The 142,658-nt window shown below is 39.4% G+C and overlaps 2 protein-coding genes across 6 annotated transcripts; both read left to right on the top strand.

Moving 5' to 3' along the window:
- Positions 1-32,387: 32,387 nt before the first annotated feature.
- LOC114456635 (uncharacterized) lies at positions 32,388-38,740 on the top strand. 4 transcript variants are annotated; one of them, XR_003672860.1, is made up of 3 exons: positions 32,388-33,443; positions 33,486-34,409; positions 37,945-38,740. XR_003672860.1 is itself a non-coding variant. In XM_028438532.1 (3 exons), exons 2-3 carry the CDS (start codon positions 38,009-38,011, stop codon positions 38,593-38,595), a joined length of 492 nt encoding a protein of 163 aa, XP_028294333.1. In that variant the 5' UTR covers positions 37,601-37,817; positions 37,945-38,008; the 3' UTR covers positions 38,596-38,740. The 4 variants fall into 4 exon arrangements, 1 of the variants encoding a protein (XP_028294333.1); XR_003672859.1 differs by having other exon boundaries at positions 32,388-34,409; positions 37,945-38,017; positions 38,113-38,740; XM_028438532.1 differs by lacking the exons at positions 32,388-33,443; positions 33,486-34,409 and adding an exon at positions 37,601-37,817 and having other exon boundaries at positions 37,945-38,017; positions 38,113-38,740.
- A 29,982-nt stretch (positions 38,741-68,722) lies between these two features.
- LOC114456103 (protein jagged-2-like) lies at positions 68,723-134,638 on the top strand. Of its 2 annotated transcripts, XM_028437641.1 has the most exons (26): positions 68,723-68,896; positions 69,602-69,925; positions 85,756-85,813; positions 98,956-99,210; positions 99,922-99,982; positions 108,897-109,027; positions 109,129-109,248; positions 109,327-109,440; positions 110,043-110,156; positions 112,080-112,193; positions 112,838-112,884; positions 114,637-114,810; positions 114,912-115,062; positions 116,604-116,768; positions 117,569-117,682; positions 117,869-117,982; positions 118,962-119,075; positions 119,186-119,302; positions 119,385-119,412; positions 120,384-120,469; positions 120,565-120,678; positions 121,056-121,171; positions 123,365-123,625; positions 126,343-126,474; positions 130,454-130,613; positions 131,073-134,638. In XM_028437641.1, the coding sequence occupies exons 1-26, from the start codon at positions 68,840-68,842 to the stop codon at positions 131,582-131,584; spliced, it is 3,753 nt and encodes a 1,250-aa protein (XP_028293442.1). In that variant the 5' UTR covers positions 68,723-68,839; the 3' UTR covers positions 131,585-134,638. The 2 variants fall into 2 exon arrangements, with proteins under 2 accessions (XP_028293442.1, XP_028293443.1); XM_028437642.1 differs by lacking the exon at positions 112,080-112,193.
- The last annotated feature ends 8,020 nt before the right edge of the window (positions 134,639-142,658 follow it).

Below are 142,658 nucleotides of genomic sequence, written 5' to 3'. Positions count from 1 at the left end.
ACCAATGAGTGCAAACCCTTTTAGAAACTGGGAACAGTGCAGAGGTGACATTCAGGACAATCCACCAGCAAACACTCACACACTAGTGAGGGAAGGCAATCAGGGAGATGGGCTTCACCTGTGAGAGAACATAAGAGAATGACATGCACTATACTGACACACAGACAGGACAGGTGGTGCAATACACAACAATAGACTATCACTGAAAAACAGACAAGGAGAAAAATCAACAAAAACAATTAAAATGAAACATGATGAGATACATTTGATGTCTACTAATGTTTTTTAACTCATGAGGCATTCTCACTTTGTCATAGAAACATTTGATAACAATGTAGAGTAATAAGTATTGATCCAGGACAAAATAAACACTCAGATGTGTAAGTTATAATGGTGTAATGAGGACCACCTTTAGTTAAAATACTGATATTTGCATTTATGCTGCTATCTTGACTCGTCTTTTTAAATCTCTTATCTGTTTTTTGTGCATTTTATTGTTTTGCTGTGCATTTTTTATTTCATTTTAGTCACTTTGTGAGAGGGAGAAACGTACTCTTGATTTAAAAACCTGGAATCCCTTTAAGTATCATAAATGCTTAAAGCGATACCAACTCATGAAAGCACCTTAGATGATCAGTCTAAAGCTGAATTATAAAACTTATAAAACTAGAAATGTCTTTGGAGTCATTTATATCAACTTTTAGCCTCAAACACACAAAGTATCCCTATGTGTGTATATGATTACAGCCCATTAGCATTCACATATCATGTTCTTGTCATGTAAGCTAACTCTTCGTGTTTCCGCTCCCTTAGAAAGTCTATACGTTTTAGCTAAGGTTACACGTCATCCAGTTCCATGGACGCCATAACATGAGACCAGGAACATTACGGTGGACAGATTTTAAGGGTGCACTTACAGGGAAAGGTGGGTGCATTTGGATGTGACTATCAGCCATCTTACTACAGAGCCATATGTGCCTTCAGCTGATTAAGAAAACCACCTTAAATCAGGTAACTCTGCGCTAACTCTACGGAACTATTGGATAACTTTAGCCTCATCAAACTAATGAGAGTTACATGAATGTCTCACATGCTTGAGTTATCACTACGTCACAGTTTGTTAAACATGTCGACCTCCGCATGTGTTCACAGTGCTTTTTAATGCATATGACGCTTTTAAATGACCTCCCATTCCTTCTAGTAATTGTTACATATAACGTTATTCAGTTGAACTCTCATTGTCATTTGGGTTGAGATGCATTTTTAAACACCAACGTTAAATTGTGTTCACCTGGTGTGTCCTTTTTTTGCGATCAACAAACCGCACACACAGAAATAGCTCAACGGAGACGACCTCCTCCTCCTCCTCCTCCTCCTGCTGCTGTGTGAGGCTCACTGTCAGCCTGGTGCTTCAGCACAGACCATGTTACATCTCCTCTCCTCCTTTGCCTCAGGTGTCTGTTACGGCTGGCTGCTTTATTTGCATCACATCCTTCAGATTTAGAGCCGGCTCTCTGCTGCTCATTAGCACTTAGCTCCAAGTGACACTCGGTGTTGGTCGGACTGAGGGCACTGCTAGTGTGTGTGTGTGTGTGAAATACACACACACACACGCAATCTGTGTTTCCATTACCCCTGGAAATGCGCCAAATCTAAATTGCGCATTAAAAACATGGTCATGGAAACACCTGAATTTTGAAAAAACACACAAATGTTGCAAGAAAGTTTTTTTCACAGGAGGAATTTCAGATGTTTTGATATTGAAATGTCGCAAAAGCGCTACGGAAACACTTTTTCCACAAATACACGTCACAGAAAATTATTAGTGCCACAACAACAAAGAAATGTGGAGAGTTATAAGGAGGTTTTGAGCGTCTTTCTTTCTGCAGTGAACGAGATTTCACTGTAGTTACGAGGCTCCTGCCCAACACAACCTTCAAACAATTACACTTTGTTGAAATATCGCTTTTATTTTGCGAACATCTGTAATAGAAACCCAACTACACACACACACGCACAAACACATACTCACACTCAGAGGAAGGAAACCTTATCCTTAAAGGTCCCATATCAGGTTATTTTTCACCCATCTTCATTTGTTCTAAGAACCCCAAAAACATAGTATTTGAGGTTTATTTTCCCAAACTCGCCTTTTTTCCAGAGTTTTAGCCTCTGAAAAGTCACTTTCTGAGCAACTCTACACAAACAGGCTGATTTGCGGCCTTCTTATGCATATTCATGAGTGGGCGTGTCTATAGATGGGACACTGACTTCCCTGCATGTCTCACTCTGCTACGAGGGGGATCAGTAATCACCAAAACAAATTTATTTTTGCTCTCCACACACAGTTGTGATTGTTTTCTGCCAAAAATCTGCACATTACAGTAAAACACGTGACTATTTGAGCTGCTATTGAGTGTGAGTCCGTCTCCCCTTCCCCGCACGGTGACGTAGGGCCAGAGGACGGCCCGTCCTTCTCCCACCCAGTTGACATGATAGCGACAACAAATATCAACAGCGGCAGCAGCAGAAACAACAACTTTGATGTGCAGCGGTGATACACTGTGGAAGCACTGCACAAAGGACGCAGAAATGCTCACCTTTGTGGGCGTGTCTGTTTACCTGTCAATCACGGCAGAGGCGCGGCTTCTCCAGCTCAGTGCCGCGTCAAATTTGTCATTAAAGTGGCAACGCGTTATCAAATTGGAGCGAGGTGTTTGGGCTCACCCTGTAGTAAGAAAGGAGCAAATCACCCTCTAACTAACGACTGAGGGAATCAATGAAAAAAACACTTTGGGTGTATGAAGACCAAATAGCACTTTGTGATGTTTAAAGCACAAAAAAGTTGATTTAGCTTAACATGGGCCCTTTAATTTATACCAAATTCAGACTTGCAAATACAGTTTGTAGCTAAAATCTATAGCTATCGCAATACAAAAGTGAAATTTAATGAATAAATGTACAAACATGAATGATATTCATGAAGACACACACACACACACACCCGTATTTTGTATTTACAGTCAGTCATTACACCGACCAGCCATCACATTATGACCACCTCCATGACAGTGTGCAGTCACCATAGGTGGTACAGTAGTCCACACACACTAGCCTTCAGTAAAAGTCTAGTGCTAAAATGTTCTCAGGTAGAGGTGTAGGTACTGTCTCGTGTTCATGTTTAACATGTAATGAAGGAAATATAGCCTATGGTAATAAAGCTATCAAAACAAAGCATTTATTTAGCAATTCAAACACAAATCTCTTTGTCTGTTTCGTGCTCATTCACTTCCTCCACGTACAGACGTGTCAGTGGTCAAACACAAAGCTGAATGCTCTGCGTTGCCAGATATAGCCGGTAAGCCTCTAAAAGGGTCAGAAATCCATCAAAACCTTCTTTGGAAAGAATCGATCCCACTTTTTAGGCCCCCCAGAGTACCTGTCAGTCATTCCTATAATACCTATGGGCTCATGTCACATACACCATGCATCTGCAATCTGTGGTCCAACAATTTTGACTCAATTATGCCTCTAAAACACGAGTCACAGTTTATGATAGTGGTTTATTTTTGTTCTTATGTCCTACATTTGTTTTGAAGCATATCACGGATAAAGATGTAAAGTTTTCTCCTAAAATAAAGGAGTTGAATCAGCTTTGGGGCACCCTAGTGGTTAGTGGGGGCCTATGCAATGGCATAGTTCGCCTATAGCCAGAAACGCCCATGCAATATACCATGGGTCACCAACATGGCACCAGGTTGGGGGGAGTGTTGGCCTAGTGGTAAAGGAAGTGGGCTTTTAATCAAAGGGTCACCGGTTTAAATCTCAACCGGGCCATCACTGTGGGGTGTTGAGCAATTTTTGGTTAATAAATACAACATTTTGTCAAATGTGTTCAGCGATTGCAGATAGGATTTTAAAAATGCTTCAGATTTGGTGTTTGGATTGTGATCGAATACGTTGGTTTGAAAAAATAAAATAAAATCAATAATTGCAAAGTTGATTTTTGTTGAAAATTAAAGAAAATTGTTGATTTGGTCAAACATGTCACATGTTTTACGATTAGTTAAAAGTTGTTAGTCGCTAGTAAAATAGGAACATGATCATTTTCTATTAAATGCAATGAAAATGAAACAATTGGATAAATTAGGAGAAATAAAGTGTTCAATATTGATACTTAAATATTTCCTACCATTTTAAGTTACTGCTTGTTTTCCTTTGTCATCTTAGCCTTTAAATAAAACTTAGTTTTTAAAAAGTGCTTTTCGAACCGGGAGCCCTTCAGGAATATTCAGTACCAATGAAATAGCTCACAGTTTCACAAAGGTTGGTGACCCCTGTGATATACACTGACTTTGTTCACAGCATGTCCAATATTGGCAGAAAACCCAATATTAAGTAGTAAAGCTATTGCCTTATTATCCTAATACTGGGCTGATAATATTGGACATCCCTATCAATAACATCACAATTTAATAATTTGTAATGCAGGATTTTTATGATAAAATGGTGCCGGTTTTGAATATGAATCATGTAAAGATTTGTTATGTTTTTGTGGCGTTATTAATGTGGCATTACTACATAATGGGGTGTTATGAAGCTGGTTATTGAGCGGTGACAGTAGTGCACTAAAGTGATCACGGCTCATTTCTTGCTCTCCCTTCCTCTGCTCTGCGTCTCCCCCTCTGAACGATGAGTGTTGACTGTGCTATCGTTTGACCTGCGTTAGAGCTCATAACCCCTGATGTGTGCATGTGCGTGAGATCAGAGTTTAACCCTCTTGTCCGGCGGCCGTTGGGTCCTCTGCTTCTGTGGATGCACTGGGGTCCCGTGCGGTCAGAGCGAGGGTGGCTGAGGAGACGTTCCCTCTCTCTGTGAAGTTTTTAAAGTGCAGGCTCTGTCTCAGGTCATTTGTGATCTGTTCTCCACAGTTCGGAATGTATTTGCACATAGATGTGTATCATCTATCTATAACTATCTATCTAAAATGAAGTTTGTGCAGCCACTGTTTCATATTGCTTCATTCATTCTTTACGAGTGTTTTACGATCAAAACAGGGAGAGAAAGACACAGGAGGTCATTGGAGTGGTGCGTCCAGAGTGACATCCATAGATCTCCACGCACAGCGACCCTCTGCACCGCAGCCACACCAGACGCACACATGCCGCCTCGGGTTTCCAGCTTTTTCTCTCCCTCACTCACTCTTGGTTTTACTCTTCATTTTCTTATTCAGTGGCTGTTAATATTGACAATTGTTTTATTAAAATTATTGTCTTATACTAGAAGGTTCTCTGGAATCTTTTTTTCCATCTCCGCTGTGTTTTGTGTCAACATTTACTGCAGCTGATCTCTGCGTGTGTGTTTGCACCTGCTTGTCAGTCGTACTATTTTCTGGTGCTGAAATTATCACCGCAAACAGTCTATTTTACATATTCATCACAGGGAAATGTGCAAAATGGATTGTGACGCGCAGAAGATGTACAGTCCGGATTCCCTGGGGTTTGTACCCTTTATTAGCATGTGGAGTGAGGTTTGCTCACGTTTTAATACCCCTAAACCCCCTATGTGTCGTTTGCTAAATCATGACATTTTCAGGGTTAAGGTTAGGGTAGCGAACGACACATTTTTTTTTTTGTCTGCACATGCTGTCGGAAGTCAACACTACAAGAAGTGTCGTCTTTTTAAGACAGCAATGCATGCTTTGTTATTGCAATTAAATAAATTAATTTCTATTATTGCATAATTGTGACCAGCCCTCCCTAAGGAAGGGTAAGAAACACTATTAAAGGATGTAAAAAGAGAGGGCAGTGTTACACCGAGGTAAGGGGGAAGGTAACAGGGAAGAGGAAGTCAGTGTAGGAAATGGAAGGGGTGGTGAAGAGTTGACTGTTTTAAAGTGAGAATGAGATGTGATGTTATTGTTGTGCAAGACCCACTTCTGCGAACCCAGGTGCAGCCCGGGCCCGAAGGTGCAGCCGCGCCGGCAGCAACAACAGGAGCCAAGGAGCCCCTGGCCCAGAGAGCCCCCCGTCTGAGATCCCAGCGGAGGAGCAGAGGCCCACGCCCAGATGACGGCCAGAACCAGAAGGAACCGGAACAGAAGCAGCCCTGGCAGCAGCCCGCCCAAGGACAACGGCCGCATCCCCGGCCGCCCTGGATACCAAGGGGACGCTGCAAGTCGCAAGTAACGAACGACACTTAATGACAGCCTTCATGACACCTTATTCATGCTAATAACAGGTGTCATAATATTGACAGCGTAATGTCAGCCTTATATACAGTATATCAATTCAAGTAAAGTGTTAACAAAATAGGTATTACCTAACATATAATAGAAAGGGAAATTATTGCACAAATCAGTTTATACTTTATCTTTGAGTGTCTGGTTAAAAAATGTTTCATCCTGTACATTTTTACATATGTATAATGAATGGATCCGTTCTTGTCAAAATGACTCAAAAACAACAAAAAATGTCACATTTCAGACTTTATTTATTTATTTTGAACTTTTTAATTGATGGCTAATGTGCTTTTTTGACAGTCTGTGCACCGGTATTTAATATTCATTGTCAAACATAGACTCAAAGCAACATCTTCCCCCAGACTCATAAACTTTATTAGTCTCACGTGCGCTTTTATTTGTAATCTCACAGAATCAGACACTTTGTTGTGTAGTCTGAGTGTAGATCTAAGACAGGAAGGAAGGATGTTTCTCTCCCATCGGCGTGTCCCTAAATAAATCCCTCTGGTTTGGGTCATTGAGGCAAAGCTTCCCGGGGTGTGTGTTACGTAAGTGCTTGGCGTGCTGCTGTGATGTGTGCGAAAGTGTTTCACACACACACACACACACACACACACACACACACACACACACACACACAGGCTGGCATCTCACCACCAGCTTAATTTCTTATCTAAGCTTGAACATTTGAGCAGCAGCAGCAGCACTGACTGCAGCAGACGGACTCCCACATGTTTAATTATCATCCATTTTTCATCAGCAGTGTCTCCGTGCAGCTCAGTCTCTGCAGTAAAGCTTCCATTTTTCACACACCAGCACATTCAAAACTGGCTTTAACCCTCTGACACTGAGTGACTCATTTTTTTTAAGCACACATTTCTAAAATCTGCTAAAAAGAATTACGCAAGCCAAAGGATATTCATATCCCGCAAATAAGTTCATTCAAAAGCACAACAATTTACTGCTCAGAAAGCAAATGTCAACCTCACAATGGTGCATTGTTTTCTTTCAACAATAAAATGAGAGGTAAAATTACCCTTTGACCCTGCTCTTTCAGCGCTACTACGTGCTAAGCTAACCTGAACATGTGGGACTGGTCCCTGTAATCTCAGAAGAAAACTGCACATTTTTATACAATACATGAAATGCAAAAATTCAACTTTAAGTGTTTGTAACCCTCACCTGGATAGATACACAACATGATTGAAAGGAATATGAAACAGTCGCTGCACAGACTCTCAGAGAAAAAACCCTGAAAACTTAAATGGATGATTTGGTTCTAGTTTGTACGTTTAATAAAGGCGCAACGATTCATCCAGTAGATCGATCAATTGATTTATATTCGTACGATCCAACTACTTCGAACTGTGCTCGGCAAGTTGGACTTCCGGATGACACATATTGATCTAAAATTGTTTTAAAAGGTCATTATTACAAGTATCAATACAAGGAAATAAAGCATTTGATTTAAGCATGGCAAACTTTAAAGTGATGTGTTTTAAAAGCACTTATAATAATAAAGACAACACTAGCTGTGTTTCCATTATCTTTGGAAATGTGCAAAATCTAAATGGAATTTTGGAAAAGCACTCAAATATCGCAAAAAGGCTTTTACGCTTTTCGATGCGTTTTGTTATTGAAATGTATCGCAAAAGCGCTATGGAAACACCTTTTCCTCAAATACACATCAGAACGTGATGTCCCTGGTGACATGACATGACGTAGCTGGTCACATGACCACTTATGTCCGAGAAAACATGGAGCGGTACCTGTAGACAGAAGAGACCAAAACATTTCTTTAATTATTACTGCCACATTAGACGTGAAACTACAAAGGATTACGGCGCGTTATTAGGAGGTTTGGAGTCTTGCGAGATGAGATTTCACAGGATTTACGAGGCTCCTCCCCAAAACAACCTTCAATGGAAACACGTTCAAAGCGTAAGTATACTTTGTCGACATTTCGAGCTTCTGCTGGGCTGTCTGTGACGTCACGCGGTGGCTCAAGCAAACAACAAACAAAACGGAGAAGCCGACGACCGAGAAATGGATGGAACCACCTTTGTGGTCCAGTGTGTGGAAAGACTTTGACAGACACAGACAGAGATATTCTAAAGGAGTCGCTCCCTGTGTACAGGCCCTTATGACAGCGTTCACTGCAGCATTAGCTCATTAGCATTAGCTCTGTAGAAAGCCTCATGATAACCATCAAGTTAAAAGGAAAAGTATCAGGTTTAACCATTGCTCATTTACCATGAACAGGTCTTGGTTGCTGTTTTTTTTATATTATTAGTGTATTATTTTTATGTCGAAAAAACCAGCAGCAGAGACTGATAACCCTAATATGTATTTTAATTGAAAATGAGAGCAGAAAGGTTAACATCCTGTTAATTTAAACTGAAGTGTTGGTTGGATTTTCTGCAAATAAAATGTGAATACATTTGCCATTAAAGCAGAACTAAGTAACTTGCTCGTAGCGCTCCCCCTAAAGGTCCCTTTTGGTTATGTCAATGTCGTAAACACTCAGCACGCCCCGCCGCCTGCCCCACCCTACAGCTACATGCGCACCTTTGCTCTCCCAAGACGGTTGGAACTGATCACTGAAAAATCCTAATACTACAGTGATGCTAAGGGTGTTTTCACACATATAGTCCCATGTGAACATTATGAGGAAGAAAGACGAGTAAAATAAATGAATGATGTGGGAGTAATACGAAAGGGAGTGTGGAAATGTGTGTGATGTGTGTGTTTGTGTGCTGACAAAGCGGCTCTAAAAATGGATCGATAGATGGATGGATATTTGTGTGTGTGCTGCCTGACGGAGCGCTGGGTTGCGAGTGTGTGCGCGTTCTCGTTGCCACGGCGACAGTGTGTTTGTATTGGGCTGCCGTAAAGCAGTACGCCTTGCCACCGGGTCGGAGGCAGGCAAAGTTGCAAGTGCGGCTTTCTGGCCAGAGACAGCAGGGGGTGACGAAAGACCCCCCAATCAACCATAAACACTTGTATTACCCTCACAGGGACTACAAGAATGATTTATTAAGGTGAAAAAGTTACTTAGTTCTGCTTTAAATGTTGTTAATTTGTTTTTGTCCATAATAAATTATAAATAATTCTCTTACAAGAAAAAACAGGAATCTAGGAAAGCTTACCTTCACTGTAAAATTATTATTTTGGCTTAAAAGTTACTGAATTATTTCGGATTGATTCGTTCTAAATGAACCAATATTGTCCTTGAATTGAATCGGCCACAACAAATCGTTACACACACATTTAGTCATTTCACTTTGACAGGAACAGATCTATTTTTTATACTTGTGTGTGTGTGTGTGTGTGTGTGTGTGTGTTTGTGCGTGAACAATGGAAACCATGATTGAGGCTGTATGGCGACCACACGGCCTGGGACTGGCTCTAACAGGCCCATTAGTCACAGACTGCTGGTGATTATGAGCAATCAGGCTGCACAGAGCAGCAGCGCTAAGTGAAGAAAGGCCACGGGGCGAGAGCAGGAGGTATTAATGCTAGGAGAATGATAGAAAGGGAGGAGAGAGGCGGATGATTACCTCTCAGTACAAAAAGGTTAATGAAGTCATTCATAGCAGGAGAAACAAAGCCTCCACTGAGCTGTTCTGTCCCACTAATCACATTAAACCGTCCGGACACTCGTCTGTCACAGAGATGCTCGTCTGTCATCTTCAACATGGCCGCTGACCTCATCACCGCCTGTGATCGCTATGGTTACAGATAAGGCAGTTCTTTAATGAGGATTTGTTGTCATTAGGCAGATAATGATCACTTATGCAGGGAATATTTTCCTCCTAGATAAAAACTAATAAATGAGGGAGTTACGGGACGTCGCCATGGATGAAGCAAAGTCTGGCCTGGTCACTGGTGGTAACTGACAGGGTTGGGGTCAATTACATGAGTGGAGTTTGAAATTCTTGCCGGATGGGCAGCAAAAAATGAATAAAAGAAATAAATATATACAACGTAGCAGTAGTTCAGTCCATAGGGACATAGATTGGGAACTGGAGGATTGCCGGTTCAAGTCTCGATTTGGACCAAAAATACGGAAGTTGTTCTGGTATAGCTGGAAAGGTGCCAGAGCATTTCTCGAGCACTGCCGAAAGTGCCCTTGAGCAAGGCACTGAATCCCAACACTGCTCTGGTGCACTCCCTTCATTGTAAAAGCAGCCCCACTCTGACATCTCTCCATTAATGCATGGCCACAGGTCTTGTTTGTGCATGTATGTGATTCAGGCTTATGTGTGTGAGAAGCATGTCTGTAAAATAACAGTGTAAAAACCTGAATATCCCCCTGGAAACTATTGACCCCAACCCTGGTCACTGATGACATGGAGTAAACACTATTTCTATCTGCATGTACGTCGTCACATGTCCATTAGTTCGCATCGAGTTGTTAAAACACTGAGAGTCAAGCAAATTAACGTTAACTTCACATTTCAGGAAGATCAAAGACTCTCACCGTGAGTCGCCCTTTGATGATGTTTGATGATCTTTGCATACTTGCACTATTTATTTTGACGAGTCTTGGATCTTATTCCATGTTAATATAAAGGGCAAACGCAGCGCTTCAGGAGGGAAAAGTAAACTTTACAGTCGATGCAGTGAGTTTGTTCAGCTTGACCTGAAAAAGTGCTGTGCTTTTATAAAGTATTTATTCACTATGATTCAATATTAAGTGTTTATTTACCACCACAGTGGAGTTCATTTTGTTCTCTTGGTACTTTTCAGCTTATTAGCCATTTATTTCAGTGGCATGTTGGTCGGTTGATGTGTATATGAACACAACAGTGGTGCTTATTTATCATTGGATTTTAAAAACAGAAACAAAAAATATTTCCATGGTCTTACTTTTACTTTCAAATTCAAGTTCATGTGCAGATCCTGGACAAAAATTTCCTTTACGACACAAATAGTATCAGTAAAGTGTTACCAAGAATATGTTACAATAATGTTCACTAGAAAAACGTTGTTTAGCAAAAAAAGAAAAGTCTATTCTTTCCAAAATAAGCAATTACAGTAAAAGGAAAAAAAAGAAAGAAAAAAAAAGTCAGGTATAGTAAAAAAAAACCTCACATATCACAAAAAATGTCTGTTACAATTAAAAGAAAAATGTCTGTTATGACAAAAATGTCAGTTACAAGCAAAAAATTTTTAAATTAAAAGTCCATTAAAACAAAAAATGTCAGTGTATAATTAAAAAAATATTATGGCTTTAGGACAAAAACATCTGTTGCATATAAGTTCCTTCATAACAAAAATGTTCAATTGGATGCAAAAGTCTATTATAATAATAATTTAAAAAAAAAAAAATCCTTCACATTATGAACATCCATTTTAACAAAAATGTCTGTTAGGACAAAAACGTCCCCTACGACCCAGAGGTCTGTTACCAAAAAGGAAAATGCCATTTGTTAATAATGAAAAATAAATAATTACGAGAAAAGATGTTATGCCAAAAATGTTTGCAATCAAAGAAGCTGTTAAAAAAAAACAGTCTCTGCATTAGAATGTATTATCATTTTATTGTGTGGGTTTCTCCCTTGATCTGAGGTCTGCGACTGATTCCCTGTTTGAATTCATATCCTTCATCCATCCTGCATCACGGTAAGTAAGCGGTAAACCGTCACTGTAAACACCATCACAATAGTCTTAGAAGTATTTGCCTCCTTTAAAGCTTCTGTCTGTCTTCAAATCCTTCCTCACAGAATTCATTTCTGTCTGATGATCCATTTAATCTCCTTGTTCTTCGTCTCTTTTCTCCCGTAATTTTTCTCTTTCTGATCCTCCTGATCAAGAACTCCCTTGGTGCTCTGGGCTTGTCTGTGAAAGCCAGCCTCGGAAACCTTGGGGTTGTGTTTGATCACACTTTTTATCACCAGAGAAATATCTTTAAAGTGAGGAATTTGTTGTCCAAGTTGGTTCTCGAAATGATCATCCACTCGTTCATCTCGTCTCGCATTGATTATTGTAGTTCTGTTTTCACTTGTTTCAACAAGTCCACTTTAAACAGACTTCAGATTGTACAAATTGATTATAAGCATATGCGTATATATGCGATCTCAGTACGAGGTAGACTCAGACTGTGACACCGGGATGCATGTTTATTTACTTTTGGCGAAGAATGGGGGCTGCATTGGAGTATTTCTAAAACCTTTTGGGTCCCGGGCCAGCAAAACCTTATCGGCCCATAATGTACGGCAACAAAAAGAGAAGGCTGAAGAGAAGGAGCGATATCAGAAGCAAATTGTGCATCACGTTATGCTTTGCACTGTGCAAAGCACTGTGAATTTTTTTATTTATTTTTTTCTGTTTGTAGCCTTCTATTTAATGCATCTGACTACGCTACCAGTTACACAGCACCGAGCTGTGATCAAAAGCCTGCAAAGTTGTTTTAACATCAACTCACACACACTGTTTCACATTTTCAGATCTTTGTAAATTTCAGCAAGATCTCAGGCTTCGGTTATCCCGTGTGAATGCGTCACATAAAAAGTAGATGTTGGGGGATCATGTATTTATTACATGTGGTCCCGAGGTAAAACTAACGCCATGCGAATAGAGCTTAAGTTCAATTACAAGTAATCACAATTACTAGGGCTGTAACTTTAACGTGTTAATTGCGATAAATTTTTTACAGGAAAAATTGACGCGCTAAAAAAAAACAGCGCTGTTTTTTAGCACTCCAAACAGCGCGACCCATACCCATTATACTGATGCACAGACTACAATACAAGACGGGAGACTGCTGAGCTGCTCAGCTTTGTTTGCGTTCATTTTGGTTTATAAAAACATCAAATGGAAAACTAAAGCCTAGTTGTGTGCAAATTGTGCAAGAAAGAGTTTGCCTTATCACTGGCCGCTTTGTAGCCTCCACACACCTCAATGCTAAACATGTAGCAGCTAGCACGGACAGCTAGCGCCGTCACTCGGACAGTTCTAACTGCTACATGCTGCAAGCACGCCGTGACTGATAAATGAATAAAATAACTGGATGAATGTTATCTGAAGGAGAAAGAAAGCAACAGAAAAGCATTCTTACTGTTTATGATGCGCTAACTTATATGCACTACATATGACATTTTATTTCACTTGTGTTTTCTATTATTTGGAGATTGACAAAAGTACACATCGATTTGACACGTAGCCCTTTGGACTAGTCCCAAACACAGCGGAATGTAAATGGCTACGCCTACATCTCTTCAAGTCTGTTAAAAACAAAAAATGAAAGACTTTATTAAGCCACTTTATTATCATTATACATCAATGTTTTGATCTGCCACAATAATGTAATTTAAATGAAAATACCTCAAGTTGAAGGGGTTATTCAGCATTTTTTAGGTGCGATTAAAAAAGAGATGAATGAGATTAATTAATTACAGAGCATGATTAATTAATCGCACAATTTTTTTAACCTCTCGACAGCACTAACAATTACTAAGCTTTTTATGAATATCTTCATAAATCATAACCTTCCTCTTGTGTTAGCTTTCTGTTAGCATCTCTTGATAATGGGTCAGCTGTAAAATACACAAAAAAATATTATCTATCATCGAATTAGTTTTTCATTTCTTGGTGACTGTGTTAGGCTTCCTTATCCATGAAAATATTGGTATTCATATTTTTGGTGGGGGTTTCTCAGCATTTTTTCTGTTTGTATACCCTTCGATTTAAATTCAAAAAAAATTGTAGCGGGTAAACTTGATATGAATCATAATTTTAGAATTATTAACTAATTATTATTGAGCCATAGAACTGTAACATGATTCTGCAGTTTTTTGCTGAATTGAATTGTAATTGACAGTTTTTAATTTCCGAATGTCCATGCCGATTACAATTACAAAGTTAAGTTAAAAACAGTTTAACTATGATTAAAACAGCAAAAGTTTTTTCAGTCACAATTCCATCATAATTATAATGAATTACCAATTACAGTTATAACTGACCCCATCTAGCTGAGGTCGTCCATCTTGTTAGGACATCTCTGATGGCTCTGAATGACTGAAAAGCCCTCAGTGATGTGTAATCATCACTTTTCATCACACAGACAGGAAAAAGCCTGATATTCAGGTCAATCAATACCTGTTGGATGGATCCATGGCCCAGTTTTCACAGCTTTCTCTGCATTCTGTTCCATTTCAGAGGCCATCGTGCTAAGCCAAGGTTCTAACGCAGAGAGGGCGAGCCGGGTTAACGGCGGTGCTGCGTGTCGTCAGAGACGTTACAGATGGACGCCAACCGGCACATCTAAAGACACCATGCTCTGCTGAGGAAGCGTCAAATTGAATTTCTTAGAGGAAAGCAGGTGTGGCGAGTTAGGTGCTGTCATTTTTAATGTATCTTCAGTGCACGCCCTAAATCTGTAACATCCGCCTGGTCACTCCAAAGGAAGCAATTACAGACGCTCAAATGGCAAACTCACAGTTTGTTATCCAGTGCTTCCAGTTAACACCTGAGCCATTTATTTACACACAAAATAACAAGAACACAGGTCAGGATCACTGATGAATAACACAAAGACACATGGCTGCCTCTTAGTGGGTCTTTCCATTCATTTATTGGATCCGGGTCAGTCTGAATCATTAAATTGAGTCATTTGAGTTGGTGGGACCTCAGACATTGAAAGTAATGAATGAAAACCTGTACAGTAGGTAGTGATATGCACATATTCAAGTTAGTTTCAACATGCCAATAAGCAAGCAAGAAAGAAGAAAGGAGTAATTTGAGTCATTCCAACAGGGAACACAGGTTTAAAGACTCGGGGTCATAGACTCCCCCTAAACAGTCAGGACTCAAATGATCCTCCCATAGAACCTATTTCTTCATTGTCTTTGGGTTCCTAAACATATGAGAGCCTGATTCTTCAATGTGACATGTTTACTAGTGAAATGAATGGATCGTGTGTTTGGGAGTTGGTTCTGTTGGCCTTGAATTTGACACTGTGGAACATGAAGAAGGTGATTCTTGCTCTTCGTCCTCATATGTTTGAGTCTCAGCAGGATGAGCTCGTGGTGCATGTTTTCAGTGACGGAACGGGTGCACCCTCAGACACATTTCCATGTGTGACGTAACGAGCCTGCATCTACGGCGTTGTGTGTGTGAGTGTGTGTGTGAGTATGTGACAATGATGTTTCCTGACAGCATGCAGAGAGTTGGCACACGGCTGTCGGACCTGTTAAATGTTTCCCTCACCATCCAGACTGACACACACTCACGGGAAATGGTCCAATACAGTGTTTGATGAGTCTGAAACAAGGTTGCCAAATACAGCAAATGATTTCCTGCACAAAATGTTTCAAATCTGTGATGAGGCGTGTTTTTTGGAGTCATTTTGCTGGTGTGTTGTATTAGTGCGTGTGTCTTTGTATAGTCATTTCATGTACTTTGGTTGTTGTTTAGTCTGTGCAGTGACCATTACATTCCTTCCAAACATGTTGTCTCTTTCCAGGTGAGGGATATGCAAACTTAAAGAATATTTTTTGCATTCCACGCATTGTAGATGCTAAATGTGTTGTCTTCCTCTGAGACTGGAAAGGAACTCCTTACCAGTGACCCGTCCTACATGTTTGAGTTAGCTTAGCATGTAGCAGTGCTGGTTGAGCCGTTTTGAGGGGAACGTTTTTCATGAAATAGGCTGAAATGGATGATGATATGCAGTCTTTGTGTTCCCTTGTGTCACGCCTTTTCAGTGTATGGATAAGAATAGAATTGAATATAGTATACTGTGTTGTCATATATGTACAGCTCCATACACAAAATGTGTTCTCTGCATTTAACCCATCCCTGAGGAGCCGTGGGCAGCCACAGTATAGCGTCCGGGGAGACTGTTAGGTCTAGTAATGAGTCAGCGATATAGTTAGGGAGTTTTTGTGCATGCAGCTCTCTTTTTATTGATCAAAGCTGTCCTGCTGTGGGTCAAAACCAATAACGATGGAGGAAGACCAAATAGACCAAAGAGGTCCCATCCTCTCTTTTATCCTCCCTCAAACTTCCTCCGTTCATACTTTGTGTAACATCAGCGGATGGTGATCATCACTCTGACAGATAAAAAGCTCCTCCATCTCCAACGCCCACTCCAATCAACAGCTCTAATACCATTGGAGACATGACGCCTGAATAAAACATTTTGTTTCACAAACGCCAGATCCCGTTTATTCCAGCACAAAGTCAAAGCTTAGCACTCAGTATGAATAAGTCCTTCGATGGGAAGTCAGACGTGCTGTTTTCAGAGGAACCGTGAGAATGCTGAGACAGCATTTTGTTTAGTACATTAAACTTTATTTCATTTATATATCAAATTATTTGGTGGTTTTTTTTACCCTTTATGTTGTATGTTTTTGCACTTGCATGTGTGTTCCATGGTCATTTTGTGTGTTTTGTTTTGTTTTGTTGACTCCAGCATCCATCCATCCATCTATCTATCTATCTATCTATCTATCTATCTATCTATCTATCTATCTATCTATCTATCTATCTATCTATCTATCTATCTATCTATCTATCTATCTATCTATCTATCTATATCTATCTATCTATCTATCTATCTATCTATCTATCTATCTATCTATCTATCTATCTATCTATCTACCTACCTACCTACCTACCTACCCCATTTTGTTCTTTTTTGTTTTTGTATGTGTTGTTGAAGTTATTTTCTTTATTTCTTTTCAAAGTTGGTGTTCTATTTGCTATTCTTTATTGTTCGATGGCCATTTCATATCCCTTGTTAATGCCCTCATGTTGTGTGTCATGTTGTGTATCATTCTAGGTGAGGGATAAGGAAAGTTAAGGCTGTATCTTGGTGTTCCATATATTGCAGATGCTAAATGTGCCATTTTCCTCGGAGACTGTGAAGGAATTTAATTCCAGCGTGTCGACCAATCTCACCTGTCTGAGTTAGCTTAGCATGTAGCTAGGCTATCTAAACAGGGTGAAGCAGGCCTAGGGACAGAGCTAAGTTATCAGGTGGACTTATCAGTTTATATTGTCTTATCGGAACACTGGTGTCTGGTATAATTCATCAGACTTGAGACTTGAGCGTGTGCACTTCTTTGGGTTAAAATGGAATTGATTGTACACTGGTGTAAAGTTGTCCTATCTGTTACAGCAACACAGTCTGATCCAACCTTCAGTGTGGCAGTGGTGCTGTAGTGGGTATTTTTACCCTCGTTTCAATTTTTTTTTACTCTCAGTCATTTTCTTGGCAACAATTTGTCAGGAACTAGCAGGGAAAGGGGATTTAGTGTTTAAAAAAAAAAAAGGAGATGAAATGCTCGAAGTGGAACGTTCAAAGATCCCACCAGCACCTTCTGATCTGAGATCTGAATATTTTGACAAGCTGCCTGGAAACATCCGCAGAGGTAAAATCAGTTATTTCTGACTGCACATGCAGGGTTAGTGCGATGTTGCCTCCTTTTCCTGCCGTGGGGCTGCTGATGAGCTCTGTGGAGATTTCTGCTCGCTGGGCCTCTGACAGTGAGTAATCCCACAGATGAAAAACAATCAGTCACTGGATAAAAACCAGCAGAGGGATGTTCTCTGATTGGCTTCCCAGAGACCTTTACCTCCACTCAACCTCATAGTTTACACAGGAGTCAGACCTGCACCAAGCCATGACGGGTTGATCCATGCATCCACTTAAATACAACCCTTTCTGAAGTATTCTGTCAGTCTTTAAGCAAATTATTAATTAGCTGTCTGATATGTTGATACTTGCTGAACTTCTTATTGTGAAATTCATTTCCTCACATCATTTCTAGCTGGGGCTGCATGTGGCCCGTGAGTCGCCATTTGACCACGTCATTCAGATAAGTGTTATTTTCAGTTTAGGGAAAAAAACTGAGATAAATACACTTTGTAAATGAAATGTTAGTTCATGAAAATGAAATATTACATTTTCTTTACATCCCGTAAACCAGTGGTGCTCAAACATTTTTGTCTCAAGTACCCTCATTCTCTTATTTCTGATTCCAAGTACCTCCTTTGTGTCTTTTTTCTCAGAATACTCTTTAAAAAAAAACACAACTATAGAGTGTAATAATGGAATAGACAAGGGTTAACACACATTTTAAAGAATCAAACTTTGTAAATAAGTGAAAAGAAACAGTATTTTTTTTTATCATTTTCTCCTCATCTCCCACCAACACTGACCTTAGTATTTTCAGTTTATGTTCTAATCAAGATCATTTTCATCATCATCGTTATGATTATCATTTTTAACCAAAAATAAACATAATAAAACCCCATATTTGTAATGCTTGTCTTTGTTAAATTTTGACTCTCAAGTACCCCCTGTAGTGCCATTGCGTAAGATAAGATATCCTTTATTAATCTCACAATGGAGAAATTCACTTGTTACATTTGGCAAGATCACTCTGGGTGTACAGAATAGACCAGAAAAGTGCAGACAGTTAAATAGTAAAAAGAGGCATCTTATGTACCCCATGGGTACCCACATTTGAGAAACACTGCCATATATAAGTGTTATATACTGTATGTATACATTTTTAAATTTAATTTGTTCAAACAACAATCAACATCATGAGATTTGTTTAATCAAACACAAGAAATATGGCTGGAAACAGAAGTCACTGAAGTCACTGAAGCCAAAAGTACTGCTGATTCAATTCACTTCATAGATCTGGATTATTCTAAATCACTCATTGAGTTGATCTGGTTTATTTAAGTCATGCGAGTCATGCGAAATCCTCACTATTTTGACGGAATCTGTGGCCCTGGTATTATTACCGGATCCTTTGAGCCCTCGCTGTTCCCTTAGAGTCTTTGACCCAAGTCCTTAACCCGGATTGATTTGAGTCCTGAGTGATATCGGTGAGTCTGTGACTATAACTGGGCCGTTTTGAGTCCCGAGTGTTTCCAGTGTTCCAGTCCAATGGTGTTTCTGGCATTCTGTCAGTGATTCTCTAGTCCTTTAAATTTCTGTGAGTCCTGATTCCGTAAGAAAATTCATCTCTTTAACGCAGATCATTTCCTCAAACTCTGAATGTTTTCCCAACATGTGCTGACACTAATGCTGGCCTTTAGGGTGTGTGATCTCTTCCCCTCCAACAGGGTCACATGGCAGCAATTTAACCTTTCACCTTGTGTTGGCCACCCAACTATTGCTGCAAATGAAGACGCAGTAAAACCAAAGACCATGTGACCACCTCCATTAATCCAACTGAGGGAAACTCCCTTTAATAAGATGAAAAGGGCCGATCCTTCCCACAGTGTGGGAAATACCCGTCCTCGTGTCTCCATGGCTCTTTGAGTCTGTGGTTTGATAAGATCACACAAGCTCTGTGTGCAGGAAATACTCCCTCCATCAAAGGAGGATCACGGTCGGTTGTACCAGAGATTTGTGCCTGAAAAAAGAAAAGTACAGGGATAACAAAGACCAAGATACATATAGAATGTAAGAAAATGCTGCAATGCACCAGACAGAGCCTGTTGAAGGTATTAGTGTCAGATTTAAAAAGGTCAGGGATAGATTTGAATGAGTTTAAGGGTGTTTTAGAACCCTTGGACTTTGGCCAGTTTTTTTTAATTTTCATAAAGAGTCAACATGACAGATGAAAAGGGTTTTTCTTCATCAGAGAGGACCAAAATGTGTTTTTTTCAATTTATTTATGTTAATAATAAATAAGTTTATCAAAGCAAACCATCAGCTGGTGCTGCCAGGAAGGTTAGGAGCAGTCAGTTGTAAGCTGCTATGAAGAATGAGAAGGTCCAGCCCAGGCCACTTCAATTCCTCCTAAAGGCACAGGCCCTCACACCACCGTCCTTCTTACTGTTATGAAGAGGTTACACGTTGGTCTTGTTTTGGTAATGTCTTGTTTTTTTTTTCTTTTCTGGTTCTTTACTTGTTTGGGTCCTATTTTATCTTGTCCGTACCTTGTCTCATCTTTTCTGAATTTTGTCTTGTTTGGGTCTTGTATTGACCTATCTTGTCTAGATTTTAAATTGACGTTTTTGGGTCCTTTTTTGTCTTTTCTTGCCTTATTGTTTGTTCTTTTCTGGGTTTTGTCTTATTTAGGTTGTGTTCTGTCTGGTCTTTTATTCTCTTCTCTTGGTTTTGTCTTGTCTCACTTGATACTTAACTTGTTTGGGTCCCATTTCATCTTATCTTGATCTTGGTGTGGTTTGGTCTTGTCTGGATCTGGTCTCGGTCTTTTCTGGGTCTTATCCTGTCTTTTGCTTGTCTTGGTATGGTTTTGTGTGAATATTGTCTTGTCTTTTCTAGGTCTAGTCTTGTTTTGGTGCTGTTGAGTTGTGTTTACACTAGATCTTGCCATGATTGGGTCTTGTCCTCATTTTGGTCTTTGACTGTATTTATTATTTGATCTTACCTTACTTTCTTTAGGAAAATATAATCATAATCATCCTGAATCGTGATGTCATGGCTTAGGCTCTGAAATATAGAGCCAAATGAGAGCAGGCATTTAGTTTTTTTGTATTTGATTCTGGTCTTCTACAAGCATTCTAACTGAATTTGAGTAAATTTAGAGGATTGCTTTGTTTTTTAGTCATTCAGTATATCAGATTACTGCTATAGTGGTGCAGGGTCACATGTTTTTGGTGTGATAAAATAATCTGCAAAACCAAGACTTTTCCTTTGAATGTCTGCGTATGCATCAAGTATGGGAAGAATAAAACTGGGTCATGGATCAAGTTTGATTAAAAGTGTCAGAGCAGGGGTGGAAAAACTCCTATTTGTGTTGATTTCTGATGGGTTTTATGTCTCAACGTGAGACAGAGAGAGAAAAAAAGAGTTAGTCATTGCACATGTTTCAGTCAGGCACTACATTATCGGTCAGTGTATGTTTTGGTCATTGAATTTTCCGTTAAGAAAAGGATATCCAAAAACAAAAAATGATTGGTTATTAGATTTTCGTTTTCAGATTGAAAAACTAAAGTTGAAATTCAAGGCATATTACCTTATCAGGGTCAAGAAGGGATAAACAAACATTAAAAATCGGTTGATTCTCAGTGTTTGTTTCTAAAACCAAAAAACAGAGGACAAAAACAAAAAAAAAACACCCGTTTTTCATAATGGTGAGACCAGAAGTTAAAATAAGAGCACATATGAGGTTTGTCTGGCCCCTTTTCAAAACGTTTTGACACTTTTATATATTTTTTCTTTCCTATTTTTTGTCCATTTTTGAAAGTTCTTTTTGACACTTTTAGCCAATTTTTGTCCTTTCTTAAATTTGTTTCACCATTTTTATCCAAATAAGTTAAGTTTTGCCCAATAAATAGCACTTCTTTCCTTTTTTTCCTGAATTTGGTTCTTTTTGTTCCACATTTTTGCTCTTTTTCACTATTTTTTGCCACATTTTGCCCATTTAAGCCTCCTTTGTCCATTACATACGACCTGGTTCATCTTTATTTGTCCATTTTTTGGCCACTCTTGACTGCTTTTGGCTTATTTTATTCACTTTACACTCTTTTCTTGCCACGTTTTTGTCACTTTTGGCCACCTGTTACCATGTTTGCCTCCACTAGCTTGTCAAAAAGCCCCAAAAAACATAGCCGACCGGACCGGCCCACGTCGGGTCGGGACGATGCCCGGTATGCCAGATGGCCAGTCCACCCCTGCATATGGATATGGATAGAAATATAGATGAAACTCAATATCTATCATATTCCTCTATTACTTTATCTCTACATCTGTAAATCACACACACACCTTTTAGCATATGCAAAACTACAAACCCATCATGGGTCAATTGTCTATATTAAATCTTTGTGGACATGTTTCCTCTGGGACTGTTGCAGCAGCTGCTTTCCGATAGGCTCTGTAAATCCACGCCTACACATGAAGTGTGTTTATCAATGGCGGGGTCAAAGGTCGATCGGCCGCTGTGACTTGTTCCGCCTCCTTTTGTCTCCTCCAAGGCTGTTAAAGGCTCACATCTGCCGGCTGGGATTCCTCTGCATCACAGCAGAAGGAGGAAGAAAAGGAGCTCGTGCCTTCACGTCACACTGCTCACACACACTCCATCTGCCCCGTGCCAGCACGAATGCTCCTTACACACACACACACACACACACACACAAGCTAATCACTTACTCATTGGAAATGGTAAAAATAAATAAATAAATAAAAAATTACAGCTTTTCAGGCGACGGATGAAGAAAGCTCCCCTCCACATCGTTTAGGTCTTTCTCTGACAGTCTGTGATGCAGCTGTTTCATATTTCTTCCAAAAACATGATCACAACTGAAACTGTAACACAAACTGGTACATGGTTCTTCTTCTGGAAATGTTTGCCACACATTGCAGACAGAAAATGTTATTTATTGTGTTGTTTTCTGTATTTCTGTGTTTCTTTTTTGTATTTTTTGTTACTTTGTGATATCTGCAGTCATTTTTTTTTCTTTTCGTCTTGCTGCATTGTAGCCTCATGCAGCACTTTGAGCTGGTCTCACTTACATGGAAACCATCAGGTTGTCAGATGGGATGATGAGGGGAGACTGGGACCAGGGCCGACGTGCTGGTGCGGCTCGGAGGCTGCAGTGTTTTGACAGATGTAGCCGGTGCTGACGTCCTTAAAATGACAGCGTTCAATGGCACACTGATGCCGCTATTCAGAGGACGTTCATGTCAGAGTGAAGATAAAGATGTCCGTTTGTCTCATATCTCCCATAACAGGAGTTAAAGTGATAGTTCAATGCTTTGCTGCAGCTGCTAATGGGACTCTGTAATGGTGACACGCTTTGTCATAGAACTGAACCATCAGGGCATAAATGTCTCATAAATGTCCAACTCTGGACCCTTGGGCCACATCCAGCTGCAGTACTATCATATCCATATCACATTTGACTTCTGTCAGAATTGGCCTGCAGGTACTTTGGGTGTAGGCTATGGAAAATACAAATCCCAGGCTACATTGCAACAGCTGATCTCATCTGGTCATTTTTATTGTCGTAGTGTGATTTCAGTCATTTTTGTGTGTTTTTTAAGTTATTCTGTGTTGTGGTTTTGTCTGTTTTATAGTAAGTTATTATTATATATAAGTTATGGTCACATTTTACTAGAAGTTTCAGACATAGGGCTGACATTACGCTGTCATCGGCATTAATAAGGTGTCACAAAGGCTGTCATTAAGTGTTGTTTGCTAAATTATGACACCTTACGCTCTGTTGACATTTTTTGGGTTGGGTGGAAGAATCTAGCGGGGTTAGGGTTGGGTAAGGTTAGGGGTTAGGGTAATGAAGGGTTAGGGTTCGGGTAGGTTAATGACAGCCTTCATTGACACCTTATTCATGCTAATGACAGGTGTCATGTCATAATAATGACAGCGTAATGTCAGCCTTATGTATAAAACTTTAAGTAAAGTGTTATTTTGTGCTTTTGGAAATGGAAACTATTTGTATTACACACTGGTAAACTGTACAAGTTGGCCGGTGTGGTGGCACCAACCTTCGATCGGTGTCAAAGGACGTGAAAAGTCGGCGCGTGTGGAAAACATTTTCTTTTAAAAAAAGGTCGACAACGCTTTAAGAATAAACCCAAACAGCTGAGGTCGGAGGTCATAGACGCCTGTTGAACCCACACACACACACACACACAAATGCCAGCACAGGATGGAGAGACTTGACAGCTGCCACGATGGGAGGATTTCTACATTCAGCCTCCTCAGCTGCCTCATCTGCATACTGTGGAACTTGTTGCCTCTGATTGAGCCTCTTTCCTCTTTGAAGGCAGATGTGTGTAAACAATGTCTCCTTTCATCTGCTGGGTAGTTAGAGGCTCGGCTTCTGGGTCAGCAAACCCCAGAGGACTGAGGGCGAACAAAGGCAGACCTGATGGGGTCTCCAACATAATCATTAACAGCAGCCTGAGCTGGTTGTGCGACCTGTAGTCATACCAAACTAATAAACATAGACAGTGTGATATTATTATGAATAATAATAAAGATCAATATAAAATAAATCATTTACAAGGGATTAAAAATAAATAAATACATAAATGAATAAAGAAGTTGCTGCTCAAATGTCATACTTGTGCAATGACAATAATGTTATTCTGTTTCTATTTCTGCATGGATGAGAGCAGAGTTTCTCAACAGTGGGTTTCAAACATACTCTTGTCCTTAGGATTATGTTTAGAAGCTGAAACTCAGTTTTTGATTGACATTCTCGTTGTAGCGTTGTGTATTTTTGTTATCGTCTTATGTGTTTTGGGCGTCAATTTCTATATTTTTGTTGTCTACTTGTGTGTTTGGAGCCACTTTGTTGGAGCCATTCTGTACATTTTTAGTCGTTTTGTGTGTTATTTTGTTCCTAAGATGTCTTAATTGTGTTTGAATCAACGCGAACCACTTTGTTTCATTCTAATTTCAGTATAAACTTCTGTTTTATTTCAGCGTCCACAGCTTGTCCTTCTCATTGTCACAGCTTGCTAAAAAAGGTGATTTGTTTTTAAAAATTGTGAGGTTGTTCTCGTTGAGGACCACTGACTGAGAGGGAATTTGTGGATTAAGGTATTCTAAAAATGAGTTTCACATACAGCAACAGAAAAATTCTCTTAATGAGATCTAACTATGATCAAGCAACCAGCTGCGGATGGATGGATGGATGGATGGATGGATGGATGGATGTATTGTTGCCTTTGCAAGCTAAACTAATCACCCTGAATAGGATTTTTCATAACAAAAGTGTCGCCACAAGCTGGAACGGAGCAGCAGGCCTTCTTTTGTGTTAGTGGTGGTTAAGGGAGGTGAAAGTGTGACACATTCCCTGATGTGTCCATCTGCAGCCTGGGAGCACACATGTGAACATGTTGTAATACTCATAAAGGCTTTTATAAGTGCATGGATCTTGCTGATGGCACACGTCGGGAGAGAAAACTGCTTTTTCCCGTAGCTTTTAGGTGCACTACATGTCCTGATCAGTGGGCATGCACTGTAGCTGTTCCCTCTCAGCCAAAATACAGCGCTTAGGGGCGCTTTCATTTTTCAGATTTGACGTAATTTAGAGCCAGAATCTACACAGTAGGGTCCGGCAGGAGGAGCCCTGGTAACATGCCCCGCCCATTTAGCGTACTGCCCTGAATGATGAGTCACGCAGCCCAGCTACGCCAAGAACATAAGTTCAGATCATAGAGGTTAGTACAAAACCACAATATATTTCAACTCAAATGTCTAGTTAAATGGCGTCTCATGACATAACTGCTATTCACAAAGAGAGCTACGCAAGATCCACGGCTGTCCCGTTTTTCAACCTCAAATAACTTGTTTAAAACAAACTTCACAGAAAAATGAGCACTTGAACACAATGTAGGGTGACAATAACTAATGACCACAGCAGAGTTTAGGTTAGTTTTTACAGTCTTGACTCTATGGTCCTGATAGGACAGATTCAGGCTCAAAGGTGAAGACTTCAACCTGTAGGCCGGTTTTAATTGTTGTTATTGGGTCATGTAGGCCAGTGGTTCTCAAACTTGTTTCTGCTCAAGCACCCCCTTTCTCTTATTTCTGAATCCAAGTACCCCGTTGTCCGTCAACAACATTTTTGTTCAGAATTTTTAGTTTTTTTACCTACAAAGCGAAACGATGGAATGAACAAGTGATATCACACATTTTATAGAATCGCATTTTGTAAACAAGCAGAAAGAAACCGTATTTAGTGCAGTGGTTCAAACCTTGTTTGGATCTTGACCTCATTTTGACATCAAGAATTTCTGGTGATCCCAAAATCTAGAATTACTTACCACTGTAATAAATATGTAACGGCTCTTGCTGTAGTCATGCATATTTGCATTTGCATGTTTAATAATGTGCATTGTCCCGATGATAGAAAAATACCTTTAAATACAATTAAACCCTTTAAAAACTCAGAAGACTGTGCAGACTTGTGCACAGTTAACAAAGACTTATTTTGGTTTCTCTAGACTAGAGTCTCCAAGCTGAGCCTGTTCATAGAAACAGAATATTTTGTGTACTTCCAATGTACTCCAATAAAGAAGTGCCTTCCTGAGTCCGCCTCCTGCATTATTTACAGCTGCACTTTGGTAAAAGCACCGCATGAACAAACGGTGGATGTGAGAACTGGGTCGGAACGACTCCGCACAACTTGACTCAGCGTTATTATTGCTCTTATCTCCATTTCCATTCCTGCTCCGCTTTGGCTAATCTGCCACTAGCACACAAACACTCAAGACTTCCAAACGCCTGTTATCTCATCCAGATTCTGCAAGTCAGACTTACACTAACCACTGTGCTTTTTATACCAAATCTCACACTTTTCTCCTTTTGCACAGAGGAAAATGATATTCCTACTTGCTCACCTACTTTAGGTGTGTAACACCTCGACTCCTGTTAGGCCTGAAGTGACGTAGAGTTTTTGATTCTGGGCAGTGTTTACATTAGATTAATCTTTGTTCTTTGATGTTCCTCTATTTGTTGTTGTCAACATCCTTTTTATTTATTGCTACGGACAACATGAGGATGTGCGTTGGCGCTACTTTGGTCCCTGTTATAGAAACTTCTGATGCACACAGAGCACCGCAGTCAGCGAGTTATTTAGACACGGGCAGAGGTCAACCTGGACAAAAATTCAGCTTTGGCTTTTTGTGTCCAGACCAGCCCACTACATTATCAGTGACACCACGTAGAAGCTGTTATTAAGTCAGTGATGCTCAACATGAGGCTCTTTGTGTCTTAAATTTAATTATTATTCCCCCAGAAAACCTTAAAATTGGGAAACTTTTAACCTATTTTTACCTACCGTATTTCTTTTGGCCATTTTGCAGCTTCCTTTGTCCCAGTTTAGCCCCTTTTCAAAAAGCTCTGACACTTTTTTCAGACTTTAGCTATCGTTTTCCAATACAGTAAATATGCCTTTTTTCCCATTTTTTTGTCCACATTTGCAAGTTCTTTTTGACACTTTTATCAATTGTTTGTCTTTTCTTTAATTTTTTTTGGCCACTTTTCATCCAAATTTAATCCAAATTTTTGCCCAATAAATATGACTCGTTTCCATTTCCCTCTACATTTTGCCTGTTTTTGTTCCAAATTTTTGCCCCTTTTCACTATTGTTTGCCACATTTTGGCCATTTAAACTACCCTTTGCTATTACATACCACTTGGTTCCTCTTCATTTGCCCATTTTTTTGGCCACTCTAGATGACTTTTTGCCCCTTTTAGTAACTTTTCTTGTCACATTTCTTGACGCTTTTGCACCATTTTTGTCCACCTGTTACCATGTCTGCCTCCACTCGCTCATCAAAAAAACACCCCAAAAAAATGTAGCGAACCGGAACGGGCCCACTTTGGGTCGATAGCCCACCGGGACGATGCCTGGCATGCCAGATGGTCAGTCCACCCTTGGACACAGGATGGCTGCAGATTGCTCTGTGTTACACCACGGTACACAAGTGACTTTAAAATCCAGATGTTTGTGTATATGGATGTATGTATATGTACTCGTATATACATACATACAGTGTGTGTGTGTATTTTCTAACTTGATGTGGTGTGTTCTGGAAGTTGGTGCATTGGATCTTCTCCCTTTATCTGCTGCTGCTGCTGCAGCGTTGTCTGACAGGCTGAATACCATTTGCATCCCATCTGATGATCTATCAGTGAGGGCCTTGTTTGGATTCAGCTGCTGCTGTGGGAGCGTGTGCACGTGCAGGCCCTTCTGTGCAGCAATGTGCAGGAAAAGTGTGCAGACACAAAACCCTGAGCTTTCCTCCTCCGCTGCCTTTCTCTTTATTTTCTGAGGGGCCGTGACTTTGAGTGGCGACCTTTTGTTGGTTTCTAATAAAAAATGCAATCTGGGGGAGGAAAGGCAGAGGAGGCGACACGGCGAGCAGGAGGAGGAGGAGGAAGCTGCCTGTGAATCGCTTTAATTGCTTTTCTTGGCAGAGCGGGATGAACTGATTGACTTGTGAGGTATGGAAGGAACAGACCTGCTGATAGAGGAGAGTGTGTCTGTGTGTGAGCAAGGGGGACATACATCATTTAGGTTCTTCCAAAAAAAACTATATGAACCGCCAGATATCAGAGCACTGCCACTTTACCCTTTGACCCTGCTCAGCCAGCGCCGCTACGTGCTAAGCTAACCCAAACATCTGAGACTGCTTAGAGGAGGAAGCAGGTTTACCATCTGACACACACGGAACGCAAAGATTCAAGTTCAAGATTGCTCATCTGGAACGATACACAACATGGCACACACACAGAACACATGACACACACTAACGATACATGCAACACAATACACAACAGGACACAAACACACAACATGACACATGGAACAATACATGACGCACACCACACAAACACAACATGACTCCAAAAACACCAAAAATACTCATCAAAAATTAAAGCAAAACGCCTCAAAACAGTATCAACATGACATTGTTTGAAGGGAATATGAAACAGCTGCGGCACAGACTGTCAGAAGACAAAAAAAAGAAAGATGTGGAGGAAATTGTTTTCATCTTTCCAGTTGCACAGCTGCATGGCAAATGTGTTTTTATGGATGATTTGGTTTGTGTTTCTAGATTTAGCCATTTGTTGAAAAGACGCATCGGGAAGAAGAGAACCACATGAAATTCACTTCTCTTTTGGTTGATGAAATGTTTCACTTGTAGCGATGCACAGGATTCAGAAGAAACAGAGAACGAATCAGTTTTAGTCGACCCACCGTGTGTGTGTGTGTGTGTGTGTGTGTGTGTCTGTGTCTGTGTGTGACTCACAGGGAGCAGCATCTGCATAATGATACGAGTGCAATCCCTAACATTCATTGTGTTTATTGATCAGACAGCAGGAAGTGCCCATCAAGGCCTATTTTCTACAAAGAGTATGTAGACTGGCACGGAAGGAGAATCCAGCCCATCAAGGTACCTGCATGACGATGGTGAAAAGGAGTAATGATGGATGTGGACAGTGGTGGACTGGCCATCTGGCATACTGAGCATCGTTCCGGTGGGCCATGGACCCGAATTTCACCGGTCCGCAATGAGTGCGTGGAGGTAGACATGGTAACAGATGGCCAAATATGGTCCAAAAGTGGCAAAAATGTGGCAAGAAAACAGTGTAAAGTGACTAAAATGGGCCAAAAGCAGTCAAGAGTGGCCAAAAAATGATCAAATAAAGATGAACCGGGTGGCGAAGAGTGGCTTTAATAAGTAAAATGTGGCAATCAATAGTGAAAAAGGGCCCAAATGTGGAAAAATGTAGGAAAAAAAAAAACAAGTGGTATTTATTTGACAAAAGTTAACTTATTTGGATGAAAAAAAAATTCGATAAAAGTGTCAAAAGTGCTCGGAAAAAGGGACAAAAAATAAGAAAAAAGGTATATTTATTGTGAAAAAAAAGCTGAAGTCTGAAAAAAGTCTCTGGCGAAAAAAGGCGACAAAAGAAGTTGCAAAATGGACAGAGGAAATAGGTAAAAAGGCGTTACATTTTTTTTTTCCCCTTTTAAGGTTTTCTGGGGGAATAATAATTCAAATTAAAACAAAGAGCCACACGTTGAGCATCACTGACTTAATAACTGCTTCTTCTTGGTGTCCAATGATAATGTAGTGCGCTGGTTTTGACTGAAAATGCCAGGGTTGAATTTTTGTCCCTGTCCACTCCTGGATGTGGATTGAAAGTGTCTCGAAATGAATAAAATCAGACATTCAGAGCCTAAAGTTATTATGCTTTAAACATTTTAAAGAGAACTTTGACTACTTTGCATCCTCACCTTCACAGTTCTCCTCACGTCTCACATCAATATTTCATTCCTCATCTGCCAATCTCTCTCCTCTCCCTCTCAGTGTGTGCTGTCCCTCTGTTGGAAGTATCAAACCATGACACTCAATCTAGTGATTGGAAAATATTATTATTGTTGTGAGAACATTTTAGTAAGTGTTGCACTTATTGTTTACATTTGATTTTCACCTGCAGGTCACATTAGTGCTCTGTGGTTGGGAAACAAGTGCTCTGTGCCTCTGTTTATACCTTTCCCATCACCTATAATTGTTACTATTTCAACGTCCCCTGTGGCATAACCAGCCCCCGCAATCTGAGGGCCCATTGCCCTTTGTTTGACAATTTCAGCATACAGCATTCCCACTTGTATTTTTGCTGTAAAAACAGTTTGTCTAGTTATTTTAATTTTTTTTTTATACATATAACCCTTGCACTGGTGGCTCGCAATAGAATTAACAATAGGATTAACAATAGGATTATACCTTTAAACAAACACAAGTAGAAACAATGTTGTTTTTTCAAATGTTATTGACAAATTGCAAGTTTACAAATAAAGTAAAACAACATAACGGGAACAAAGAACAATGTCATCATTAGTAAGAATGAAACAAATCACAGTACTGTATGTCACTTACAGAAAACAATTCTTTATACAGTTGTTTCTCCTTTTTTGTGTTTCAAAAGCTTTAAAGTATTCATATAATAACTAAACTCAATTAAGAAAAGCTGAAAATTTGGAAGGGATTTTGAGAATTTTGAATTATGAATATGGAATAGTGTCGTTAATGAGACCAATGATGAAAGTTATTGATTTTTTTGTTTTTGTTTTCAAAGATAAAAACAGGAAATACAAATTCACATTGGGTGAAATATTGTTTAAAGAACAGAATTATTTCTTTGATTTAAAGTAACAATCTTGAATGGTACTTGATTCCAAAACCTCCAAAAATAAAACAAAATAACCAACATTGGAATTTACCTTTTAAAATACAACACATTAGGTGCAAATATTATTTACTTAATAAAAAATGATTATGCAGCACATATATTCAGTAACCAAACATGGCAGGAGAAAGAACAGCTCTGGAGCTTCTTTATTTTTTCTTTCCTTGGATATTTTAAAAAGAGTGACCTAGTGCCTTTGAGCTCTGACGTTAAAGTCACATCACCTTGTGTTTGTGCCTCAACATGAGTTTATGGTTGTCAGTGGGCGCCACCTAGTGGTGAGTAGGAACACTCTTCAACTCTCACGCAACATAAATCAGCTCAAACTTTGTTCTAAACTTGTAAAGATGAGTCCAATAATGTTAGAATTTATAATAATATTTTTTTTATGTACGAGATGTGTACGAGTATCTAAGGGTTTTAATAGCAGAGGAAATATAATTATCATAGTCAAATTTATTCAAAGATTTGATGAACTGATGCTTTACTGCATCAAACGCCTCATTAATATAGGAAAGGATTAAAGCCACATTTTAGATTAATGCAGCATTTCCCTAATTCCACAAAACATGTTCTTTGTAATGTGTCATTTAGACATAAACCCTGACTGTGTCTCTTCAATAACTGAGTTCAATACTGTGTTCAAGCACAAATTGGGGCTAAAATGTTCTAATCATTATTAAGTAAATTGGTATTGGTATGTCATTACAAAGGTAAATATTTTTGACATATGAATTGTATTTTTTAAACTTTTTTTTTTTAATATGTACTGAAATGTAAATTTTACTTTGTATGGACCCCAGGAAGACTAGCAACCACCTCGTGGAAGGTAATGGGGATCCAAATAAATAATATTGAATAAATATATTGGATGCCATTTATCAATCAGAGAAGTGTCCTTATTGGATTCGGGAATTAATAATGATAAACCGGTTCATGGTTATAGGAAGTTGTGCTTCATCAATAGAAAGTGACAAAAAAAACAAAAAAAAACGTGTTCAAATGCAATTATTTGGGTCTCATATATATATATATATATATATTGCATTTCAACACTTTTTTTTTCTTTGATTGAAAATATTTACTTTTGATTGAAGTAAAGTTTTTTTTTTTTTTTTTGATTGAAAGTGTTTTCTTGTTGAATTTTTTTTATTATTATTATTATTGAAATAAAGACACAAATCTACCTCCGTAATAAACAATCACTAATTTACAAATTATATGTGAGTGACTTATTTATTTATTTTTTTTATTTGAGCGTATCTTCTGTTCGGATTTTTCTTTCCTTTAATTTTTTTTTTTTTTTTTTTTTTTTTTTTTTTTGGAAAAGTGTGAAATTAGAGAGAGACAAGTCAACGTTTGGTTCAGCGTGAGTCACGTGACTTCCGCAGAAACCGTAGGTGACGTCACCGTTCCACACGTCGTCAGGGGCAGATCAAAAATCACGACCTTTTGAGAAAACGAACGCGTTCAACAGGAGCTTCAAACCAGACACAGCAGAGACTCGACTTCAGCTGAACAGATTAACTTCAAACACCAAACATTCACCTGCAAAACCATCAATTCCTAAAGAAATGGATGAGTTTAGACGGTTTACGGACACCGACAGTCTGTTGCATGAAAACAGACGACTGAAAAATCTTTTGACAAAAGTTTGGACAGAAAATGTGACCAAAAAGAGAGAACTGGCACAAGCACAGAGCGAGTGTAATAAACAGAAGGAAATCATTGCAGATCTTGAAAAGAAGGTGAAGGAAGCAAACTGTGCCATGAACATTGAAGAGAAAACAGAGCACCAGCCCCAAAGCAATATGTCTGTGAGTTCTGCACAGGCAGTACCACGGACTGCTAAAAGGGGGCGCAGGGAAACAAGTGTTGGGTTTCTGAGCAAGATAGATGAAATAAATGAATTATTTCAAATGTCTTGCGCGGAGGAGACAACGATACAGGAGCGGACAGAAAGGGATATATATGCTCCAAAAGAGATCCTGGAGTCAACAAACTGCAGAAAAAGAAAGGGGAAAGTCAATTCTGAATATTGCGACGAAAGGATTTGTGACCTACAAAATGAGAAAGAAGGCCTGCACCAGCAAATGAGGGAGGAACTGGAGGAGAGAGATGCCTATATTAAAAAGATGATGATTAGCTACCAGGTGAACATCAATGAGCTGACTGATGAGCGAAACCGCTACATAACGATAGCTCACAAGGGCGCTGCTGAGCTGGAACAGCTACGTGCACAGATAAATGCAGCGGACCTTGATCACGAACAGAAACCTTCTGATGCAGTGACCGACTCCCAACAGCCTGCCAAGAAATGTGACTGTCACGCAACGAAACAACCACACGAAACAAATGTAGAACTCGATGACAACGTGCTGTTCTGTGAACTCAAGAAGGTCACAGAAGAGAACAACGCGCTGACGTCAGAACGAGACACCTATATCAACCACTTGAAGGTCCTCTTTGACGACTACAATGCATTGAGGACCCTAGTCCTCACACTGTCTTCAGAACTGAATCAGATTAAGGACCAGAACAACACACTGTCTTCAGAACTGAATCAGATGAAGGACCAGAACAACACACTGACTTTAGAACTGAATCAGATTAAGAGAACAACACGATGACTTCACAACGGAACGCCTGTTACGATTACTTGAATTGCCTCTGTGCAGAATAATAATAATAATAAATTTATTCTAAAAGTGCTATTTCAGACACTCAAAGACACTTTACAGCTTAACAACAACAAATACAATGATTAAAGAAAAAAAGAATAAAAAAAAGACATGAGAGAGTGGGTGGTTAAACGTTAAAAGCTGAGTGAAGGACGTTTCTTTCTGCTGACGTGACATGGCAAATTCCACCTTTAAAAATACATATACGCAAAAAAGAAACATTGTAGGGTAGTTCCTGGGAGAGGTTTTTTCTTTTCTTTTTCATTTTAACATATTTAACACAGCAAATTACACTTAAAAAATCAGGACATCTGGTTAACCTACTTAAATCTACCCTATGAGTCCAACACCTCCACTGTGAGCAGCCACGAGCTTCAGACAGCATTAGAAGTCCAGAGACTGAAGCTCCTCACTGCTCCTGAAGGAGGAGGAGCCAAAAGTGCAGGAGGAGGGGCCTCATTGGCAGCCCACAGACTCCAGCCTCTTGATTAGCTGATTGCACACAGGTGTAGTGGGAGACCTTCAAGCCACTTCACAGATAGTCAAGTGTTGTTTTCACAGCAGGCAGTTTGTATGTCCTAAAGTAGAGCTGAAACATTGATGATCACCTGAAGGGCTTTGGGTATAACAGACACCGTTGGCAGCATGATGATAAGATTGAGACTGAAGACACTTGACAGTGACGGGATGATCTGACCACGTTTTAAACTTGCTTCAGTGTCCTCTGTAAGACATTTGCCCACATGAACCAGTGCCCTGTAAGGTCAGGATTACGACCAAAAGAATCCCATCCCTTCTTCAAGCATGGAGGTAGGTTGTTGTCCGATATGTTTTTATGAAGCAAACACATAGATAAATAAGTAAATAAAGGAAAATAAAATAAGTTAAACAAAAAAAAATAAAAAATTAACCATGAATTCTGCACTGACAAAAGACAAGATGGTGATCATAAGAAAGGATGTGTCCAGCACCAGGCACCCTCTCTGAGGTATTGCGTTCAAATTATCAATACATAAGTGTATGTGTTAAAATTAGTCTTCGCTCCAGTAGTGGTGATGAAAGTCCACCAGAGGGCGGTGTTGTCAATGATAAAGCAGTTACACACACACAGACACACACTTGAGCAGAGGTCCCCGACCCCCGGGCCACACACCAGTCCGTGGGTCAATTGGTACAGGGTCACACAGAAAGAATACATAATTTACATTATTTTCATTGTATTTATTACCTATGTTTTATTTAGGAAAATAACGGGATTCTCTCTGCTACATCTGTCTATCCCTCACTCTTGACGCATGTCAAGGTGCCTGCCTTAATGCCTTGTTCAAAGCAAGGCAGCAATACTTTTCTGAAATTATTGCCAAAAATGTCAACAACTCTCGCACGTTGTTTTCTGTAATTGAAAAGCTCACAACCCCCCCAGATCAGATAGCCCCTGAATTACTGTCAGCTGGAAAATGCAATGAATTTGCTGTATATTTCAATGAAAAAATACAATCAATAAGGTCAAACATCAGAACAAACCAGCAAAATCACAAAAAGCTTGAACAGCTTCAACCACTGAGGGATGAGTCAATTACAATGTTAGAGTTTATTACAGTGAACCCAAAAACAATAGAGGAGTCTGTTCAGCAGCTGAATCCATCAACGTGTTGCCTTGACACAATACCCTCAAACTTCTTTAAAACTGTTGTAAAGTCAATTGTCACTGATTTGTGTCAGATAATTAACTGCTCATTCCAATCAGGCACCGTACCAAAATCCCTGAAAGTAGCTGCTGTGAAACCGCTGTTAAAAAAGAGAACACTGGATGCCTCTATACTGGCTAACTATAGACCAATCAGCAACCTTCCATTCATGGCCAAGATCATTGAGAAGGTGGTCTTCAACCAACTGAGTCAATTCTTAACATTCAACAAAATATTTGATAAATTTCAGTCAGGTTTTCGTTCTCATCACAGCACTGAAACTGCTCTTATCAAAGTGATCAATGACATAAGGTTGAACACTGATTCAGGAAAAGTATCTGTTCTCATTCTGTTGGATCTAAGTGCTGCATTTGACACTGTAGATCATACAATTTTGTTGCACAGATTGCAAACATGGGTTGGACTAAATGGAAAAGTAATGCAATGGTTTAAGTCATACTTGGAGGAGCGAAGCTATTTTGTAAGCATTGGAAACTTTGAATCTGACAGATTACCAATGTCCTGTGGGGTTCCTCAGGGATCTGTTCTTGGACCTCTTCTGTTTAACCTTTACATGCTTCCTTTAGGACAAATTTTACAGAACTGTAAGGTTGATTATCAGAGCTATGCAGATGACACACAACTATATCTATCACTGAACCCAGATGACCATGGTCCCATTGAGGTGTTGTGTGACTGTTTAGAAAAAGTAAACTGCTGGATGAGTGAAAACTTCCTTCAACTAAACCATGACAAGACGGAGGTGATTGTCTTTGGTAACAAGGAAAAGAGGACTGCTGTCAGCAATTATCTTGAGTCTCGATCTTTAAAAGCTAAAGACCAAGTCAAAAACCTTGGTGTTCTGATTGACTCAGATCTTACATTCAGCAGTCAGATCAAATCTATCACAAAAACAGCCTTCTACCACCTAAAGAACATCTCCAGAGTGAAAGGTTTAATGGCTCAGAAAGATCAGGAGAAACTGGTCCATGCGTTTATCTCCAGCAGACTGGACTATTGTAATGGTCTTCTGACAGGAATCCCCCAAAAGAGCATCAAACAGCTACAGCTGGTTCAGAACGCTGCAGCTCGGGTCTTAACCAGAACAAAGAGGTCAGAGCACATTACTCCAGTTTTAAAGTCTTTACACTGGCTCCCAGTCAGCCTCAGAATAGACTTTAAAGTTTTGCTGCTGGTGTATAAATCTGTGAATGGGTTTGGTCCAGAATACATCAGTGACATGTTAGTCAGGTATGAACCCAGCAGGTCTCTCAGATCTATGGACACAGATCAGATAGTGGAGCCCAGAGTTCACAGTAAACATGGTGATGCTGCTTTTAGTTGTTATGCTGCAAAGAAGTGGAACAAACTGCCAGCGGAGCTGAAGTCAGCATCCAATGTGAACATTTTTAAATCAAAGTTAAAGGCACTTTTTTTCTCTACTGCATATGATTGAGAGAGAGATTTTTTGTCATGTTGTTGATGTAATGATGATTTTACTGATGATTTTAATTGATTTTACTGATGATTTTAATTGATTTTACTGATGATTTTAATTGTTCTTATTGATTTAAATGTTCTTATTGATTTTAAACAATTGAATGTTTTATCATGTAAAGCACATTGAGTTGCCTTGAGTATGAAATGCGCTATATAAATAAATTTGCCTTGCCTTGCCTTGCCTTAATGCTGCATCCCCGCAGTGGAAGCCCCTGACATGACACAAGCCTCTGGCTGGACGGAAGAGCCCCTGATGTGACAGCAGAAGCTATTTTTCAATGCGACAAACCTCAAATTTATCCAGGAAGTTGCAGCAGTAGTGGTTGGGGTTAGTAAAAAAGAAAGGTAAGTATAGCAAAGTTTCAAATTTGTCAGAACAGTGGACAGGGTTACTGGTTTTTTTTTATGTCACTTCCGTTCAGCCAGATACGTGTCACGTCAGGGGCTTCCGCTCTGGGGTTGCTGCTGGATACTACTCGCCTGCCTCGGTTACCGGCTGGTGACTTTGGCCAGTAAATTACCGCTAAATTAAAACCTCCACAATACCAAAATTAACAAAAACAAGTGTCTTTGCGCATGGTAAAAGACAGAAGAAGAGCCTACGACTTCAAAGAAAAAGAAAGCTGCATTTAACAATACAAGGAACCCTAATTGAAATATGGATTTATTGCCTATTGCATACCTTGCCTTTGGAGTGTTTTGAACAAAAAAAAAGTGTGATCAAGACGGACAGCAATGGGTTGTATTTTTCAAGCACTTTATATTTGTTTTTGTGGCATACGGTATCTTATGTTGAAAGCATGTTTAACCTTTACGCTGCTAATAAAGTTGTATACACAGTGGATTCACATTTATTATATTTAGAAAATGAGTTTTTTTTTTTTTTTTTCGGCCACATCTTAAAGGCCGGTCCGAGAAAATATTGTCCGTCATTAAACCGGTCCGTGGGGCAAAAAAGGTTGGGGACCACTGCACTAGAGGGTGTGTCGACACTTGAGAAGCTGAGAAACCACGAAACAAGACAGCCATGGTTCTTTCTCCACAGTCCATGATCACTCATCTATTGTTTATACAATGCCTACATCAATATGTGTGTAATTACTGTGTAATGAAAAGGTTTGGTAAAGCTTACAAAATGTCCATCTGTCTACATTTAGGAGGTCTTTGTCTGAAAAATAGTAAAGCAGGAGCTCTTGATTAATTCAGACATCATTCGTCGTCATGGTGGAAGTAAGTACTGGATAATTAAAGTAGTGTATTTCACATTTCAATTAAGGGTTTTTTATTTTATTTTTTTTACTTCCGATACAATACTAATATTGTAGGCATGCGACCGACCAACGGCCGCCACCCTGAGAGGGAGACACACCAACTGCACACACTTGTGTGGTATAGCAGCCTCCAGCCAAGTGCGCCCGGGCCCACCCATCGGCCCGCAGATAGTACGACAGACCCACCAGGCGATCGACAGCACCCCCAACCACCGGAACAGCGAGCGCCACACCCCAGCAAACAACATCATTCCGAAGGGCCACGCAATCCCGCCCCAACCCCGGCACAAATGCTACCACCTCCCCAGCGCGCCCACCCCTTATACTAGCGTGGTAGGCCGCACCGCGCTTACACACCTCGGGGACCCCCCCAGAACCACCAGAAGACGAGGCCAACACCAAGCCACACCGGAAGGGGAGAGGCACCCCGCAAGGTGGACATTGGCCGGAAAGACTCCGCAAAGAGAGTACCCAGCAACACCCCCCCAGAGGCCCACCGCACCACCCTTATGTATTTGTGTAGGCCTAAATGTGTGAACCTACCCACCACCCTGTTATGGTACTTCTCCATTCCCCAACAGATTTGATTTTCTCCACCTGCCTTCAGCTTTTCCGCACTTTTGTTTCTCAGCTTTTACCGGTGGGGCATTTGTCCATGGAAGTTTCTTCTTCTCCACAACAACCACCTTTAATCTGGTGGGGGCAATGACATCCATAATATTTGCAATTTTATCATTAAAGTTATCTACAAGCTCATTGGCTGAGAGCCAAGGGAGAGGGGTTGTAAGAGAGTATGCCTGAGTAAATATTTTACTGGTGTTTTCGCTGATGTAATTTTTCTTGATAACCTGTGTTTGCACTTGTTTGTGAACAATGAGAGCACTCTCAAAGTCGTTAAAATAGTTTTAAATGGTAATCAATCAATTGTATCGATAGAGGGAGTAGCGCATTGGATTTAAACATGGCAAACTTTATATGGATGTGTCTTAAAAGCTGTTTTAATGATAAAGACGTTATTGTCGACTCAGTCTGCCTGTCTGAGACATCAGACACCACGTGCCAGCAGAGCACAAAACCTAGCATGGCGGAGAAGTCGGCAAACGAGAAATTATAAATTGAAAATGAGAGCAGAGGACTTCAATTAAAATGTGAATAAATAAGCCATTAAATCTTGTTTATTTGTTTATGTTCATAATAAAGGTATAAATAATTCTCTTACAAGAAAAAACAGGAATCTAGCTCACCTGCACTGTAGACTATTCACGGATTTATTTCACAGTGACACTAGTTTAATTATTATTTTTGGCTAGAAAGTTGCCCAATCATTTTCAAGTCAGTGAATCGTTTCGGATCGAATCGTTTTAACTTTTCGACATCATCCATGAATCCAATTGGCAACAACGAATCGTTACACCTCTAGTCGATTTGCAGATGTCAGTGTATTTTTCTCTACTCGAAGAAAGTTGCTTAAAGTGTATGGATTCCAGTAATTCCAGATTAAGGTTCTGTACGTGTTTCTGGCCTCTAGTCGTCAGTAATCAGTATAACAGCTGTGAACCAGTGATTCATGGACGGCAACTAGGGAGAGAAGTCTACAGGTAACCAGATGTATCACCACACGTTCTCTAAGGGAGGCACCGAGGCCTCCTCACGTCGGCGGACAGACTGAATGGAAGCTCAGCTGTGGTCATGTGACCTCCTGTCCGGGGTGTGGGGTAGAGTTTCAGGGCAGCTGAAGCACTTGTCTATTATTCATCCACTCATGTCAGATATGACAGGGACGGCGTTTGTGCTTGCAGATGGGGGTGGAGGGGTGCATCCAAGAAAATAGTTCAACCTCAAATCTAGTTCATGAAAATATGGCCAACTTTGAGCAAAGCTTTTTTTCTAAAATAAAATATCCAACTTCATGCTTTAAAATTAATTCAGTTCTGTATTTCCAATATAGTCGCCACGTTTTCTTTTTAAATTAAGTTAGTGATTTATAGAACGGCGCACGGTGGCTTAGTGGTTAGCGCGTCCGCCCCACAGCAAGAAGGTCCTGGGTTCAAGCCCTGGGGTGGACTTGGGTCCTTTCTGTGTGGAGTTTGCATGTTCTCCCCGTGCTGCGTGGGTTTCCTCCGGGTACTCCGGCTTCCTCCCACAATCCAAAAACATGACTGTAAGGTTGATTGGAGTCTCTAAATTGCCCATAGGAGTGAATGAGAGAGTGAATGGTTGTCTGTGTCTGTGTTGCCCTGGACTGGCGCCCTGTCCAGGGTGTACCCCCGCCCAGCGCCCTATGAGAGCCGGAGATTGGCACCGGCAGACCCCCGCGACCCTGTTAAACGGGAATAAGCGGGTATGAAAATGGATGGATGGATGGATGGATTTATAGACTGGAGCCACATATCTATGTATTTTTAAGCCTGCAGCACCAACTAGTGAGTGAAAATGTGCAATAGAGCAGTGGTTCTCTGATTCATGTACCCCTTTCTCTTATTTATGAATAAAAGTACCCCCTTTGTCCAACTATAACATTTTTCTCAGATTACCATGAAAAAAATACTATAGAGCATAAGGATGGAATCAGTGATAACACACATTTTAAAATGAATCTCACTTTGTAAATAAGTGGAACAAAACAGTATTTAGTGCCTCCTGAAAAGAGTTTTTTTCATAGTTTTTATATATTTATTATCGTTATTTTGATTATCATTTTTAACTAAAAATAAAAAAAAAAACACACATTTTTAATGCTTTCATTTGTTAATTTTCTACTCTCTCTCTCTGACGTACCCCCAGTTGTGCCATCGTGTACCCTTGGGGATACACCTACCCCCATTTGAGAAAAACTGCACTATAGTATGGACACCCTACCCGAGCCAGATACAGCCTTTTTTTTGACACCTTCACAGTTCACACTCGAAAGTGGAGAGAAAAAAAAACAGTGTGGCCACCGTAAATCAGTAGGATGACCTAAATTCTGCAAAGTGTGGAGACGAGTCATCAGCCAACTTCATCACCTAAAAAGATTGTTGGATACTAAATGTACACAGAAGCAAAGAGAAGAAACGTGTTAAGGTGGGGTCTACTTTAGATCAAACGGAGATTCTGAAGGTGTATAAAATGTGATGTTTTCTTTAATTATGGCCTTTTTATCGGGGGTTGATGGTGAGTCTGCCACGGTGCATCTGGTGTCCTTTTGTCGGTGTTTGGATATGTCAGATGACAGAGTATGATTGCCTCTTAGACCTGGAATTAGAAAAGCCCTCATTGGCCACTGTGAGCCATTACAATCTACGCACACCATGTGGAGGAGGAGAAGGCGGGGGAGGCAGTTCAAACCTGCCCCTGTCTCGGCATACAAAGCCCAGGGGTATGTGAAGGGTAAGGGAGCAATAATAGCCCTGTCTAAAAATAAAGGAGGCCAAATGACAGTGGAGGATACCATTACAAAGAGCTCCACTGGACAAATAGAAGGGCCAGCGCTTTGAAGAACATCTCACAAAGGGCTGAACACACACACACACACCCTCCGCTCTGTCGCTCACTCTGCGATCAGGTTCCCATTAGTGAAGAGGGCAGGAGGGTCCGAGGCGGCTGTCGGGGACCACTCAGCTGTGTCTGGCCTCTGCGGATCATTGGAGAACCGAGCGAGGAACTCACACTCCACTTCTCTCAGACTTTAAGGTCGTTGCGCTCTGCTTTCACACCAGGATAGTCCTGACTCTGCTTCATTGGGCAGAAAGATAATTTAACACCTTCATATGGCTCGCACAAGATCCAAACTACCAGAAAAACCTCTTAACTTACCAAAATTGCTCCTTTGGGGTGCTGTTACTCATATGAAGCACTTGCCAGGAAGGAAAAATGCAAAAAGATAAGGAAATCAAGGCTAATTTATGCTATGTGCTAAGCTAACTGATAAAACCAAAAAATCTAATAAAAAAAAAAAAGAGTTAAATTGTGGCTAAATCAGCTAAATGAATTTGCATAAATAAAATCTATTAAGTGGACCTGATCATGTAGTCCCGTCCTTTTACTTTCTGTCGCTGCTCAGCTAGTGCTGATTTATGCTAAGCTAACCCAAACATGTGGGACTGAGGGCTGTAATGGACTTACGCAGTTCTTTAACAGTAGTAGTTACTGCATTTACTATGTCGTCTTATCCCTCAACAGGAAAATACACACAATGTTTGGAAGAAATATGAAATGGCCGCTACACAGATTGTCAGAAAAACTTTTACAGTTCAATCAGAATGCTTTTAGCATCTACTTGCATTGTAACTCTTATTCATAAACCATGGAGTAGTATCGAAAACAAGCTACAATGACAATAAAGGCTATTTGATTTTACTGTGACGTGTCACCAGTTCTAACAGTCACCAGCACACCAGTGCTTTTCCCCTCTCCAACAACTCCTCCTCCTCAGTCCAGTGGTGTATTGGTTAGCACTTCTGCCTCAAAGAAAGAACCTGGATTGGGTTTTTTTTCTGCGTTTCCACGTTTGCATGTTCTCCCTGTGCAGCGCAATAAGACGTGGGTATAGAAAACAGATGGAGGAATGTTGTTTTCCTCCATCAGATGAAACTCTGTCTCTGATGTTATCAAAGTTCAGATAGTTTCAACTGATCTAAGATGTTCTCACCTCAACAAACGTTCTTGTTTTGTTCTGGTATGATATGTAGCGAGGTTTAGAACTGCTGCTGAGCCCAGAGCAGGACTACAGGTATCAAATGGGTGGGAGTGTTCCGTCAAACAATATTTTCCTGTGATTGAACACTTGACAGCTCATTGTGTTCTCTACCGCAGTCAAACACACCCACGGGGCAATTACAAACCTCCAACCTGAGCAGAGAGTGTTGTTTTAATACCCGCTGAATGTTTAAGACTAAGGAAAGGGATACAGCGCATGTGTGCTGGTATAGCTCATGTCCAGACATGTCCATGTGTCCCAGCGCTGGTCTCTGTAATCATGATCTCAGATGGTGATGATCCGTGAGCACCAATAGTCAAACCTCCCACCAACACCCTGACATGAGGAGGATTAAGTTTCCCCTCAGAGAAAGACATCAGTAAGGAGAACTCAATAGATTACTTGAACTTTCCTGTGGCTGAAGTTCACATTTCTTTTATTGGTGCTAATCGCGATCTTAGAAATTGTTAAATTGTGAACGAGGAGCACATTACCGAAGCCTCTCCAGGATTTATGAAGATGTTGATTAGAGATGAATGACAATTTTTCATCCAATAACCTATTGAACAACTGTTGCAAAATGTTTGATAGACCTGGTAAGAGAGTTAATTCTAAAATCATTTAATTATTTGCTTATAATTTGGTATAAATATGACGGCGTTTGAAAGAAATATGAAACGGCTGCTACATCGACTGTCAAAAAAGATCAATAAAACATTAAAAATCAGCAGTAGAAACATTAAATCAGCAATAATATAATTAAAAATCTCCTTCTCAGTCATATGCAGTAGAGAAAAAGAGAACCTTCACATTGTATAGCGTCGCCATGTTTGCTGTGAAATCTGGGCTCTACTATCTGACCTGTGTCCATTGATCTAAGAGATCTGCTGAGTCATACCTCACTAACATCTCACTGATGTATTCTGGATGAAACCCATTCACAGATTTAGTAACATTTATAGGATTTGCTATAAGTTAAAATATGTGGGAAAATATATTTTTTGTCGGTTTTTGGTCAAATAAGGTCAAAATGATGATTATCTAAAATCCAACCCTTTTTTGGATACATTTTTTCAACTTTATTATTAAAAGTAGTATTCCTTTCTTTAATTACACTAAAGGGTTGTTGTTATTCCTTTGCATTCCTTCAATTTCTTAGTCTTTAAGCAGCTTTATTAGGCCTTAGGATGGCTCATTAACAAATTTTTTTGGCTAGAAATTGATGAACCATTCCTTATACGCCCTGCAATGTGCTCAGGCAGCCTTAGTTGGGAATCACTGTCTTAGATGACAACGATTTCTCGATTGTTACAAAAGGTTCCCACGATCCTCAGGTGAATCCCGCCCACAATCACACTTTAAGCAACCCGCTTCTCCATTCTAAACAAATCCATCGTGGCTCGGTTGCATCCCTGGTGGATTCGGCTTTCGGTGACTTCATGCAGGGGCAATTATCAGTGTGTTGATCAGGGATCCATGACAAAATCCCAACAGTCACACTCCCAGTGGACAGAATCTAAAATCTTTACTGAATCCCACTTTTCATTGTTTTCAATTGATTGTATGCCAACGCCTGAAAACTGTTTCAACACTTTATTGATATGAATTAAATACACCAGTATAGTGATCAGATAGTCATAATTCTAAAAGGGGTTGGGATTCTGTCTGTTGGGATGTTATCCTATCCCCATTGATCACCAGCACCTGATCCGTTATACAGGTGCTGGTTATATAATTAGAATATCATGAAAAAGTTGATTTATTTCAGTTATTCCATTCAAAAAGTGAAACTTGTATATTACAGTCATTCATTACACACAGATGGATATATTTCAAATGTTTATTTCTTTTAATTTTGATGATTATAATTGACAATTAATGAAAATCCCAAATTCAGTATCTCAGAAAACTAGAACATTACATAAGACTGATAGGAAAAAAAAAAGATTTCTAGAAATGTTGGTCAACTGAGCATGTACAGCACTCAATACTTATTTGGGGCTCCTTTTGCCTGAATTACTGCAGCAATGCGGCGTGGCATGGAGTGGATCAGTCTGTGGCACTGCTCAGGTGTTATGAGAACCCAGGTTGCTCTGACAGTGGCCTTCAGCTCTTCTGCATTGTTGGGTCTGGCGTCTCACATCTTCCTCTTCACAATACCACAAATTTTCTATGGGGTTGAGGCCAGGCAAGTTTTCTGGCCAATCAAGAACAGGGATACCATGGCCCTAAAACCTGGTACTGGTAGCTTTGGCAATGTGCGCAGGTGCCAAGTCTTGTTGGAAAACGAAACCTGTATCTCCATAAAGTTGTTCAGCAGCAGGAAGCATGACGTGCTCTAAAACTTCCTGGTAGACGGCTGCGTTGACCTTAGACCTAAAGAAACACAGTGGAAACTTTACACTTGAGCTCAAGCAACATGGATTCTGTGCCTCTCCTCTCTTCCTCCAGACTCTGGGATCTTGATTTCCAAAGGACATGCAAAATATACTTTAATCAGAGAACATAACTTTGGACCACTCAGCAGCAGTCCAGTCCTTTTTGTCTTTAGCCCAGGCGAGACGCTTCTGACGCTGTCTCTTGTTCAAGAGTGGCTTGACACAAGGAATGTGACAGCTGAAACCCATGTCTTGCATACGTCTTTGCATGGTGGTTCTTGAAGCACTGACTCCAGCTGCAGTCCACTCTTTGTGAATCTCCCCCACATATTTGAATGGGTTTTGTTTCACAATCCTCTCCAGGGTGCGGTTATTCCTATTGCTTGTACAAATTATTCTACCACATCTTTTCTTTCTCTTCACCTCTCTATTAATGTGCTTGTACTGTGAACAGTCAGCCTCTTTAGCGATGACCTCTTGTGTGTTGCCCTCCTTGTGCAAGGTGTCAATGGTTGTCTTTTGGACATCTGTTAGGTCAGCAGTCTTCTCCATGATTGTGTAGCCTACAGAACTAGACTGGGAGACCATTTAAAGGCCTTTGCAGGTGTTTTGAGTTAATAAGCTGATTAGAGTAGGGCACCAGGTGTCTTCAATATTGAACCTCTCCACAATATTCAAATTTTTTGAGATACTCAATTTGGGATTTTCATTAGTTGTCAGATACGATCATCAACAGAAATAAACACTTGAAATATGTCAGTCTGTGTGAAATGAATGTGTACATTATACAAGTTTCACTTTTTGAATGGAATTACTGAAATAAATCAAATTTCTCATGATATTCTAATTATATGACCAGCACCTGTAACATCAACACTCTTTCATCCTATAGCAGGTGCTTATCAGGCCTTCCAGCTGGACCTGCTCTCAACTCAGAACGGTTCCGGATAGTGCGTCCCACTCCCATTTTCATCACTCCACTGTTGTGACTGGCAGCGGCGCTTGGGCAGATTGAGATCTCGTAGCAGAAAGTGCTGTTTTCCTCGGCCCCGTCACTCAGTGCACAACAAAACCTCGGCGTGTTAACAATGCTGCTTCTCCCTGAGGAGATCCCAGCCGGTGATAAACCCAAGGGCACACACCCATGAGCACATATATGCACACAACGTTTGGTTTCTTCACTCTTGGCTAGTAATGCAAACATTTGTCCTTTCTTCCCTCAGTAGGCTTCCTGTTGGAGTGAAAGTAACTTTGGAAATTACAATGGAGTGAAAGGAAACTGGATATTTTATGATTCCGGCCTACAAGAATGTGGTAGAGAAAGGACTGGACATAGTAAATGAATGCTGTAATACAAATGCTACAGTGTAATTCCACCCACACACTTACATTATTCCACTTTAAACCTTTGATGTCTACAACAGAATGTGTACAAGTAGTGGTTTTTCTGTATGTCTGTAATACAGCATGATCTATTCTCCAAAGAAATCTCAAACTACTCGGCAGGAAACTTGACAACCTAAAATCTTGGTAATCCAAGAATTGAGAAAGTTGAAGTGTTACGACATTACACCTGTATTTATTCTGCCTTGAGCTGCAGTAGTACCTGGATTACTCCCCTAGGGATCAATAAAGCTAATCTAATCTTATCCTCATGTCTGTGTGAGTTATAAAAGACACACCACGGTGGGATGGATGTTAGGTCTCACGCATCTGGTTGGTGAACAATCCGGGTTAAAAGTTAAATCTTTGCACTAAATCTGGACTCACAGAACCCTTGTCTTTAATAACCTGAATCCTTTGAGTCCTTGGGGAGACCGCGTTGCTAAGAACAAAAAGAATTACCAAAAACCATCGGAATTCAAATGATCCATGTTAAGAACCTGAATCACAAACATACTAGGAACCAAGATCTCAATGAAAATCTTTCTTCTTTACATAGTCAAACGTGTTGAGAAAAAAATAAGTTGAGAATGATCAAAGCAAATCAAAACAGAGTGGAAGAATCAGATCACAGGCTGATCCAACTTCTGTGGAAAGTCCTCAAGACGAATCCAAGTTAGGATCAGTGGAGTGTGTGGCATCCACGTGTCTATATGCAGTCTCTACAACACCTGGGTATGCTCCTGATGAGACGAATGGTGTTCTCCTCAAGGACCTCCTCCCAGACCGGGATCAAATCAACAGTCATCTGCTGGACAGTCTGTGGTGCGACGTGACATCTGATGCTCCAGATGCGCTCCATACAATCCAGGTTAAGAACCGGGTGGTGGACCTACTGCAAAAAGTCAGAGCTCAAATAATTAAAGTTAAAGACTTCAAACTACCCTGGTTAAGGACCTGGTTCATTCACTTGGAGGGACTAAGGTGTAAAGAACTCAACTTCATGGTGACACATCATACATCATGATTCATGTTTTCGTTTTAATTCTTACTTTGGACAAAATTCTTCCCATGGTCGACCGAGAGGCTCTGATGGGTTAAATTTGGGTCACTGGAATTCTGCTTTGGCCTGTGTTTAGACTCAGTAAATAAAGCCATTCTGTTAACTCTCCTCTTCCTCTCTCAGAGGTGGAGATAACCTGTTGTGTGTCCACGCTTGCTCGGCAGTTATAAAAGTCTTATCATTAAGGAGAAACACCTGCTCTCTGAAACGACTGAATCAAGTAGAACTAATGCAGGCTGCAGTTTATGACATGTAGCTCTTCACTAATGGTTACCTAGTTAAATCAGAAGCAGACCCTGAACTTTGACAACAGGTTTGTCTTTGGAAACTTTCTGTCATTCTTTAAAAACCAAGTGGGACCCAAATCAAGGAAATGTTTTCCAAATCAGGTGAAAAAATTATCTTTTTGGTGTTTTTTGTGTAATTTTGGTTGGTTTGTAATTGATTTGTTGTTTTGAATATTTTGATTATGGATTTTGTTTATTTTCATTCTTATTTTACTTCCTTCCAAAGTCATTTGTGTATTATTATATTGTTGTGATGTGGGGTATTTCATCAAAGTGCGCTTAAAAGAACCAGTCTTACACTTACTTGTGTTTTTGGGAGTTGTGTTTTTTTGTTTGAGTTGTGTCCAAGTGTTTTTTGTGTAATTTTCATGTTTTCTGTGTTTCTGTAGTCATTTTTTGGTGTTACTTTGTGTGCTCTGGTTTTGAGTGGGGTCAAAAGGCAAATGGGTGAGTTACATTATCAGCTGGATTTATTGGTTGGAATTGTCTTATTCGTTAATTAATGATTCCTACCTTTTGTTAAAAGTTTTATTGGTTGACACGTACCTTTGCTTGAGCATGTAAATGCCTGTAAACATGGAGTACAGTGACCTTGGCCTTCCCTCCTCACCTCCACTGGGATACTTTCCCAGGAGGCGGGCACCTGCCTCAGCTTCCTCACTGATTGTTTCCATCGCCGGGGCCTCGTCGGGCCTCACACTCTGCACTGAGGTAACGTTTCCTTGCATTATGGCCACAGAATAGCTGCACTCTTCTATTGTGCTGCCCATTAAGAAGCCTTTTGGATTAGTGAGGGAAGAGGGGGTATCCCGGGGAATTCCAGCAGCATTCTTGTCAGATTGCCTTCCTCGCTGTTTTCCTTTATTCCTTAGACATAATTAGAGCTGACTTATGTGTTTACAGCACCTGTACTGTAGTTTAGTTCAGGGAAGATTTTAAGCAGCATTTATTACAAACGTGATTGTATCTGATCTGAGTGCCAAATTACAAACATTCAAGCCAGCATTTAGAATAATGACCAATGTGAACATTAATACAGAAAATAACAACAAATAAATAATGTGTATTATTCCATTGTTTTGTATAATTTTATATCAGCACTAGCAGTGGCCAGGCCCCAGGCCAAAAAGTGCCAGACGCACCTTCACAAGAATGACTCGACAAAGAGATTTGATAAGAGTGATTTTTGTCCCTGTAATTGGCTCTGAGGCGGGTCGTAATTATGAAACCTGTTCAATATTTACGACTAACCCCCAATTTTCACCGGATCCGTAACTGCTCCGTATCTGCTGCGGAACTCCAATTGAGCTGATTGGTTTTCCTTAAACCGGAGCCAGCAGATACACAGCTCTTCTATTTTTGCCGAACGCAAGAGCTGTACTGCATAAATTCAACAAAGATAAACTTGTGTAAAGGACAGGAAGCAGTGCACAGACACAGAATAAAAATATAAAATATATTTCAAAATAAAATACACCGTGTTCAAGGCGTATGATATTTCCACCCATTTTCCGACCCACTTGCTCCTTTTCAGAGTCGAAGGGAGTCAGCTGGTGCCTATCCAGTTTTTTCAGGCGCTAGGCGAGGATACACCCTGGACAGGGCGGCAGTGGATCATATTTTTATCCATGGTTCAATTGCAATAGTCTTCACAAAAGCAGAAGGTCTACAGGGCAGGGCCGAGTCGATTTCCTTCTGCTCCTCTTTGATGTTCTCTTTGCATTGAGTACAACTCGCTATGTTGCGCAATTACGTGTGAATTAGCGAGATCTTCTGAGTCCTTGCTGCAACGGATACGCATCACAGACGCAGGCAATGGGGATTGCCGGACTGCAGATTGCGCTGCAGTTACGCAGCGGAGCAGTTACGGAGCAGATACGCATCCAGTGGAAATCCAGTGTAACTCCTCATGTGTGGGGAAAGCCGGCGACTCCCGAGTCATGACCTCATGATTTGTGACTTGTAGTGACTTCAGGTGGTGTTGTGTTCAAAGCATTTTTTTCCAAGGTCCGAGAATCCTGCAGAGTTGCTTGAAATGCATTAGATCATGCTGTTAGATCTCATTTGATCACGCAAGACCCTGATGCGTGTACCCCGCTTAACAGTGTGTGTTTGTCTGTTGTTCCACTTGGTCACATTTTCCCACTGCTGCTTGGAGCCGTCATTCTGCTGTGGCCGCCCTGCTGCCTCATTCCTCAATGTATTTGTGTCCTTCCTGCGTTGGATTGTGGATTGTTCAGGGAAACAATGGCGTGCTTCGCCTTGAAAAGACACCTCGATCATTTAACACCGCGCTGTAGGCGCACACATACATGTGCTGTCACTTGAATGCAGGCCGAGGTGGTGGTTTATCTAATGAATCAAATGTTGGATATGAAAACAGCTCCCAGCTCAGCCTATAACGACAACAGTGAAAGAAAGAGATGTCTCCCTGATAACACAGCTGATTGTGTGTATCCCAGTGAAAAGCATGCACTTATGTTTTCTCCGGCTGCTGCAAAAGGGGTTTTCTAAGAGGGGCCCGTTTCTTTTCTTCCGGTTGAGTCGTCTGCAGCTCATGAGGTGTATCACCTCCTTCACTCGCGTGAGCCGAGGCAAAAGTGCCCACCTCCACAAATATGCAGTCAAGCACACACATGTTGATGGCGATGCTGGTGAGAGTGAAGACTCTCCTGCATCCGGGCTCACCTCCCACCGAGGATGTTGTGCAAAGTGAATTCAAACAAAACGAAGGTTAGGAAAGTAGACGTTTCAGGAAGTTGGTCCTCATTAGGCTTCAGCATGTGGGTGTCGTTACAGCAGAGTTCACCTGCTGGACAGCAAATACAGCTCCAGTTTTTACCACTTATAACAAGGCTTCCCCAAAATTCATATTTCTCATATTTCTATAATTTATTTGCACACAAACCTGATTTAAAGATAATTATTTTCATTTTAAATAATTATGGAATATATACTTACTGAAAAAAGTTTGTTCAAAAATGTACAACAAAAGTGTTTTGGAAGTTCAATGAAGTCCAATATATTAAAGGTGGCACATTTTAATAAGGTTGTTCAAATATATCCTGAGTCTTGTTCATGAGTGAGGTTAGGATGTTGGCCATAGGTCTATACTGGCTGTTCAGAGAGATGCAGACACTTAACCAGTCAGTTGTTGTAAAAAGCTAAGAAGAAGCTCTGTGTTTAATGGTCGATCTGTGTTCCAGTATTCACCTGCATGATTGCTGGTACAGGCGGCTGAAATGAGTTTTCTATGCAAGGCTGAGGCTGAGGAGCCTAGAGTAGAGCCACTACTCCTCCATGTGAAAAAGAGCCAGTTAAGTTGATTCATCTTATAAGGATGCCACGTCCTGGGGTTGACCTAGGACACGCTAGAGAGACTATACCTCTGTGCTGGCCTGAGAACGCCTTGGGATCCTCTACTAGAGTAACTTCTGAAAGTAGCTTGGTAAGGACTATCTGGGCTTCTCTGCTGAGGATGTTGCCCTTGCAACCCAGATGGAACGTAACAGTTTAGTTTCTATAGAGTCAGAGCAGCTGTATTTACATCAAAAGTTGTATCAGTTGATAGAAAAGTGGAATGGGGTAGTTCTTACATTTAGGTAAAATGTGGAAAAAAGCTAAAAGGCCAGTCAGTTGTATTCATTTTGTTGTATTTGGTTATGTTGGTAATTTGTTTTTGTTTGCTGATTGAAGTTGCTGATTCAGCCAAAGAAGTAAGTACCTACAGTATGTGAATAATGGCTGGGTAGACCTGACTTAAGTCAAATGTGAGGAACCAGCAGACTCCCACGACCCTGAGAGCAGGAAGAAGAGAATAAAGAAGATGGAAATTTGTTTAGGTGCTCCATCGACTTATATTATTTAGCTGGTGTTTGTATATGTGACCTTATTTAAAGAGATAATATCTAATAGGCCTGCATTTCCCACCACTTTACACTAATTTACTCCTACATCACAAATGGCCAAGAGCCCCTCTCTGTTTGGTCCCCCCTCTTTAAATTTTTACAAACATGAAATAACACCCCTGTAGTTTCTTGAGAACCATTTCCCTTATCCCTGACTCATCCAAACCAGAAACCGATTTACATAATACATTAACTCAATTATTATTTTTTTGTCTATTTATTTTTCATCTCCATGGCTGCCATCATTTTTTACTGTACTGTCTTTATTATATATGATGTATATTCATTCTACCATTGTCCTGTCTTATATATATATATATATATATATATATATATATATATATATATATATACAGCTGTCAGACCATTTTTCAGTGTGTATATAAAACTCATCTTTGTATCATTATGTCAGCTATTATTATATGTATTTTGTTATTGTATCGTGGATATTATATACATATCTATTATATATTGGATTATGTAAATTGTATTTATTTATTTTTTCCCCCCTTTTTTCTTACTTTATATTTATTTTTATAAATGTGTATATATATTTATCTAATGTTTATTATTATTACTCCCAATATTATTTTTACATATTTTCACACACACACACACCTATACTGCAAGAAATTGTAAATGCTCTTCCCTGGATCTATGCTCTTGGGTTGTTTGTTCCTGTGTATTGTCTTGTATGTTGCAAAGCAAAATAAAAAAAAAAAAAAACAAATGGCCAAGGATTGAACAAAACTAGTTATTTGGTTTCTTTAAGAACATTTTTGTCCAATTTTTTATGAAAACGTGTGACATGTAATTCTGGTTTACAGTCTTTAGTTTTAGTCGTGTTTTAGTCAGGTGGAGGAGATGATTAGCAGATGAAATGAAAACTAAACTACTTACTTTACATTCCGGTATCTCCAACACGTGATGTTGTGACTCATTCAGTCTTATTTTAGTATCCCTAACACAGCCGTGTGGTGTCTTCATCTCCTCGTCAAAGAATGTTGGTTTGACGCTCTGATAATGGCTGGAGAAAGTGTTTGTTATCGGCCGCTAGAGCAGAGCGACACAAAGGCTGAGAGGAGATAACAATGGTGCTCAGATATGAAGCAGATGTAGAGCGATATCGCTCACTGGGAGCCACCAGAGGAGATGGAGGAAGAAAGTGAAAGTCCTCACACAGACGAGACAGAATAAATGTGGGTTAAACAACTGCTTTTAATTTGGAAATAGGGATAGTTTGTTGTTGCTGAATCGCAAAAGTCCAAGGAAACAAATTGACACCACAGGCCAATATAAACCCTACTTCAGTACAGATAATTATTAAGTATTCAGTAGATCTTGCTATATGGACATATATGCCATACTCGACAGCTCCCCATCATTTCACTCCCACATCAATAATATAACCTGGTCTGCATACTTCCATCTACTTAACATCAACTGTCTCCGCCCCTCTCTCACTCCTGGTTCACAGCCTCATCACAAACTCTGGAGCTCCCTCCCACCCAACATCAGAAATATCAACACCTTACCAGGAATGTCCTGATACAACTTTTTCATTTCTGATATAATACCGATATTGCAGCCTTGTGTATCGGCCGATACCGATACTGATTTGATATCAGAATGAATCATACATACTTTATTTCTTTTTTTCCCTCTTCTTTAATAATGACTTATTTTGTGTGGAATGTTAGAAGAGGCTTGATGTAACTGATGTTACTCAAACAGAGAACAATAGTCAGCAACAGTAGGTATGAGAAAAACTGACCCATTTAATATTAACCAATTGATTACATACATTTTAACCTTCAACATAATATCTACAGTATTATACAAGTGAATAAACTAAATAAAAAATGAATTGGGAAAAAAAAATTATAATAATCGGAAAATCTGGAATTTTGAATCTGATATTCGTTTTCAGGCTAATATCGGACCGATATCCGATATCAGATCGGGACACCTCTACACCTTACCCCTTTTCAAATCAAAACTCTAAACCCATCTCTACCAATCTGCATATTTTCCATAATTCTCATTCCATAATTTCTCCTACATTATTATAATTTTTTTTGTATTATTCTGTTTCATAATGTATCGCACTGTTTTTATTATTCTGGTTTTATTGAAAATTGTTCTTCGGTGGTCTGTAAGGTGCTTTTAAATTAAAAACAAAAAATGTATTCATAGAAAGCCCCTTGAGATGCAACATCTCGTTTAAATAAGATGAATTATTATTATTATTATTATTATAAGTCTGTAGGTGTTCTCACAAGTGTGTACCTCAGCAGTATGATTTGTTCATTCAATTAGTGTAGCAAACATTATTATTATTAATTATAATAATAATAATAATAATAATAATAATAATGAATAAATAATAATATTGGTCACATGTGGGTGTGACTCCTCAGGTGTGCAGAGTTCAGGAGGTCGGCCATGTTATTCCTGCTTTAAAGAGCTGTTCTCAGAGACACCCCCCCCCTCACAGCCCCCACCACCACATGCTCTGCACAGCTATCAATCAGTGGTGATTACCTGCAGCCTGGATCCTCACACAGGGGCCTAATTGTCACTGTCTGGTCCACGCTGTTGTTTTGTTCCTTCCATCCCTTTATGTCTGCACCCCCTCCCCCGTCCTATAGATCCTAATGAGATGTTTACATGCAGGAAGCTGTGGGAACCCATGCACAGAGATGACAGGGACCTGCTTCATGGTTTTACTGATGAAGCCTCAGGCCTCCAAGCAGAGATGAGCAGATCATGGTGAGGTGTGTGAAGGTCGTGGCTCCCCTCACAATAAACCGGTGTTATATTTACGTGTAATCAGTTACGGATTACATAGCCAAAAATGTCATTTGTAACGCATTTCCTTGCATCATTCAATTCAAGTAACGTAATCCGAGTACATGAATTACTTCAGCATTGAATTGTATTTTATAAATGTCGGAATGCAACTATCAATTGGAAGAATGAAGAGGATTATTGTAAATACAACTTCCTCTGTGCTGATGGTGACATTACATTTCAAAGTAATTACGCATATTCATAATAATTATCTGTTTTAAATGGAATGTATTATGGAAATATATTCTGCACAAGCCAAGACACGGACACAGAAGTACAGAATTTGTGGCACAAATATAACGCCATAGCTTCAGCCTGTCAGTGAGATGTCAGGGGATAAAACCTTTATGAAGGGGCTACTGTCCTTTAACTCTCATCTTCAGGGTGGATGTGGATGTTTTGACCTTTTCTTTCTTCTTATCCTCATTTTTTTTATTTAATTTTTTTGATTTTGGTGTACGGTATTAACACAATTCACAAACCCTAAATCGTGGAGGAAAATTGAACCTTGTTTTTTTTTTTTTTTTATGATTAAAGTCAAATTTCCTATTACAATAATAATTAAAAATTAAAAATTCATTTTACATATAGTCCTTTGCACAATGTTTTTGTAGTAAAATGGACATTAATGGTTATATTTTTAAAAACAAATACGTGACATTATTCACCATAACTGGTTACCACCATATAAGGACTGGTATACTGTACAGTTTGAGTTTCGTAGTTTTAACCTAAGTTGATACAGAGACTCTGTGTGTCTCGTCTTGGTGCTACTTCATCGTGTAGTAGTGATGATTTAGCGGCTGATGAAGATAACATCTGCAGGTCATGATTACATGTAAACCTCTGTAGATGATCTCACCCCTGGTTAAATCCCCAACCTTCTTCACTATGTTATCCTTGGCATGTGATCAAACTGCTTCCTATGAGTCACTGTAATTGGATGATTATGTGCTGATGTGAATCTTAAGCGATTCCATGGAAGGGTGGGTGCAGGTTGATGGATTTCTGTCACATAAATCCTCCGCTGGCTTCACTTATGAACACTCTGATGGCTAACCTGTTGAGATATTTCTGCCCTGGAGTGGTTTCAAGCGTTTGGATGCCATTTGATTGACACTTTGTGTTTATCTTGGTGAAGTAAATCACACTGATGGGCTCCTGTATCCTCCTGTTGGTGGGTGCATCAGGCAGCAGGTGATCAAAGATGATGAAGCGGGAAAAATTGGCAAGTTTAGGAAAATCTGAATAATGATTTGGGGATGTAGTAATAATTACGTTCACTAAAAGATTTTATAGATTACTTAATTATCTATCGAAGTAAAAACTCAAAATTTGGGTTAAATCTACCTTTTTGACTCAATTACTTTCAGTGAACGTCCTGAGCATGACTTTCCCAGCATGCTTTGTGGTTTTAAATGGCATATCAACAAAAATGAAGGATTATTGCTTTTAGATTGTCATTCATTACATAACACTTGTTAAAGAAAATAAATAAATAAAAATCGACCTGTATAATCTACTCCAGTAATTAACAACTTGCCCTCAAACTGTTAAAGTAGATTTTATCCAAGTTTTAGTTAACCAGGATGTGACTTCTAGTGTTACAATAGCTACTCATGGGGACACATAATAGATGGTAGTATTACATCTAAATAGAAGGGTGATTTAACCAAATCTTGAAGCATGAATCTATTTTTAACACGGCAAAGCATGCTGGGAAAGCTACTCTGGTGGTTGTGATAAAATACTTAAACTTGTTTTTTTCCCCCCTGTTATTTTACTAGGTAGAATGAACTACATTTAGTCGTTTTACTTGCTAACTGTAATATTGAGTAAACCATCATGTAACCAGAGTATTAATTACCACACCCGGCTGGGCTTTGTGTTATGTTCCTGCATGAAAAGAGCTTGGGAATAAAAAGACGTTGACACCGTGCAGAAAATGTCAAACAATATTTTCATAAGAATTTAGAAAATTTTGCAAAATACGCTCACAATAAACCCCGAAAAGGTGCAAATATGAATTATATTTATGAAATAAAAACCATGCACTTAACCTTTTAGTCACCAGAGATGCAGAAATCGGTACAAGAGTTTAAAGCAGTAATAATCAGTGTGGGGCGGTATCGCGTTACTTGTAACGCGTTACTGCCCCAACATCACTTTTGACAGTAACTAGTACTGAAACGCAATATTTTTCTAAAAAATAATGCCGTTACCGTTACAATATGGTGCGTTTGTCCGTTACTTTGCTAGCAGCAGTGTACTTCCTGTGTGGCGCTACATATTTTTGCGGGATGCTGTGCCAAACACGGTAAAACAGAAGAAGCATTGTCAGCGTGTTTCTGTTTACATCACGTGCGCCAATCATGGCGAGTCAATGCGAGAGCAGGACGAGCTTCTCAGACTGGAAATACGCGCATTATCTTTGTCTCCAAAAGATGCATCAGTGAAGCTAAGCTAACGCTGCGGCTGGATTTTAACGAATTGTGACTGTTATCCAGGGACAGATCAGCCAAACTATTGCACGGTATGTTGTTGTAAATAAGCATGCTGTATGCTGTTTTAATTTTGGAGCAGCTGTTTTGTGCTTTATATGCACATCATTTATGATTGTTTTATAGCAGTTGATCAACAGTGGATTATTATATTATTACAGCACTAATATGAAGCTGTATGGACACAAATGACCAAAAATAAATAATACATTCTTAAATTCTAAGTAACTCAAAAGTTACTTTTTCCAGTAACGTATTAGTTTTTGGTGTAAGTAATCAAAATAGTAACTGAGTTACTTTGTGAATGACGTAACTAGTAATGGTGACTAGTTACTTTTTTTCAGTAACTAGCACAACACTGGTAATAATGTTATGAGGGCCAGAACTTCTCCAGAAGTGCTTGTTTGCTGGTCTACAGTGGCCAGTGTCCATTCAAAAATTAGGTATTTGTATAATAATGTATTTGATCTGAGCTTGAAATCTGAAAACGAAGAAGAAAAACGAATTAAAGGGTGTGTTGATATGCTGACGATGTCGGACAATTTTTCTCAAAAGTGCCCCGAAATGTTTGCAAGATAAACTCGAGGTGAAGCAAAAAAAGATTGTCATCCGGGTAAAACAATATGACTACCATGGTTGAACAATTACAGTGATGGTCTTTGAGCTATGCAGACGATATCAACATTTCCATACAGCTGCCGCTAAGTCTTTATGACTCTGTGTTTTCCAACGAGCTTTTTGCTGTCGCTCTCAGTGATAACCGTATTTGCTCTGCTGCAGCTGCGGAAACACGACGGGTCAAATAAAAGTGTTTCACTGCACCTGCTGCAGGTCACCGAGGAATCCCCCTCACAGGTTATCAAAGCACTGTAATAAAGACTGGAAAGACTAAGGAATGCTCCCATCATTTGGGGGCTTTGGATCACATTTGAAATTACTTTATCCTACTGTCAACTATTTCTTTCTCACCTGACTGAAACTAAACTAAGACTATATGGGAACATAGGCAGAATGTCTAAAACTAAGACTATCATGCATGGTCAAACATGCAGTGACAAATTAGCTAATTGAAATGCAACTGTAAATTTCCAACTAGTTTTTTTTCCTTTTACTTATTCCTTTATTATTATTATTATTATTATTATTATTATTATTATTATTATTATTATTATTATTATTATGTTCTCTTTTTCTCGATTTGAAATGTATTTTATTTTATGGATTTTTCCCCTTTACCAATTATAGCAAACTATTATATTTGTATTTCTCCATCCACTCCTTAAATCCAAGCTGAGACAGTGGACTCACTGTGAGTCTTCTCTGTGTAATTAAAAGGGAAAGGCAGATATTCTGTAATGTTTACCTAAAAAACTTATGGAAAATAGAGGAATTAGAGGACAGAGGAATGGTCTGCCTGCAGTCCTTCACTGTTGTTCATCTGACCCGAGTACACCCGACATGTAAGCAGCACCTTCTCACAGCTTCCTAACCCTGGGAAGAGTAACTGGAATCATTACAGCTTCTGGGACCATCGACAGAGACCAGTCTGGGAATCTGTGGTGGAATCAGTGGTTTCACTCCAGCCTCTGATGTATAGTTGTTAGGTTTTTAGAGTGTGAGAGAACCACTGCAGTGTGGATGAAAGAGAACACAGGCAAGCCGCGACAGGACAGCCTAAAGTTTACTCTTTAGTCAGATAAGAGCCATGCTGCGTCGTGTTTGCATTCTTCAGGACAGGACTTGTAAACGTCTCTATGGCAGCTCTCACTCCCCCGCCTGTTTGTGTAGCTGCTGGGCTCTGCATTGTGTATCCAAAGCAGAGAGTCGTGCTGTCGGTGGATTCTGGCCTTCCTGGAAATGTGTTAGAATCAGTGCATGGCCACAATGAAGGAGGTCAATAAAGAGATGTTATATAATTAAAAACTTGAAGGAGAACATTGACCAAGCAGAACTTTTTATATTATCATGTAGGCGGCTTATCTCCAACCATTGAAGTCCCAATCCATTAGATCATGATGGACTTCTCTAGTCCTAAAATAGATGTTCCTTCCCCTTGTTACAGATATATGAAGAATAAATCTGTTCCTGTCAAAGAAAAATGACTAAGAAGCTAATCATCCATGAAGCCACATTAACATGCAGCTGTTCAAAGAGTAACTAAACTCAAAGGTTTTGGCTGATGTGCCTTTGGAAATTAAAAAAAATTGCCACAGGTGCTGGTTTTGTAAAAGGGGCGGAACTAATAGTGGTGGTTTGTGATGTAAAAAGCCACCAAAATAAAACAAACCTCCATTCTCAGCCAATAGCAAACTGTGATTGTAATAGCCAGGTTTGAACCCATAGAGGGCAGTCATGCTTACATTTTTACAATGAAATACGACAAATTGAAATACTTAGACTAAAACATCAAGTTGGACAAAATCAATGAATTAAATTCAATTAAATTCAACTTTTTTTGTGTAGCGTAAATTACAACAGTCATCTCAATGTGCTTATCAAAATATAAAATTCATAATAAGAAAGAAAAAACCCAACAAGATCCACATGAACAAGCATATAGCGACAGTGGGAAGAAACAACTCCCTTTTAACAGGAAGAAATCTTCAGCAGAACCAGGTTCAGAGGTGGCAGCCATCTGCGTCGACTGGTTGGGGTTAGTGGACAGAAGGACTAACAGAACAGGATAGAGAGATAGAACATCAGAGTGTCCCAGACTAGTTGAGCCGTGAACCACAAATCAGGAACATCAGCTTCACGACACCTGAAACAGAGCAGAGAGAGAAGGGCGAGGAGAAGGCACTGACTGCAGAAAAACACGATACAGTATTTATCAAGTCAGCCTGCCTTGGCCTTGGGCCTCACTCACAGTTGCCTAGTCGACACTTATTATAAAGATGTCCCGCGTGACGTCACTCCAACTGGAGCAGCCATTTTGATGGTCAAGAAAATCCTAAACTGCCTGTGATACTACAGCTCATTTCAAAATATTCCTATCATGCCAGTCCTCCAGGAACAGGTGCGGTGGCTTGGCCTCGCTAAACTTTCAGACGGGGAAGGAAGCGACATCCTGGACATGCCCATAGTCCCGGAGGGGATCTTTGGCTCGCGCTGGCCTCCGAGCAGCAATGATGTGATGACGGAGCCCTCCGCCTCTGTCTTACTTGGGAATCTCCAGCCCAATCTCCACCCATGCAATGGAAGGTATTCTCGCAAACTGCTCCTCAGGACCCGCAGACCAGAACGCCGAGACCGTCTGCTCCTCGGCCTGCCCTGGGCCTCAACACGGTTTTTCTGGCTGTTCTGGAAAGCCTTTGACTTCAGCTGCAGCTGCGCCGAGCCGGCACAGCCGATCAGCGCACACAGGCTGGAAGAAGAGGAGGAAAGCCTGATCGCTGTCCTCTCCTCCGATGAAGCAGATGGATGTTCCCGTCCCTCAGCTACACCTGTTCTGCTATCATACTTGCACTCGGGAGCCCTCCATGCCCCAGTCTCCCTGCTAGCTGGGAGAGATGGACATGTTCTACGGGAAGATTGGCTGTTGCCCCCGTCCCTTCATGTCCACAACGTTCCAATAAAAGTGATGTGTGCCCCGCTGACACACCCAGGCTGAGGGCGCAACAGATGAAAGCAAAATCTGCCACAATAAGCAGCGCGGTGATGGCACCTGACTGTCGCTGACCGACAAAATGGCTGACACCTGGCTAGGGGTCACGTAACTGGGAGATCCCTATAAAGGTGACAAATCTCTTCCCTTTTATTGGTAAACTAACAGCGACACCAAGGTCTGTGAATGAGACCATTTATAGACGAGCCCATGTCCGCTCTAGTGGCTAGGTTATGTTATGATTCAGTCCTGTTTATGCGGACTGTAAATCATAACCAGCTACATCAGAATTTGAATATCTTCCTGTTTATTGAACCAGTAAATGCGACCATTGACAGACTAGCCATGTCCGCTCCAGCGGTTAGGTTATGTTATGATTTACTTTATACCCAAATATATTTGTTTTTGGGTTTAGTTATTCTTCAACTGGAGTGATGAAAAATGTCTTGTCCACATCTTTCATGGCCTATAATATGTTACAATCTGTGCAGTGCCCATTTCAGATTCCCTTTGAAATGCAGTCATTTTGTTCTATTGTGCATTTTTTTTGCTCCTTTTGTGTAATGTGGTGTCATGTTGTGTATTATGTCATGTTGCATTCTGTTTTGTGTCGAGAGTCGTGTTGTGTCATGTGTCATGTTGTGTATAGTGTTGTGCTGTGTGTTGTTGTGTGTTATGTTGTGTATTTTTTCAGGAAACTTGAATATGAGGCTTCACGTTCCACGTATTGCAGACAGTGAATGTGCTTTCTTCCTTCGCGATTGTGAAGGAACTCCATACAAGTCACCAGTCCCACATGGTTGGGTTAGCTTAGCATGTACCAGTGCTGGTTTAGCAGGGTCAATGGGTAAAGAGGCTACGGTATCCGGTGCTCTCATTGAGATGATAAAAAGCTTGATTATGATGTCAGCCTCTGAAGCTTTGAAAGTGAAATTGTTAAGGACATGCATGCAGCCAAATGCTGTGCTGACTCAGCATTTAGGGATAACAATGTCTCACATGGTTTCCAATGGATGCAGACCGGAACAGTGTGTATCAGAGACACGTCTGAACTGGGAACCAGTCATAGTGAACTATTGAGTTTATGAGAATTGGTCTTTAATGGAGTGCCCCACTGAGAGAGCTTCATATCTGTATGAATAATCGTGTGTGTGTGTGTGTCACAGCTTGTTTAGTTTTGTTATGCATTAGAGGGCCCAGCATTGTGAGCTTTATCTCCTGCACAGTTTCTCCATCCTTCAAACTTTCGTCTCTCAAATATGAAAACAGTGCTGTTGTTTTTTCAGTTTAAGACTCAAAACCAGGACTCAGCATCCAAAATGTGTCTGCCAGGGGTGCGGTCAATTATAATCGTATTCGCGAAATTGATAATTAATTACAATTGCGATGTAATTGTAATTGAAAAAAAATTGATGCAGTTGTAATTGTTATTGAATTGTAATTGAGTTTAGATAATTGTAAATGACATTGAAATTCCTTAAAAAACTGATTGTTAACATTTTTAAATGTAATTAAACCCAAACCTGTGGAACCATGTTACAATTCTATGGCTTACTCATACTAGTTAAGAATTAATAAAGCGTTTCTGAGAAACGTCTTTTTATTTTATTTATTCAGTTCATTTCCGACATGGTTGCATTCACAGAAATTCATTTGACATTCAGAGCAAAATCACATCATTGTTTTTTTTTTTTTTTTTTTTGTCCTTTTTTTTTTGTCCTTTTTCATGCCGGAAAGGGCGACGGAAAAAAGCATTATGCTTATCCAGATCCGTCCCCTAATTTGAACACAGATAATTTTACATCCAACCTCGTTTCTTCCCTTTTTTTTTTTTTGTCCTTTTTTTTTTGTGATGTGTTCTCGTCTGCAGTCATTGTTCCTGTTGTTACTCCTCTTCACAGTCTTTTTCCTCCGTATTTCCACGAGCTTTCTTTTCCAGTCGTTGTTTACGTTCCTCCAACTCTCCAAACGTGAAGTTCTTCTTCTTTCGGAGAACCTTCATATCCTCTGAAAGTCGCCTCAGCTTTCGATCGATCCGGAAGGCACATGCACATACACATACCCCCATCATTAGCAGGCCAAAGATCATGACTCCTAGCAGATAGATGTCCTCCGCATCTTCTACTGTCTTGATGTCCCGTCCTAAACAGCCTCACTTCCTCCCACTACGTCTCCCAATCTACCAGAAGCCACGCCTCTACTTTTCTGCACGCGCATCGCGGAACATAACGAGGTCGCATCGGGTCACATTGATATAGGTCTATGGGTCAGGTAAGAGCCAAAATCCTATTTACCTGTTTGCTGTTGTGACACGCGGCCTTGTTTCCGTGCACAGTTCAGCGTTCACTTTGATTGACAGTCTCAAAAACAGGAAGTCGAAGCCTATTGGCTGGGCGCACTCGGCGATCGTTTCCATTTGTATAGAGTTCTATAGGATGAAGGAGGGACTTATATACATTAATGTATATGAATGACCACCAGCAGTAGACCATAGTAAAAGACTAGTTAGGTATTTTTTCACATTTCAAAAGAATGATACATAAATATAGATTTCTCAGAAACTCCAGATATCAGTTTCAAAATATGTTTCATTTCATCTTTTCCCACTGCCTATCAGTTCTCTTCAAAATCATTTTACTATATTTTATAGAAATATAACTCTAGGGGTATACTGACAGAAAAAAGGCTCAGACACCCACACCAAAAATATGAATACCAATATTTCTGAATAAGGATGCCTAACAAGGTAACAAAGAGATGAAAAACAAATTATATGATAGACAATGTTTTTTAGTGTTGAGAACGTAATTGTAATTGATTTTCAGGGGAAACATTTATATAACTGTAATTTTAATTTAATCATGGTAATCATAATTAAGTTGTAATTGAACATTGAGATTTTAAGATGTAATGGTAAATGACCCCAACAACCCTGGTGCCTGCACATAAATCATGATTCTTTTCTATATTCCACATAAGCACCAAATCCCAAAGCAGCTTATGGTCAACATTGTTTAACGTGAAACCAAACCAGGAGAACATAATAAATAACAATCTTTTATTTTGGTTCAGATGATAAGATGATGCAAGAGCTGAATATTCTTTGCTAGTGATATTTTCATAGGACATAAAGCCATGAACACTGGACGTGTGTGTGTGTGTGTGTGTGTGTGTGTGTGTGTGTGTGTGTGTGTGTGTGTGTGTGTGTGTGTGTGTGTGTGTGTGTGTGTGTGTGTGTGTGTGTGTGTGTGTGTGTGTGTGTGTGTGTGTGTGTGTGTGTGTGTTTGCACCTGCCTCCTTATGAGGAAACATCTGCTGCAGGATTTCAGAGGCCACCTGTCGAGCTCCATCCTGATGGTCTGTAAAGCTGAGAGGATTCATGAGGATTCCCTCGTTTAACCAGCAACTCAAATAAAACCTTATAAATACAACTGACAAGAAGTCAGGAAAATTAATCAAATTAATTAGAGACTTTGCTATTATTTAATCTCGATGAATCTAAATGAATCGCATAACAATATTTGAAGCGAGAAGCAATGTTTTTCAATTGAAGTGGATTTTGATATATGACAATGAATTAACTTAAACAACAAAATTGTGTTTATTATTTTCATAACTGAGTTCTAACATAATAAGCAATTTTGTTGGTAAACTTTCTAAAACAAATGTGTTTTTGTGTATTAAAAAAAAACAAAAAAAAACTACTTAGTACAGTACATTCCAGAGAGGTGGAAACAGTCATGAAATAAACAGACCAACCAGCAGTTCATAAGTTGAGAACTTATGAACAGCCCCACATCCTCTACCACCGAGAGTATTAGACTGTCCATTATACAGTGAGTTTGTTAATTTAATTTAAAACTAAAATAAATTAAGATAAATAAAAAGTGCAAATATGGCCAAGGGGTCAAACCAGGAAACTCAGAAGCTTTAGTGATTGACAAGCCTACAACATGAAAAATGTGAAAGCTATTAGGTATTTCATAATAGATATTCCATTTTAGTCAGTGTACTGTATTTCAGTCGATATTTGTTTCGACCAGCAGGGGGCGCTGGTTAGCCAGTGGTCGGTTGGCATGCAGCTTTTCTAGCAGTGGAGAAGAGATGCTATGCGCTAGCAGACAGAGCTAATAGAAAAACGTGACTTTTACAGATAATCACGTAATATTACAGATATTCTTTCGGTGCTGAATAGGTAAGGAATCATTTATGAACATGTTTAAGAGTAGTAGGCGATTCCAGTTTTGATGTGTGCAATGCACAGCGGTATCAGTAACAAGTAAGTGGGGTTGCCAGATTGGGGCCCTCTAGTGGCCAGGGGGCCCTAAGCAGCCTGTGTATATGCTGGGCAGGCCATGTTTGGGCGTACAGTAAACCTGCTCAAGTTTGCAGTTTAGCTTTCATGCACTCACGTTATTGCACATTGTACTGTTGTAGTGCAGTAACTACAATATATGCGTTTAAGCCGTGATACCTAACTCGGAAAGCAAAAATTAGCTGATTATTAATCTCATGAGGCATGCTGTATATTTAAGAGGTGCCAATCAGAAGGCTTAACCAATCAAATGATTGGCTTGTAGCTGATGTAGCACAGTAGAGTACATTAGAATGGGTTTAAAGTGTGTTTTAATTGGATTAAATAGGGTTCAAGTGTGTAGGAGGGTTTGTAAAAGTTCTTCCCTGGTGTCAGCCTGTGGACCTCAGAGGCAGAACTTCACAGCTGTGCATTTATTCCTTTATTTATTTACTCCTATACAGTAAAGTAACTCTTTAAAAGCCTCACCAATCATCATCGACAGTCTCTCTCTATATCCAGTTGAACGCACACACCCTCATTTTAAAAGGACCACAGGCCTTATGACACTTAGTAAAGGGTCTGTTTCTTTGATCCGCTCCAGACTTTAGTTGCGTGTTCACACAGTCCCAAATGAAGCAGAAAATCCTAGAATCCTAGAACAACAGGTAACACTTTACTTGAAGTTCTATTCATTAAGGCTGACATTACACTGTCATTATTATGACATGACACCTGTCATTTGCATAAATAAGGTGTCGTACCCCTAACCCTAACCATACTTAACCCCACTAGATCCTCCACCTAACCCAAAAAATGCCATCATTGCTCCAAAGGTGTCACAGTTTAGAGAACAACACTTAATGACAGCCTTCATGACACCTTATAAATGCGAATGACAGATAATGAGCGTCATGTCAGCCTTATGTGTAAAACTTCAGCTAAAGTGTTGCCGAACAATCAAACCGCGCCAGGATTCACTGGTGTGAACACACTCTAAGTGGATCCTTTGTTTAGTTTAAGTAAATATGTTTGTGTGCAATAATTGCTAACTAGTAATTACTACTAAACTTTTGTTCTAAATGCTTTTCCTTATTTTGATGATGGTGTTTATTTTTCGAAGGGCTTTTTGTTTCAAGTAAGCTTGGTTTTCTGTCGTTACGATAAGTTGTATTTATCTTTGGACAGAAAATCTTGTCCCGTTACTAAACGAAATTAAATGTAACGGATAACTTCACTGAAAGTCACCGTTTTCAGTTATTACTGCATTGATCATTTTATTTTTTATTTCTTAAAAAGCCTTCCCACAGACGTTACCAGTGATATAAAAATGAACTCAGACTCTTCCACACTCCGCGTTTGATGGATACCTTCAATTTGTTGGCGTAGTACCATTTCATTGGTCAGTGGAGGGCGCTAACACTTCAAATGAGTGTTAGTAAAAAGTTAAATCTCCTAGAGTTGTGGGTAATCAAAACTCTAAAATAGTGACACAATGATGTTAGATGCTTTGATTAAATACCATGTGACCTTGCAGTGAATTATTGTGATTAAATTCATTAAGATAAAAGATGACACCAGATTGTAGCTTAAGTGTCATTTCCATCTGCAGACCATGCACATTAAAGATGGAAAGAAGCAGATTCACTTTAAATCTTACATAAGAACCATAAGAGCAGATATAAAATAACAGCAATCAACCAAACTGCACAGGCAGGTGATTGTTCGCTTTATTCATGATTCAAAAGGCAGGATTCCTATCAATCGTTGTTTGAAATTCCTGTTTATATTCCACTAAAAACAGAGCATCAAATATCAACAGTTAGACATAATGCTGGTTTACATTAAAACCAATGGTTTCCTGATATTTGTAATCTGTAATGCTAAATCAACCCACAGGCCTTGATTTTAACACATTTGCACAAGATTGAAAGTTTTCAACTGATGAGTCGGGACCCAGAAATGAATAAGTGAGTTGTTTCATTTGAATAAGCAGTGGATTCATTGTTTTTATTGGATGAAAAGAATTTTTTTTTTTCTTCACAAAAACCTACAGTAACATGAATATGACACATGCATTACTTGTGTAAGTCCATATGTTGGCCAAAGTATACATTATTAAACAATTAGGTATTTTCCTGCATATAAATATTTGCTAAAGTCTGTTGATGCAGTACACGTGCATATCTGTCATGCTCTGGGATCCATTGAACCCCACGTACAGCAGAATTATTAATGAGAATTCAACGATTCTTGGTCGACTGTTTTTCTGTTATTTTTAATGTTTAGTGATATAGGTTAGTGGTCTGTGTTGGAGTTTTCCTTGTCTGCTGGTTTAAAGCCACTCCCTGTCTTGTCAGTGTCTATGTTTGAGAAATATATTAGATTAAACTCTTGTCTCCACACAGGTGCAACTCATCACCCTATTATACTTCTCAACTCTTTAAAAACAGTTTGTTCAATCAGACGCTGCTCTTTGGTTTCTATTGTGCATTCATTATTTTGGACTTTGCTGGTTATTGCCTCCTTATCAGTCTTTGTGTTATTTTGGATTTCTTTGTTAAAAAAAAAAAAAAAAAAAAAAAAAAGTGGGTCAAATAGTGGATAGATGGATGGATTTCTTTGTTTCATTGTTCTGAGTTTGCAGCATTTCCGCTGTAGTTTATTCCGTTTAATCTGTGTTTCTCAAATGGGGGTATGTAGGGGTACACAATGGCAGTGCTTAGAGAGAGAGGACATTTTACAAATGAAAGCATTAAATATATGGGTTTTTCTAATGTTTATTTTTAGTTAAAAATGATTATCATACTAAATATTACCAGCAACCTACAAAACGACAACAAAAACAGACAAAATAAGAGAAGAAATAGACTGAATAATAAAAAGAACAAACAACAAAATACACAAAATGACACCAAAAACACACACACACACTGAGATAGAATAATTGGAGTACAACAACACAAAATAAGACAAAAATATACTGAATAATATAAACAACAAACAACAACAGAATACACAAAATGACACCAAAAACACACAAAATGACCAAAAAATAAATAAAAATAAAAAAACCCCACACAAAATGATGGATTTTTTCCCCCCATTAGAACATGAACTTAAAATACCGGGGTCAGTCTTGGTCCCACACCAGGAGGGAGATGACCGTAAATGATGAAAACTAAAGAAATAAATCTATTCAAGAAGCACTAAATACTGTTTCATTCTACTTATTTACAAAATGAATTTTTTTTCGTGTGTGTGATTCAATCATTATGCTCTCAAGTGGTTTTTTCAATTCTGAGCAAAATGCAGTAGTCGGACATAAGGGGGGTACTTTCAAAAGGTATAGAGAAAGGGGGTACTGAAGCATAAGGTTTGAGACCCACTGCTCTAAATCAATGAGGTTGGAAAAAAGACAATAAATGCACAAGTACATAAAAGTACACATCGATGTATCAAAATGCAAAGGGTTTCAAATTTAATGGGGTCGTTTAAAAAGTTTTACTGAGAGAATAAATACAGGTTTGATTTATGGGGCGCGCACAACAAATCCGCTCCCGTGCATCTAGCTCCGCCTCTCTTTCTGATTTGTTCTCCGGTGGGGATAACTGAGGCATCCCAGTTCTGATTGGCTAGCTGAGCTGTCCGTCACAGGTCGCACGGCCGCTCCTCTGCTGAGCTGTTTAGTGCGTCGAGCGGCGGAGCGGAGCGCAGTGTGCGCGTCGCTGCTGAAGCGGGACGGGAGGATTGACTGAGACCGAGCAGCGGCGGCTTGATTTGTTTTCTTCTTTTCCCTGATGAGAACCAAAACCGAGCGGACACCGGAGACATGGGAACCGTGCACCGCTTCTCCTTAGTGTGTCTTCTACTGGCGCTTTGGGCTGAGGTGAGAACTTTGGAGTGATGGTGCAGCACAACGCAGAGCCTTTAGTCCATCCTTAATCTAATGATCTGCGTCTCATGTGATGTGGAAAGTGTCTGCTTCCTTTTGGAGATCAACCAGGCTTCCTGCTCAGAGACTAGTGCACAAACTTCTTCCTGCACTAAACTAATCCTGGTCCGTTTTAAAGCTTAAGTCTGTGGCTGTATCCAGGTTTTCATCCGTGCGTAAAAGCGTCACCAAAGCCGCTCCTGGCCCTCTCTACACATTATTTCTGATACTTTTTCTCCTTGTTAGACCTTAAACTTTACCAACAGATGACACACATGCAAAGTCCAAGCAGTTTCCCTCAGAGGGAACCTGAGCCTAGTAGAGCTGTCCATAGCCAAGCCAAAAGTGTCCCGTTAGGTTGTGGAGATGTTGCAGCTCGTTCATGTTTTGTCGTTTTTACACACAAAAAAACCCCCCTACAATATATATATATATATATATATATATATATATATTTATTTATTATTATTATTTATTTTACATATTTACAGTTATCGCCAATATAATCACTTATAATGTCCCGATAACCACAGAAATAACTAAATAAAGTCCCAAAAGTGACTTTAAATGTCAGGAAAAATGTATTGCTTCTAATGTACAGTTATGTTGCTCTGTACGCGCTGTTCTCAGCCCTCCTCACACTCATGTGTCTCCCCCCAGGTGTGCCAGAGCACGGGTTACTTCGAGCTGCAGCTGATTTCTATGGAAAACCGCAAAGGGCAGCTTCTGAACGGGGACTGCTGTGACGTGGACCGCAGCGCTGCGGAGGGCGACTGTGGTTCGGACGAGTGCGACACCTACTTCAGGGTGTGCTTAAAGGAATACCAAACGGAGGTCTCGACTAGTGGAGCGTGCACGTACGGCTCGGAAACTACCAAGGTTATCGGTGGGAATACTTTTCAGTTCAAGGGCAGCCAGAAAGGCAGCCAGAACCGGAACAATGACGCCGGAAAGATCGTGATTCCGTTCCAGTTTGCATGGCTGGTAAGTGGCATCGGTTTAACGTGAAGAAAACGTATTTGTACGTATTTGGATATCAGAAAGAATTCCGCGTAAAGTCCTACTTGGAAGCACCTTCAGATGTTATAGGGCCGCTTACGACAAATGTGTGAACAGATGTGTTTAGACGCGCGCGTTTCTGCTGTGCGTGGGTCCAGTCTGTCCTGTGATGGTCAACACATCTCCTCCTCCTCCTCCTCCTCCTCCTCTGTGGGAACTCTTGTCTGCGCCTCACAGCCCGAGGCCCAGTTGTGCATTACGCACGGCTTTTACGCGCGACAGCTGCGCGCTTATGTTGTTTGGTTTCGACAGGTTACCATGAGGCTGTTTGTGTGCGTGCGTGCGTGTTTGTGTGCGTTGGGGTATAAAGGCTGATGGGGATGTTTGGAGCTGACAGCAGGTAGTAACTCATTCTCCAATCTGCACAGAGCAGCGCGCCAACCAAAACCGCGTCTCTGCGTGAGAATCAGCGCGGCCTAAAAAGGGCAGTCACACCCACAGATAATGTCAGCGTGACTGTGCAGGGGAAAACGTCACGGGTTTGATTCCCACCACAGCTGACTGGGCTGGCAGCGTGTCCTCTGTAGATCAGAAGCTTCTATGACATGAATTTTTGGTATTTCAAAGTATCTGAAATTTGATGTAAAAACACACAACATACCTCAGTTGAGATGTATGGAAGCCGTTATTCTCCATGATGATCCACAAGTGGACAACACATATGTATATCCTCCTATTTTAGAGTTTTATGGATTATTTATTAACTTCAAATCTTTTTCTCACTTTGATTTAAAAAAAAGTGTTTTTGGAGTGGAAAGTCCTTCACTCACAAACCTGAGCGTACATCATTCAACCAGGGGTCGTGTGGCTTGCTCTAAACTTTATTTAAAAATCCTAAATCTTCCAATTACTTTTTTCATATAAGTGGAACTTCAATTTACAGTGTTTTAAATGCTGATTACTGTTTTCTTTACTGTGTACTCTGCAAAATAATTCTGAGGGCCAAAAAGGATGCTCCAATGGGCCGTATTTGGTCCATGAGCCTTGAGTTGGGCACTTGTTCTGAATCCGAGATTCTCAGCTTGTGGGTTTGGACCTAAAATTGGGTCACAGCACACACAATAAACTTTTTAGGTGAACTGTATCTTCACGCTTTTGACAGCACAGTTTCAACTTTGACTTTTTCAATCCCACTTTTTATATTATCTTATATGTTTTTACAGAATAAGTAAAAATGCAGGGTTTTTTTTTTAGTTTATAGATGGAATGAGTGTTGACTGTTATACTAGAGTGATAGTTCATTGTATTCTGTTGCCCTGATATAAATTGATCCAAGTTTTCTTTTATTAGTATTAAACTTGAGGCTTTTTCTTCCAATTTGGGTCGTGCCTTGGGATGTTCGGTCCTGAAACCCTGAGAATTCCAGCTCTAAATCCGACTGTGAACCATTGTCATTTATAATTAACTGTAAAATACTGTCAGTAAAGTAAGCAGTGTGTTTTTTTTTGGTGTTGTGTTATGCTGTGGTTTATGGAAGCACTTACAGGTCAAAGGAATGTGGAACCTCACACACTCTTTTTGTGAGGTCACTCAAGGCGATCATTTCTCAACTATCCTTGTGTTACACATGGTCCTCATGAGTCATATAAACCAGAAAAAGTCCTCACAAGTGATGTTTTAAACAGGTTTGAGCAAAATGTCGCTTTATCTGAAAATCTGTGTGTAAGTGTGTGTCAGGACTTTTATCTCTTTTATTTGAGGACCTTTTTTTTTTAAGATAACACACCAACAAAATGAGGACATTTCTGTTGTCCTCGTCTTAAAATCGTTCTCCACCTACTAATGACGCTCCCACACAAAATGTTTCCATTGTTTCAACCATTTTGTGCATATTTGATTTTGGCCCCTCGTGCCAGAATGTGAACCCCCACACACTTATAACACACATTCTGTAAAGTTACTCCATTTACTCATTTATCATACATTGTGTGTACTCAAAATACATTGGCCTTACTTATCACTTAAACCTGAAAGTGTTCAGTGTTACACATTACACTCATATAGACATATCACCCTGAAAATATCCTCACAACTGGCATTAGAATCAGTCTTGACCAAAACATGGCTTTAGCCAAAATCTGTGTGTGTGTGTGTGTGTGCAAGGGTGTGTGTGTGTGTGTGTGTGTGTGTGTGTTCCCGCTGACCTCCTCATTCATCAGTTGCCGTGGTCAGCTGTCAGCAGAGGGAGATGGAAGTAGTAAGTCAGGGCCCTGCAGGAAGATTGTGTTACCAGTGAGTCGTGTGTGTGTGTGTGCGTGTGTGTGTGTGTGTGTGTCACTCACAGTGGGTGATATCAGTGTCACCGACTGCTCAAACAAATGAAGGTCTGCGTTCGATCTGCGTTGGGGATGCCTTTACCACCGCCTCTCAGGTTCACGCTCCCCTCGTTACTGGGTTATTGTCTCACTTTGCGCGTGTGGGGCCAGTATTTTCCACTTTGTGTGTGTGTGTGTGTGTGTGTGTGTGTGTGTGTGTGTGTGTGTGTGTGTGTGTGTGTGACACAGAGAGGAGTCAATAATAAAGAAGGGTAGTGGAATTCTGTGGAGCCTCACATTGTCAAAATTCTCTTTTACAACAAAAATGACCATTAGGTAAAAAAAAAAAAATAGTTCAGTTAAAAAGACAGAAATGTGTCAAAACAAAAATATGCCGTACAGCAACATTGTCAGTCTTTTATGATAAAAAATGTGCTTTATAATAAAAAAACAAAAAAAAAAAACATGACTGTTACGAAAATAACAGTTCATGCAAAAATAACAGTTAACACAAAAATAACTTCATGCAAAAATGTCCGTTATGTTTAAAGTGTATGACAGAATTTGACCCGACAAAATGACTGGTGTGCTGTTATCATAATATTGTAAAATTGGTACATCAGTAGCGGCACCAGGATTTTGATTGTGGCTGGGCCCCCAGAGAACCTGCATGGGCCTGTTAAAATAAACCAAAAAAAAACACGCACAAAAATAAACTGTTCCCTGTCATCTACGTTTTAACGCTTTTCTGCGACTCTGACGCTGCGTTCAAGGCAACTCTGAACTTTGCCTTTCTCATTTGAAAAATCTGAGAAATTACAATAAAATCAATAATGTTTGTGTGATTAAAGATATCATTATTCTGAATAGCATTTTTATATTGGCCCAACAAGGCAAGGCAACATTGTGTGGCATATTTCAGCAAAAAGCAAAAAAACTGGGCTCAAGTAAAAAAAAAATAATTTTGTATTTTTTTTTTAAAGCATTTTAAAACAGCAACATAAATAAAGCCTGCATTACTGTGTTCCACAACAGCGGTCAGTCATTTGTGAACATAGTAAATATTAAAATGCGTTTATTTGCTGTTTTACCACCAACATGTAGTTGGGTGCCATCATTGTTATGACATTTTTCATTTTTTAGAGGAGGTTCAGCTTTATCATGTACCATCGACTCCAGTTGGCGACTCCTGGTCAATAAACCCAGAGTTCTGAGTTGCATTGAACGCATCATGAGGACAGCAACTTCCTGGTGACGAGGCAGCTTGTGGGCTGGCCACATGTGGGGTGCAAACCGCTGATTGGCTGAAAACCTTTCAGTCAAAGCTTTCCTTGGACTTGTTATTGGATGAACATCACGTGGTTGGGCCTTGATTAAAATGGGCCCACCTGTGGCGTCGCAGGTTGCATTTATATCAGGTTTTCTACCAATAATGAAAAAGGGATAAAACAACGTCTTTACTAGAAATCCATGATGTAACAATTAGTTTGAGGGGAAATGAAATGGTTGAATTTGAAACATATTGAATTTATAAAGAAATGAATATCTGACATCACTCTAATTTGTTGTTTTCTTTTTTATTTTTTGAAATTTTTTTTCCAAAGAAAAGAACCGTTAGAATCCAGCATGAATCGCTGTTGTTCTGGAACGTAATTAAAGACGTTGTCCTGTAGTTGGCGCTCTGACACGCCTTGTGTTTGACAGTTGTTTGTTGTGTCCTGTAGCCCCTGGTGTTGCTATACTGGACTGCTGAGGTCGCCCAGTATCTGGGCCAATGGTCCTGACATGAATTAGAGACAGAAAAGCACATTGTTCCAATCCTCTGCATCATGTTCGGCCTCGGGCTGTTTGGGTCTTTAGTGGCATGGTTTTCCACAAAAGAAGAGTGTGTGTGTGTGTGTGTGTGTGTGTGTGCGTGTGTGTGTGTGTGTGTGTGTGTGTGTGTGTGTGTGTGTGTGTGTGTGTGTGTCTTGCCAATGCTATAATTAAAAACTTGATTTTGACGATGGGGCAAGTTGATCTGTGTCCATATAAGCCTTTTACCAATTATTTATTCATTTTATTTTCAGCCCAAAAAGACAATATGGACCATTATGTTGACCCAATAACATAGCCTCACCCCTTTATCCTTTGACCCTGCTTAGCCAGCGTTGCTACGTGCTAAGCTAACCCAAACATATAGGACTGGCTGCTGGTATGGAGTTCCTCACAGTGTCAGAAGAAAAAGCACATGTAATGTTTGCAATAGTTAGTTATCGGACTGGTTAGTTATTGGACTGGTTGGTTGGTTATCAGACTGGTTGGTTAGTTATCGGACTGGTTGGTTGGTTAGTTATCGGACTGGTTGATTGGTTATCGGACTGGTTAGTTATCGGACTGGTTGGTTGGTTATCGGACTGGTTGGTTGGTTATCGGACTGGTTGGTTGGTTAGTTATCGGACTGGTTGATTGGTTATCGGACTGGTTGGTTGGTTATCGGACTGGTTGGTTAGTTATCGGACTGGTTGGTTGGTTATCGGACTGGTTGGTTGGTTATCGGACTGGTTGGTTAGTTATCGGACTGGTTGGTTGGTTATCGGACTGGTTGGTTGGTTATCGGACTGGTTGGTTGGTTATCGGACTGGTTGATTGGTTATCGGACTGGTTGGTTGGTTATCGGACTGGTTGGTTAGTTATCGGACTGGTTGGTTAGTTATCGGACTGGTTGGTTAGTTATCGGACTGGTTGGTTGGTTATCGGACTGGTTTTGAAAGATGTGTCTGGTTTCTGGTGGGAATTTGTGTAATTTTGGACCTCACACACTTACGGCTGAAACAGGCCCCGCCCTCTCCCCCACGCCTTACAGCGTATATATTTAGAGCTGCTGTCCTGCCGTCACCTCTCACAAAGTAAATCGAGGACCTTCATCAGTTTTGGTTTGAGCAGGAACAGGTTCTGATGACACCCAGCATTCACCCAGTGCACCGCCAGCGTCCCCACTCTGTCCATTTGTCCCAGTGCATCCATGATGAAGATGCTGCTGCTCATCAATCCGGTTCACTCTCTTAAAGGGCACCTGTCCTATGTTATTTTAATTTGAGCTCTATCAAAAGATCATCTAATACCAGAGATTTAGTGGAGTTATGTTCTTGTAGTGCAGCCAGGAGGAGGAAAACTGGCTCATCTGTCAGAGACAGTGGGTCCCATCATGCTCAAATCATAGACAGGTGTTGTGACAAAATCTGTGACCTGAAAAATATGATGACTCAAACGGCTCAGGCTCCAGGGGCTGAAGTCTGCCTTTACCTCTAAGGGGTCTTTAATCCCCCTTAAACAGAGGACGGCTGACCCTCCTGTGGCTGAAGTTCACTAACGGCATCTGAGGGTCAATTATCATTATCATTGCATAATTGATAATTCATTACAATTATGGTGTAATTATAATTGTAATTGTAATTTAAAAACATTTTTGCCGTCGTTATCGTAATTAAATTGTAATTGAGTTTAGATAATTGCCTTTGTAATTGTATTTGCCATGACATTTTTTTAAAAATTGTCAATTATAATTTAATGCAAAACTGGAACCCGAGAGTTCTATGTACAGTTCTACAAATATGTCTATCTAAGAATATGTTTCACATCACGCCTTCCCACATTTTAACATTAAAAAAATTGAAATCGAGGGGTTTACTGACACAAAAAATGCTCAGACATCCACACCAAAAATATCAAAACCTATATTTTCATTGATTAGGAAGTCTAACAAGGTAACCAATAGATAGGAAAGATATTAGATGATAGATATTTGTTCTTAATGTATTTTAGAGCTGATTTAGGACCCGTTACTATGAGAGATGCTAACAGACAGCTAACACAAGAGGCTCAGTAATTGTGATTGATTGTAATTGAGAACATAATTGCAATTTACTTTCTAAGGATGAAAATAATTGTAATTGTAAAAAATGCTGGGCTAATCATAATTGGACTGTAATTGAAAATGGATAATTGAAAATGATGTAAGGTGAGCAAAATGATGGCCATCGTGTCTCCATGACGACCAGGATTTTTCTACCCCTGGCTGCTGTACAAGGCCATTACCCAACTACACCTCTAATATTATAAATGATCTCTTTATGGAGTTTGGAATTGGAAATGTTCCCTTTAAAGATGTTTACATCTTTGGTTAATGGGTAACGCATTAAACATGTATACTGGGAACACTGGGCAGACTAACACTAATGCAGATTTCGTCAGAAGACTAAAACCGTGACTGAATTGAAATGTACTGTAAAAGTCAGCTCGACTCAGACTGTGGCAGCTCAGCGTTCCCACGCTGCCTCTGAGTCACATGACTGATGTCTGACTGTGTCCGTGTGAATGTGGGATCTACTGTCTGTGTCTGTCTGTGTGTGTGTGTGTGTGTGTGTAGGTGTGTGTGCGTGTGTTCATTTCCAGCATATTATTGTTATGAATGTTGACAAATAGATAATACATGTAATATGGATAATATGAGAAAATGTATGTAATATACTTTATATGAACACATTTATAATGTAATTACTGGATAATAAATCATATGTATTGTATTGTATACATCAGGGGTTCTTAACTGGTCTCACCCCATGGTCATTAAATCGCGACCCACTTTTTTTTAAGAGTTCAACCAACCAAATTTAGTTTTTCAAAAATAGCTGTTGAAAACACACATATACAGTATAATCTTTTTAAAAACATGAATCTATATATTTTCCTGTGTAACATTTATTTCACAGTGTGCCTGCCATGAGAAAAGTTTCTTTCAAAATAAAAGACAAGTCAAACATGTATTTATTTATTTTTGACCAGCTGACCGCGACCAACCCAGTACATGTCCGCGTCCCACTTTTGGGTCCCGTACCACCAGTTGAGAATCGCCAGAATACATTATGAATCACTAACTGAAGCATTTGATCCCACAGTTACTTCAGACTTTGATTACATCATGATATTAAATGGTTACGTCATGTTTTTTGTGCTTAGATTGTGTTGCTTTGTTTTGGGATTTGTTGAACTTGTTTGTTTTTTGTTTTTTTAATTGCTAAGTTTGTATGTAACGTCTTTATCAATTGAAGGTGACGTGCTAAGACTTGGTAAGAATAAAAAGAAATGAATAAATAGAGCAAACACGACTGCATTAAAGTGTAATTTGGTTTTCTGTGTAAGTGTAAAAATGTGGCGTTAAAACTATCTAAGGTTGAGGTTTCAAACTCTGGTGTTATTTTAAGTAATCTGTTTGGTATATGTCTATGTGGCTCAGAGTTTCCTTATGTGGCTTGACACTCCCACTTTAGTCAGTGTGTGTGTGTGTGTGTGTGTGTTTCCTTGTTTAAGCCCAGCTTTATACAGTTGTCTTCCTTACACTATTGGTCATTATTCATGTTTTTTGAGACTCATAACATTTACACAAAATGATGCAAGATGCATATTAATAGTCTTGTGGTGCACATTTGTTGAATGTGGGATACATTCTGTGTGAATAAATGACATTAACAGATCTGTGTCGGTCACACTCTGGGATCTTTCACGATAGAAAGTCCAGATGTTGGTTTCAGACCTCGTTGTGGTTCTTTTACAGCCCAGTGTTTATTTGCTTCTGTCGTGTCATGTTTTAGATATTGTTTAGTTGGTAAGGTGTTTTGTTAGTTCTTAGCTCTTAGTTTTGCCTGTTGTTCTCAAGCCCTGTGTGTTTACATCCACCTCTGTCTTCTAAGTGTCTGTTTTCCCCTTGTCTCCTCTCAGGTGTTCCTAATTCCCTGATTTCTTCCTCTCGGTCTTTCTGTCTCATTTCATGTTCCCCTGGATTCTGCTTGGTTTGGTTTCTAGCTTTCACATTTTTGTTTTGAACTTGTAGATTTTTGATTTGTATCCTCATTGCATTAAATATGGATTTTGAAACGCTACATGAGGCTGCTGCCGCCCTCCCTTTGATTGTTTTTCTTTTACCTCGCCACCAAAGATTACGTATGTATGCAGTTTCACAGAAAGAGGATTCTGGGTCACAAACAGGCACTTTTATTTCCGGCAGCTGCACAATATTAACATGTGACCCACTTTATTCTGTGTCTCTCTAAGGCAGTGGTTCTCAACCTTTTCAGCCCGCGACCCCCAAAATAAAAGTGCCACCATGGCCCCCCACTGTATCTGAAGGTGGTTGAACCACATGTATTTATTGATCTGAATATTGATCTGTTCTCGAGGGAGTTTATTATTATTTGCTCTTTATTTTTATATATATAGTCATCTTAACCCTCGGGGCACCTTCGAGTACCAAATGTGTACTTTCTGCATATTCAGCGTTTTAAACTCTCAATATCTCTTTCAGTTTAAAGCCTAATTGTATGAACTTTGGACAGGAGTTTTTGTTGTGGTATCTATGAAGGATGTCCCGATTCGATCACGTGATCAGAAATCAGGCCCGATCACGTTGTTTCAGACTCGATCGGAATCGGACGTTATCTCCCGATGAAGACTTGGATATATATGTATATTTATTATCATTATAGTGGTGGGCAGTATACCCAAATACCAGTATATATTTTCGTGATGATATAAATATATAATATGCGTACCGGCATATTGATTACGCAGCGTTCGGAACGCTACGCTGTGCCACGTCAGACTGGAGCCTTTTCGATGCTGCACTGTGAAGGTAAACAGTAGCGCTCTGGTTACGGTGTAAAAGGATAAGAAAGCTCTGAAGCTGCAGAACTAGTAGAACATGATGACACAGAAGAACTTGTGTCAATAAGAGGAGCCCTGTCTGTTGTTTGGTCGGCAGAGCAAGTTGGATGCAGAGTGTATGTTTGTGTGTGAGAATAGACCATCCTGAGTCATTCCACTGCAGTATTTCCTATATCAAGCGCCTACAGCAGGACGTGCAGGTGTGTTCTAAATCAACCTCTATCTGCAAACCTCACGCTTTATTTAGTAAGCAACTAATACTTTACGTTCTCTGCACCTGCACTGCCAACAAAATGAAGTTGTCATACTTTTCATCAAGAAAAACATACATTTCAATCTGTGAAACTAAATGAGAGTAAACATTAAAAGTTCAGTTCCTAAAAGCATTACTGGCCTTACTTTACAGCACTGTGGCACTTTTATTTTCTTGTTTGTTAACATGCCTGTAGGCCATTATTCATTTTTATATTAGACATTTTTATTTAATAGTATTTAATCTTGCACTAAAGTCTAACGTGATTTTTTTTTTTAATTTATTGCTTGATTAATGAAGCTAGGTCACAGAAGTGCTCTGTTTAGGGTTGAATGATAAAATAAGGTGAATAAAATAGATAAGTGACAACCTGGATCTTTTTAATGTATTATAGAAGTATCGGATCGAGACTCGGTATCGGCCAATTCTCAAAATCAAAGGACTCGGACTCGGGGGCAAAAAAACCTGATCGGTACATCCCTAGTATCTATGGTCAAAGAGTGTATTTTTTTTTCTTCAAAATTAATATCTCAAATCTGTAAAAACTTCATACCAAATGTTTCATTTTGCTCCCAATTTTTGAAAACAAAAAAATGCACATTTTGTGTTTTTTGTCATTGTCAAAAATTGCGTTTTTATGACAGAAAGGACATGAAAACATAAAAAATAAAGAAATATAATGAAAGCTTTAGACAATGACTTCCACTGTAGCACATAAACACACAATATGACAACAAACTCCTTAACTCCAAACATACACCAAACAAATACAAAATTCAACAAGTTCAACAAAGACAAAACTACTTAAAATTATGAAAAAAAAAACCTTCAGATGGAAAAACATACAGTTCTGTGTTACAGGATTTGAGTGGAAATGAGATTTTTTTAACATCTGAATAACAGCCACTTAAATCATGATAATTGTGTGGTAAATGAAAAGATCAGTGGACATTTTTTTTATTTCTATACTGAGAGGCGAGGCTCACCCTCACTCATGCAGGATGTCTGTGGTTGCTCAGATTTTGTCACACTTGCACAACTGTTAAACGTGGAATTAGTTCCTCTGCTCCTCTTTAAAGACCAAGTCTGTCTGGTGAATCTAAGGCGGCATTTTCTCCTGCACGCCATCAAGTTACAGGAAATGTCTGTTCCCAGAGTTTCTCTCTGTCACTGGGACGCAGGAGCGCCTGAAATAGTTGAGGTGTGGGGAACCCAGTGAAGCTGTGCTGGAGGCTGCAGTGATGCTCTGAGAGGAGCTGCATGTTTTATTCAGGTGTTGGTGCTGTCACAGCTCCTCCTGCTGCACAGGCGTTAATTAAACCCCAGGAACGTTAGAGTCATTAACGGCTGCTGCAGCCTGAATTCAAGGGAAATACCTCTGACTCAGTGGCAAACTTCTGCAGGATTTAAAGTCTGCGTCTGAGGCATTGAAATGGACTTCAAACTATGAAGGACTGCAGTGGAAACATTCAAATAGGGCTGGACGGTATACCCGGTTCATACCGAACACCGGTGTAGTGAAAAATAATCCTACGCGTGAAAGCCTCCTACAGGCGCATGCGCACTAATAGCGTAGTCATTATTTACACATATATACGTACAATATTTTGCTACTTAAAATGTTCCTACTATGATAAACCCTAATTCTAACCCTAACCCTAAAAATTGAAGGAAAGATTCTTACTTTTTGCAGTTCGCCAGGTGTGCATGCCCATTGTCTACCTTTCACGGTAGGTTGATTCTACACTACACCGTTATATATTTTCATTATAGTATGATTTTTTTAATATACCGCCGGTGTATTTGGTTACGCAATTTTTGTAACGCTACGGCGCGTTTTAGACCGGACCCTTTTCAACGTTGCACTTCTACATAGGAAGGTAAACAGTAGCGCTCTGGCGTTAGCTACGGTGTTAGTCATACATTTAAATGGTTAAGAAAGACACAATTGAAAGCTCTGAAGCTGTATGTGAGCATGTGCCTGCGTGCGCATGCCTCTGCTACAGGAGAACAACACTCACGGACACAGAGGCACGGTTAGCTTAGCATGTTGGCAGTTCAGCTGTAATACACAAAATAAGAGAGCAAAAGATCGCATTTTGTAATTCCTGTAGCACAAAAATAAGTCGCGGTGGAGCTGTAAACAAAACGCTACCTTATTCACCATAAGAAGCCACCACACCACTGAGTATGCAGCATTTCAAGCTAGAAATCAAGCTAATGCTAAAGCTAGGCTAGTACAGCAAAGAGCCATTAAGGCTGCTGTTGCAAACTTGTATTACTACTAGTGTGGAATTATTCTACAATATAATAAGTGATATTCTAAGTGAATATACTGCAGTAATTCCTCTCTCTTATCTTCATCTTTATTTTTCTTTATCCTCTATCCTTTATTTATCACTATTATTATTATTATTATTGCTGCTTGTGTTTTTGTGTTTTTGTGTTTCTGCACCAACTACCAAGTCAAATTGTGCTGTTTTTTTTTAGAAAAAACTGTACTCGGCAAAATAAACCTTTCTGATTCTGATTCTGATTCTGATTCTGATTCTGATTCTGATTCTGATTCTGATTCTGATTCTGATTCTTAACCAGTAGAAAATGCTGTTAGCACCTGATTATGCATGAAAAAAAATGCAGTCATATACCGTGAAACCGTTAGAATTCAGAAAAAACCGTGATCTACATTTTTCGGTCATACCGCCCAGCCGTACGTTCAAATAAGAGCGATTGTTAACTTCAGGGAGGAGTTTTCCCACCTAACGTTTTCATTACACGCTTCAAATCTGACCTGTAGCAGAATTTCCTACTGACATCTTAGCATCTCATACTTTGAAGAGAAACTTTTTAGGACTCTCGGAGAACTCTGATAGATTTTTGGTGAGGCGAATATCTAAGGTTTCATGTTTCTCTGTAAAAGCGTTGTGTTTTTTAGGGTTAAATAAAGCCACAAACCTGTATTAGAATGTGATGTATCTATGGACTTATCAACACCTAATCAATTCATTCTTTATTACACAGACGTCGCACATTTATGTAAATACATTTTTTCGCCCTTTGTATCTTCATTTCTTTATATTTATACTTTTTATCTTCTTAAGTTCTTATGGCATTTAATGTGGACAGCAAAATAAGTTTTTCATATTACAGGGAAAGATGTTTCCATTCTTAAAGTCCTTCATTCGAGCAAAAACGTTAACGGTAAAGTCCACATTATGAGTTAAGGTAAACATTACCATTACATTTTAATGTTATATATTTTAAGTGATGACACAGTAGTGAGTTTGTGGGAGCAGGAAAACATCTAAACCCAGCAAAATCTTAATTTAGAGCGATGTGCTGTCAAACATTGACCACAGGAAACTAGGGATGTCCCGATACAACCTTTTCATTTCCGATATAATACCGATATTGCAGCCTTGCGTATTGGCCGATACCGATATTGATCAGATATCAGCATGAATCATGTCTACTTTTTTTTTTCTCTCTCTCCTTTCTTTAATAAAAAATATAATAATTACTTATTTTGTCATGTGGAATGTTAGAAAAGTCTTGATCAAGTGCTGTCACTCAAACAGAGAACAATAGTCAACAACAGTAGGTATGAGAAAAATTTATTATTAACCAGTTGGTTACATCCATTTTAAAATTCAACATAATATCTACAGTATTCTACAATTGAATAAAATCAATAAAAATTGAATTAAAAAGAAAAAAAAAAGAAAAAAATTGGAAAATCAGGCATTTGAATCCGATATTTGTTTTCTGGCTAATATTGGACGGATTTCTGATATCGATATCGGATGGGGATACCCCTACAGGAGACACTCAGTCCTATAATGATCCAGTTTAAGGACTCAGAGAGAAGAGTCTTTGGAAACACACATGACTTAAAAGTTGTGGTTTATGACTTAGCATGAATTCAAATGACTCCCATCCTTTTAGTGAGTCTCTCAGATTAATGAAATGAACCAAATATCACAGGATTGATACTTATAGGTGGGAGATAATTTGTTTAAAATTGAAGCATTCATTCCCAAACTTCTGAAACTCAGTAACTTTTAATCTCACCAGGGGCCGCATCAGGTGCTATGATGGGCCACATTAGGCCCCCGGGCCTGGAGCTTACCACCAGAGTACGATGACTCATTAGGTGAATGGTTTGGACGTGCAGACGACAGAGACTGTACTGTGAGATCACCTTTAAAGCATCATCAAAGCTCCTTGTCTCATGTCGGCCTCTGTAATCTCCTCCTGGTCTGTAATCTGCCCCACAGCCGTCCCAGTCACGCTCGGGTCATGGGAACCGGCAGACGCTCGGCGAGCGGCGGCCGCGTTTATTTTCCGATGCACGTCTCAGAGAAAACAAAAGCTGCACCTGAAACAATCCACGGCTGGTTCTTGGGGTGGGAACGTACGCACAACAACACACATCTGAGCTCTGCAGAGGCTGAAATACAGCCTGAAGTCTATCAGCTCTTAACTTTCTCAGCGTTGAACAGAAAGCAGAGGTTGGTCTGTGTCTGTTGGACAGAATCAACACTTTGTCTCCAGCTGGGTTTCCAGTACAGATTTTCGCTAAATAAAAGCAATATTTATAAATGTTGACAAAGTATAATTGTGCTTTGAATGTGTTTCCATTGAAGTTTATTTTGGGGAGGAGCCTCATATTTCATCCCGCTCAAATACTCCTTATAAAACTCTGCATGCCTTTGGTGTTTCACGTCTAATGTGATACTAATCATTTTGAAGTCTTATACTAAGAAAGGTGTCCTCTTCTGTTTACATGTACCGGGCCATGTTTTCTCAGAGAGAAGTGGTCATGTGACCAGGCACATCACGTCATGTGATGTGACCATGCACATCACATTCAGTCACGTGTATTCGCAGAAAAAGTCTTTCCATAGCGTTTTTGCGACACATTTCAATATCGAAGCGTCTGAAACTCCTTCTCGCGATATTTGCGATATTTGAGTGTTTTTTTTTTTTTATTCAGGTGTTTCCATTACCAGTTTTTATTGTGCTATTTAGATTTTGCTCATTTCCAAGGGTAATGGAAATGCAGCTTCTGAGAAGTCAGATACCAGACGTCTTCAGCCTGATTCTGATGGGTTCTTAACCCTTACTGAATGTTTCATCGGGAGTAACAGCGTGTGGCACGGGTTCAATCGCTCCTAGCCTTGGCTCAGCCTGAACAAATGATCCTAATGTGTGTGTGCGAGTGTGTGTGCATCTGTGTGAATTTTCTGCATGCTTCAGTTTAAAGTTCACATGAGTCTGGAACCTTCTTTACTAAGGCCGAGCAGTTACAGAAGTGTCAGCAGGGGTGGACTGGCCATCTGGCAGACCGGGCATCATCCTGGTGCGCTGTCGACCCGAAGTGAGCCAGTCCAGTCAGCTACGTTTTTTATGAGCAAGTGTAGGCAGACATGGTGGCCAAAAATGGTCCAAAAGTCGCAAAAAAAGAAGTCAAGAAAAGAGTGTAAAGTGGCTAAAATGAACCAAAAGCAGCCAAGAGTGGCCAAAAAATTGCTTCAATATTGAAAAAGGGCAAAAATGTGAAACAAAAAGAGGCAAAATGTAGGGTAAAAAAGAGAAAAAGAAGTGGTATTTATTGGACAAAAGTTTGCTTATTTGGATGAAAAGTGGCGGGAAAAAAAATTAAAGAAAGGATTAAAATTGGATAAAAGTGTTCAAAAGAACTTGCAAAAATGGACAAAGATAGAAAAAAAAATTATATCTATTGACAAAAGGTAGCTTAAGTCTGAAAAAATTGTTGGGCAAAAGGAAGTTGTAAAATGGCCAATGGAAATAGGTAAAAAAGGGTTAAAAAGTGTCTCCCTTTTAAGGTTTTCTGGGGGAATAATAATAAAAATGAAGACATAAAGAGTTACATGTTGAGCATCACTGACTTAATAACGGCTTCTACGTGGTGAACGCTGATAATGTAGTTGGCTGGTCTGGAGTGTCAGTAATGTAGTGTTGAATCCAGCGTTTCCTCTGAGCCGGAGTGAAATTTAGACTTTTAAAAGCCTAAAATCACAATGTATCAATCACATATATTTTTCAGTATCAACTATCAGCAGTTTCTCCCTAGAAAATCCATCAATTTATACCTTTTTTTTTCCAATTCTAAGACTTTATCTATTATTTATTATTTTTGTTTAATTACTTGCATTATCCGTCCATCAATCATTGATTAGCTTTGAGGTAAAGGGCGGGACTTGACATTAAAGCTGATAAATTATGATGTGGATGTTAAGACATACCATAATACCAGTTGGATAATATAAATAGAAGTGATTCTCGTGTGTGTGCGTGCGTGTGTGCGTGTGCACTAGCTAAGCGGCCTGGGGCGTGTGGAAGCTAATCAGTGACTGCAGTGTGGGAACAGACGCACTTTCCCACCGTTCTGTTTATGAGTGACGGAGGCTCATATCCGAGTTTCTTTGTAAATGCCACATCATGCACACGTCTAAAGCAGGGTGTGTGTGTGTGTGTGTGTGTGTGCGCGTGCACTCTGATAACCTCTCCTCTCTGTGTTTCAGCGGGAGTACACGGTGATAGTGGAGGCCTGGGACCGAGACAACGGCACACACAGCAGCGGTATGTATCTGCACCCTGTCCTCAATCAGGTCCTCTGCCTCAGATCTGGTATCCGTGCAAGTCACAGGTCCGGCTCCAAGTCACACACACTGATCCTTTTCATGCCGGCTGGGAGACAAATGTGTGACACATGTCCTGGTGGAGTGTTTATCTGATTCGTGAACTGTCAACATTGGTTTTTAACTTTATCATAATAAGAAACAACATTCACACAAGCATGGGCGACAATAGAAAGGAAAAACTTTCATTCTTCGTCTTTCTATGAGGTAAATGTTTGTGTGCGTCCCAGTCCTGACACACATGGGCGAGGACGCAGTGCACTATGGCAGCGCTTCAAACGTGTCGTGTGTTTTTCTGTGATGAATCTGTGACAGATTGACCCAGCTAGGGTAGAGTGAAGGTCTGCAGGACAGCAGTGACGTGCGCTGTCTGCTCCTCCTGACACACGCTGTAATACTGTGGTGAGACGCAAATACGTTTGCTGATGAAAACAACAAAAAGAAACGCAAACAACACAGAATGACTCAAACGACACTAAAAGAGACACGCAAAATAACAAAGAAGTGAGAATATAGAGACTCCTGCTGTTGAGTATTGACTAGTTTGATCATACCTGAGCACTGGTCTCGTTCTGAGACACTCTGTATGATGTTGGTGGTGCAACATGAGAAAAACTCACAATGAGTGACTCCAGTAGTGTTTCAAATCAACTGGTGATTGTGTTGCCTGGTGACTGGGTGGGAGTGTTGGCTGATGGACTCCGAGCTTCTAAGGTTGCTTCACTGTTAAATCGCTCACAGAGTGGACAATTATTTTTCCATCTAACCCACGTGTGTGAATCTCAAGGTTCGGAGGCCAAATCAGGTCCTTAGAAGAGTCCAAATCAGCCCAGAGGTGAAAGTGAGAATGGCATAGAAAAAATCTATCAAAACCAAATTAAAAAATAGAAAAAACGGTTTGTTTTGTTGTTTTATTAATTTAAAACCAGAAACAGGAAAACGGAAAAACCAAAAACCAATCAAGCAGAGTTTTTCTGTTTTAAAATTAAATCTGGTTCTGTTTGTGTAATATTTGGATATTTACGGGGAAACTAGGACGAGATCTTCATGTTTTAATCTCACCACACAGAACAACTGACAGACAGACTTTTACTCTACTACATTTGATGAAATGATCTTGTATCTATATATATATATATATATATATATATATATCTATATATATATATATAAAGGGGGCGGCGGTGGGTGCCATATTTTTAGACCTGAAAAAAGCATTCGACACGGTAAACCATGACATCCTGTTATCCAAATTGTCCACTCACAATATTTCTGAAGAGACATTACAATGGTATAAATCATATTTGGAGAATAGGAAGCACTGCACACAAATGAAGAGCACTGTCTTCTTTTTTAGACAGCTCAGTTGGGGTGCCACAAGGCTCCATTTAGGGCCCTCTCTTGTTTCAGTGTTTCTATAAATGATCTTCCATTTATTTGCCCTGAAGTTCACGTACAGAACGTACGCCGATGACGCTGTGATATATTTCCATGCAAAATCAAGTCAGAAAGCAGCAGCTGTGCTCCAGGGAGCGATGGAAAAAATCTCAGATTGGATGGTGCAACATGCTTGACACTAAATTTTAGCAAAACTGTCAGCATGTTTTTTTCAATAAGGAATACTTCTCCCTCTGCGCTGGAAATGATTGCAAAAGGAACAACAAGTCTAGAAGCAGTCTGTTAAGTATTTAGGCGTAGTGTTGGACAGGACACTGTTGTTTAAAAAGCACGTTTCAAAACTGATTAAATCTGTAAAATTGTATTTATCGCTGTTTAAATATATTTGCCCTCAAATGAGCACTGATGCAGCCAAGCTTTATATGCATTTCTTCAATGCACTTAAAAATGACTGCAGACATCAGACACATTGTCAAAAGTGCAACATTATTGCTGTGAATGTCCTCATGAGTTAAAATGCATAGAACAATCCCAAAATTAAAAGTAAATGATTATCTGTCATTCAACAATATCAAGCTTTACCCCAGGTTTAAGTGAAAGTGCAACAGCAGCTTAACAGTAGCTTAAATTTTCTGAGTAAGAAATCAGAAAACTACATATTCTATGACGTTTAACATTACAATTAAGAAATTAATAAACTTTTCCCTAAGTATATCATATATACTCAAAGTAATGTAGCTAATGTAAACAAAAAAGGGGCTGGCTCACATTGTGCTGTGGTAACCCACATGAAAAAGTCCAAAAAAAACTGAGGTGAGGAAAAATAAAATAAAAAAAAATAAAAAAATGTACATATATATTTTTTTATTAACCTGAATTTGCAAAATAAAAATCGTTTTTATCTACAAATTCCATATTTTTTGCCCAGCCCTAATATGCATGCAATAATATTTTCACATCTTATACTGTATATTGCATCACACCTTGATCTCTATCGACCAACACTGCGTTACAGCCGTTCCAAAGCTTGTACAAACAGGCACTCAAAACATTAGATAAAAAACCTGTTTCGTACCACTACTGTAACATTGTGAAGAAGTATGAATTGTTAACGTTTGAAAATTTCATTCTGTTTTTGAATGTCAGTTTAGTGTATAAAATTCTTCATAATTTGGCCCCACAGTCCCTGAGAATGTTTGTGAAATCTTGTGTAGAGGCAGGACTTAGAACAACGCCAGCCTCCTCCAGAGGAGACTGTTATGTAAACTTTAGGTCCTCTGCCTTTGGACAGAATTGCTTCTCTGTGAAGTCGTTACCATGAACTGTTTGAAAGAGTAGCACCTTGCAACAGTTTAAACTTAACCTAAAGAAGTGGTTGAAAGATGGTCAGACCAGTAAAAACTGGTTAACCAGGGTATTATTAAAAATGTAAGAAGTTAAATAGGAAAAACTGCAAATAATTGTAATTGCAATTGTAAAAACTGTAAATATTGTATTGGAATGTTTGTTGAGGTGATCCTTTTGTCCACTGTATAAACCTGCTGTCACTTGGCCTCTGCCCAGAGACTACGTATTTGTTGTGCAATGTCCCTGTTAAATAAATAAATATCATGTTGTCCACCTCACACTGATGGCAGAGGCGTAATTTGTGTGTTGATGACGTTTCGTTAAAGAGTTATTGATGCTGGAAGTCCGAATCTGTGAATATCTGCCAACTTTACCGAACAGTGTTACGGTCCAAATAGTATCCAGATAAACTGGTGACTAGGCAGACTTTTGCTCCCGGTCTGGACATCAAAAGGAGGTGAATTGAAACGTTTTTAATACATAAATAAATCAAAACCAAAAATTGGATGTTACGTAAAACACGCACATATGTGGAACCATTCGTGGTGGAATGAATCTACTGGTGCTCCTCGTTTCTTGTGATCAACTTCCGTATGTGTTGACGGCTGCTGTTAGCGGTATTTATAATGTGCAAAATAAACATTTTCACTGCCCTCAAAAAAGCTGTAATTGTTTTTACAAAAGTGTCAAATGGTAGAAGTTCTAGCATCTATTGTTCCTCACAGTTGATAGTCACCAGTTTATTTGGATACTATTTGGACCGTAACAGCGCAAAAAAAAATATATATATAAACATGAGCAGCTTTTTTGAGCTAAAACATCCACAGACTGAATGAAAACATGAGCAGGACCATGAAACTGCTGAAATAAATCCTAAACAGTCTTATTGTGTGTGGAGACCTGGGGAGGGAAACGAAGTGCAGCGGACTTAAGTTCTCGCTCGTAAATATCCAAACACAAACAGAACAAGTTAAAAACAAAACAAAAACAGAAAAACGCTGCTTATCTGGTTTTTGGTTTTTTTGTATTTCTGTTTTGGTTTTAAATCAGTAAAAAAACAAAATAACCACACTGTTTATTTGTTATTTTGATTTGGTTTTTAAAACGTAATAACCAAAGAACGAAGGGTACACGGATTAGAAATCTTCATTGGGCCAACTACTTCAGTTGTAGATACAGTATCTGTCCCTCCCAATACACACATTCTATGAATATCCAGAATATTATGGATATTCATTGAATTTGCAATTGTCCTCTAATTATTTTGCATCATTTCCCCAAATTAATTTTTTTTCATTATAGTCACAAAATTGGGGAAATTTACAGTGGAGGTCCTAATATCTACAACTTATTGTTTGGATACTTTATATATACTTTATATATAATGTATATGTGGAAGTGCAGACTAGAGCACATTAAAGTTGAAATTACTTGTTTTCCCGCCTTAAATCTATGGCCCAGTTGAGATCAAACTGGTCCGTATTTGACCCCTGGATTAAAATGAGTTTTGCAGCCCTGATCTAATCTATCATTGGATAAATTCTCACAGTCTTGTGTCAGTAAATGTGACATTAGGAGAGTTAGGCTATATATGATGAGCTTTTACAGCTACCTGATATCATACCTGCACGTTTAGGGCTTGAACCTGAAATTAAAGCAGACAATAGCATAAAAAAGGTGCAGATTAGAGGTGCAGTCTGTAGTGACATGTTTAAATCAGCCTTTTATTCCTCATTGAACCCCTACTTTTACAGTTGTTCTGTGGAGAAAGGCTTTGGACCTCCATAGAGCGTAGAAAGCCTGATCACGAGCAGGAATAGGCAGCGGGTGTGTTGAAACTTACATTAACACTTTAGTCTCAGTTCAGACGGAAGGAGAATAAATCATCCCTGCTTCTGTGAGTCAGAGGGAAATTTACGAGCTGATGGATAACTATCAGCAGGCTAACAATTTAAATAAGTGCCGTATTGACAGAGTGAAGTGCTGCCGTGCTGACATAATGATCAAGGCTGTCAGAAGACAGGATGACGCTGTTTTACAAGAGAGCAGAGTGAGCTAGCAACACTTAAGACTCATACAACAATCACGCCATGCTGTGAATGAGTGTGTGTGTTCATCTACGTAGGGGACACACACACACACACACACACACACACAGGGACTCAGACGAGGCCATTGTTAAACAGAAACGTCATGCAGTGACCAAATCACCCAAAACATCCTCATTTCAGCTTCCAGCACAGCATCTGTGCAGCGTGTTGATGATGTCACGTCGTACACGTTGATGTGAATAAACAACATGAAAGTGTCAGTACTGGAAAACCGCATGCTCACTTTTCATGCAGCGATGCTACGTTAGAAGCTGACATCTAGCCTCATCAGTAAAAGCCTCACGAATAGTAGAAAAAGTCCTCATTTGTCACTTTTTTTTTTTTTTTTTAAAGAAAAGTCACTGGAGGGTCTAAAATGATGCTAAATGTAGCCACAAAAGTTGTTAACAGTTGAACACTGCTGACCAAATTTCATTCTTGCCATGTGTCACTGTCCCTATTTTGTTACTCCATGAGAGCATTAAAATGCAAAAAGTGATGTTAAGATGAACATTATAATGAAAACTACACAGCGGAAGCTCTAGAGGGTTAAATTCAGCATCTGCATGAAAAACAGTGACACGTAGATTTAAATCATAGGCAGTCCAGGAAGGATTTATTGAGTTATTGAACAATAAACAGGCGAACGTGGTTATTCTTGTGCAGCAAATAACACTCACGTCTAGTGCTTTGTAATCTCAGTGCTACAAAGCGGCGATGCTAGGTTTGGTAGCATGACATTTTGCATATCATCTCATCTAAACACGTGCTATACGTTCAAACACCTGTTTATTGGGGGAAAATCCGATAAAAAATGTGTGGTATTCTCCAAAACATGTAGGTGAGATTTGTATTTGGCATTTAGCCATTTCCGTATAAAGCTGTAACACATGGAAAAGTATCATTCATAACAGACATGGCCCTCGGTAAAATGCCGTGCAGCCCCTAAAACAACGATTAAGATACACAAAAATATCCTTAAAAACACACAAAATTAATTAAAAAAAACTGACAAAATAACACAAAATGCAGAAAATGACAGAAAAATTTACAAAATGACAACAAAAATACACAATTTGACACCATAAAGACACAAAATAATGAGAAAACATACAAAATTACTCAAAAAACACAAAACAACATTAAAAAAAAAAAAACACAAGAGGACATCAAAAACGACTCCAGAAACCAAACAAAAATAAAAAATACACTGGTGCTGACATGAAAGATGATAATGTGACCCTCAGATCAGACAATTATATTTTTGTGCCCCCCCGCTGTGTAAAAGCTGCCCATCCTTCATCTTTACAGGTGTTTGTTGATCACAACATATTCGATTGGTAGATTCTGACAACTCGTTCAGCTGCTGTCTGCAAACGGCCTCCTCTCTGCTGCTCTCCCCAGTAACAACCAGTCTGCTAACCACGGCGCCAGCCCCCATTGGTCCATATTTATACATGGAGTTACACTGAGTGGGAGCTCGGCTAGTTCAGGTGTGAACGCAGTGAGTAAATCAGGACAGTGTGAGGACTCTGTGATAAGTTACAGCTGCTCAACCTCTGGAAAGAAGACTACACACTGCAGGAGATACAGTGTCAGTGTCAAAGAAATCACTCATAAATGACTGAAAATGACAGGAATAATATCTTAGATTATGCATGGATGGTCCCTCATTTTTTCATTATTATTTATTATTATTATTATTATTATTATTATTATTATTATTATTATTATTATTATTATTATTATTATTTCCTATCCTATCCTATATTGTTCTTATTATTTTAGAAATATGATTTTCCATCTGGTATTGTGGCTGTTGCTTCAGAAAATTGTTGATGTTAAACAAAATTTAGTCAGAAATAATGTTAAAACTAGAGAAATAAATCTATTCAGAAGCCACTAAATCAGAATTTTTCAACATAGGGGTCGGGGCCCCATGTGGGGGTCACCTGGAGTTTAAATGGGGTCGCCTGAAATTTCTGAAAAATGACAATAGATTTATTTAATTATGATTGTTTTTAAAAAAAAATTCACACAAAATTAAACAACTGTTTTCTATACTTTCACTTTGTGAAATAAAAATCTAGTTAACTAAAATGCAGGGAAAAAAAAAATCTGAGCTCAAACATGATCAAAAACTAATTCTAGAAATTATTCTAGATGTGATGCTCTAGAGTTGTTTTTAAATAGTTTTCTAGTCAAAAGGGGGTACTTGGATTCAGGAAAAAGAGAAAAGGGGTACTAGAGCCAAAAAAGTCTGAGAATTACTGCTCTAGGGGGCAGCACGTGTGAGTGAGTTTTGTAGCATTCCTTGTTTCGCCCAGACAGGCTTCACAGTCAACAGTCGAACACACTCTTCCAAAACAAAACACATTAGCAACGAGAACACACAACAAAAAAAACAAAACAAAAAAAAATACAAAATGGAAACAAAACACAAAATAATGCCAAATACACCAAATGCTGCTCATGGGACAGTTTGTTTGTGAGCGGCACAGAGTTAAGAAACGTAAATATAAAATAAGTTCTAAAATAAGCTACCCTTAAAAACTATGTTATTCCCTATCGCTCATGAGAAAATAGTGCGATCTCACGGTGCATGTGTGTGAGTGTGTGGGAGGTCGATCCTCGAAGCTTCAACGGGCTTTGATTCCCTCTCAGGGAGTGTTTCGTTGTATAAACTTTCAGTTTGATGAACTCGCTCCAAACCAAGACGTCATTCTGATTCCAGAAAGCCTGATCAAAATGCAGCGGGAGCGGCTGCAGTCTGTGCGGCTGTTTATCCTCAAGGTGAATTCATCACTGGGCCGTGTTGGTACCTGATCCTACCGAGTTCCACACATTCTCGCCCCCCCCCGGCTCTGAAACTAGCAGCAGTTCCTTGAGAACGAGCTAAAGGGCCTTTCCGATGTCGCCCTTCCTCGTCTCTTATTATTTCCGGCCCGGCTCCGATGGAGTCGGGCCTGGATATCCTGAGCTCGGCGGTGTGGGGGGGAATCTGGGGGGTGGGTCAGGAAAACTGGGAACGGCGTCTGATTATCACTGCCCTGCAGACGTGGCTTTCCTCCTCTTCTTCTTTGTTTCCCTTTTCCACATTCTTAGTGATGCAGCGTGATTCCATGGCCATACCGGCCTGTCATTGGCCGATCTTGTTAGATCTCAGAAGCTAAGCAGATCTAGTCATACCTGTGAAGTTTTGGATTTGAAATTAAGGGAAATTTTCAGGCGCCCGCCCGGCCAAGCTCCAGTATCCCTTATATTTTAAGATAAGTGTTCAGGAAATCTAAAAGAGCCACTTGTCAACCACTTACTAAATACAAGGTGATTATAATCTATAGGTCGACCTTTATTAACATTTAAATGCTGTGAACATTCCTACTAGGGATGGGCAATATGGACCAAAACTCATACCTCAATAATTTTTCTCAAAATGGTGATATATGATGTAAATCTAGATCATTTTATCTCAAATAAAGTCTGAGCAGAAAGAGAATTCTGGATTAAATTTCCTCATGCAAAACGCTACACAGGCACATTTATTAACAAACTGATCAATATCTGCCACTTTTGGCTTTTTCTCCTCTAAGGGACAGTACGTGTGAGTGAGTTCTGTAGTGTGGCTTGTTATGGGGAAGGTCTGGGTTAGGATGCACTCAGAAATCCATCTAACTGAACTTTTCATGTTGTCCCGAGAAGTAAAAGCAGCGACTCCTAAAACTAGTATTTTGACACAAAATAAGCTATAATATGTATATATATGCAATATTATAGTTTTCTATATGGCCAAAATAGAAAACTTGATAATCTTGCATCTCGATATATCACCCAGCCTTAATTCATAAATTATAAAACACCCTAAATAAAAACATAAATGTGTATATGAAGCACATATGTTTATTTAATATACTTACAGTTTATATACAAGTCAACACGTTGCATATTTACTGTTAATTTCACATTGCTTGTCTTTATGTTAGACATTAACATTTTATTTTCATTATATATTTTATTATAATTTCTCATGCTCACTCATGTGGTTCTCTGGTATTCACTAATGACTTATTAGACACATTTATTACAGACTTTACATTCTTTTACACTTTATAAAGCAGTGTATATTTGTGGAGCTTATGATTGGCTGATTTTCATGGTGACTTACGTTGTTTCTTCCGCTGTGATTAACGTTAAAATATCAGTTATTAATCTAACAGAACGTGTAACTGTGTCACATCCTGCTGCTCTTTAGGAAGATAAACTCTCTGTTACATTTCCAACATATTTACACCAGTTCTTTGTTTTTTTTTGCTGGAACGTCTTCATTCATCGTCTCTCTTCTGAGTTGTTTCCGGGTTTGTTGCCGCTGTCGCCACTAATATCGCGAGAACTGTCACTCAGGCCATTTCAGGTGGAAGTTCTCACTAGGCTAGTGACGGCGTTCAGTTTAGTAAGTGGTTCCCAACCAGGGGTACATGTAACCCTAGGGGTACTTGAACACATTGCAGGGGGTACTTGGAAACATTGATGAATCTATTCCCAACATGCTGAGTCATTTTAAAGCCTATTTCAGACACTGTACATGCTCATCCAACATCTTTTCCACACAATAAACGGCTTTAATGGAATAAACAATATTGTGGCCTTAATATACTATATTGTTACCAACATGTTATGCACATTACTAAAAAAGAAAAATGCCTTAATTCTGTAAAGCGCTTTGAGCGTCTATGATAAAAATATATAAAATCCAATGCATTATTATTATTATTATTATTATTATTATTATTATTCCTCCTGATCTCCCACAGCCAGCGTTCATCAAATCCTGGTGATCCCACTAAACACCATTTCCCTGGGTCACATTCCACCACTGGATTTAGCTCTGTCTAATGGAAATCATTCAGTGGATTTGTTGCCTGAACCCTCCATTCTTAACCAAGCTTAGCGCGTTAGCTTTAAAGCATCACGCTGCTCCACCGATACTTCTGCTAAGCTAACAATTGAGGTGATTTGGATGCTGACGTGTCACTTAAATCCTCATTTTCACAACAGCACACTCAGGATTAATATTTTCCTGCTGTGGGACACAATTTAAGAGTTTTTGTACCTTCATATTTTCTATTATGAACATATCAACATCAACACCCTCCACCCATATACAGTATATATGGGTGGAGGGTGTAGGATGAGGTTATCTGGTCCACAGGTCCTCCTTTGCCAGTGCTGCCCAGTGTTTTTAAGAAACTGTGCTTATTTGTCTTTTTTTTCACTGTCCGCATTTTTCGTCGACGGTCAACACGAGATGAAGCAAAACGTGTTGATGACAACTATACATGTTCTTGCAAAAAATAAATGAAGTTTATTATATTGTATAAATGTGACCATTACCAGCGCTCCCTAAGGAAGGGTAAGGTAGACTTTATTTGTGAGAAAGATGTAAAAAGAAAGGGCAGTGTTACACCTGAGTGAAGGGTGGGGTGGGAATACAAGGGTAAAGGAGTTTGGGAGGACGGGACAAAAGAGGACAAGAGCAAAGTGTTTTTGGTCAAGCTGTTAATATAAAGTGTTGCTACTATTGTGTAGAGGAGTGAGATCTGTTGTGCCAGTGTATTGACATATGTAGATAGATGATTAGGGGGTAATTAAACATCCACATGCTCTGATACTACAGATATGAGAAAGAACAGAGGGAGTAGATGTGTGGTTAGAAGTGTGAAGGAGCAAATATTTCATAATGAGAGCTGTGTGAAGCCCTAGACATGTCCGTGTTGGAACTGTGTTTGTTTTGGGTTTTTAATTTGAACACAAAAGGCCCATAGGTGGCATTGAATGTGTTGCTGTCTCGTCAGTAGGAGTGTGACCATATCTCGATACGGCGATATATCGCGTAATTTTTTTCACACGATCGATTATCTTAATGCTCGCGCTATCGTTTTTTTTTTCTTCTGCTTTTTAACTAAAATGTGCAATGTTGTCACTGTTTACTGTAGGAACCAATATATTGTTTACTGGAATATTGCACTATAATGGTGTCACTGGTAAGAAAGACCCTATTTTTTGTTTACAGAAAGCACTATTGGAGATACTTATTTGTTTACATTTATATGTTGACACTTATTTACAGAAATGTTTCACTAAAATAGTGTTACTGTTCATAGGACACTTTTTCAATTTATTGTCTTTCAGAGATATAAAATAAAAATTGTATTTTTTCACTTAATCTTTTTTTTTTCTTATATCATAGATAATCGCAGATTGATTTCTGACCAATATATCGATGATCGCAGTATCGTCATATTGTGAGATAATCGTTATTGTGAGTTTTGTATCGTATCGTGAGGTACCCAGAGGTTCCCACCCCTATTCGTTAGACAATTTAAGTTAAAGTAAGTTCTGACACTACCTGCTTTCATTGTTTTTATTACATACTATACTATACTATACTATAGTATCTATATTCTGTTGGTTTTAACAACTTTAGTCTCCATTTTGGGACTAATAAAGTGTTGGCTTATCTTTGTATTGTTACTCCAGCAGTTACTTGTAGTTTGGCCTCGCGCAGTGTTTAAGATATTTGCAAGGTTTTTGGTCGTTCACCAGTTTTCTGTGAAGGTATCAAGAACATCACAACACTGTCTCCAGAAGACAACTTTGTGTTGGATTTAGGTGGTAAACTTAACTAATTAGACCAATTCCTGTCTTTCCTTTCAACTGAAACAAGAAATGGTCATGGATGAGAATACATACCTCAGCCATGACAAGCGTGGATGTCCTCGCCAAAGCAGCGGGCCCTTGGGGACCTTGGCATTTAGGATGGGGCAAACCGGATCCTCAGCTCTAAAAGCGTAGCTGTCATTTGTGGATCAGGCCTGTAACTCTTTCCATCCCCGCACTTGTCACGCACCTTTGGGTTCCACACGTGGCCTTGGCATTGGTTCCAAAAAATGCAACATAAGAGAAGTAATCCCAAAGGAATCCATGTGAAAACTCTGACATCAGACATCTCTAACGGTGGATGGAGAGGGTTGTGGTTCGATGCCTTGTTGTACTGGGACAAGTGAGCACTGAAATGCGAAATTAATGAATTAATCAATTGGTGCCCATGCTCTCATCTTTGGAGGTATAATCCTTTGTTTTAGTTACGTGTTGTTTATATGTGTCGGAAGGCCTGTCAGTATACTTTCATTGTGTCTCATGTAAAAGAAACCTGGAAATTAGGCTGTTCATTCATGTTTTCAGGATGTTATGGCCATTTTTATTTTTTCTCAATGCATGGGGAGAAATGAGGAATTTGATGTAACTACTGAAAAATGAAATGTCCCAAAGTCATGCCGTAATGCTTTTTAATATACGTTAAATTTTGATACCTTAGAAATCAAAACAGTATGTTTAAATCCCGCAAAATCTTAATTGATCAAGCACAACCGAGCAATCTCATGAGATTTTGTAGCACAAGATTGTTTTGTGATATTTGACACGTCCATCCGTTTCTATTCTCTAAACACCTGCTTCACATGAAAGCACGTTTAATGGGAAAATAGCTGAATTACGCATGATATTCCCCCAAAACATGTAGGTAAGTTTATATTCCGTGTCAAAGAGTTAGTAGAAAAGTTAGTTTCTGATCTCACAAAAACTTGGAGGCCATGAAAAGACTTGTATATTTGTCCAATTGTAAGTCAAGTTATTATCTTGAGGTAGCAAACAATCTTCTGTTCTTCTGAGGCTTTGAACTGGTATGGTGTTCCACATGGTTCTGTGCAAGGTTTATTACTTTTAAAGCTTTATATGCTTGTCAAACATGTCAACCCATCATTGGGGTTCAATTCTAATTTTATGATTGTTTTTACTTATATAATAATATTCTATTGTTTTTTTCCTCTTTATTTTTTATTTAATTTATCTTTAGCTTAGTTTTATGTGACGTTTAATGAACAATTTTTATTGTATTTCTGACAGTGTTTTTTTTTTACTCATTCTGTAATCTATAGTGTCATATTTAGCCCTTGTCTGAACTTCGAGTCATAAGTTTCTGTGTCGTTTTCTCCAAAGCATGTGAAAGAAACCGCTGACCCACTGAGAACTGAATCTGTCATAGACTTTGATGCTATGCTGATGATACCCAGCTTTACCTCTGAATCATATTGCGCTAGTTCACCTATAGAAAAATAACATTTAAAGATATTTTGATAATAACACACATTTTCTAGTCTCGTGATTGTTAACCTTTGCGTCCGTTACTTCCCAGATGACGAGCTGCTGATTGAACGCAGCATCTACAGAGGGATGAGCAATCCCGGAGAGGAGAAGCAGATAGTGGAGTACAAGAGTCTGACGGCCAGCATCGTGTACACAATCAGAGTGCGCTGTGATGAACACTACTACGGCAATAAGTGTAACAAAGTGTGCCGTCCACGTGACGACTACTTTGGCCACTGGGTGTGTGACCAGATGGGAAACAGAGACTGTATGGAAGGCTGGACTGGACCAGACTGCAAGACTGGTAAGTAGGTCAGCACTTGACTGTTTGTGAAAATAGTAACTAACAGATAAAATAGGTTTTGATTTTAACATGTTACACTCAAATGAGTGAGTCATGTGTAAATGTAAATAAATTGGGAATATTTATACATAATTTACATGTTAAAAGACTAGATTTGTAAAAGTTACAAGGTAGGGTCTGACGCGTGTGTGTGTGTGTGTGTGTGTGTGTGTGTTACTTAAGGGCTGATTGGACATACCTGCAAACATAAATTCTATGTAAAGATGTTCTGCCTTGTTTAAAACTGTGGATATACACTGTGTGTAAGGTTTGTAAAACGATACATAACCGAGAGGCCGATTGTTTTGCCATGTCAGTCTGCCTAGCAATGATTACGTGCTTTGTTTTAAAGTATTTCCTGCTGAATTGTGACAAGTTTAGAAACACAGACCTGTTTTGGTCAGAAAAAGCCAAACCCAAAATAAACTTACTGGTCTAAACACTCGGACACGCAGCTCCTTGGTTTGTCTTGCCTTTCCGCTCTTTCCGGAAAAGGAAGTTCACCGGAGTTTATGTCAAGTGTCACTTCTGCGGAATCTGAAGAATGCCCCATTAATGGTTATGAGAACAAATAACACTATCACAGACATGGAAACTAGGCTTTACTGATTGAACAAATGCTTTTGATATGTGAGTGTTGTGACTCTGTGTCTGTTTTCTCTTTCCTTAAAGCAATCTGCAAACAAGGCTGCAGCCCTTTGTACGGGAGATGCAACGTGCCAGGAGAATGCAAGTAAGTGTGTTTATGTTTCTGCAACTAAGTCCCTACTTTGTTCAGTTGACAGCCACTGTGTAATATATGAAGGATGTTGGGTACAAACCAAAACCCAGATTAGGATAACCACACTGGCACAACAGAGTGATAACAAGGCTGTGTAAAAGCACTGCTTAACACAAGATTTAGCACCTCCCACCTTGTCTCAAAGCATCCACACACACACACACACACACACACTTACATGGCTTAGTGTGCTGGTGACTTTTTCTAAACTCATCAGTTGAGAGGACAAGCCTTTCTAGCAGTGATAAACTGGACTTTTTTGTCCTTTTTGTGTTATATCTTGATATTTTTGTCCTCTAACAGGGACTGCCTGAACAGACTTATATCCACATACAAACATGCTGGGTAATGTTCATAAAGGGGGACTCTTTTATATATCATTAATTGAGGGGAACAGCTTTTTCAGCCATTTTGTCTTTATTGGGGTATTTTACAATTGAGGTCCCCCTACAGTGTGTTTGATGTCCACATAACACACTATATACTACCACACACAAATGTGGGTTGATATTTATACTGGGGACTTGATCATCCAGGAAAATTATTGAAGTTAATATTCTGCACTTTGTTTCAAAAACATTGTTTATTTTCTTTAGCAATGCAAATGAATGTCTGCCAATCTTTAGGGTGGCACACACAGTAATGCAGATTATTTACAGAAAATTTAAACAACATCCTCAGACTCCGAGAGTTTAGAAAAAGTAACCCAGGCCCTAATTTTTCTTTTTTGTGCTATTTTTTGGGGGGCATTTTGGTCCTCTTACAATCAGAGGTCCCATAACAGTGTGTAAACAGTCAGATGTTCACATAATGTTCTATGCATCATACACACCAACCTCCATTCCTCAGCTTCCCCTCAGATCCAGAAGCCATTGTTTTGCTTCCTGTCAGCTTAGTGGGAAACAACTACACTGTAACAAACTACAGATATTTTCAACTCAATTAGATTAAAGTTCAATTCAATTCAATTCAGATTTTTCCCCAATTGATCTGATAATCCAAAGTTAAAAACTTCTCTGGCCAGTAACTGATCATTTCCTCCAAATTCTGACTTTTAAAGTGAATACTAGAAATCTTTTTTCTTACGAACAAATAAGAAAGTGAATCTATTAATATCAAGAAACAAACAAAATGCAGTTTTTGCTTTATTTATTGTGCTGTAGCACATCTTTCTCTATCCAAACAGACTTTCAAGGCTTTAAAAAAAAAATTAATAATAATTAGATTGTGTGCAGCAGCCATTTTATATACTTCAGAGATATATAATATATATAGTTTCTATGGTGTCTTGCCATGTAAGAGATTATGAAACTTGCAGATGTTTTCCCATCCCTAGGATTCTTTGCATTCTAGATGATATACAGTATGTATGTGCTGTATTTCTTACAAACTGTGCAGATTGTGATAAGCCTGACATGTGTTTATTTTATGATGCGTTGGATTTATCGGTGAACAGTTGCCCAGGTTTGGGAGAGATGACGCTGTTGTTTTATTGTGTTTTATAAAAGTGTGAAAGATGGCTGTAAGGTTATGGGTATGAAAAGTAGCGTAACTGCTTTGGAGGTTAGAGGTGAGAGAGACTGGAGTGTAGAGTAAAGACGCAGATGTGTGTGTGTGTGTGTGAGAGAGAGATATGGTTGTAGTAGGGGAGTGTGCACAGGATTGGAATGGTTGGAGGATGATTGTGAGTGCTTGGTTCAGGCCTTGCAGGTGTGACGTAGATGCAGAGGATGTTGTCCTGTCGTCTGACACAGTGAGGTTAAAGCAGCATCGCTGAGCCTTTGTTTTTGATGTTAAGTAGGGTGACCTGAGCAGCCGCTGCTTCCTGTGGACTGAACCTTCCATCGCTGTCACCTGAGAAGCACTGACATCAATTGGGTAGAATAACTTGCTGGTAGATAGATAGATGCTGTGATTAGGACAATCCGCCTGGGTTTGGTGAATAGATGATGTTTTTCTACAGTGTTAAGGGACAACTTTCCTTCACTCCTGATGTTTTCCTGCTTCCTCTCCTGGACCATGTAATTCAATTCAATGCAATTCAACTTTATTTATATAGCTATATATACAGTAACTATATTTATAGCGCTTCCGCGGGTAATTTATTCCCACCGCTGTCCGACAGTACAACAACAGTCTAAGGCATCTCTCCTTGCATCGTCTGTAAATATGTATATGTCTATATTCTTTATATTCTTTTTACTTTTTACATGTATTTTCTATTTATATATAGCTTCTATAATACTGTTTTGTTTTTCTCCTTTATTGCACTATTGTTTGGGTGTCTTTTGGGTATTCTGTGTGTTGCTTTCTATTTATTTTTATGTTTATTTGACAGGGACAATGTGCATTCATAAACATTACAATAAATGTACCAGAGTTAGCCTAATGGCTATTTTTCATGTGCGGTCCCTGGACAGCTGTTAAAAGTCACCGTAAAAACAAAATCTATCCACATTAGTACAAAATAAAACAGTATAGAAATGTTCATTAAACTTTATAATTCACCTTACTAAAAATGTATACTTTCAATGAATAGTTCAATACATATTTTAAATATAAATATAAAATAAAACACGTGACTATCAGTCCCTGATATTGACAGGTAATGCATTGCAGTAGTGGGATTGTGCAGTCTTCTCTAACTACACCCCTTGTGTTCTGTTGTCTTTTTTTCTTGCACTTTATCTGAGCTGTAATGTAAGTAAATTTCCCCACCGCGGGATTAATACAGCTACTCTATTTATAGCTCAAACTACAACAATAGTCATGTCGAAATGCTAATGTCTGCGATGTTGTGAGTGTAAAGTCTCCCTAACAAGCTACAGACAGTTGATTGAGATGCAGACAGGAGGGTATGAGTGAAAGATCCGTCTTAACTGATAGGAAATGTGCAGAAATAGATGCCGGCATAGCCCAAAGTTTAGCAGTCATCAGTGATGCAGCTGAGCAATGAAAACCACATTAAAGAAATGCTCTGAAGTGCAACACGGGTCGACTCAGTCTTGGCAGCGAGGCCCGAACACCAGATCGGTGTGTATTTTTACACTGTGTATCTTCTATACCTCCTTGTTTTACAATTTCTGGCTTTTTAGACTGAAACGCACCGTGCTAATCTTAACAAACCATGTATTTAGACAGGAACATAATAGTTGCTGAGGTAACAAGTAACCAATTAACTAAAGTAACTGAATTAATTATATTTAAAAGATTAAATACAACTGGTTTTCCATTAATTTGACAGTTTTACATAAAATAGTTACTAAGAAAGGAACATAAACCCACATTTGCGCGATTAGACTCTGAACTGTTTGTGTTTGTTTGCAGAAAGGTTAAAGAATGTTAATGAAATGACCAAACACTTCTTACTCTCATTTTCTGTTAAAGTCTAACAGAAAAGCACAGGATTGAAGCTGTTGTCAGTGAAGAAAAGAGGAAAACAGAGACATAGTTAGATTTGATTACACGAGGAACATGCGAGTGGAACTCAGGTTTTATAACTGCACACACACACACACACACACACACACACACACACACACACACACACACACACACACACACACACACACACACACACACACACACACACACACACACACACACAGTGGCAGATCTTTGGGAATGGCAGCAGATGAGAGGAAGGGGAGGAGGTGAGGGATTTATTCGGAGGCAGGTTTGATTTAGTTGAAGATCTCATAAAGGAAAACAAAGACTCCGATGAAGCTGACTCACTGAAAATGGCCAGAGGATTGGAAGAGGGAGGAACACCCTGGAATGTGCCTCAACATGTGATTCAGAGCTACACACACACACACACACACACACACACACATAGAGGAAAACCACCTTCAGGTGAAACCACTTAAGGGAACTGATGTCTATATAAAATGTAAAATGCACGCTAGGAAAGACTTTATCACGTACTTTTATTGAGACTTGTGTTTTATTTATTTATTTAGTGAATCTGCGTCACTCTTTTTTTATTGATTTGGGTCATTTGAGCAACTGTGTTATTCTGTTTCCAGAGAATTCACCACCTGGGTACTTAAATCTGGATCGTTTGAGTCCTGAGTGAGTCCCCAGGTTGATGATGTAATCCTTCCATCTGAAATATCAAAAAGCAATGACATTACCATAAAATATAGCATAATTAAAAGCTATAAATTTTACCTGGAATCACCAAAAAAGCTAAAAAATAGTGGAATAGCAATATTTCAAATGAAAAAGTGAGGAATAACCTATTTATGGGTAAAACTATCAGGCATGTAAACTTGCGTATTTTGGCTGGACACTAAGTTGTCACAATATCATTATTATTCATCAAAGCCAGTACTGACCCTTTGAATTTGTATTATTTAACATTATCAACATGTGATCTCAATAGTAATTGGCAGATTTTCATTCTTCTTAATCAACAAAAAGAAGAGAAAATAATGAAAACATGTTTCATATTGAGTGTGACTAGAGCAAAACAACAAGGACAGGGTGCATGACAGAAAGTTAAAATAATCCACAGTTTGAAGGGAAGGAAGCCAATGGAAAATTGTAAGCTGTCTGAGAGGAAATCACCAGTGAAATGTGTGACATCAGAGCTGCAGGAATAAAAAGAAGCACGAAATCCCTGAATCAGACGTCCTGCGATGTTTTGATTGCTCAAAGATCACCGATGGTACGTAGAGGAGGAGAACAGCCTCTCAGTACGACAGTACAAACTAAAAATGTGTGTGTAGTGTCAAGTTTCTTACACACAGCGCATTCACAACCAACGCTCCCTCATGTGACACTGCTCCTGTCGTAGCTAAGCAACAGCAAGCCCAGTCCAGCCTGTTGCTGATCCAGCCGTCCCCACACACAATTAAACGCACATAGGCGGCGCCCGGCTCTCGTCCACAGGGTGTGGTGGGGGCCGCTGTGGGCAGACGGTGATATTCTCGGATGTCGGCACCCGCGCTCCCCCGGCCGTCGCTGTGGGGACAGCGGCTGCCCGCAGGAGTTTGTGGGTAATGCCAACCTCGGCCTGTGGCTGCTCTCCACACGGTAGCCTCACACACACAGTCTGAGCGAGTGATGCTAGACTCCATTCAGTTTAAGGATCCAGTCAAATCTGAGCCACTTTGATCAGATTGATCAGAGCCATTTGACTAACATGAAAGCCTCCCCCCCTCCACCCAGTGCTGATTAAACTGTTTAGAGTCTCGTAATAAGCTTGCAAACATCAACACCTCCCTCCACCAGACTGCACATCCATGATCCAGAGTGCACTATCCGGGTCCTTTAACCGAATCATGTGAGTGTTTCTGCATAGTCCCTAAACCAGATTGTTTGATCTGCTTCCAAAGTCTCTCAAGTAAATCATTTGAGTCCAAGATTAATTTAGTGAGTCACTACCCAAGTCCAGAAAGGTTTGAGTCCTGAGGGTTTTTTAAGCAACAGCTACCCGGGTCCATCAAATTGATTGAGTCTTTAGTGTTTTTAGTAAGTTTGGAGTCTGCTTCCCAGGTCCATAACCAGATTCTTTGAGTCTTGAGTGTTGCCAGGGGATCCTCTACCTGTTCGAGTACTAAATGATTCTGGGAAGTCCTTTACTTGGATTAGTGATGAATGTAGGGATTCGGCTGCCTGGGTCCCCCACTCCGATCACTCCTGGATGCTTCTGCAAATTATGCATCCCAGGTTCCATACCCAGGTTGTTTGAGTGCTCAGTGTGAGAAGCAATTTGAGAAACCCCTTCAAAATAAAAGCAAAGAATGTATTTATTGTGTTTTTTTAGCTGCCTAAATGCCCCAATTACGGATCCCGACCTATAGCAGATGTGAATCTCCTACTGTAAGTGATATAATCTTATAATATTTGGTATTTACTGCTCTTCAGTTGAGGGTTGTTTCCAGATAAGGACTTGGATTGGGTGTCAGGACACCCGGTGGGATGTGTGCTGTATGTGGATGTCCTCAGCGTACCCAGCGTACTACAGCGTGCATTTAAAGTGTTTGTGAGTCTGCAGTGAGAGAGAGAGGCGGGCCTGGCCCTAAAATAGCCCCGTCTGAGAAATGACAGGACAGGTGGAACAAGGTTAGCACTGGCCTTGGAATAACAGAGTGCTGCCATAAACCAACTGATTAGCTAACCTTCTGCTGGCCTCCCTGCGGGACGAGCCACCATCCATCCCGCCATTCATTCCACATTTGACCTCGGCACGTCACACAACACATGACATGTGTGAAGAACCAGGCCTCAGGAGTCAGGATGGTAGGAGAAATGTTTACAAAGGCTGAACCGTCATTTAAAGAAATCATACCTTCTTTGGGTTATTTTATATTGAAATATTACTCAATCAGTGTAAGGATTTGAAAAAAACACATTAGGCTACTTTTTATATGTACTTAAACAATAAATGATAATTAAGCTACACACAAATTACACAACTATAGAGTTACACACCTGCAAAATAGGGAAACAAGACATGAAAAGAAAGTCAAATACTGCAAAAACCATTTTGTCAGGTTTGCAAAAAAAAATTAAATATTTTTACCATTTGTGGGTGGAAATTCCAGATCCAAAGCTGAAAAATAACTTAAAACCATGCATTGTAAAGTTTAGCTTTACAATTATATCCAAAAGACATTGAAAATGTACATAAATTATGATTATCTATCGGTATAGAATAACCTGTTGTATTTTTTTCTAAAATAAACCACAGCATCTATCTATCCACCCATTTACCACTTCATCTTAAGCCTGGTCATGGGAGCCGCATCTCAGCAGTCTTTGTTCCTCTGAACAAATACCTAAGGAGGCGACCAGGGGCCATCCAAAACATCTTCCATCTCAGCGGGCTCTCCTTCAAGTGGAAGAGCAGCGGCTCTACTCCGAGCTCCTCCTGAATGACAGAGCTCCTTACCTTATCTCTAAGAGAGTGCCCTGCAACCCTTCAGAGGAAACTGATTTTGGCCGCTCGTATCTGAGATCTTGTTCTTTCGGTCATGACCCACAGCACCAATACGTCTGTCAATCTCCCGCTCCATCCTTCCCCTACTTGTGAGCAAGACCCAATGATACTTAAACTCCTATAGTTGAGGCAGGAAATGTAGGAGAAAACAACCTTTTCTTTTTCCCTTCCGGACCCATGGCCTGAGATTTCAAAATGCAAAACCTTTTTTTTGGTTATTGGCTCCATCAAAATGCCGTAGGCCAGTGTTTGCGTAATGCTAAAGGAAGCTGGCTTAATCTAAGGGTCACCGGTTCGAATCCAACCTGGGCCATTACTGAGGGATTTTGAGCAAGGCCCTTAACACGAACTGCTCATGTTGTACGTGGCTTTGCATAAATATGCCAGATAAATTAAACTGTAGCTTCTGACTAACAAGTTGAGGTCTCATTTTGGCACTATTGGTGCACTTTAAAAGGAGAACTGTACCGCTTGTAAAGCTTCTGTATTTTCATGCTTTACCTTCAACTATTGTATAGCTGCATTTTTTCACTCAGATCAAGATTGGCAGATACTCAAAACTCTTGACTGGGACATCCCAAGTTTTAGGAGCACAATACCCAGTTCAAGGTGTTGACTTTGATTCCTAGCAGGTCTTCACAAGGTTGGTAAACCTCGGATTCATGTAGAAAAACAGCCTGATGAGAATCACACACACACACACTCTCACACATGCAACATAAACCCAGGCACACACGCCGCTCAGGAATGTCCATGGGTGCAGGTTGTCCTAAGATTAGGCGGCGTTTGTGTCGTTCACCTTCACGAAGACACTTTGTCCAACAAACTCCTGCCGTAATAATCAGCCGTGACTCACTCGGCATTGCCCTTACCCTTCTCACTCTCAACATATGATCCAAACATAACTTCAAACTTTTGAACATTTCCCTGAGTTTGGGTGCCGGCTTGCTGGCACATTCTGGTATATTCTGCTACATTCAGTTCATGTTGTGAATCTGGGTTAATCTGAGTCACCATTTACTTTGATTAATTTCATTCGAGTCATTAAGTTGTATGTTTGGCTCCTCACTGTTCTCACGGAGTCCACATCCTGAGTCTTATAACCAGTTCATTTGAGTCCTCAATGTTTCCGGGGGCTCTGTTATTCGGATTCTATGAACAAATCCGGATAATTTGAGTTGGGTTTCCAAGGAGTCAGCCGCTAACCAGGTCCTATAACCATTTCTTATAAAGTCCAGAATCTTTCCATGGATTCCTCTTCCAGGGTTGTATTACTGGACCGTTTGAGTTGTGGGGTGTATGCAACATGGATCCTATTGCCTATAACCATTTGAGTCTTTAGTGTTTCCAAAGTGCCCTACCCAGGTCCTGTAACGTGATCATTAGGGGTTCGAGTTAAGGTCACAAATTTGATTGATTTCATTTGACTCATTTGAGTCATAAAGGCAAATTGTATGAGTTCTGAGTCTTTTCGGCGGTTAATAGGGTTTCTGTCACTGATTTGATTCATTTGAATCCTTGAAGCCTATTGTGTTTATGATGAGTTTGCAGATTTCATCTTTTCTAGTCAGCGTCTGCAGCCTCTCAGAGGAACCTGATTCAGTACAAAGATTCAACTCTTTACCCGGATTGTTCATTACCCGACCAGCTTTATTGGTTGGTTTATCTATAGTCCATTGATTTTTGTGCAACAGTGGGTTTACTGCATATTTAAAAGATGTAACACCTTGTAAAGGTTTAGAGAAGTCCTTCAGACATAATATGAGGATCTAACTTTTGAAGCAAACAAACATTCTGCCCCCACTGAACTCGGCGGCGAGCAGTGTTTTATTCAAATCACCTGCATGTGAGGAGGTAAAGAGCCTCCATGATTTCCTTCACTGTGTCTATAATTTCATGTGTTGTTGTTTGCTTAAGGTGTAACTACGGCTGGCAGGGTCCGAAGTGTGACGAGTGTCTGCCGTATCCCGGCTGTGTTCATGGTACCTGCGCTGAGCCCTGGCATTGCACGTGTGAGAAGAACTGGGGAGGCCTGCTCTGTGATAAAGGTCAGACATCCAACCTTAATATCTTGGACGGACGGATGGATGGATGTTAGATAAATGGATAAATGGAGGGGTGTATTCATGTACCTTTGCTCACTGTGCAGATCTGAACTACTGCGGTACAAACCGTCCCTGTAAGAATGGCGGTACATGCATGAACACGGAGCCGGATGAGTACAACTGTGCTTGTCCAGATGGATACTCGGGCAAGAACTGTGAGATTGGTGAGTTTGGGAATCAATTAGGTTCTCACATTTTGCCTTTTAAAGGTGTTCCCTGACTCAGACCTGTTTGCACCTTAGCGGAGCACGCCTGTGTGTCCAACCCCTGTGCCAACGGCGGCACGTGCCACGAGGTGCCTTCAGGGTTTGAGTGCCACTGTCCGTCAGGGTGGTCGGGGCCAACCTGTGCTAAAGGTGAGCTAAAACATGTCCCAAATTTAGGATTGTGATAAAAGCGTTTAAAAACAAAAACGTACAAATAATTATCAGGAAGACTGAGTCATATTATAGAATATGAGCTATATCACTTGATATACAACTGGTGATCTTTATAACTGGTGACGGGTCAGGACAGAACAGGGCTTAAATGCTGAAACTCAGTGTTTACATCAAGCTTGTTCAGTTACAATACAATTAAAACACTTCAGATGACAGCTATGCATTATTTTAACTCAACATAGGTAACAAGATAACTTGGCCACTAATTAACCCTTAACACTAATCAGTATGAAAGTGAAAACTTAAAGTGATCAGAGTTCAGAATTAAGCAGTTAAGAGTTTTATTTCCTAAAAATGGACTAATAAAAAGCTAATGGAATTCAACAAGACAATCTGTTGTCAAAGTTGTTCTTTGTGATGCTACCAGCTCTACTTTCAGCTCCTTCTGTTAAACTTTTAATGTTTCAAAAATAATTTCCAATAGATATTCTTGTTTTTTGAAGTATTATCATTCAGAATGGTTTCCAACACTCAAAATCAGTTGTTTTTTTTCAGTGTGTCTGTGGTTTGTGTTTCAGACACAGACGAGTGTGCCTCCAGTCCCTGCGCTCAGGGTGGGACCTGCATCGACATGGAGAACGCCTTTGAATGCCTCTGTCCTCCCCAGTGGACGGGAAAGACCTGCCAAATAGGTATCCAAGCTTCTCTGGATGTTGACTGAACGAGGGGTTGCATAATGAGAAGATCCTACGTCTGTGTGGTTTTTTGAAAAACTGTTGCATGCATGTTGTCATGTTTAAATGTGTTCAAAGTGAATGTCATGTCAGGAATCCTGTGAGCCTGCAGAGAAACTATCACTATTTGGATTCTTCCTGTGTGTGTTTGTGTACACGTCTATCTAACAGAGACGCTCCGCAACTTGAGACAGGTGATTCCAAAAAAGCCCTATAAATAGCCTCCAGCCCGGCAACTGCTTGCCTTGGGAACAAATATACTCCTCTGGGGCGTTATCTTTGGCTCCAGACTGGGAGTAACCAAGATGTGTGTATGTGCTTCCTTGAGGTGAAGCCTTGGCATAGCGAAATCCTTTGCCCCCCTTAGCTACAGCCAGGAAACACTCTATATATTCTGTAAACATGTGAAGGGAGCTGAAAGCATGATCTTGTACTTTTTAGAGAGCAGGGTGGAACCTGTGGTGGATGAAGAAAAGGATATTGGAGAGAGGGAATAGGGGTTGAGGTGTTTGGTTTCAGTAGCCCAACAGGTGCCGCTTACCTCCTGGGAGTATTATTAATGCGCTGTGTAGTGGGTGAGGCGGCAAGCACGACCTCTGAAACTGACCACTTGGAATGCAGCAGGTCAGCCTTCGGAAAATGCAATAGCGAGACATTAGCGCAGAGGAAGGAGCAAGAACGGACGGATGGGGCAGCTCGAAGACGTGAAACGCCCTCAAACACGAACCGCGCGTGTTAAACGCTTTGGTAATTTGACATGTCAGAAAAGCAATCCGGATCATTAAAGTTGTCTGAGGAAGAGGTGCCAAGTAATGGAAATTGTTCCAGTTCCTGCACCTGGAAGCGTCAATAAGCATTTTAGATAATATAAATTATCAATACTGCTTGTTTTTATGATGTTTTTCATCAAGATTATAAAAACTTTTCACTTTAATCACTAAACTACCACATACTTCTTCTTTAATTACTGCCTTGCTGCAAGTCTGCCATATTGTTGAATGTGACTGAATGGTTCTTGAATATGATAGATGTGGTAGTGGTCCTGTTTATTTTCAGCTGGTTGCTATGTGGCATTAGTCTCTATTAAAGTCTGATATGTGGTTCTGTGTCAAGTCGACTCCCAAAAATCCTGACTGCGCGTTGAGGCGACGCGGAACGTAAGGGCTGTGATTGGTCAGCTCCAAACCTTTTCAAGTCAACACCGGCATCTTTCAACTTTTTGGGGCGCTTTACAAGAGTTGCTTCATTTTAAAATGTCATTTTAAGATGCTTAAAAAACATAAAACATTGTTTTCTATGACCAGAAGATAAACATGGGCTTTTTAGATGCTCCTCAGAAACACACATACAAATGCACATATAAGCACAATTCAATCTTGTTAAATTGTTTTAATATCCAAATTTACTCTCATCTTAGTTATATTTGCAGGCATTAACCTACAATTGTGTCCTTTTGCCATGAGGTGGGATTATGAATTGGAACTTCAACCCCTGTGGACACACACACACACACACACACACACACACACACGCGGCCACAACCCCCTAGAGGCATGGCGGCCAATTGCATAGCGATGCGTTCCCTCGACACAGAAGTACAGTTCGCCAAATTCTGCATCACCTTGACGGCGTAGGTTGTGATGCAGAAGCATATATCAGGCTTAAGATGGTAGCCATTTCAGCCCACATGTCCTATTTCCTTTTTTCTATCTATTGTATCACCTCTGTTGTAGCTATAGCCCAGAGCTAAATGTCCAAAAAGGTGTTAGCACGTTATCCACTTTTTTCATTCTACCTAGGTTTTCAAAGGAAGCTGTGCTTGGTGACGGGTTTTCTGAGCTCTCGTCCATTTTCTGTGTGTGTCTTGTCTCCATTTTACAGACGTTAATGAGTGTGCGGGGAAGCCTTGCCTCAATGCTTATTCTTGCAAAAACTTGATTGGTGGATATCACTGTGCCTGCTTTCGGGGATGGGTTGGCCAGAACTGTGACATCAGTTAGTATCCGTCCAAAAAAATAACGCACTTTTTTTCTTCCTCCTGCCTCTTTATATGCTCTCGCCAACAATGCTGAAATCTGACTGTCTTTGCTAGCTAGCCTAGCTTTCATACTGTGAGAATGGTAAAGAAGTATTGTTGATACAAGCTGACTTGAAATTAATGTGTATTTTTACACTATTAAATTTACTTTTACACTATCCAACACAGACATTAAGTTTTCAAAAGTTTTTATATGAATATGTTACATGAATACCTAATCCCGTGTTTGCTAACTTTTTAGAAGAGACAAAGTGCATTTTAGAGTTTGTTTGCAAACAACAACCAAATTCATTTCTTAAGTTTGAGATGCTCTAACACTTGATGATGTTACATTTCTTAACTAACTGTTTCAGCCTCTGAGCCAAAAGCTTCAGCGCTAAATTTAAGATGAAAATCTCTCTCTTTGTATTTTTTCCTTTCTACGTGCTTCCACACCTCGACTTCTGACTCTGCATCTCTTCCAGGCATGAAACTCTTTGCTCTGTTTGTGCGGACGCTGCATAGCAGCTGCATGTTAAGGCACAGACACACGTTGCAACCTCCCACTGTGTCAGAGACGATTTAAAACCTGACATCTTCTCTGTGATTGATTCCTCTGCAGATATGAACAGCTGTCACGGACAGTGTCAGAATGGAGGGACCTGCAAGGTGAGGCTGGCGACCACCAACACACTGTTTATAGCCCTCAGATACACTAGGGTCTTTGTTGAAGCACAGAATGACACTGTGATAAATTAGGGACAGCGTTGGTACTGATCATCAAAGAACTCTTCAAACAAAAGAGTATCCTCAAGGGTATTATGGTTCTCAAACATAGATTATTATCTTTCTTTTGATATAAATGAACAAATTAGTGCAGCATAAAAGAGTCTCAAACAAGAATGGTTTTATTGTTAATGTTCCTCTTTTATTATTGTGAAAGAAAAAGTTTAACCAATAAACTCTGGGAAACTCCACAGATTGCAAAACTAAAAAAGCACCCCTGCAAAAATAAATCATCTTATTCAGTATTCATCCCCTCCAGAATTTATGACGGATCAGCGTCCTTTTCAATTTCAGTCTATACAGATTTCTATACAGTGTTCAATGCTAAATAAGTCTAATTTCTAGATTTTGGTATCACTATATTTAAGCTACTGTAACAAAGTGTCTTAATTGCTTTTGTAATTAGCATATACTAATAATAAAACATCTAAAATATTAGCTTTTAGCTACTGTCATGAAGGTTGTCCTAAGATAGACGTTATTAGGGCAGTGATGACCTAGTGGTTACAGAAGTGGGCTTGTAACCGGAGGGTTGCAGGTTTAAATCCACTGTGAGCCATCACTGAGGAAACTTGAGCAAGTCGTCTAGACCTAATTGCTTACAGGACTCCCTTGAAAAAGAGATTATTAATCTCAATGAGACTTCCCTGGTTAAATAAAGGTTAAAAAAAATAAAATAATCATTCATATATATATATATATATATAAATATAGCATTATTCCAAAGCTAATAAATTGTTACAATATTAGCTTTTAGCTAGTAATTCTCTTACATTTTTACTTCTTTATATTGAGGAAATAAAACTTTCTCATAGTGTGTGTAATAAAACACTGGTTATCATATCTGGTTACAAATAGTAGACACTCCTCGCATTCGGACTGTGTGACTCTGTACGTAGTGCAGATTTTAGCCTGGTAAACCATGGTAAACATATCACACAACATTATCACATTTCCTCCTTTTGTTCTCTTATCAGTTTAAAAACAAACAGAAGTAAATGACACAGCTATAAAACTGAACAACGCTACTCTACTGTAAAACAACATGGAAACAATCATTTACGCACAAATTTCACATGACACGTATTGCAAAAGTGCTTAAGCTGTGATGGAAACTTATAGTTATCACTGCCGTTTAATTTATAGCAGAAATAATCTCTAGATCCTCTTGATTTTCCTGATTTTCCCAAATTTTCCCACTGCTTCCATTCGAGTTTGATGGGAGAAACACTATGTATATTACAAATGACCCTGCAACCCACGACATAAAGCAAATCAGTGCTTGTGCAAATGACAAAAAGGGTCTAATATTTACTGTTGGCTGCTGTAATAGTGTGTCTTTGGTAATTATGTGAAAATGCTAAAATTCAGCATAGTATTTGCATGTCTTCAGTGATAATGTAGCTAGTATCATGCTAATGCAAAAAATGTCATTTTGCAATTTTATTAATTTTGTATTTTTTTATATTTTTTATAAAATTTGGGTTTTGCTTTTTTTACTTTTTAAATGAAAATATTAAGATATGTTTGATCATCCATTGTAATTTAGCGTACTCTTTTTAAATAATGCAGCTAATCTGTATGTATTAGCTACTATGTTCTCCCCCTAAATAAAGCCTAATGTGTGTGACACAGGAAGTGACCCGAGGCTACCAGTGTGTTTGTCAGCCAGGCTTCGTGGGTCGGCACTGTGAGGTCCAGAGGAACCGCTGCTCCAGCAGCCCGTGTAAGAACAGCGGCCGCTGCCACGCCCTGTTGGATGGGTTCATGTGTGAGTGTCTGCAGGGCTTTGCAGGAACAACCTGTGAGGTGAGAACCTATCTATGAAAGGCAGTATCTTCACACTGTAAATGAGAGAAAATGTTCACGGCTAAGCAGAGGATCTAGCCTGTCGTCTGTTTTACCTGAAGGTGCAGAACGACCCGTGCAGCCCGAACCCCTGCCACAACAAGGCTCAGTGCCACAGCCTGATGGGAGATTTCTACTGCAGCTGCCCTGAGGACTACGAGGGCAAGACCTGCGCCGAGCTCAAAGATCACTGCAAGACCAACCGTTGCCAAGGTAACGCAGCGTCTGCATCAGAGCTGCAACATCTGGGTCAGAGCTGCAACATCTGGGTCAGAGCTGCAACATCTGGGTCAAATGTGAACTGAGTAGGAGAGTAATAGCACGCAAAGAAGTTTGTGTGGAAGCCCGTTTTCGCCACTAAAAAAATAAATAAAAAACACCACGGCAAGTCATAATTATGAGTTAGTATAGTCACAATTATGAGATACAAACTGAGCATTTGCAGCAGTGTACTGACACAAAAATAATTTTCTCATAATTATGTCTTTCTTTCTCATAATTATGACTTTCTGTTTCATAATTATGAATTTACAAACTTATAATTAAGACTTTCCATAGTGATTTTGAATTTCTTTTTTAGTGGTGGAAACAGGCGTCTATAAGTTTGGGTTCGGTAAAGAAGAAAATGCACAAAATAGTGTTTTAGCCTGAATGTGTGTAAATATCATATCAATATCACATTTGCTGAAGTCAGACTTCACATACAGTATTTATGTGTATATCTCTCTATAAAAGGAAGGAATCTCTCTCTGTCTGTGTGTCGACGGACACAGAGATGATGTCATCAGTCCTACCTCAACAGTGATTGTTGCCTACGGACTTTGGGCATGGCTGCTGTTTAGTTCAAGCGTGTGCGACGTCGGATTTGTTTGGACTGCAATGATGCCGTGAATAAATTATTTCTCTATAAAAGCAAAGAATTTCATAAACGCTTTACAAATTCCGTGTGCATCTAAACTGACTGTTGTGGATTAATGACACTAAACAAGTCCGGACCGAGTCTGTTCCGGTCTGAGGAGATCCGGATACGCAAGGACAACAAACTGGAATCGGAATAGATGGGGTTCAACTCCCTACAGTGTCCTTGCTAAAAGCCAAAATATATGAGAACACAATAGTCATCACTCTAAACATTTCACAACAAACCTAAATGTCCCTGACTTCACCTTCAAACACAACCTTATTGGGCCATCCATGAATAAGCTACATACATACATACTTTCTATTGTCAAATAGATATTACCTAAACATTTATTAGTAAATGCATGAACTCATAAAGTAACCACCTAAAGGTACACATTTTTATTACGCTATTGTGTCGCACTTTTACGCTCTTGCCTAAAAATATATAAGCAAGCATGTTAACTGAAAACGAACACACAAAGGTTGCACGCACGCAAATTCAAGTTTTTGTTGGCATTAACTGTCCTTACGTCTGCAATTAAAAGTTTGCATGAGTGTGTAAACTCCTAAAGTAAGCATGTAACACACTTTTTTATATGAGCAAGTTTTTTACAACCATACCTGATCACCTAAATGCACTATGTTTACACCATTTTACAAAAAAATCAAGCACGTGTGTGTGAAGATACTACATAGTGTACTGTATGAGTCTTCTTAATTCTTCACATTACAATAAAGCTTTTACAGAATTGGGAGATTAAGTGTCTCTTTGTTAAGCAGTTCAGAGTTTGTGTGTAGAAAACGTGATTTTAAAAGTTTCTCCACTCTTTTTTTCTAACTCTCCATCCCAGTGATTGACAGCTGCACCGTTGCCGTGGCCACCAACGACACCCAATGGAGGCTTTGGCACATCTCATCCAACGTGTGCGGCCCACACGGCCGATGCATCAGCCTGCCTGCTGGGAACTTCAGCTGCTCCTGTGAGCCGGGATTCACCGGCACCTACTGCCATGAGAGTGAGACGCCCAGGCTATATTTATCAGCACTTCCCCTTGTTAGAGAGGACATGACTCTTACCGTAACACAGAGTATCATCTCACTGGTGGTTGCTGTGTTTGTTTGGTCTGGAGCAGGAAAGACACATTTAGCAGTGAACGATAAGAATAAAGACACTTTCATCGTGGTTTGGAAGTTTATAACTGATGCAACTTCCAGCCGCTGTAACTTCAGTGACGCTGTATTGATATAATAAAAATAAGGCCATACATGGAGAACTGGTAATCTAACATCTTGTGACACCCAGAAAACTGCTAATTAATGGACTGTGTGACACCTAGAAAACTGTTAATTCAAACTTCTTTCTGAAAACTGATCATTTATTTTCTCTCTGACACCTGGGAAAGTGCTAATTTATTACACTTTATTTACACCTTGAAAACTACTAACGCCTACTTTTTGTCTGGAAACATCCGGAAACATTTCGGAGATGGTAAATTCTGCCCCGTACTGCATGCACAGGCTGTAATATCAACAAGAGTTGCATTGGGCTTTATTTATCAGCGATTAGTTCCTTCTGCTTGGAAACACATGGAAACCAGTTGTATTTGTATTATTTATTTCTATTTTAATTATTATTTTTTAAAAGGTTACATCATTCAGATGTAGCTTACGTATATGTTCATAACAGGACCTATGCACAACAGTAAATATGCAGTAGGAACTAATCGCCAGATGTTTCCGGGTTTTAGTGTCACCCTGTTTGAAATATAATGGATGAAGGATGATGTTTGAAATGTCGTTGTCTTATGTCCATCAGACATCAATGACTGCGCGTCCACGCCGTGTAAAAACGGCGGCACCTGCATCGATGGGATCAACTCCTTCCAGTGTTTTTGTCCAGGCGGCTGGGAGGGCAGCCTCTGTGATGTGGGTGAGTGTGTCGCTCTGTCACCTCAGAATGAAACTACACGGGGACCTAAATACAAAGCTTTTCATTTCCAACAATCTAAAGACACATGGAGGCGCAGTGTGGCTAATTCCAGCTCAAACTCTCCAGGCTTTTATAAAAGCATAAACTCCTCCTCCATGACGTCTCTGCTGTTTGATTGGTTTCCAGATGTGAACGAGTGCAGCAGCAATCCCTGTCAGAACGGAGGCCAATGCGTGGATCTGCTCAACGACTTCTACTGCGAATGTGTCGACAACTGGAAAGGAAAGACTTGCCACTCAAGTAAGTTCTTACAAGAGAGGGTTGGACGCCTCTGGTCCCTTGGTTCTTATAAATATTCTGTATTTGTTTTTTGTTTTTTTTATTACCATAGATTTTCTCTAATTTACACCAATTTCATAGATTTTTTTTTTTTAATTTTATAATCACATTTTCATAGCATTTGATGTTTTAAATGTGTTCATTTTCTATGTAATTTTATTGTGTTAATTATCTTTCATGTTAATATTTATTTATTTATTTATTTAATAATTATTTTTTACACTCTTGATTCACATAACTTTTTTTAACCTTTAATTTTTACATGTTTTTTTTCAATATATCTATATTTATATATTTATATTATAATATAATTATTATTTTATCCTATTTTTCCTAAAAAATAATACCAATACATAATGTAAACCTTTATTCCATCTATGATAACTGTTTCCCATCACCTTAGAAGAAAAAAAAAGCTAAAATACTGCTTTATTATTATTATTATTATTATTATTATTATTATTATTATTATTATTATTATTATTATTATTATTATTATTGTTATTATTATTATTATTTATAAAACATTTTTGGTAACACTTTTTATGAAGTTTTATACATAAGGCTGACATTACGCTGTTATTATCTGTCATTAGCATGAATAAGGTGTCATAAAGGCTGTCATTAAGTGATGTTTGCTAAATTATGACACCTTTGGAGCTATGTTGGCAGTTTTTGGGTTAGGTGGAGGGATCTAGTGGGGTTAGGTAGGGATAGGGTTAAGATTATAGGGTTAGGGTAATAAACGACACTTAATGACACCTTTCATGACACCTTATTCATGCTAATGACAGGCGTCATGTCATAATAATGAAAGCGTAATGTCAGCCTTATGTATAAAGCTTCAAGTAACGTGTTACCACATTGGTGAAATAAAAGCTTCTGCTGTGTGTGAAACAAAAGTTGGGTTATATTAAATAGCCCCTCCCCCCCCATCCAGGTGAGAGCCAGTGCGACTCCTCCACCTGCAGTAACGGTGGGACGTGCTACGACCACGGAGACTCCTTCCTGTGCAGCTGCCCGTCGGGATGGGGTGGCAGCACCTGCAACACAGGTCAGAACTGCATCCCTCCATGTTCACGCTCCCACTGATCACACACCCACACACACACACACACACACACACACTGTCAACCCTTCCATCACGCATCCTCCTCCTTTCAGCCAAAAACAGCTCGTGTGACTCTCGGCCCTGCCATAACGGCGGCACGTGCGTCGGTGGAGGAGAAGCCTTCACGTGTATCTGTAAGGACGGCTGGGAGGGACCCACGTGTGCTCAGAGTACGTCAGCGCAGCAGGTTTACAAACCTCGAGGTACAGAAGTCACCCGTATTTATTTTATCCCACTTCTCCTCTCTTTCAGACGTTGATGACTGCAACCCACTGCCCTGGTAAGACCAAACTATCATTACATCGCTGGTCATTTGCTAACACTTTAATTTTTAAGTTTTATACATAAAGGCTGACATTACAGTGTGATTATTATCACATGATACCTGTCATTAGCATGAATACGGCGTCATTAAGGCTGCCATTAGTGTGGTTTGTTACCCTAACTCTTCATAACCTTAACCCTACCTAACCCCACTAGATCCCTCCACCTAACCCAAAAAATGCCAACATAGCTCCGAAAGTGTCATAATTTAGCGAACAACACTTACCGATACTTAATGACAGCCTTCATGACACCTAATTTATGCTAATAACCGATAATGACAGCGTAATGTCAGCCTCTTGTACAAAACTTCAAGTAAAGTGTTACCGTTCATTTTGACAACAAGTTTTAGTTTAGTTTTAGTCATAATCTTTTGGCTAAAATTTGTAGTCAAAATGTAGTCATCTGAACTATTTCAGTTATAGTCTAGTTTTAGTCAACCAAAAACATTAAGATTTTAGTCGACTAAAATGTTATAGATACAGTATAGTTGACTGAATATACTGTATATACTGTATATAAAGCATAAGAGTTACTATATGCGTTTTTCTCATCCAATTTAATATTTTGTGTAATTTTGTGCCATTTAGGTTTTTTGTGTATTGCACTTGTTATTTAGTTTTTTGGGGATATTTTCATTAGAGTTTTAGCAACAGCAGAAGGTGTGCTGCTGTCTTATTCTGTGTTTTTGTTGTTATTTTTGTCTTTTTGGTGTCATTTTGTGTCATTATTTTTATGATTTTGTATCTTTCGTCGTGTATTTTTGGTAAAAAGAATTCTATGTTTTTGTAGTTTTTGGGGTGTATTTTTGTTATTTTGCATCTTTGGTGTCATTTTGTGATATTATTACTGTATATTTCATTGATAAAATGATCAGTAACTAAGCCACTCCTACTGTAAGTTTCTTCCTTTTTTCCCTACCTGCAGTTATAATGGCGGTCACTGCGTGGATGGGGTGAACTGGTTTCGCTGTGAGTGCGCTCCTGGATTTGCTGGACCAGACTGTCGCATCAGTGAGTTCCTGGAAACCAGGGGGAGGGGTCAGAGGGTCACGTATGCATGCATGTACCTTCACACTGACATCCGTGTGTGTGTTATGTCTCCGCAGACATTGACGAGTGTCAGTCGTCTCCGTGCGCAGAAGGCGCCACGTGCGTCGACGAGATCAATGGGTATCGCTGCGTGTGTCCTCCAGGACACGCTGGGCCTCGCTGCCTCGACTGTGAGCTCACTTCCTGTTTCTCTGTTTGCTAATAAATAAAAACAACAGATCGGTAACATTTGAAATAGTTCAATGATGACCTAAAATAATATGTTAGATTTAGACAATATCAGCCTTAGTTAGGGATGTTTTGATCGATCAAGAACGGATTGTGGTTTCTTTGTTTAATGCATAAAAAAGTAATGGTGGGCTGATTTGATCTGGATTAAAAACAAAACACATTTCTGAGATTTTATTTTTTCTTCTGAAACTTATTTAGGCGACCACTTAGTTTTTTTTAATGGATTCTGATTCTGTGTGCTTTATGTTTGTTCTCTGGAGTTCCATGAAGGCAGGATGGAAGTTCTCCTGTTTATTTGTGCTCTCCTCCTTTCCAGTCTTCGGGCTGGGGAAGTCGTGCCGTCACGCCGGCCTGCAGTTCCCTCACGGCAGCCACTGGGATGAGGAATGTAACTCCTGTCACTGTGTCAGTGGGAACGTGCGCTGCTCCAAGGTCAGAAGAACTTGTTTTTAAATCATTACAATGAGATGATTCGACCAACGACACAAATCGCGTTCAATATAACAAACACAAGTCCCTGATTTGATCAAACTTTATCAAGTGCAACAGACAAACTGTTTGAAGTCAGTCAACCCTCATTTTTCTCAGCATCAACAAAAAAACAGTGGCAGTCTTGCCTCAGTGCACATACATTAGGTTGGTTCACAAAAATTAATTTCCCCCACATTTTGCCTGAAAGCTTATTGCCTTGTTTACATTAACATTGTAACTTGTAAGTGTCTGTTAACAAAAATGGAGTCAATCGCTGCACGTTTAGGGATGGGACACTTTTTCACAATGTTGAAGTTTTTTCCTCTTTTCAGGAATAGTGTTTGAACTGTTCTAATGTTCTTAAAGAAAACATATTATGTTCTTTTTAACCCATCTTCATTTGTTCTAGGAACCCCAAAAACATAGTATTTGAGGTTTATTTTCCCAAACTCGCCTGTTTTCTGGAGTTTTAGCCCTCTGAAAAGTCACTTTCTGACCAATTCTTAAAACGGGGCTGTTTGAGTGGGCGTGTCCATGCACACGGATTCCACACAACAGTTGATCACTTGCGACTTTCTTTTGCTATTCACACACTCTCGTTATTGTTTTCAACCAAAAAACTGCACATTACAGTTAAACACATGGCTGTTTAAGCGGCTATTGTGATTGTGAGTCAGAAAAACACTGTTTTGTGACGTGCATGCGCCGTGCAGCAACAGCAGAAGCAGCTGTTTCAGCTGCTTCAAACACTTACCGGAGCTGCTGCGTTGCTGTATTGTCATCATCTCATGTAGAGATTACAGGAATAGCCCATTCATGGTAATAGTTCACTCTTTTGTGCAGCCGTAGTGGTCGCATTGTGTCACAAACACAAGGTTTGCCAGATTCGTGGCTCGTGTTTGGGCTATTTTTATTGGAATGGGCGGGTTCTAAAATGATCCGATCTGGCAACACTTTTACTTGTGATGTCACAAATGTAGAAAATTTGAAACAGAGCAATTTTCTCTCTATTATAAGACTTACACAGACCACAAATAATATTTATTTTAACAAATGTATTTCATATTTTGTGTGCTGATGGACACTCAAGTTACCTCATATGTGATCAAAAAACTGCAAAAGTAGATTTTTCGTAATATGTCCCTTTTAGTCATTTAGTATACATACAGGGAGAGACTATTAATGAGCATACTTACCTTTATATCGTTAAAGTTTCTGATATCTGTGAAAGTTACGCATTCTTTGGTTAAACAATAAAAATTGTGAATAAATGGGCCACCCTTTACGGATATTACAGTATATTGGCGCAGATTTGAGTACAGATGTTCAAAATATCAATTGGAACAAGGCAAAATGCAATCTGGCAAAATTTGGAAAATGTTTTTTTGCACCATTATGTTGTGAACAACACTAACATACATATATAGATGCCAATATGCGTGTATGTGCATGTGTATATATATGTATACACACACATACACACAGGCAGAGGTGAAAGTATTGTAATGTAATTGAGTTGCTTTTAAGGGTACTTCTAAATCAGTCATTTTACTTGTACTTAAGGACAATTTTAAAGAAGTAAAGTCATTAGTTACATTTCTTCACCCAACCATTACTGAGTAAATTATTATTTTTTTGTTTGAAAATGATCAACGAACTTTGTGAAAAAATTAAATGACCAAACAACAATCAAATGCATCACGTCATAGCCGAACAATCAGATTAAACGTAATGCACTTTTTTCAGTTTTAGAGTTCATAATTGTAGCTATACTTAGAACCTGAGAATTTTTATTTTTAATTTAATTCATTTGTTTTCTTTTGTTTAAAAAAGACAAACCTTTGTGGAAAATGAATGAGGTTCCAATTGTGCAAGATTTTTAAGTTTATACATGAGATGCTGTATGCATGGGAACCGTGGCAAAATGTATTACCAAAAATAAACATGGGGGGTGAAAGCAACTAGTAACTTTTACTTTGAGTACTCTTTAATTGAGCTACTTTTTACTTGTACTTGAGTATTTTATGTACGACTTACTTGTACTTGTACTTGAGCACAATTTCAATCAAGTAACAGTACTTCTAGAGTAGAATATAACAGTACTCTGATACACGTGCACATGCGTAACTGTGTCCACGGCTCTTCCTGCTCCAGGTGAGGTGTGGCCGCCGGCCGTGCATCCTACCGAAGGCGCTCCCTCCTCTGGACGCTGGCGCTCTGTCCTGTCCCGGAGGTCACGAGTGCGTGGAGCATCAGTTCCTCACCTGCTTCTCACCACCCTGCCATCAGTGGGGTGTGTGCTCCACACCCGACACGCCCACCCCGCTGCACACGCAGTGCGAGCCCAACAGCGGTTACCTGGACGACAGCTGTGCGCACATCACGCTCATCTTCAAGAAGGACAAAGTACCGCAGGTGAGTAACAGACTGCCCGTCGCCAAAGATGATTCCTTTATTCGTGTGTCAGATCTTGCCTCATGAATAATAAACCATAACCAAACAGGAAGCCAAAGGCTGTTTTTCTGTCTTTCTTGTACAATCAATCACACCGGATAACCAAAAACATCAGGAGAACAAAAGGAGAGCATCAAGCATGAACTACTGTTCTGTTTAAACCTTCAAACTTCAAAGGTTTGGTTGGAGTCGCTGCTTCATTAAAATTTCAAATGTGGCTCAGTCAAACTAATGAAGACTTTTCTAAAACAGCAGACATGACGTTGCGTGGTTTTTATTAATCCCTATCAAAGCCGGACTTTTATTGTGAAGGTCGTAATGCTGCTTGCAAATGATCTCATCAGCCTGGAAAGTGAAACATCATCTGTGTTGCACATTAAACACGCACTTTTGAGTCCAGGCTGCAGCATTAAAACGACTTCCAATGGAGAACAGATCCTAGTTTCACTTCCTCGAGGGCTGCAGTCCTGAATGTTTTAAGTTCCCTGCTCCAACAAGCATTAATTTGAAGGTGTGTCAGCATGCAGCTCTGTAAAGAATGAGCCATAAAGAGTAGGAATATCCTAAACTTGCAGTATTGTATAGGGATGTAACGATATCTAAATCTTACAGTTCGGTATAATCACGGTAGTAACCTCACCGTGAGCTTTCCCACAATATTGCAGTAATCACGGTACGATAATTATTATGATATTGTGGGAAAGCTTGTGATTATACAGGAAAGCCCACAGTTCGCAGCAATGCTAACAATAACAAGAATGATAATCATTGAGAAATCGTATGTTCACTATTTTGATTGTATTCATTGTCATACTTTTAGATTAATGAGATCAGAAACTGAATACTGCCTATGAACAGATACAGATTCTTTCGCTAAAGTGCAAAACAATTCCAATGGAGTCAGAAACACTCTTAACACAGGTATAGAAACAGCCTACTAACAATAATTAAATAATAATACAAATCTGGCTTTACACGCATTCTCCCGTCTGCTTCAGTTCCTGTCCTCGTACGCGCTTCTGAACCTGGAATAAGTGCAGCAAACCGATAAGGTGAAACATTATATTGCACTAGAAGCTAGGACTCAGTTACAATTTAAGCCCCCTGGACTCATAATATTGGAAAAGAAACTCCCTGAAAGAATCTATCCAAACTGACACTGTGACACTGTCTCGGGGTTGGTGGCTACAAGCATGCTAATAGATTGACCAATAGCATTTCTAACATGTTCATTTACCGGTTGTACACAGGACAAAATGTGTTACATTTAATTATATTTTACCTGTGCCGTCCACTCCTTGTCCTGAGAGGATGATGTCCAACTATTTTACCACTGTCTATAACATAAAGCCACAGTTTGATCAAGACAACTACAAGAGTAAATAAGTGAAATATTGATGATGATGATGATGATGACACTGATCATTTCTGAATGCAGGAATTTAAGAAGTTAAAAGGCTTTCCACACAAACGAACATTAATCTGTCGTTAATATGAGGGGGAAAGGAGAGATTTTAACTGTGGCTCAGACAGTAAAATGTGTCCGGTCTTCACCATGCGGTAATCTGATCAAATCAACCTCTTACATTGTTTATCAACGAAGGCGTTTCAAATTGAAAGTGTGCGTTATCATTTTCACGGATTTCAATGACATTTACAAGCGTTGGGAAAACTCCACGTTCCGTGATTTCTGAACAGCCCCAAAAAAATGACATCATGGCCCAGTCCGCCTCCTTGGCTTTAGACCGCCTTCATTCACAGACTACGAGCTTTTGGTCGATTTACGCACGTGGAATACTGTACGTGCAGGAAAGAGGCGCGTAACTGCAGGCGTGTAAAAAAGCGCTTAAGTGCAAACCTCTGTGTTTAGCTTAATTTGAAGTTTTTCAAGAGAAAGATAAACAAATCAAGATTTATGAATAACAGTAATATTTAAAGTATCCACTAACCTTTTAAAGCCCTTGTTATCAACAACAGGAAACGGCCGTAACTGTGCGACGTATCTTATTTCTTGAGCTGTACTGAGGGAGCTTGGTTGTAAATGCTTCCTTTAGAGTTTTTTGAGCAGACTGGATTGTTCCTTCAACTTTTTGGGATACCAGTTTGTTAAGTGGCGTCTCATGTTGCTCGTATTTCCTGAAGAGTAGCACATGGTACACTTCCAATGTTTGCATATTGTCCACCTTTTCTCCCTCACGGTTTGTTGATGCAGTGAAAGCAAAATGTTTCCACACCTCTTACTTGTAGCCACCGTATCATGCACAGGTTCTATAAACTCCTTTGTTTTCTTGCTCTGCTGGCTGCCACCATCCGCCATGTTTCCTTTCCCCTGTCACACGCCACTGGCTCAACCGCCTGTAACCTAAGACAACGCCCCAAAGCATTATGGTACTTGTTGTTTACTCAGAAAAGATCAGCAACAGCAAACCCAAACCTTAAATTTAACCACAATGGCTCATTATTTTATACCGTGACATAACCACAACGATAGTTAGTAATGTAGTTATCAAGAAACACAGATTAAGATTTGGGGTGTAGAACGTGCATGTCTAACAGAATTTCTTATCTTTCAACCAATCGAACAACTTTCGTTTGAGTTTGCTTGTGTTTTAAAACAAATTTAGGTTTGTTAAATGTGACTAACTGTGTGTGTGTGTGTGTGTGTGTGTGTGTTGCAGGGAACCACCGTGGAGAACATCTGCTCAGAGTTGAGGTACCTCCCGGTGACGCGGACGTTGGCCGAGGAAAGAACGCTGCTCATCCTTTGTGATCTGTCCTACTCCACCAGCGACGCCGTGGAGGTTGCCATGGTGATTACCACGCACGCACACACACACACACTGTGCTTTAACTTGTGGGACAGGACTTCAAATCTGATTTTGCTTCTTTATCACAGTTTTTTTTCTATCCCAACAATCATTCTCTAGGAAGGTCATAAATAAGAAGGGAAAAAAAATTTCAATCTCCCTTTTCTTTTAAATTCTGATTTTAGTACAATTTCAAAATAAAATGTTCCTGCTTGTTTGTTAAAAATGTCACTGGATACTCGTCTTTCTAGGATGCGCTTCTTATATTTAGGAAAGAGGCAGTTGGAATGTTTTCCTCTCTAACATCATCACCAACTGGAATCTTGCACGTGATGTAGCATTCGTGAGCACAGAATTTTTTATGTGCATGATAATTGCACAAGCTGAACTTATTTTAAGTGTTTTTGGTAGGTTTTTGTTTTTGTGATTTTGACATTATGTTTTGTGTGTATTTTGTCATTTTGTGTGTGTTCGTGATCATTCTGTATAATGTTTTTGTGTGATAATGGTGTCAGTTTGTGTATTTTTTGTCATTTTGTGTGTAAGGGGGCGGGGCTTTGTTATCAGGTTTACCTGTACAGGTTTGAACTGCCTTGAATTAAAACGTCTCAACATTTTATCTGTTTTTTTCTATATATTGCAGATGATAAATCTCAAACTATGGGAAAATTAAGTGTAATTATCTTCATATTTAAATCTGATATTATTGCTCTATCCACAGATAGTTATCAGTGCAGTATTAGACTATTTTCAGCTAATCCTGCTTCATATCTGCAGATATTTCCAGAGTGATCTAGTAAAATCTGAGCCTGGGTTTGTTTTTGGTTTTTCCATCAATATTTTCCACCAAAATGAGGAATATGAGGCGGAGCAGGGAGAGTCTTTGAAGCACATCTGGATGAGATTGAGCTCTGTCAGCACCTTGCTGATTCCAGCCTTCATCTATGTCTCTTCCCCATCCCTTCTGACTCCCTCGCTGCTTTCTTTTCCACTCCTCCCTCTCCTTTTGTTCCACCTCTCTCTCTCTCTCTTTCTCTCTCTGTGCCGGCCACCCAGACTGCTCCTCTCTAAGCTCCTAATGGGGGGATTAGCAATGGTTTGCTCTGATGTTACAGATACAGGATAAGGAGTGGCAAGTACGACACTCTGCCAAAACTTTTCAACAAGGCGTCGACATGAAAATATGACGCAAAGCAGGGATTTAGGCTGGTAGCAGCACAGCTGAGATCTTCAGGATGTGGAAGGGTTTAAGGAATAGATCAGGATATGATCGGATGAAGTCGGATATGAGACGCAGAAAGGCAAAGTGAGGAGTTTGTCAAACTGGTATGATTAAAAAAACCAACACGAGTTGAGATGAGCACGGCAATGAATAAAAAGTCTTCTCAGGGCCTTTTCTGACACCCTGTGCAGTGGCTGTTTCATGGTCCATCCAAATGGCGTCATTGGTATTGTTCTTTGTTGTTATTGGGTCTTTGTTGTTATTGTTGTCAATTTGGCTTTTTTGAGTCACTTGTCCAGGGGTGTCAAACACATTTTAGTTCAGGGGTCAGTTACAGACCAGTTTGAGCTTAAGTGGGCCACAGATTTGTTTGTGGGAAAAAGAGCAAATTAAACATTAATGTGCCCTGGTTTGTAGTTCCACGTATAAATGATACATAAATGATAAAGCATGTGAGTCTATCAGTCCCTGCAGGAAGTTCACTTAAAGTTTACTGATTTGGGGAATTTGGGAACATTTTGTGGAATAATTTGAAAAAGATTTGCCAGATTTTGGAAAAATTGAGAGTTCTTTTAACATATGTCAAACTCAAGGCCCGGGGGCCAAATCCGATCCTTAAGAGCATCCAATTCGGCCCGCATGAGAAAGTAAAAATGACAGAGAAAACGTGGATTATTGTGAAAATGGCCAAATAATCCAGTTGTAGATATCTCTAATTCACCAATTAAATGAAACTCTAGAATATTTTTAAAAGCTTGGATTTTTCCTTTGTTAATATCACATGAATTCAGTCATTTTTAATTGCAAATTGTGGTAAGAAGTTTCAATTTCCACACAAATCTTGCAATTTCTCACAAACAATCCCACAAAATTCCTCTAAATTACAAAAAAAACTTGGAACAATATAAAGAATTTTTGAAGTGCATTGAACTGATATTGAAACTCGGGCACAATAATGTTAAAATTGTTCTTTTTTTCCCCCCACCTATAATCTACGGCCCACTTGAGGTCAAACAGGTCCGTTTTTGGCCCCTGAACTAAAATGAGTTTGCCACCCCTGCTCTTTGAGTGTTTTTGTATTTTCTACTATATTTTTTGAGTCATCTTCTAGACAACAACATTGTTCAAGCATGGCGAGCGATGCCAAAATGATAAACGAGCAGAGAAACGAAAGAGATTGAAATTTGGATAAGCTGTGTATGATATCCTTAATGTGTTGCTTCAGGTAACGTGTGATAATGTTTTAAACACGGCTCAAACGAGGCGTGACGCTCTGATCTCTGGTCTGGAGGAGAAAAGAGGAGCGTTTGTCCTCAGGCGAGCGGGATCACAGCTGGACTCCCCACCATTGTTTGTCCTAATTGAAGCAGGCAGCACACGGCTAATCCTCCAACACCTTATTAGACACGTAGCTCCGCCCTCTGTGCGCTCAGCGGGGGCCAGATGTTAGAATGAGGTGCCCCTTTATTCCCATGGAAAAATGCGTTTTTTCTCTCCTTTCTTTGTCGTGGAGCGTCGCCTGGAGCACTTTGGCCACTTCAGAGGAAGGACTTGTTTCCTCCTCCTACTGTAGCGACCGTTTTTAGGGGTTTCCCACAAACCGGCTTTTCTTCACGTTGTGCCTCGGGAAGTTTTAGGAAGCGTTCAAGTTCATATCTGAGATGTTAGATCATCTAAGCCAGTGTGCTAAAGACACACAAAGGAACAAGTGTGTCAGCTGAGGCTGGGATCGTCTCAGAGAAACCATGAAGCTCTCACTGAGATCAGACATCTAGAGAGATCAAGGAGTGGCAGCAGCAGGAAAAACTTAAAAAAATGAAAGGAAAGATCAACAAGATTCGAGTCACACCGCTTTCAATTAAATTTTGTTTTTTCTCCAAAAAATCCACAGTTAAGTTGCATCCCAGAATGTTGGGGTGCTTTAGAGTGAAAAACACACATGTATGTGCCCAGTTTTACCGAAAAGGAGATGGAGTTTCTCTCTTTTTCTGTGAAAATCTAAACAGTCTGTTATTTTTTCTTTTCAAACTGCCCTTTAGGTTTTCTTTTGTAAATTCAGCTAAAAAAAAATTGTGTTGACTGTTAAAATAGTTTGTCTGCTTGATGAATGCTGAGTCCCTGCTGTAATATTCTGTATTATATCAGCTATAAACTGCTCTATATTTTCATTTATTGGTAATAAAATTGAAGTTTTTAGGCGATTTAAAGGTGATGTGAGATGAGAATCACTGTATTATTGTGAGGCATCATTATGTGAATATTCAGTACGTTTTGAGTATTCTGAGTGTTATTGTGCTAAATTCACAATAGTTCAGTGTTTTAAGATATTTGTTGTCTTTTCATTTATAATCTCAAGTAACCGTACTACTAGTGTGTTGTAAGTATAATTATTAGATAGATAAATGAATATATTATTATTATTATTGTAATTATTATTATTATTATTTTATTATTAATAATAATAATAATAATAATAAAAAAATCAGATTAATTACAAAAAAAGAATTACAAAAAGGACGCTTGGGTTGAGTTTGCATGTTCTCCCTGTGATTTCAAAAGTTTCCCCCACCTTCCAAACACATGTAAACTAATTTGATTAGAGTTGCCCGTTGGAATGTGATTAGTTTCGTAATGACCAGTAAGACCTGGAGATGGGCATGAGCCAGGCCTGAACAGGTGTCAGAAGATGAATGAATGAAATAAAAATGGTGATTTGTGACCACACGAAACACCCCTGACCTCTGCGTCTCTTTTCTGCAGTCATTGGAAACCATAGGACGGTCTAAGGACAGTGACTGTGGGCAGATCCAGAAGGCGGCTAACGCCATCACCACAGCCCTGTCCAAACGCCACAACAGTACCGCCATGCAGGCCGTGGTGGAGGTCAAGGTGGAGATGCTGGTTGAGTGTCCACCTGTCGGTACGTCACCAAACTGTGATAACACATTCAGCTTTCCCTCTTTATAGAGTTGACAAATTGATCATTGTCTCGCACAAAGTGTAAAATATCTCAGTCTGGTCACTTTTATTTGATATTTTTATTCCCAACAGTAAGGGGTTACTTCTGTTTTAGGCTTCTAGAGTGTTTTACCAGGTGTTTGGGTTGAACTGGTAACCAGTATACTTAGTGACTGACTTATATCTGCATTGCAGTGTTTAAAAAAAGATATTGCATTTTAATCTAAGATGCTCCATCTGTTCTTAGAAATCTGGCTTTATTTTACTGTTTCCATTGGTAGCTGTTCAGAGTCATGTGACGTGTGTGGTGTCACTTTTTCATCAGTGTTGGCCTCTGGGATGTGTCTGCTGTCGACACATTTAGGGTCTCTTTAAAATCCAAATGAACAGAGATGATAATGTTTGGTCTTCTCTCTTGCAGGCTATCTGGTCCCAGTGCTGTGCGTGGTTTTCAGTGTCCTGTGGATCTTCTGCATCGTCGTGTGTGTCTGGTGGACCAGGAAGAGGAAGAAGGAGCACGCGAGAGCAGCTCGAGACATCCTGGTCAACAACCAACTGGAGCCTCTGCGGAGCAACGCCCTCAAGGACAACCGCGACAAAGACATTCAGTACGAATGCAAGAAACTAATGGGCCCCGACCGGACGGCTGACGGGGCGGAGAGCGAGCTGGAGGACGGGCCGCTGGAGGAGCAGCAGCAGTGTGGGGACGATGAGGAGCGGTCCATAGGCACCGGGGACAAGTGTCCGCCTCAGAGGTGCTCCGCAGTGGGGTCGAAGGACAAAGGGGGGTTGGGTAAGGATAGGGTGGTCTGCACAACACGCAGCTGCCCAGTAAAGGCACCGCACCGGACAGCATACAGCCCCAAAGACAACCGCTGTAAAAACCTAAATGCGGCCAAGCTCAGCGAGGAAGTTAAGGACCATTATGTGTAAGGTGGAGGGCAAAGCTTTATGAAGAACTACAATTCTTCAATGTCACGGATGCAAGATTATATCAAAATGCATTTTTTAAGAAACCTAAAGAAACATGCTCACAGCTTCGTCGTTTACATTTTCTGCTTGAGGACAAACTGACCACAACTGGCTGTCGTCTGCATTGGTTCGTCTGCCTTAGTCCTCAGCCTTTATGCAGACGATATGCTTCTATTTAAAATTAAAAAGAGGAAAGCATCTTCATTTTTGGCACTGAGAATCCACCATTGAATGCCTGAAAGGAGGGTTACTTATCATTTTTCTGTTTCAAGGCTTCATGGCACATGGTTACTGCTTTTTGGCGAATCTATTGGACGCCATCCTTCGAGGAAAGTGCCTTAGCATCTCCTCTTCCTCCCGCCCATGAAGTTTAAACTCATGGAAATGGAAAGTGGTCCTCCATCAAAGACTGTCTTCTCTTCTGTGTACATATGTAAATATGAACAGATGACTTTGTATATTGGAGTTTAGTAACTTAAATGATGAATTGTACCATAGTTATTTGAAATGACTGTTTTGTGGTCGTTTTTCTAAGATGATTTCATTCCTTTGATCAGTTTTTTATATATGGCGTCTCCGAATCATCAACGTCTTTGTTTAGGTTGTAACGGTTTCCTCAGAACACAGCGTTTCATCTGGTGGTTTTTGCATCTAAGGTCACATTTCCTGTCCAAAAGTCTGAACCAGTGGTAAAAAAAAACGTTCTTAGCTTTAATCTATGTACAGTAACTCAACACTTTCCTTATTTCCTAAATATACTATGTCTTAACTTTGCACGTTTTCGTTAGATCTGATTGGCTCTGTTATTACCATGCCCCAACCCTTCACATTCGCCCCAGTTTATATGTTGCTACTAATTGGACAATATTACATTTAGATGACTAATTTCACTCTAGAAGGTAATTGCCCTCTGGTCCTTTTTTTTTTTTTTTTTTAATGAAAATTCAAGTATTTAAATCAGCATTGCGGTTTTTCCTCAGTTTGAGTTTGGTCATAGTCACAGTTTTAGTAATTCTCTTTTTGTTTTGGGTTTATTCTAGTCTTATTAGGGGCAAAACGTTGACTAAAGCTTTTAGCTCATTGGCTGAGTTAATGTTATGCCCCGACCCCTTACTAATAATTGCCCCTAGCTGAAATTTAGCTACTGATTCGATAATATTACATCGAGATAACTAATTATACTTAGGAGGTAATTTTCATCAAGTCTTTTATTTAGTTATTTATTTATTTATTTTGAAAAAGTGTCATGTATTTTTGTCAATGTTTTAGCTATTCGTCCTCTGTCTGGGTTTAGTCTTGGTATTAAAACTTTGATAAATGCTATTAGTCAAACAAAATAACAAAACAACCCTGGCCCTTCACAATCACTGTTCCGTATTTTGAAATTAGCCACTAACCCAGTGATTCTAAAATAGTGCTCCCCTTAGGTGGGTGTGTTATATATTATTCACTTTATTATTGATGTTCTAAGATACTGTATGTAATTGCACATCTTGTGTTTTTTATGAGTTTCCAAAATGAATAATTAAAAATGGTAACTTTTTTTTAAATTTTTGACCCATTTTGTCCTGGAGGCTGAAAATTAAAAAAAAAAAAACCAACAAAAAAAAAAAAACATTTAGAACCACTGCACTACAGAGTTATATTTCATTGACAATTTTTTGTCTTTAAGGTTCTTTTCAGATAGTTTTGAAAATTGTATGCATTTTTGTCATTGTTTTAACCATTGTTCTGTTTGGTGTTTAGTCTTAGTCACAGTTTTAGTCTTCCTCCTTTATTTTTTGAGCTTAGTCCAGTCCAATTCAAGGTAAAAGTATAGTTTCCAAAAGTGATTCGTTGACAAAATGAACACATTGGCTGAGTTAATATTATGCCACACCCCTGCACACTCACTTGCCCCTAGCTGAAATGTTGGACATTACTGGATTGAAAGTTTTTAAACTTCACAAAATTGTCAAGAATTTTTAGAATAACTTTCCTTTCTTTTTGGTTTAACCTTAGTCATAGTATAAGTCAATCCAACCTTTGTTTCTTGGTTTAGTCTAGTCTTCCTCAAGGGTAAAGTGTAGTTGACGAAAACAATTGATCGACAAAGTTACCACTGGTTCAAACTTTTGTCTCATAAAAGTTGTATGTATTTATTTTATTGCAATCATTTCCATATCTACACAGAGTCTGAAGGTAAAGGTGCTTTTATTGTCACATCAGGGTCGAATCAGTGTCTCAAAATTGCAGGGTTTAATGCTGCATCCACTAACTAAAAAACAAATGCATTATTTTTGTTCTGAAAACAACCAGGGAGTAATGGGAAACTAGTTTCTACTGATAAAGTCATGGATGTAGTTTGTTGTGGATCATTAACACCCAAAAGCCTTAATGTTTTTGCTATGTTTGTCTTCATAAAAAAACTTGCATATTGTGGAGAAAGATCATTGGCGGTCACTGCTACACCATAGTTTGTATGTCCATGATATTTTGAATTTACATTGTCCAAAAACATTGTTCCATATTTATATACAAGACAATTAAACATTTGGGTCCTATTCCAAGGACCTGGATTAATGGAAATCTTGGCTATGTTCAGGCTAAAATATAATAGGGCATGTACAGGACTTTGCATTCCAATATGCTGGATCACTGTAATGTAATCGAGGCATTGTTGCAATGGCATGTTATATTTATTTTAAGTCTGAGAATGGTCACAGTTTGAGCTACAGATGACAAAAAGGACATGGTGGGACATTTTTAACCAATTAGTGGATTTAAGGGCACAAATTATTGGAGAGAGTTTGAAGGCCCAATCGTATTACCTGTCCGTTTTTTCTCTCACCTGTCTTCTCTATCACTTTTCTCGCATTTGAGACTAGGCCACATTGAATTTCTCTTCGTCATTTGTGCTGTGGTTTGCTGGTCCGCCTTTCTCCCGTGATTTTAGCCATGGTGTGAATTATGAGAGTTTTTACCCCAATCATGGATTAAGGCTGATACATCTCAATAAACATCACCTTCACCTGCCAGCAGTGGTCTGTCTGTTACTCTGACTGACACCAAGGTCTACTGACATATTGAACAAATCATATCAGTGGAGATGGAATGCTAACTCAGGCCTGGTCAAGCTGGAGCCAGTGTTAATTTTGAAGACTAAAAATTTTCGTCATGGTTTTCTCGACTGCATTTTTCTAAGTGACAGCAACTAGACTGTAGCTGGCTCCATTACAGATTTTTGCAAAATAAAAGCGATGTTTCTAAATGTCGACAAATAATAATTGCACTTTGAACGTGTTTCCGTGACTCCCTTGAAATCTCATCCCGCGAGACTTTACTGCAGGAAGACGGAAGCTCAGAACCTGCTTATAAAACTCCGTATTCCTTTGCCGTTTCACGTCTAATGTGGCAGTAATCATTTTAAAGTATAATGCTAAGAAATGTCCCGGTCTTCTGTTCCATTAATGCGTACCGCGCCCTGTTTTCACGGAGAGAAGTGATCATGTGACCAGGTGCCTCACGTCATGTGATTTTTTTTGCGGAAAAAGTGATTCCATAGCACTTTTGCGACACATTTCAACATCATAACGTCTGAAATTCCTCCTCATGAAAGCGTAAAAATGTTTAGTGATATTTGAGTGTTTTTACGAAATTTTGGTGTTTCTGTTCATTTAGATTTTGCGCATTTCCAAGGGTAATGGAAACGCAGTTTACTAATTTAGAAAATGCAGTGGCTATCCATACGGTTGCCAAATCAATATATTGACATTCTATCCATACGCAGTGCCCCTATTTGGCCAGTTTAGGTCACGTGACTCAGACTAAACCTTACCCTAAACCTAACCCTAACCCTAAAAATTGTTGCGATATTGGGTTATAACCTAAACCTAACCCTAAACCTAATCCTAATCCTAATCCTAAACCTAAACCTAATCCCTTACCCTAAAAATTGTTGCGATATTGTTGCAACCGTACAAATAGACACTTTCTTTAGAAAAATACATGTGAACAAAAACTATATAAAAATACATTGACTTTTTCTTTAACTGATAAAAACTAAAATTTCATGACATGGGATGAAATCCAATAAGAACTCATGTGATCATGTGGTCTTACGCATTGATCACATCAAATCTGTTAATTCACAAACATTAATACCATCCAATATCAGGCTGATAACTGAATCTTACAAATAAATGAATAAACTAAATTCTTTATGTTTTAATTGACCTATCTGTAGCAGATTTAGTCGACTTAAATCTCGATGCCATTTAGATGACAAAAATGAATTGAAATAGACCTGATGACTAAATTGTGACTAAAACTGAAATAAATTTTAGTCAAAAGACTATGACTAAAACTAAATCAAACTTAGCACTGGCTGGAGCTTTAGCTTCCTTTCTGGATTTGTTGAGTCACTACTTGGAACAGCAAAGCCTTGTATGCATTTGGACAGAAAACAAAGGAAGTCTTAATTATAAGATAACGTAGCCAGATTGTGACACCTGACAATATTAATAAGTTTGAAGGATCCAAAATCCACATTGGCATTCACACTTGAGACTAATTTGTTGTTTTTTTTCAGTGTAAATTTTGTAAAGCCACCCTATAAAATATGATAAACATAAGATAAATGCATAAAATGGGTGTTTAATGGGAATCCCCTTAAGGTGGACTGTAAATGTGATGTAACAGTAAAACGCCCTGATGTTTCATGTCTCCTCTGTGCACAGGAGCTCTGACAGTCTAAGGACAGATGATGGATCAAAGCGTGTGTGCGTATCCCTCTTTAAGCCCCGCCTCACTGCGTGTCTGTGGGTCTAATTAATGGAACAAAGCTAAGAACATGCACATCAGCAGAATCATGTTCCTGTTTGTAAAATTTGTCCTTTATTACTTTATAGTTTAACATTCATGTTGAAAAGAACAGGAAAAGCATTGGTTTCTGTCAATAAAAACCAATAGTGTGGGCTGCCTAATGTGCAGAATGTTATTTTGTACAGATTTGCTGCGAGTTCTGGTTTATTAGTGGACTTTTGGCTTTGTTTTTAGAACAATCGTATTATTTATTAAAGTGTTTTATATCTAAACTTACATTTTTCTCATCCTTTTTTGGTTTTCCATTAATGTTCGATTAGTATGAATGTGGTGTGTGTGTGTGCGTGCGTGCGTGTGTGTGAGTGTTGGTAGTGGTCAGAGGGGCCTCACTGTGGCTACCATAGTAGCTTACCACCACTATGTGTGGAGTGAAAGAATAATGCAATGTAAAGCGCTTTGAGTGTCTATGAAAGGAGGCGCTATATAAAATCGAATGCATTATTATCATTATCAATCAAAAAATCAAAAAAAAAAAATTATCATTATCAATGTTACATTCCAACTGACTTCATCGTTAATTCTTAACTACACACAATGATTGAAAATTAGCCTTTGGGCTACCCTTCAAAATAAAATGTTAGATATATTTTTATTTAGAAATACATAAATATTTGAAAAATCAGTCACACCCCTGATGTAAATCAACTAGAATTAAATTATCAATCAAAATATTACTAAAAAAATACCCACCAAAATATATATTTAAAATGTTTTTTAATCATTATTTTTAAAAGAACATGAAAAAAGTGTTTTTAATAAAATATAACAAAAAAAAATCACATACAATTTGTTTTTAAAAATAGAATAAAATTAAAAAATAAAATATTTATTTTGCAAATAAAGGAATGATATACAAAGTATTGTTAGAAATTGTAGATAAATAATGTACAGCATATCTGTACACCGCCTTTGTTTTTTATCAGTGGTTTGATTTGTTTCTGAGCTCCCACCTCATTTAGCGCCACACAAACCAAACAATGAGGGGAGTGGTCAGTAGCATCACGTGACTCCATGGGAAATGATTAGCATTAGCTCGCTGCGGCTAAATCCCCCAAGCAGCTGAGCTGTGCCTTCATTAACCCACAGTTGTTGTGCGAAGAATGGAAGACACGTGCGGAATGTTGGACGGTGGCCTGTGAGTGTCACATTCCTGTCAAAGACTCTGCACTTCATGATAAAATATAAAATGGACGCTGGTGGTTAAATGTGTACTTTTTAACTTTTCCTCAGGTAAAGAAGATGAGACAGCACTTTAAATGCAGTCCGTGATCACGCACCTATCCTCGCTTAGTAGAGGAGAGAGCAGTGCATTGTGGGACGAGGAGGGATCGCGTGTCGTCCCACAATGAAACCGTAATCCGAGGCAGGATTCCTACGGGCCGTGGCTACGGTGACTGCGGGGTCATTTTTCCACGCTGCGTTGGTCTGTCCGTGTCCGGTTTCAGAGCACAATGAGGCGGACCAGCTGCGCTCCGACGTGGCGAGGAGACGACGTGCGGAGGGAGGCTAACCAGGATTAGCTGTGTTTACTTTAGTTGCTCTCAGCACCCCGAGGTCATCGACTGTTCAACGAGAGCAGGAAACCATCAGCTGCTGCAGCACGTCATGTGACACACAGGTCACGGTCAGCGACGCCATATCTGTCTGTGTGTCTGTCTGTCCGTCTGTAAACAGGGGCGCACACAACTGTTTAGGTCTGGTGCTCATGGTAACACTTAGGGTTGTTGCTTGGTGCTCACTTTTTTTAAACACTTCTTTTCAGTAATTACTTTGGAACAGAATAGAGGGATGCATGATGACGTGTGAGTTCAATAGAAACAGTACAGCAACATGTCTGTTCTTTAAATGAAGAGTTCTCATGAAATCGAAAATGTGCAAATATCTGAAAATGAACTGAAATGACAGCTTTACAAACACTTTAAGTTTTCTGTCACACATTTCCCATGTAGGCCTGTTCTGTGTGTCTGAAGGGCCCAATCCCTACACATACCCCTACACTCCGAGTGTCCCTCCAAATTAAAAGACACTCGCTTAAGTTAGTTTTGAAAATAAAGGACACAAGTAAATTTTCTTTTTTTATTTATTAATGAAAATGTTTTTTTTAAATTAAGCCATATTTTCCCACATTAAAATATGTAAAAATGTGAATTCCGTACAATCTAAAGCTGCTGTTGACATTTCCTGAATTTGCCTTTGTGTAATCCATTGAAGTAATTTTATTCAGTCAATTAAGTTAATTTATGTGAAGTAGTGAATTATTTTGAGTCAAAAGTTCAAAGTTTTCAGTCAATAAATAATGCTGAGTCAGTTATTTAAATTTTTTATCATTTAATTAATTTACTGACAGGTAATGGTGTTATCGCATCATTTCCTGTCTTTCAATACAAAGTGATTAATGCTTCAATAAAATGATTCTTTCAAAGGTTGTAAAAACTCTGAAATGAACAGGTTACACCTGAAGTTACATAACTTCAAGCTCAGTCATTGGCTGATGTTGGTCACATGGCCTCAGATTGACTGATCGTCTACAGGTGCGTGAGCCTCAAAGCTGAGCTGAGGGATATGGTGATGATTCGGTGAGTGAAGAAGATTTTTGAAACACTATTTACAAATTTTGTCGATAATAAGTGCTATATTCTCCAGGTGTTCATTAATGGTAACAGATTTAATTTATAAGTTCTTAAAAATGTTAAACTCAAAGCTGCTCTGGGTTTTATTGAACATTTGCACTTTTTTTTTTCATTGCACATTTTATTTATGACTGCTAAATTCTCCTGGTGTTAAAAGGTAACAGATTTAAATGATTGTTTCCATGTACCAATTCAATTCAACTTTATTTGTTTTGCTCAAATTACAACAGTCATCTCAATGAGCTTATCAAAATATAAAATTCATAATAAGAAAGAAAAAAATCCAACAAGATCCACATGAACAAGCGTTTAGCGACAATGGGAAGAAACAACTCCCTTTAAACAGGAAGGAATCTCCAGCAGAACCAGGTTCAGAGGTGGCAGAGATCTGCGTCGACTGGTTGGGGTTAGTGGACAGAAGGACCAACAGAACAGGATAGAGAGATAGAACATCAGAGTGTCCCAGACTAGTTGAGCCGTGAACCACAGATCAGGAACTGCCATCATCAGCTTCACGACACCTGAAACATAGAAGGGCGAGGAGAAGGCACTGACTGCAGAAAAACATGATACATCATTATTATCAAGTCAGCCTGCCTTGGGCCTCACTCCCAGTGGCCTAGTCAGTACTTATTATAAAGGTGACAAATCTCTTCCCGTTTATTGGTAAGCTAACAGCGACTCCAAGGTCTGTAAATGCGACCGTTTATAGACGAGCCTATGTCCGCTCTAGTGGTTAGGTTATGTTATGATTCAGTCCTGTTTATGCAAACTTAAAATCATAACCAGCTACATCAGAATTTTAATCTCTTTTTGTTTAATGAACCAGTAAATGTGACCGTTTACAGACAAGCCCATGTCTAGTCTAGTGGTTAGGTTATGTTATGATTCATACCAGTATTATGGAGTTTGCTGTTTTATTATTGAAGGGACATTTGTTTTACTTTTTTTTTACATTTAGTAGAATGTGCTTTTTTAAACTTTAAATTAAGCAAGGGAGCAACTTCAATTACTTGACTTTTACCAGAGTAATTTTTTATTCAAGTATCTATACTTTTACTTGAGTACTGAAGACTAGTACTTTTGCCACCGCTGATGTACAGAGACATGTAAAAGATAGCTTGTTAGAATTAGGATGAAGGCTTTAGTTCCCAGTATTCTAATGGTTCATTTGGTCAGTGTTTGATTCGCTCATGGCTAAATTCTGGCTTCCAAAAATTCCAGTTGGCTGCTGAAATAGAAAACACACTGTAAGAGACAAAATAACACAATGGGAATGCTTTAGATGATTTCTGTTCTGAGGACAAGGGCTATTTTTATTTTTTTATTTTTAACGTAAACAGGTGGTTGAATGCATTACAAAGAGATGGAAATCTTGTGATACAAATTTTAGCCTAATGATAGACTTCACCTCCTGGGATGGAAATAGCCATATGACACGGACTAAACCAGGAGTGTCAAACTCTTTTGTTTGCTCGTGCCAAAAACGGAGCAGTTTGATCTCAAGTGGGCTGCAGATGTTCAGTTGGAAAAAAAAGAGAGATTTCAACATTTTTATGCCCTAGTTTTTATTTCCACATGTAACAGCGCCAACGCTATTCAAGAAATCAATGACAGATATCACTGATGGATCATCTCTTCATAATTGCTCAATTCTATGATAAATGATTAAGTAATTTAGGGCAATTTTGAGGGATTTGTTAGAAACTGCAGGGTTTTAGAAGACTGGAGCATTCTTTCGTCAATTGGAATTAGATTGTGATTAAAAGGCACTAGACCAGGGGTTCTCAACTGGTCTCACCCTGGGACCCACATTTTACCACATTCATTAAATCGTGACCCAGTTTTTTTTTTTTTTTTTTAGAATTCAACCAACCAAATTTATTTTTTCCAAAATCGCTGTTGAAAACACACATATATATAATCTTTTTAAAAACATAAATCTATATATTTTCCTGTGTAACATGCATTTCACAGCATGACTGTCAAAATAAAAGTTTCTTTCAAAATAAAAGACAAGCCCAACATGAGAGATATTAAGTATTAATTTATTTTTGACCAGCTCTCCGCGACCAACCCAGTATAGGTCCGCGACCCACTTTTGGGTCCCGACCCACCAGTTGAGAATCGCTGCACTAAACAATAGCATGTCCCTTCAATTATTGTGAAGCTTCATTGTATTTATGAATTTGAATGAACTTAAATATCTCCATCTGAATTATTTGGTTGAATGAATTAATAACTTTTTTCTATTTTTACTTTCTCCTGTGGCAGGATTTGGATGCTCTAAAGCCCAGTTTAATTTTAATTTAATTAAAATAAATTAAATTAAATTAAATTTAATTTAAAGAACCGGATTGGGCCCCGGGGCCGTCAGTTTTACACATAGGGTCTAAACATTCACCAACAAGTTTTGTGTAAATATTACGCATTTCCACAATAATTTATTATCTAGCTAGTGTAGCAAATGAAGACACGTATCAAATCTCGTAATCTCACATGATTTCAGCCCAACATGAAGCATAGAAATATGACATTTGTTTGTAATTTGTTATTTGTAACATTTGTTACTTAAATTAACCCTCTAACAATCATGATTTAAAGCCACTAATGACATTTAATTAGTAGGGGTAGGGACGTTTTCTTGCGGGGAAGAGGTGTCATGACTCATGATTAAACAATGTCATGAGGTGTCGTGTCTGAGTTGTATCTCGCAGGGTGCGCCATTTTTCCTTTCAGGTTCTGATATGCTAACCCTCCATTGTGTTTCTTTTTCTTTCAGTAGATTTTCATAGAAGTTTCAATTTTTAAAGTGCAAAAACTTAAAAAGTACAGCTGCCAGACTGACAATTCCTGCCAGCCTGAAAGTAAAACCACTAGGGGTGTTGAAAAAAAATTGATTGATAGATATATCACGATATTACGCTGCGCAATTCTCGGATCGATTCAAAATGCATCCATATCGATTTTTTTTTGTTTTTCTTTTTTTTTACCTTTGCTTAACAAGGAAAGTCTCTTCCACTGCAGGAGACATTGTAACTGCACAAAGAAGTGCTGAAACCTGGGCATGTTGACCAGCTTGTGTTTTTTCAATAAAATCTAAAAAGAAAGCACTAACTTTCTGCATTTATTTGTTGTTCTAGGCATATACCTCAGTTAAGTTGCACTAGAGTCAAAGTTGGTTTAAAAGCCACAGGCAGATTATGTTATTTTTTAATTTTAAGTTTTTGGCACATGGCATGTTAAAGACAATGTTTTGAATGTAAAATATGCCATTAAAATATATTTCATCCATAATGTTCTCATGAAGGTGCACACATTAGCAGATTAGTTGTTTCTTAAATAATCGCCTTCTACGTTAATATCGGGATATATTGTGTCGTATCGGGATACGTATCGTATCGCCAGATGCCAGGCAATACACACCCCTCTTTACGTCAAACACAAACAGGCACGCAGTCCACGCAAGACACCCAGTGGATCTATTTGCCTGTACATAATCCATGTATCAAAACTAATAATAATCCATGTTCTTGTTCAGA

Source organism: Gouania willdenowi, chromosome 22 (assembly GCF_900634775.1).
Source record: "Gouania willdenowi chromosome 22, fGouWil2.1, whole genome shotgun sequence".
Classification (NCBI taxonomy): Eukaryota; Metazoa; Chordata; class Actinopteri; order Blenniiformes; family Gobiesocidae; genus Gouania; species Gouania willdenowi.
Note: the sequence above shows the minus strand (reverse complement) of the source record. Positions and strands in the feature narration are given on the sequence as shown.

Bases quoted from the DNA above. Each gene is read 5' to 3' on its own strand.
- LOC114456103 (XM_028437641.1), top strand. From the start codon at position 68,840: ATGGGAACCGTGCACCGCTTCTCCTTAGTGTGTCTTCTACTGGCGCTT. The intron at 110,157-112,079 runs GTATCCAAGCTT...TCCATTTTACAG, and splicing joins GGGAAAGACCTGCCAAATAG to ACGTTAATGAGTGTGCGGGG. The intron at 119,303-119,384 runs GTACGTCAGCGC...CCTCTCTTTCAG, and splicing joins GGGACCCACGTGTGCTCAGA to ACGTTGATGACTGCAACCCA.